The sequence below is a fragment of the Castor canadensis genome, chromosome 8 (assembly GCF_047511655.1).
Source record: "Castor canadensis chromosome 8, mCasCan1.hap1v2, whole genome shotgun sequence".
In the NCBI taxonomy this organism is placed as follows: domain Eukaryota; kingdom Metazoa; phylum Chordata; class Mammalia; order Rodentia; family Castoridae; genus Castor; species Castor canadensis.
In genome coordinates this window covers 75,051,842-75,196,020 of record NC_133393.1, presented here as the reverse complement: position 1 = coordinate 75,196,020, position 144,179 = coordinate 75,051,842, and the positions used below count along the sequence as shown (strand labels likewise).

The following is a 144,179-nucleotide window of genomic DNA, read 5'->3' as shown; positions in this document are numbered from 1 at the left end:
GGAATTTCATATAAAGGTAATAATATTTTCACAAAATAACTTAGCAAGCCCACATTGAGATGAAATGAAATTTATGTCTATATAAAATCTGTATGTGAATGCTCATTGTTGAAAACTATAAACAACTCCAATATTCTTCAGTGAATGAATGAATGAACAAACTGTGCCCACCCCCAATTCAGAGCAATACTATTCAGCAGTAAAAAGGAATGACACACAGAAGTATGGTTGAATCACTAATACATTATGTTAAGCAAAAGAAGCCAGACCCCAAAAAATTGTTATTTCAGAAAAGGTAAAACAACAAGGACAAAGAACAGGTGAATAAATGCTGGAGGTGGAAGAAAGAGGGGAATTAACTAGAGGGTAGCATGAGGGTTTTTTTTGGGTGATAGAAGTGTCCATACATCCATACTGTGGTGGTAACATAATATATGCTCATAAAACCTCAGAACTATACTAAAAATATTGAATTTCAACTGTATAAAATGATCCATTTCAAATTATGTTAATTATGTTAAGAAAAAAAGTGAATCATGAGAGATTACCAACATGACAGTTTCCCTCTGGAGAAAATTGTAGAATGTACTTCAGGCAGTAAAAAAAGGAAAAGAGCCTGAGCTGTAAGAAAGAATAATAGTTTATAGAGTGGTGTGTGTGTGTGTGTGTGTGTGTGTGTGTGTGTGTGTGTGAATTTTAAAGAACATTGATTGTATAACACAATATTTTTGAGAGCACAAAAATCACATCTTAGGTAAAAATATCTAAGAAGCACACTAGCAAAAACAGAATATTTGAGAAGAGTTAAAAGAATAATTAACTTTGTCCTCTCAGAAAACATTAAAGGAAAAAATTAAGACTGTAACAAATATATATCTTTCAATTTCTAGTAATGTTAATAAAAGAATAAAACAAAATATGTAACTTCAAAACTCGCTGAAAAATAAAATAAGAAAAAACGAGTCAATCAGCTCAAAAGAAAAAATACAAAAGAAATCTAGATAGAAAGTGTTCACTTATGAGTACACATACTCTATCATTCCTACTTTAGCCACTAAACCAAGTAAATTGTATTTTTTAAGAAAAGCTATTATATCAACAAATAACTCTAAAGAAACTGTGTTACAAAGAGAGAAAAGCTCATCCTAGATGGGTAGAAATTAATAGCCATGGCCTTTTCTGGAACATTTGTCTAGTGTGTGAAGCAGAGGATAGATTCTCCCACAAATCAAAGGATGCTTTTGAATTAAGGAATAACTGATTTAGCTTGTAGGACAGTGTGAACTGGTAGGATGACTTAGAACTGGGGTTTTTTGGTGTTGTTTCGCTGTTGTTTTTGAGACAAGGTCTTTGTACATAGACCAGGCTGGCCTGGAACACACTCTGTAGCCCATGCTAGTCTCAGCCCCCCAAGTACTGGGATTAGAGCTCATGCCATCATGCCTGGCCAGAAAATATGTACTCTTAATTCCATAGTTTTATAAATACAATATTTGACAGAATTATATAATATTGGAAATTATTAAACATGTAAGGGATCAGCAAAATGGGCACCATAACCAAGAAACAAAAACAGAAAATAGGAAATAAGGAGGGCCCCCGGGCCGCCAGTCTCCCACACCCAGACAGCTTGGGAAGACACAGACAAAGTGAGCTTCGCGGTACCACGGTACTCCCACAGACAACCCTGGGCCAGAGCAGCATAGCCCCCTGGACAGACCAACCTCCACCCGGGAAAAATAGAGAAACTGACTAATAAGCAATAAGAGCAATAAAGACATGTGGGAAAGAGGGTGGGGCGCACTGAACGCCGAAGATTGGGGGAAGGGAATCCTTGTAAATAAACAAGCCAGATGGGCAGGAGAGGCTCCGGTGGGAGCAGGGCACCCAGCAACCAGGAGCAGGAAAGCTAGTGAGAGTGGCAGAGGGAGGAAAACTCCACAGGAGAGAGGGGAAGACCCACTTCCCATGTGAACTGTAAACAAACATGGCGGCTGGCAGGAGCAGCAGCACCGCCCAGTAATCAGGAACAGGAAAGCTTGTACAAGCAGCGGTGGGAGGAAAACTGCACAGGAGAAGGGGGAGGACCCGCTTCCCACATGAACTGTAAATAAGCAGGCCTGAGAAAGTGGGTGCAGTGTCACCTTCCCCAGTGTGCTTGGAAAGGGGAAACCTTGTAGCAGAAGTGCAGAGGAAAACTCTGAGTAAACAAAGCCTGCAGGGCCAGGTGAGTGCTAAGCTCCCCCAGAGATCTGCATAAATAATGCCTCCAGCAACAGCAGGCTGACAACAGTGGGCATGCAAGCCACAGATACCATTCACAGAACTGTCTCCAGATTCTTTTTTTTTTTTCTTTTTCTCCCTACCTATGATGAGAGAACAACCGAATTACACCTGCAAGCTGAAAAACTTACTGAAACTGTATTGCATTTGAACTTCGGACACTTGGTGGGGTTTGTGTGTGTGTGTGTGTGTGTGTGTGTGTAGTTTTGTTCTACTTTATGTGTCCCCTTTGATGAGACAACTACAGAACAACATCTGAGGCAGCATCTCCAGGACTGGAGACTGAGACGGACACCCAAATTATTAAGACTGAAACTTCATTGCATTTGAACTTGGAGGTTTTTTGGTTTTTTGGGTTTTTTTTTAATTTTCTATTTTTTATTTTATTTTATTTTATTTATATATATATTTCTTTCATTTACTTATTTTTTATTTTTATTTTTATCTTTTTTTTATTTTTTATTTTCAATCCTCTCTCTGTCTCTCTAATGCCTGTTCAGCTTACTGCCAATTAGTACACTAATGCTCCCTGTTTACACCTTTGAAACTTTCTTGACTGATTCCTTCTTCTGTTTTCTCTTTCTTGTCTGTTTATTTGTTTTTCCCTTTTCTTTAACTTCTTGCTTTCCATCTCCTCTCACCCTCCCATTCTAAATATTACCATTGCTATTATTACAACCTAGAAAATACTTAATTGCACAGTATAGGGACGGTAACAACACCAAAGACAGTGACGGGAAGACAGAAAAAACAGGGAAACCAGTTTCCTCACAGCAAAAAATTAGTACAGGAACCAGAGGGGAATGAAGAAAACAGATACTCAGATCCAGACTCCAAAAAATGAAGATAAACAATGCCAAAGGACCCAATGAAGCGTACAAGAATAATTTAAAAGAAGGCATACTACAGGTACTCAATGAGAATTTTATACAGATGATACTGGATAGGGTCAACCAAAATGTACAGGAGACACTTAAGAAATTCCAAGACAACAAAAATAGAGAATTTGAAAAAGCAAAAGAAGAAATAAAGGAAACCATAGAAGCACTGTATACACACCAAAGTGAAACAGAGAACATGATGAATAAACAGATAAATGAACTCAGGACAAAAATAGACAACATTAAAGAGGAAACCACCCAGGATATGGAAAACCTCAGAAAAAAGAACGAAACAGAACTGCAAAACAAAATGGAAGGCCAATCCAGCAGAATAGAACAAACAGAAGACAGAATCTCAGAACTTGAAGATGAAATGTTATTAAAGGAAAAACCGAAGAACTATTAATTAAACAACTCAAGACCAGTGAAAAGAAAATGCAAGAACTCACCAACTCCATCAAAAGACCAAACTTGAGAATCATGGGCATCAAAGAAGGAGAAGAGGTGCAAGCAAAGGGAATGCATAATATATTGAACAAAATAATAACAGAAAATTTCCCAAATCTAGAGAAAGATATTCCCATACAAATGCAAGAGGCCTCCAGGACACCAAACAGACCAGATCAAGATAGAACTATGCCATGAAATATCATCGTTAAAACAAAAAGTTCAGAAATGAGGGAAAGAATATTGAAGGTGAAAAGAGAGAAAAAACAAGTAACATACAAAGGTAAACCCATCAAAATAACAGCAGACTTCTCAACAGAAACATTAAAAGCAAGAAGAGCGTGGGGTGAGATCTTCCAGGCACTGAATGAAAATAACTTCAACCCCAGGATACTCTACCCAGCAAAGCTATCATTCAAAATAGATGGAGCAATAAAAGTCTTTCATGATAAGCAGAAACTAAAACAATATGTGACCACAAAGCCACCACTACAAAAGATTCTGCAAGGGATTCTGCACACAGAAAGTGAAACCCAACTTAACCATGAAAAGACAGGCAGCACCAAACCACAGGAAAAGAAAAAGCAAGAGAGTAGAGAGTAACTTCAACTTAGGTACACACAATTAAACCTTCAAACAACTAAAACAACTAAATGACAGGAATCACCACATACCTATCAGTACTAACAATTAATGTTAACGGACTTAATTCACCCATCCAAAGGCATGGATTTACGAAATGGATTAAAAGGGAAGGTCCAACAATTTATGCTTACAGGAGACCCATCTCACCGACAGAAATAAGCATAGGCTTAGAATGAAAGGCTGGAAGAAGATTTACCAAGCCAATGTTCCCAAAAAACAGGCAGGAGTAGCAATACTTATCTCTGACAAAGTAGACTTCAAACCTACATTGATCAAATGAGATAAAGAAGGACATTCCACACTAATAAAAGGGGAAATAGACCAAAAGGAAATAATAATCATCAACCTGTACGCACCCAATGTCAACGCACCCAATTTCATCAAACATACCCTGAAAGACCTAAAAGCATATATAAACGCCAACACAGTGGTTGTGGGAGACTTTAACACCCCATTATCATCAATAGATAGGTCATCCAAACAAAAAATCAATAAAGAAATCCAAGATCTAAAATATACAATAGATCAAATGGACCTACTTGATGTCTACAGAACATTTCATCCAACTTCTACACATGAAACCTTCTCCAAATAGATCATATCCTAGGGCACAAAGCAAGCCTCAGCAAATATAAGGAAATAGAAACTATACCATGCATACTATCTGATCACAATGCAGTAAAAGTAGAACTCAACAAGAAAAGGAAAGACAAAAAACATGCAAATAGCTGGAAACTAAATAACTCATTACTTAATGAACAATGGATCATCGATGAAATAAAAGAGGAAATTAAAAAGTTCCTGGAAGTCAATGAAAATGAAAACACAACCTACCAGAACCTTTGGGACACAGCAAAGGCAGTCCTGAGAGGAAAGATTATAGCCATGAGTGCATATATTAAAAAGACTAAAAGATCCCAAGTCAATGACCTAATGATACATCTCAAACTCCTAGAAAAACAAGAACAAGCAAATCCCAAAAAAATTGAAGGAGAGAAATAATAAAAATAAGAGCTGAAATCAGCGAAATAGAAACCAAAATACCATACAAAGAATTAATGAAACAAAAAGTTGGTTCTTTGAAAAAATAAACAAGATCGATAGACCCCTGGCAAACCTGACTAAAATGAGGAGAGAAAAAACACAAATTAGTAGAATCAGGAATGCAAAAGGGGAGATACCAACAAACACCATGGAAGTCCAGGAAATCATCAGAGACTACTTTGAGAACCTATACTCAAATAAATTTGAAAATCTTAAAGAAATGGACAGATTTCTAGATACATATGATCATCCAAAACTGAACCAAGAGGAAATTAATCACCTGAATAGACCTATAACACAAAATGAAATTGAAGCAGCAATCAAGAGTCTCCCTAAAAAGAAAAGTCCAGGACCTGATGTATTCTCTGCTGAATTCTATCAGACCTTTAAAGAAGAACTGATACCAACCCTCCTTAAACTGTTCCATGAAATAGAAAGGGAAGGAAAACTGCCAAACACATTTTATGAAGCCACTATTACACTTATCCCAAAACCAGGCAAAGACACCTCCAAAAAGGAGAACTATAGGCCAATCTCCTTAATGAACATTGATGCAAAAATCCTCCACAAAATAATGGTAAACCGAATTCAACAACACATCAAAAAGATTATTCACCATGACCAAGTAGGCTTCATCCCAGGGATGCAGGGTTGGTTCAACATATGAAAATCAATAAACGTAATAAACCACATTAACAGAAGCAAAGACAAAACCACTTGATCATCTCAGTAGATGCAGAAAAAGCCTTTGATAAGATCCAACATTATTTATTTCATGATAAAAGCTCTAAGAAAACTAGGAATACAAGGAAAGTACCTCAACATTATAAAAGCTATATATGACAAACCTATAGCCAGCATTATACTTAATGTAGAAAAACTGAAACCATTCCCTCTAAAATCAGGAAGCAGACAAGGATGCCCACTATCTCCACTCCTATTCAACATAGTACTGGAATTCCTAGCCAGAGTAATTAGGCAAGAAGAAGTAATAAAAGGAATACAAATAGGTAAAGAAACTGTCAAAATATCCCTATTTGCAGACAACATGAATCTATACCTTAAAGACCCAAAAAACTCTACTCAGAAGCTTCTAGACATCATCAATAGCTATAGCAAGGTAGCAGGATATAAAATCAACATAGAAAAATCATTAGCATTTCTATACACCAACAATGAGCAAACTGAAAAAGAATGTATGAAAACAATTCCATTTACAATAGCCTCAAAAAAAGTCAAATACCTAGGTGTAAACCTAACAAAAGATGTGAATGACCTCTGCAAAGAAAACTATACATTTTTGAAGAGATTGAGGAAGACTATAGAAAGTTCAGAGATCTCCCACACTCATGGATTGGTAGAATCAATATAGTAAAAATTTCTATACTCTCAAACGTAATCTACATGTTTAATGCAATTCCCATCAAAATTCCAATGACATTCATTAAAGAGATTGAAAAATCTACTGTGAAATTTATATGGAAACACAAGAGGCCACGAACAGCCAAGGCAATACTCAGACAAAAGTGCAATGCTTGAGGTATCACGATACCTGACTTCAAACTATATTACAAAGCAATAACAATAAAAACAGCATGGTACTGGCACAAAAACAGACATGAAGACCAGTGGAACAGAATAGAGGACCCAAATATGAAGCCACACAACTATAAGCAACTTATCTTTGACAAAAGAGCTAAAAATATATGATGGAGAAATAGCAGCCTCTTCAACAAAAACTGCTGGCAAAATTGGTTAGCAGTCTGCAAAAAACTGAAACTAGATCCATGTATATCACCCTATACCAAGGTTAACTCAAAATGGATCAAGGATCTTAATATCAGACCCCAGACTCTAAAGATGATACAGGAAAGAGTAGGAAATACTCTGGAGTTAGTAGGTATAGGTAAGAACTTTCTCAACAAAACCCCAGCAGTACAACAACTAAGAGATAGCATAGATAAATGGGACCTCATAAAGATAAAAAGCTTCTGTTCATCAAAAGAAATGGTCTCTAAACTGAAGAGAACACCCACAGAGTGGGAGAAAATATTTGCCAGCTACACATCAGACAAAGGACTGATAACCAGAATATATAGGGAACTTAAAAAACTAAATTCTCCCCAAACTAATGAACCAATAAAGAAATGGGCAAGTGAACTAAACAGAACTTTCTCAAAAGAAGAAATTCAAGTGGCCAAAAAACACGTGAAGAAAACTCACCATCTCTAGCAATAAAGGAAATGCAAATTAAAACCACACTAAGATTCTACCTCACCCTTGTTAGAATAGCCATCATCAGCAACACCACCAACAACAGGTGTTGGCGAAGATTCGGAGAAAAAGGAACCCTCTTACACTGTTGGTGGGAATGTAAACTAGTACAACCACTCTGGAAAAATATTTGGAGGCTACTTAAAAAGCTAAACATTGATCTACCATTTGATCCAGCAATACCACTCTTGGGGGTATACCCAAAAGACTGTGACACATGTTACTCCAGAGGCACCTGCACACCCATGTTTATTGTGGCACTATTCACAATAGCCAAGTTATGGAAACAGCCAAGATGCCCCACCACTGACGAATGGATTAGAAAATGTGGTATCTATACACAATGGAATTTTATGCAGCCATGAAGAACGAAATTTTATCATTTGCTGGTAAATGGATGGAATTGGAGAACATCATTCTGAGTGAGGTTAGCCTGGCCCAAAAGACCAAAAATCATATGTTCTCCCTCATATGTGGACATTAGATCAGGGCAAACACAACAAGGGGATTGGACTTTGAGCACATGATAAAAGCAAGAGCACACAAGGGTGGGGTGAGGATAGGTAAGACACCTAAAAAATTAGTTAGCATTTGTTGCCCTTAACGCAGAGAAACTAAAGCAGATACCTTAAAAGCAACTGAGGCCAATAGGAAAATGGGACCAGGAACTAGAGAAAAGGTGAGATCAAAAAGAATTAACCTAGAAGGTAACACACACGCACAGGAAATTATTGTGAGTCAACTCCCTGTATAGCTATCCTTATCTCAACCAGCAAAAACCCTTGTTCCTTCCTATTATTGCTTATACTCTCTCTACAACAAAATTAGAAATAAGGACAAAATAGTTTCTGCTGGGTATTGATCGGGTGGGGGGGAGAGGGATGGGGCAGAGTGGGTGGTAAGGGAGGGGGTGGGGGCAGGGGGAGAAATGACCCAAGCCTTGTATGCACTTATGAATAATAAAAATAAAAAGAAAAAACAGAAAATAGAAGCAGACCCATCAGTGACCTGTAAGGTGTGTTAACAGACATAAATTTTGAAATATATTCTATGAACATATTTTTAAATAGAGAAAAAAATACATTATATCTGTGGAGCAATAGAAAAATTTCAATGTAAAAGGAAGACACCGAAAAAGAACATGAAGTTTCTGGAATTAATGTATTTGAGGTCTGTTAAACTGGACTCCTGTTTGCAGCTACATGTTTAAAATGTCAGAAAATTGTCTCTCCTTCCGTCAGAACAAGAACAATCTGTAAAAACTGAAAATCAGTGTTTTTTCTCAGGCCTATCAGAGAACAAATGCTACAGAGCAAAGTACCTTCATGCAATTTAGAAAGGCAGGGAAACACAGAACTCAAGCATCTCTACACCTAGACAGAAGCCACCAATTCTATATGAAATGACAAGAACCTTATACTGGAAATTCTAATGACATGCTGAATACCAAATGTAAACTAGAATAGACATGTCAAGCTCCAATGGGTGCAGTCATACAGGGGTTCTGATATTTTAGAGGTTTTCCTATAGGAACCCCACCAGGCTCTCACAGAGAGGAACAGGGAGAAACTAGAGCAAGTTCAGTAGTGGTGCTGGTTGGGAGAGAGGAAGTAGATGCTGTAAAATCTACCCAGACCCTCTCCTCTGTGGTATAAAATGCCATGACATAACCAGGGGACCCTGGCAAAAATCAGTTCATAGACCAAGCACCAGAAGACACCTGTTACCAATGGGAAGGAATTAGAGGATAGGAGGAAAAGAATTGTGCTCTTGGGCAAGGGAAATATGTTAATAGATATAATGGATGTAAGTGTATGCATAAATATTCAAATATAAACCTTAACTCTGTCTGCAGAGAGAGCCCAGAGCAGGTGATCCTCAGTAACAATGGGATCACATAGTGTCCATATTTAGGGTCTAAAACCTGTTTCTCCAAAATGAAGCAGGACTCCTTACAAAACATGGCTAATTCAAGTAGAGAGAAGAGAAAATAACATATAAGCCTGGATGTCTTGCTGAGCCAAAAAGTAAGGAAATGCTCAAAGAATAAAAGGGAGATGACAAGAATACAGAATCCAATTTCAAAGCACCCTCACTGGCCAAGTCTGGAAAGTGTGACTAAATCAAAATAAATGACAATTCCATTTCAGTATATCCCATTGAATAAAAAAGGAATACATACATTCTTACTGATAAAAATAAATAACTCTGTACCAGAAAGCATACAAACAGACCATTCAAGTAGATGCCCTTTTATTCCTCCATCTAAATGGAGTGTAAAACAGTCCTACCATCTCCCTTTTATCAGAGTCAATTTCTCCTGCTCAGTATGGTAATTCCACTTCTTTGCTTCTGTTCAACAGATTCAAACAATCCAAGGTTCCTTGGGAAGCCATCATTTGTAAGTAAATGGGATACTTGCCCTTTCCTGGCAAGTATGCTGTTTAGGAAGTGGTACCTCCCAAACTACTAAACTCAAGAGTTTGAAGGGTTGGGAAGTAAAAGAGGATTCTACCAGGTCACCAAGAGTGATGGTAAGTGGAGCCAGTCCTGGTTCTACTCTTTGTTTGCTAGTTCAAGGTACCACAGAATCATATTAGGAGCCTAAGACTCAATTCATGTACTACATTTTAAAAGACAATATCATGTTCTTTAAAAGTATTGCATTATGTAATTATGAATTGCATCACATCTGTGTATGAACAAGACATAAGGAAACATGCTAAAAACTATTAAACGATGTAGAATAGAGGAAAAATAGAAAAGAAGTTCAGTGATGAGGGGTTACATTGACTTAGGTACAACACATGTAAAGGCAAAAATCCCACTAAACTAGAAACAGACACCTACACATGGAAAAGAATAAATAACAGGTCACACTAAAGGAATGGCACTAACAAAAGGGGAGGGTAAAAGAATGAAATAAAGAAGGTGATCCATGTTTATTGCAGCACTATTCACAATAGCCAAGTTATAGAAACAGCCAAGATGCCCCACTACTGATGAATGAATTAAGAAAATGTTGCATGTAGACACGATGGAATTTTACTCAGCCATGAAGAAGAATGAAATCTTATCATTTGCAAGTAAATGGATGGAACTGAAGAACATCATGCTGAGTGAGGTTAGCCAGGCTCAGAAGACTAATAATTGTATATTTTCCCTCATATGTGGACTTTAGGTCAAGAGCAAATACAGCAAGGGGATTGGACTTTGGTCACATGATAAGGTGAGAGCACACAAGGGAGGTATGAAGATAGATAAGAAACCCAAAAAGCATGATAGTATTATAGGAGCCAATAGAGACTCCTATTGGCCTCTGTTGCTTTCAAGTTTCTGCACTAGTTCCTTTGCATTGAGGACATTTAATACTATCATGTTTTTTGGGTTTCTTTTTTTTTTTTTTATAAAAAAAAAAAGAAATTCAATTGGCCAAAAAACACATGAAAAAATGCTCACCATCTCTAGGAATAAAGGAAATGCAAGTTAAAACCACACTAAGATTCCACCTCACCCCTTTTAGAATAGCCATCATCAGCAACACCACCACCAACAGGTGTTGGTGAAGATGCAGGGAAAAAGGAACCCTCTTACACTGTTGGTGGGAATGTAAACTAGTACAACCACTCTGGAAAAATATTTGGAGGCTACTTAAAAAGCTACACATTGATCTACCATTTGATCCAGCAATACCACTCTTGGGGATATACCCAAAAGACTGTGACACAGGTTACTCCAGAGGCACCTGCACACCCATGTTTATTGCAGCACTGTTCATAATAGCCAAGTTATGGAAACAGCCAAGATGCCCCACTACTGACGAATGGATCAAGAAAATGTGGTATCTATACACAATGGAATTTTATGCAGCCATGAAGAAGAATGAAATGTTATCATTCGCTGGTAAATGGATGGAATTGGAGAACATCATTCTGAGTGAGGTTAGCCTGGCCCAAAAGACCAAAAATCGTGTGTTCTCCCTTATATGTGGACATTAGATCAAGGGCAAACACAACAAGGTGATTGAACTTTGATCACAAGATAAAAGTGAGAGCACACAAGGGAGGGGTGAGGATAGGTAAGACACCTAAAAAATTAGTTAGCATTTGTTGCCCTCAATGCAGAGAAACTAAAGCAGATACCTTAAAAGCAACTGAGGCCAATAGCAAAAGGGGACCAGGAACTAGAGAAAAGGTTAGATCAAGAAGAATTAACCTAGAAGGTAACACACATGTACAGGAAATCAATGTGAGTCAACTCCCTGTATAGCTATCCTTATCTCAACTAGCAAAAATCCTTGTTCCTTCCTATTATTGCTTATACTCTCTCTTCAACAAAATTAGAGATAAGGACAAAATAGTTTCTGTCAGGTATCGAGGGGATGGGGGGGAGAGGGAAGGGGTGGGGTGGGTGATAAAGGAGGCGGTGGGGGATGGGGGGAGAAATGGCCCAAGCATTGTGGGCACATATGAATAATAAAAAAAGAAAAAAGAAACCCAAAAAATATGATAGTATTAAATGTCCTCAGTGCAAAGGAACTAGTGCAGAAACTTGAAAGCAACAGAGGCCAATAGGAGAAGGGGAACAGGAACTAGAGAAAAGGTCAGTCCGAGAAGAATCAACTTAGAATGTAACACATACATACATGAAAGCAATGAGAGAGATCTCCCTGTATAGCTATCCTTATCTCAACTAGAAAAAAACCCTTTGTCTTTCTTATTATTGTTTATGTGCTCTCTTCAACAAAATTAGAGATAAGGGCAAAACAGTTTCTACCTGGAAGTGAGGGGGTAAGGGGGGCACAGGAAGGGGAGGGGGGAAAGGGAGGAGGCATGGGGGTAGGGGGAGAAATAACCCAAACATTGTATGCACATATGAATAAACAGAAAAAAAAGGTAAATATGGTTGTACTTTCTATGCAAGAATGAATATGGAAATTTTTAAAGCTGTTGAAATCAGCATAAGAAAGAGATTAAGGTAGAAAGGAGAAATATGGAGAGGATGAACCAATTGAGGATATAATAATACACACACACATGGAAGTGCCATAATGAAATTTCCTGTGTAGTTATTTTGAACTATACAGGACCTATAGTTAAATGAAAATGTCTCTTTTTCAAAAACAAAGGACAGAAAATTAATAAAGTTTCTGTCTGGATGTTGGTACCAGTGGGAAGGAGGAAGATATAAAGAAAGGGTATGGGAGAGTGAATATGATGGAAATATTTTGTACTTATGAATGAAAATGGAAAAATGAGATCTGTTGAAACTATTCTAAGAATGGGGGAAGGGAGATAAAGGAGAATGATGGAGGGGTGAATTTAACTAAGATACATTGTAAGCATTTTTGTAAATGTCACAATGTATCTTCAGTACAACAATAATATAATAATAAAAAATAGTATTGCATTCATGTGTGCCTTTAAAAGGCAATTCCAAAATTCCATAAGTCCAGTTGTTTCTGGAAAATGTAGCAGGTAATACAAGCCCTTGATCATGGGTTTATTCCCAACCTCTTCACTGAGAAATGTGTCCCTTAGTCCCTTCACTGAGAAATGTGCATCACATACCAGTGGATTAGGTATTTCATGCTCTCCAGACTTTAGTGCTGCTGAGGATTTGGAGGTAAAAAAAGGAAAAACCATACTTGGTAAAGGCAACTGTCTCTTAGAGGACAAACTGCTGATCTTTTAAGGATGAAAGGAGCAAAATAATTTATTCCAACTGGTTGATTCAACTTTATTGTGTCATACCAGAGATGTTCTCTCTGGTCCACAGGTGGAATAGTCAAAAGCTGATTGGCCTTGGCAAATGGGCATCCATTCTGTTGGGCCCCTACAGAATCCCCAACTCTTCTACCAATTGCTTGCTTGTGTGACCATCATGCCAGATCCAAGATAACTATAATGAAGTCTCGCTGAATTCAATGAACTTTACTTGGTCATTTGCTACTTGGTCATTCAGTACGTCTTCCATATTCAAAGACAATAATTTGTTTGTTAACTTTAACTTATAAAATAAACATCATAATTTTAGGAAAGAGAAATTACTTAAGTATACAGTAAGCTCAAATAACCAAAAATGCCTTATAGACAGAATTTTATGTTATTGTAAAGCAACACAATTTTGTTATTTAAAATCAGTCAATAATAGCATGTGATGAATTATTCCATAGTCAAAGGCTCATTGCAGCTAAACTGGAGGAAAGTTACATCCTCTATACTCACCTAAGTTTTAGTGAAATGCTCTCTGTTTTATTCAGTCTGATGTAATGGACTAAAATTTTAAGGATGAATGTGATATTTATGCACAATACTCAACATAACACATTCTTCATCCCAGCTAGCCCTGCTACTCATCCCACTAGGTGGCCAGTTATTTTGGCGCAGATATTACTGTTGCCTAAGTGCTCTTGTAATCTAACTAAGAAGACTAAATCAAGTTTGCTTGATATGCATATCTAAACATTTTTTTGTTCAAGAAGAAAATTATACCTGTTAAAGATGCACAGATAAATAAGCCAAAGTGTGGTCATAAGCTTTGGAAATGACACTTTTCACTCAACTTCACTAGAGGTTGACAGCTTTGTTTCTTAAACTTTTGGTAAAATATACATAACATAAAATTTACCATTTTAACCAATTTTATCTGGATAGTTTTGTTTTGAAATAAAACTTTTTATGATGCTTAAGCTACGCAAAGACATAAAATGAATAGTGTTATTAATGTTTATGGAATCATTAATTATCTTAAAATATAGAACATAACCTATGAATTGAAGCTTTCTATATTCTAGTGATCGACCTCATCTTTCTCCTCAACATATGGAACTTCTGTTTTTTTCTCACAACCTTGTTCTTCTTAATGATTTTACTACAAACCCGAAGATACTTACGGAATTTCATTGAATTGTTTGGCTGAGTTTTGTTTTATGTGTAGTATATCATATTATACGTCACCATTTTTAACTAATAATGTTAAATGTATTTGCAATATATTTTATATATTAGCAATGATGTTCCTCTTCAGTGCAGTTAAATATTCAATTTCAACAGATCTTTTCCCTATCTCCCTATCTCAATCTTCATTCTTCCCTTATAATTTTCAAGTGATTCATGATTAAAAATTTGTGCATACACACAAACACACACACAGAGTCTGGATTTTAACTGAAATTGGTTTTTACTTTCTTTTCAATAGATTTTGTATATTAAAGGCCTTCCAACCCGTCCATGTACATAATAAATTTTAGCACTTAATTAAGTCATTTTCACTATCTTCAATAAAATTTTGTAATTATCTAATAACCATTTTGCAAGTTTAGTAGATTTATCTTTTTCCTAAATATCTCAGAACTTCCATGCCATTTTAGTGGCTGATTTTTAAAAATTTTTATCTTGTACTTCTTTTTATGTAGTGATTCCATGGAATGTGTTTTTTAGGCTTATTTTATGACAATAAAAAGTTAACCTTTATATAATACTATTGTTACATACTATTGTAAATTTTTACTTAAGTTGTCAAATAATAACTCAGTGAGATTAAAACCACTACAGTCTACCTCTTTTAAAATTAGAAACTAGTACAAAGAGGTTAAAGAATTTACTCAAAACCATAAAGCGTACATAATAAGGTAGCATTTAAATCGAGGAAGTTTGGTGCCATCATTTTATACATTGTAATTATGTTGTCTTTTATGTTAAAACTAACTTTGGTGAACTCTCTATTGGTTCAAATTATCACTTGGTCTCTTGAGGATCTTCTTTGAGATAATCATGTTATATGTTAATAATTTTTCCTTTTTGACAATGCTGAGGCTTTGAACTCAGGGCTTCATGCTGTGAGAAAGCCACTCTACCTGTTGAGCCACACCTCCAGCCCTTTTTACTCATGTTATTTTGGAGATAGGGTCTCCTTTTTTGCCCAGGCAAGCCTAGAACCACAGTACTCCGGGATCTCAGCCTCCCAAGGAGCTAGGATTATAGGTATGAACCACAGGTGCTTGGCTTTTCCCTTTTTCTTTTCTATCTTTTGTTTCCATTTCTCTTATCTTATGATGTTGTCTCGAAACTCTATTGCAATGTTAAATAAAAGTTTGAAAGCTGATTTTTTTGTCTTATTCAAAACTTTTTAAAAAGTTCTTTTTTTTTTCATTTGTATTCCTAGCTTGTCACAAATTTATTTTTCAGTCACAGGTCCCTATTGACTAGTGTGTGTATGTGTGCCTATACCAAAAGTACTTATTGAGGAACTATTCTGGAGAAAATACCAGTGATCAAAAATTATGTGTGATGCATAAGTCAATTATTTTTAGTATGTTAGACAGCTATAAATACCGTACTCTGTAAATTAAGAGAAAGAGTGTGGTATTAGCTGGGGAAGGAAAGTTGGCAGACCTCATTAAGAAGTTATAAAGACTAGGCCAGACATACCTCTCACTCTAGCTATGTGGTCTGAAGAGATTGGAAAGATTATGGTTCAAGGCTAGCTTGTGCTAAAAGTTCACAAGACACCCTTCTCAACCAAAAGAAGCTGGGAGTGGTGATGCACCTATCATCTCAGCTATGTGGGAAGCATAATTATGAGGATCACAATCCAGGCTGGCCCAGACATAAATGTGAGACCCTATTTAAAAAATAATGAAAGCTAAAAGGGCTGGGGATGTCGCTTAGGTGGTAGAGCACTTGCCTGGCAAGCACAAGGCCCTGAATTCAAACCTAAATTTCTGAATTTTTGAAAATCTGCCTTTAAACAGTGTTGAACTTTCTTTATTAGTCAATTAAGTGTGATCCTTTCATGACTGGTTTTTAGTTTTGCTAGGAAGAGATTAGTGATGCCTTACTCTGAGGATAGCTCAGCCCTGCTACAATGCTGGACCCATCTGTGACAGAGGGTGCCAGAAAGTGCCTTCAAACAGAAACATTTTTAGGATTCCCCTTATTTATTCAAATCATCTCAGGGAGAGAAGTCCTTTGGTACCCATTGCCCAATGTCTGAAGATAGCAATTTCATATATTTTGTCCCATTTAGTGGTTCTTCTTTTTCTTGCAACAGGAAGGCAAGCTTTACGACAGTTTTTCCAATATACCAGAAGTGGGTAATTCTCTGCTTCACTAAGTTTTATTCTCACATTTTCTTTTCTAACTTCTTAGGTTAAATGATTACCTTATCAATTTTGAGTATTTAATTCTATATTTTATATACATTTAAGATTTCATGTTTCCTTCAAAGTACTATTTTGGTTTCATCCACATGTTATAATATGTGGTATTTTCAATCTATTTCTGAATTTGTTATGTGCAAATGTATTTAGAAATGTTATCTGTAACTTATTAATAAATATATAAATAACTGAATTATAATCAGTATATATTATCTATTTACCAGTCACTTTTAAGTTTTTGAGGCTAAATTTATGAAATATTAATCTGTCAATTTTGGTAAACATTCCCTGAATGTTTAAATTTTATTATGTCTTACCCATTTAAGTTTATTAATTCTATCTTATATCATTGTTAATTTTGTCTGTTTGTCCAGTCAGTTATTAAGTACGTATGCTGAAATATCACATGATAATAGCTAACTTGTTCAATGTTTATAATTATGTCAATATTTTCCCATATATTCTGAGGTATGCTATCTATATAGATAGCATACCTATCTATATTATAGATAGGTATTATATAATTATAAGTAAATTATATTCATGGAGACCTGAACCTGTTGACATTATATTGTGGCCTTTTCTTAATAGTGCTTTTGCTTTAGATTGTATTTAAGTGATACAGTGACTCAAGTATTCTACTAATAGTGAAAGCAGATCATTTTAACTGGCATTCTTATTCTCACCTATTTACCAGCTCAATTCTACATAAAGACTGATTAGGAGAGACTGTGTGGGTTTTTCACTTAAGGGTAGAGAATATTTTCCCACTGAAAATATTATATCCCGAAATGCCAGACTCTTCTGTATCTTCCACCTAATACTGAATCTAAGAATAATTCACACAGGAAAGCAAAGATATAGACACACAATTATGTACACATACAAGTATCATTAAACATAATTAGAAAGCTCTCCAAAAAGCAAGAAAGGATACATTTGCATTTTTGGTTGTCAGAGAATACTTTGCTTTGAGGTCAAATACTCAGTAGTTATTTATACACTTGGTCATCTTTAATATCTGCAACCTGTTGATTTCCCTGTATGAGGCTCTAAACAACACATTGTATATGTTTAATCTCAATAAGCATGTTGTACACATAAGCAGCTTACTTAATTTTTCCTTTGCTCCAAATTCCTCATTTTTAAAAGAAGATAGTAGTATCAGTTGGTTTTCTGAGTTGTTTTTTATTTAATTTATTTTTTGTCAGGATGGAGGTTTGAACTCAGGGACTACACCTTGAGCCACTGCAACAGCCCTTTGTGTGTGTGTGTGTGTGTGATGAGTTTTTCAAGATAGGGTCTCACAGAACTATTTGCCCAGGCTGACTTGCTTCAAACCATGATCCTCCTGATTAGCTAGGTGTGAGCCACCAGCGCTAGGTTATATTACCTCTTAAAACATGTTTCCAAGTGTATGTGAGCCACCAGCGCTAGGTTATATTACCACTTAAAACATGTTTCCAAGTAATGAGGATGGTGATAAGAGGGCAATTTAGTAACTGGTGGGCCATTACTAGGATTTTATTGATTCATTTGGCTACAAAAATAAATCTCCTTTCACTACTCATCTGTTTGTGCTTTATTACTATATTTACAGAAATTTCCTCCTTATAATGTTTTTATTTATCAGTAATTGTTGTCCTTTATATTTTAGTTTTCCTATTTGTTTATGCAGCTCATAACAGCATTTTAAGTTATTGAATTAAATTAATTATGGAATTAGATTGTAGTGATAATTTTTAAAGCAATATTTTCTGTATTTTAAGATTCTTTGGCATTTTAAAATCATTGTTGACACCAGGGAGATTGTCTCTCCCCGGTTTAGCCAATTTTTACATAGCAACGGGTCTAGGAGTTCATCTTTCATAGGTAAGTCAACCAAGCCTAAACTAATAGCCTCATCCACTCCCTCAGTTGTCACACACCTGCCTGGAATCACTGCAGGGCCAGGTGCCAGGCCAGGAGAACACTCCTATAGCTCAAAACAGCACAGGATAATTCAAACTACCCAATCCCATACTCCCTGTTCTGCCTTGCCTCACCTTTCCCATAAAAACCCCAATAAGGCTATCTAGCCAAGACTTCCCCTCCCTCCTGTCTTATTCCTCCTGATCAAAACCTGTTGCTTCCCTGTTGGCTCTATGGCCTGCACTAACCCCCTCTGTAGGAGAATTGAGTAAAACAGACTCCATGCTGACTTTACCACACTACATCCAACATTTACTTTCTTAAACATACACAGGGCAGGATATTTGGCACTATAAATAAGTAGAGAGAGATGCTTCAGACAAATGAATAGTGTGTAAGTAAAGGCTTTGAAAAGACAAGCAAAGGGTCACAGTTACTTACTGACAAACTAGCCTAAAAGCTATATAGGAAAATTAGAAAATAGAATATGGAGGTGGGGAGCTTCTTTTTTTTTTTTTTTTTTTTTTTTGCTTATTTTTGTTTAGGGCTACACTGGGATTTGAACTCAGAGTCTTATGCTTTCTAGGTAGGTGCTATACCAATAAAGTCATATCCCCAGCACCTAGAATATTGTTTTTAGGACCTCTAATGAGTATTAGATAATGAAAAAAATTTAGGCTTCTTAAATATCAAGTGTTCTATAATTCTATGATAGAGGGAGTGAATTCAACTATGATATGTTGTAAGGACTTTGGTAAATGTCACAGTGTACCCCCCCCCAGTAAGACAATATTTACAAAAAAGAAAAATTTTATAAAGAAAGGATCTCATTACATGGCCAGACTAGTTTTGAACTCATGGTCCTCCTGCCAATACTTCGCAAGTGATGTGATTATAGGCATGTGCCTATGTTCATAGAAAGTGATAGATTGTGGTTCCATGGGTAAAATCCATGGTCTTCTGCACAGTGAGCAAGTGATCTACCATTGCACTACACCCCCAGACTTTCATATATGTGAATTTTCTTTTTCTTTCTTTTTTTTGAGGGAGTGACTGAGATTGAACTCAGAGCTTTGGGTTAGTAAAGCAGGTGCTCTACCACTTGAGTCATGCCTCCCATTCACATTTCTCTGGTTATTTTGGAGATGGAGTCTCATGCATGAACTCCCTGAAACTATGGTCCTCCTGATCTCTGCCTCCAATATTACTAGGATTACATGTGTGAGCTACATGTATTTTAAATGTGCCCACATGAAATTATAGGAGAGTACATTCACTTTTTTTGTTTAATTCACTAAATATTGTTTTCAAGACTGATTTAATTTGTGGTGTGGACATCTAATTCCTGCCAGTGCCACCACTGTTGGCCTCTATGATACCACTCTTGCCTTCTCCCCAGTCATGTTTGAGCAGGCTTCTCCATTTGTCTCACTGAAATCCATGCCGAGGAACATCTTCTCTTGCATGCTTCCTCACAAATATGTGAGATACTGACATAGATCCCCAGCAGTGTGTGTGCTGGGGGTACACAGTGTACACATAAGTTCTTAACACACACCATTGTACATTCCAACAGCTATGCTCAAGGACTACTTTCTTCTCTAGGACCACCAATTCTGGGCATTTTCTAATTGGGCAAATTTCACTGATGCCTAGTGCAATTCAGTGCAAGTTTTTGGTTTTCATCTTTTGTACGTTTGTTTGTCTGTTATGAGGCAGGGTTTCAATATATATCCCAGACTGTGACATATTGCTTCATGAAAGTTGAGCTTCCTATAAGGGAATCCATTCCACTTTTTCCTTTCTTACATACTATGTAAATGCTCAAGTATTTTCTACAATGTGTTAGACACTGTTCTCCATAAATACAGATGTTAGATTTCTCATGGTAAACCAATGGTAATATATTAGTATAAGTAATATAAGTAATATATATATATATTTAATCGTGTGAGTCTTAATACTTAGCATACCGATGTTAAAATATCCTTGTCACTTATATTACTCTAAATTTGGGCAAAATCATCTAATGGGATGTCTATTTGTTGATTGTTAAATAAATTGCTTCTAGTGCAAAAAAAGTGTTCTATAATTCTAAATTGCTTATACAGATTGAATAACAGAATAAGAAGAGAACATAATATAGGAGATAAATGAATGTAAACAGGAGATTTTAGTGTATAGAATGCTACCCTAGTAAACAAAATAAACTAGTCTATTCTGCCATGTACTCAGCCTTGTCTCTGTGTACTCTGCAAGTTCACATCTACCTTTTGCCTTCCACCAATCCCTAGCAGCTTTCATCCTATGTTTTTCCCAGAGAAGAACTGAATAATCAGGCTTTTTTTCAAAGTACAACAGAGCAATAGTTCTCTATGAGTCCCAAAAGAGTTAGTATGAGAAGTGTACATAGCCCCATCAGCTAAATACTGCACATGGGATTGTTAGATTGTGTTCCCTGGAGAGAATGGCCCTAGTCCAGGCTGATGAGAAAACTTCCACCTCAGGGGATGTTTAGTCAGTGGAGAGGAGTAGAGTCACCCATTGAAGATGTACATGTCCAAACCTGAAGCTCTCCCTTCAGAGCAACTGGACAAGGCTCATGGTCACTCATTCATACTTATGGCAAATACTTTTATGTTTTTACCATGTGCAAGCACAATTGTATGTGGTGGGAATGGAGCAATCAAGTAAATGATGTTATCATCTTTGTGTTCTTGATATTGCAACAGAGGGACACAGACTTTTAATCAGCAAATGTTTTTAAAGACTCTCATTTCAGAGAGTCATAGATGTTACAGAGAATGCAAATCAGAAATTTGAGAATGAAGGTAATTGAAATTTGGGGGTTAGGGGAGGATGTTTAGGAAATGCCACTTTTAGGAAGGGATGTCTGAACAGAGATGAGATTTAATTGTAAGAGTCAGTCATGTGAAGATAAGGAGTGAGATTCAGTACCAACCAAGACACTGGCAAGTGTAAGGCTTGGGGTCAAAACTACATTCCCTGACCTTTACCTGAGATCTGGAGCATCAAGGAGCAGCTATGGCAGAGACAAGTGGAAAAAGTTGTAATTAAGAAGGGAAAATTTGGGGGGCGGGTACCAGTGGGAAGGAGAGGATATAAGGAAAGGGTGTAGGAGGGTGAATATGGTGGAAATGCTATGTAAACATGTATGTAAATGGAAAAATGAGACCTGCTGAAACTATTCCAGGAATGGGGGAAGGAGCATAAAGGAGAATGACGGAGGGGTGAATTCAACTATGATACATTGTAAGAACTTTTGTAAACATCACAATATACTCACAGTACAACAGTGTAAATAGATAAATAAATAAGAGAAAAAGAGAAGGGAAAGCTTAGGAGCACAGTCCAATGTAGTCATCCTCAGTATTGGTGGGAGATAGGTTCCAGGACTGTATTCCCTTTGGGTACCAAAATCTGTAGGTTCTCAAGTCCCTTATATAAAATGGCATAGTGATTGCATAGGTCCTATGTACTTCCTCCAGTATACTCTAGATCATCTCTAATTACTTCTAATACCTCATACAATGCAAATGCTCTGTGAATAATTGTTATACTTAATGTTTAGGGAATGATGACAAGAAAAAAGTTGGTACATGTTCAGTACAGATGCACTTGTTTTTAGCATTTTTGGTTCATGGTTGGTTAGTCCAAGGTTACAGAGTACGAACTATATTCTAATTTGGAAAGCAACAGGTGAATGGAGGTAACATATCCTCCCTTAACAGATTGAGGGCTTTATGAAATCTTTCTGTAAAAACACAAGAAGACCAAAGGCAGAAGAGTTAGAGCAGAGACTGTCAGAAGAGAAGCAAGGTGAAAATTCCAAAGCCAGTGTATATTTTTTTTACATAGTTTGGAAAAGATGTGCCTAATTGCCAGATGTCAGTGGCTCAGTCCTGTAATCCTAGCTACTTGGAAGGTTGAGCTAGGGAGAATCATGGTTTCAGGCCAGTCCAGGTAAACAGTTTGCAAGATCCCATCTCCAAAATAACCAGAGCAAAATGGACTGGCATTTTGGCTCAAGCTGTAGAGCAATTATTTTGCAAGCATGAAGCCCTGAGTTCAAACCTCATCCCCCATGTCACCACCCCCCCATCCTCACCCCCTTATCTGCCCCCTCCCCCGCCCCGCCAACTCTGAAAAAAAAGTTGTGTCTTATCTATAAGGCTGTTGCTTCCTTAGGGGAAAGATCTTTTATGTTCACTTTTCTATTTTTGGTGTGTTCTCCTGATTACTACTTCTATTTGTTCCCTAAAATGAGTTATGATACTTTTACAGAATTAGAGCTCATTAAATGTCTGTAGAGGGTCTTAATAAATAGGACACATTTAGGTAAAAACTGTAGAATTCACTACTAGGTCATCTTGAAAAGAGGAATGTGTTGAGGAGAGAGGAAGTGTAGAATAACACACAGTAGTCATCAAAGGCAATTTCAAAGATTATTTTGAATCTCTGTGTGATCACTGTGTCTCCAGAAATCTTTGTGAAAGTATAACCTTTGCCTGAGTTTCGATTTTAATTAAGGTTTGTCTCTTTTCCAGACTCATCAGTGAAGAAAGAGCAGTCATGCAACTGGTAAGAGCCAGCATATCCAGCACACCAGGCTCAAAATTAGTGGTGACAAAGATAATTAACAGATAATGTCAATGCAATGAAGTGTTGTCACAAGATAACAGTCTCCTGCTGCTGTATAAATGTTGAAGTGAAGCCTGTTTTTCAAAAACAAATGTCAAAGTTGATACAGGAATTGTTATCCCATAAAATATTAACCTTTACACAATGCTGTATTGCAATAACATATTTCTAACACATTATATCTTGCTCTCAGAAAATGCTAGAAAAAAGTAATCATTTTATAAGAAGGATGCTATAATAGTATCATTTAATGTTATAATAGTAAATTTTATGGTTTTCAAGTGGATCACAATCTGACTGTTTTTAGTTTTAACCATTTACAACTGCTTATTCCTGTGTAGTTTCTAGTATAGCTGGTGATCCTCTTCTTGTACAGGTGCCTTGAATAAGCTCCACTTAAAAAATATCTGAGAGTCTAAATGTTATGTTATGTCCTTTATTACCAGTAAGCATGTCTTATAAATAATAAATAATTTTAAGCTCATTCTAATCTGGTAGCTTCAATTGAACATTACAGTTTAATATGTCTATTTTAAAAAATAACTTACATTTTTTTCTTCGGAGGAATATCTTTCCAACTTCCAGGCAATTAGAAGTAATATCACTAACCAAGATGACAATTCAGTAATCACATGGATAAATATTAGAGGCTATTATCACAGCTAGAAATTTTGTGTAATTTATCTAAACTTATTTTATTAGAATAATTTTGTGTCAGTTATGAATTTATCTCTCAGATGAAAACTCTCTTTTATGTCCTGCTATGCAATATTGGAGGTAAACTTTGCAAGCATTTCTTCTCTGCCAGCTGACACAATATTAAGTTTTCTGAGTGTAGAGTGATGGAGGAAGACACAGCAAAAGAAAGAGTCTTTTCTTGGTTCCATGGTGCTCTCTCAGGAAACTCGTCCTGTACTGCAGCTGCAGCCAGTATCACTTCTTCAAGGGCAGCCTTTTCCAGAATATAACTTCCAAGCACAAAAGCCTGATGGGGAGATTCCTGGTGCAACCACCCTTGCAGAGTGTCACCAGTAAGTTCCACAGTGGGAGCCCTGAGCAAACATCTCCACCATCCTATGGACCACTGCCCCCCACCAAAAAAAGCCTGGGACTCAGCCATAAAGGTCCTCCATGTATCTGTTCTTCCTGATTCTTCACTGTTCTCTTCTTTTATTAGTAGATAATCCATTATAGTTAATCAGCCTCTATGTTCAAATTACTATATGGTTTCTGTCTCCTAACTGGTCAGTGCTTAATACAATTTCAGTTTCATCTTGGCAGTTTTTAAATAAGTCACTGGGATACAATGTGTTCTTTATATATTTTCTTATGGAAGAGAAATTCATGCAATGTAAAATTGAACATTTTGAAGTATGTAACTCAATACATTTAATGAATTCACAATGTTATTCGACCACTACCTACTTCTGTCTAGTTCCAAGACATTTGGTTATTCCAAAGGAAACCCCATACTCATTAAATGGTCTCTCCCTGTTTCCCCTCTCACTAGCTCCTGGCAACTATCAATTTGCTTTCTAACTTTATAATTTTCTAATTATTTATTTTAAAAGGAACCACACAATATGTGGCCCTCTGTGCTTTCCTTTTTCTCATGTAGCATAATGTTTTTGAGGTTTATCTACTTTATAATATGTATCAGTATTTTGTTCCTTTTTAAACTGAGTGGCATGCTATTCTATGTATACACATTTGTCTACCCATTAATCAATAGAAGGACATTAGGACTGTTTGCACATTTTAGTATTGTGAATAGTGATGCTGTGAATATTCCTGTCCAAGTATTTTGTGAGTACTTGTTTTCAATGTTTTGGGAAATATGACCAGAGGTGAAATTGCTAGATCATATGGTATTCTTGTTTAACTTTTTGAGGAAGCATAAAACTATTTTTGTATAGAAGCTGCACCATTTTATATTCCCATCAGCCATATGCAATTTTTAAGATTCCTCAACCTCTGTGTTCAAATTACTATATGGTTTCCGTCTCCTAATTGGTCAGTGCTTAATACAACTTCAGTTTCTTCTTGGCAGTTTTTAAATAAGTCACTGGGATACATGTATATTCATGCATATTCTTATGGAACAGAAATTCATGCAATGTAAAATTAAACATTTTTTAATTTTTTGCTCTCCGTTATTTAGCCATCCTAGTGGATGTGAAGCAGTATCTTGTTGTGGTTTTGGTTTGCCTTTCCTTAATGACAAGCACTGTTGAGCATCTTATGTGCTCAGCATGATAAGCACATTAGCCAATTGAATATCTTCTCCTGAGAAATGTCCAATTCAAATCCTTTACCCATTTTATGATTGGATTGCATGTCATTTTGCTGTCGAGCTATAAGTGTTCTTTATGTATTCTGTATAATAAATCTTTGCTTCATATAAAATTTACAAATATTTTCTCTCTCTTTGTAATTTCTGTTTTTACTTTCTTAATAACATCATTTGATTCTCAAAAGTTTATTTATTATGTAGTCTAATTTATCTACTGTTTCTTTTGTTGCTCATAGTTTGGTGTCCTATTGAAGAATTCATTGCCAACTACAATGTTATATGGTTTTCTTGTAAGAGTTTTATAGTTTTATCCTTGTACTTAGGAAATTGATCCACTTGGAGTCAATTTTTGTATATAGTATGAGGTAGTCGTCATCTTTTTTCTTTTACATGTGTATATTGTTAGCTTTTGATTGATGTTTGAATTGAGTGTTTCTGATGAACAGACTCGGCACTCTTGTCAAAAGTCAATTGGACAGTGGTGTATGGTTTTATTTCCAGACTCTTTAATTCTATCCCATCTATGTGTCCATACTTAGGCTGGTACCACACTTTGTGGTAAGCTTTGAAATCATTTTTTCTTCTTCTTTTTATTATGGTTTGGACTTCAGGGATACTTACAATTATGCATGAATTTGAGGACTGATATTTCCAAATTCTGCACAAAGGAAAGATGCTAGAATTTTGATAGAGATTTCATTGAACCTGTCACTTTGGGTGCTACTGCCATCTTAACAAAGTTAAGTATTCCATTCCACATGAATACAGACTGTATTTCCATTTCTTTAGGTCTTTTTATATTTCTTTCAGGAATATTCTCTAATTTTTAAAGTAGAAATTTTTCACCTCCTTGGTTGAAAATTTATTTGTAGGCCAAAAGGAGAGTGTGAAGGTGTGTTAATATAATTGAAGTACTTTATATGCATGTATGAAAATAGAATAATGAGGCTGGTTAAAAATTGTTTTAAAAAGGGAGAGGAGGGAATAAGAAAGAGGGTTAGAAGCGTGAATTTGATCAAAGTACACTATATGCATGTATGAAAATATAATATATACTAACAAAATCATAAAAATTTATTTGTAGATATTTTATTCTTTTGGATGATATTGTAAATTGAATCATTTTTCTTAATTTCCTTTTCAAATTGTTCATTGCTCTTAAAGAGCAATACAACTGAGTTTTGTTGATCTTGTACCCTGCAAATTTGCTGAGTGCATTTATTAGCTCTATTAGTTTGGGGGATTTTCTTTATACAGGATTATGTCCTTTCTGAATGTAGTTTTACCTCTTCTAATTTGGATTCCTTTGATTTCTTTTTCTTGCCTAATTGACTGACTTGAACTTCCAGAACAATGATGAATAACAGCATCAAAAGACACATGTCTATTTCTAACCTTAGGGAGAAAGTTTTCAATCTTTCCTCACTGACTATGATATTGTCATGGGGTTTTTGTAAGTAGTTTTAATCATATGAGGAAGTTCCCTTTTAATTTTAGTTTGCAGAATTTTTTTTAAATCAAGGAAGAGTGTTAAACTTTGTCACATGCTTTATCTGAATCAATAGATATCGATTGTCATGGGTTTTTTTCCTTTCCTTTCATTCCTATTGTTTATTACATTGATTTTCTCATAGTGTGCCACCTTTGCATTTCTGGGAGAAAAATATGATACATAACCCTTTTATTGTGGTACTGGATTTAGTTTGCTAGTATGTTGTTGATATTTGCATATTTATTCATAAAGAATATTGCCCTATATTTTTCTTTTACAGTTGTGTCTGGGTTTGGCTCTAGTAATAAGCTAACACTAGCCCATAGAATGTATCAGGAAATATTCCTTTCTCTTTTGTTTTTTGGAAAAGTTTTAGGAGGACTGATTTTAATTCCTTAAATGTTTGGTAGAGTTCACATGCTGCCATCAGGTCCAGAACTTTTTTTAAGGAGGTCATTGGTTACTAATCAAATCTTTTCACTTGTTATGGGTGTGTTCAAATAGCCTCTCATCAGTTTTAATTACTTATGTGTTTCTAGGAATTTGTCTATTTTGTTAAATTATCTAACTATTGATATACAATTGTCTGAAAGATTATTTTATAATCTTTTTTAATTTATGTAAAGTCAATTATAACAATGTTGATTTTAGTTGCTCACATGTTCTCTATTATTTTTTCCTTAGTAAGTCCAGATAAAGTTTGTCAAATTTGTTGATACTTTCTAAGAACCAAACTTTGATTTCATTAATTATCTACTTTTCTATCTGCGTTCATCTTCATTATAATATTCATTATTTCCTTTCTTTTATTAAACTGTAGTTTATTTTATTCTTTTTCTAATTTCTTATGGTATAAAGTTAAGTTATTGGCTTGAGATCATTATTTTTTTAATTTACTCGTTTAGGCCTATAACTTTCCAGGACTAGAGGGACACATTCAGACCACAGTATTCTGTCCTTGACCCCCAAAACATGTCCTTCTCATATGTACATTTATTCATTACATCCCAACATCTCCCAAAGTCTTAACTTATTACAACATCAACTCAAAAGTGTAAAAGTGCTATTTAGACTCATCTAAATATCTCCTAATTCCAATAGGGATGAGACTCAAAAGAGTGATCCACACTGAGGCAAAGTCTTCTCCAGCTGTAAGTCTAATAAAAAAAAACAAAAAAGTTAAGAACTTCCAGAACACACAAAGATGAGACAGAAGCAGGTTTAGACATTTCCAAGCCAAAATGGAGAAAGAGGTATATAAAGGGTAACAAGTTAATCCAAAACCCAATAGGGAAAATAATAGAGCTTAAGACCTGAGGATAATTTTCTTTGACTCCGTGTCTCACCTTCTACACCCACTGCATTGGGTTGGGGTTCCCAGAGCTACAGTTGACCCCATTCTCATAGCACTGCTTGGTGCAGCCCATGGCACAGTTCCTATGGGTCAGAGTCACATTATGGTGATTTTAGAGGTGGTGAACCCACTCCCATGGCTTCGCTAGACATTTTGCTAGTGGAAGTTCTCTGTGGTGAGCTTTGCAGAACACATCACTGTAAGCCCCAGGACCTTTGGTCCTCATGATGACAAACACAAATATGACACTAAATTTGAATTTGAATCTAATAGCTTGAGTGTAGCCACTCAGGGGAAAAAGAGCAAGCATAATTCTAAAAAGTTCAAAGTAACAGTGAAGCAACAACCACTTTTTGAAAAGGTTGTGACAGTGACTACTATGCTTTTCCACCCAAGAAAAGAAGATTTCTAAGGAAAGACCACAGATATCGATGACTTAGAAGACGGCTCTATTCCTCACACAGTGAAAATCTCACTGGTTTTAGGGTATGAAGAAATTATTTATGTTGCAGTCCTGGATAACCTTGGGCAAAGGGCAAGTTGTAAAACCTTTCTGAGCTTCTATTTCGAATTCTATAAGTAAATAATAAACATAAACACATTTCAGCACTGTAGTGATAATTAGATAATGCATGATATGTTTATACACACACACACACACACACACCACACACACACACACACCACACACACCACACACACACACACACACACACACACACACCACACACCACACACACCACACACACCACACACACACACACACACACACACCACACACATACACACACACACACCACACACACATACCACACACACACCACACACCACACACACACACACCACACACACACACACCACACACACACACACCACACACCACACACACACATACCACACACACACACACACACACACACCACACACACATACCACACACACACACACACACACACCACACACACACACACATACCACACACACACACACACACACCACACACACACACACATCACACACACACACACACACACACACCACACACACATACCACACACACACACACCACACACACATACACACACACCACACACACACACACACATACCACACACACACACACATCACACACACACACACACACACACACACACACATACACACACAAAACCCATCTGCTTTTCTGCACAGACCAAATAGGCCAATGGGGCAATGAAGCTATGGTAGGAATCGCCCTCCCGCTCCAAGATTGCCATGCAGTATTGTTCTTGGCCTTACTATTTTCTTAGTTAGAAGAAGTTCTAGAAGATTACATTTGTTCTTTTCTGCCACAGTAGTCTTCATTCCATAGATTGGGAAAAAAATATGGGTATTCTACCGTTGCTTGGTGCATCGATCCCAAGTACACATTCTAGAACTGGAAAAATGACCACAGGATTGGTGTGGGGACACATTGGACTCTTTAACACAGGCCTGAGCTAAAACTTCACTGATAATCTGACTTTCATAAGCCCCTATGCTGACTGGTGGAACACATTAACATTTTGAGTCTTCTGAAATCAAAATCTATTCAGAGCCGTTATGTAGCAATCCTTCAAAAATCTGATTATTTCCTTTTTTTCCAAATCATGGTTACCCTGGTTTAAAAAAAAGAGAGAGAGAAAAACTGAAATACTAACAAAGAAATTTTCAGCAGTATGGTGTGGTCTTTCCTTTCATTCAAGGGGTGCTTGGTCTATAAACACACTCAAGTATGATAGTTGACTGAGGAACCAGGATTCTCTGTTGAAATTAATACTTTTTAGTTGGTCTATAACTCTTCCACTTACACATATAAGTTGACAATTTAGAAAGCTCTCAATCTATTTCTTTTCTAGGGACACCAGCATCAATGAACCACATGACAGCAACCTGTGAGGCAACTACTATGATTACTGATTTTACTCTGCTCTCTGCTCTCCATTGTGGAAACCATGTTCACCCTGTCATTGGTGATTAAGTGCCAGCCCTTGGCCCTGCAACCTCAGCATCCAATGATCACCACTGCATTTATAAATCCCACTCTAAGTTTTGCACTATATAAAGGAGAATAGTTTAAAAAGTTCATGAGTACTGAGGTTGCTCTCACCAATTTATTTCTCATAGTTATGGTGAAAAGTGTGTTCCCACTCCTCCCAAAGAAGGATGAGCAGTTCTTAGATGATAAATCCATCCTAATATTCTGATCCCCCTGAGGTTTCGAATTCAGTTTATCAAGGCAGTCCTGTTATTTCAACCTTCTTTAATATCGGCCATCTTTTATTCCATGTTTGAGACAACAAAACATACTATCAGAGCTCTTTATAACTTCTCAAGATTAAATCTAGAATATTTTTATTGGATCCATATCAACAAATTTGACCTGCTTCAATTTCATGTTTCTTCTGCCATCATCTCAGACCCTTAATACCCATCTCACACATTGTTTCTAGATTTTTTTCCATATAAATTGGAAAAACAGGCAGTTCTTTTGGTGTGAGTCATATTTTGTACCTTACCCTTTAGGACTTTCCAATGAATTGCATCTGTTATCCATAGGTTTAAAAATCAAACAGCCTGTTAGAGGTGCGTTTTGAGAATATGGGGGGGGTAGTGTCTTCAGGCAAAGCAGGATAAACATCTTCAGATAGAGATGGAAAAACTCCTTCTATGGGAAAAGAAGATTTAGCAGAATTTATGAGTTCAATGTGCTGTGCTTTATTGAAAGCTTGCCATTTTCCCATTCTACTACTCTGAATCCCATTCCTAATCAGTACCCTTACTTTAACAGCAGATACCTTGTGAGGCTGGGAATTCAGTTTGCACTCTAATTTTGCCATTAACAGAATGATACTCTGGATTTGGTTTTGTTTGTTTCAGAAATCTCAATCCTACAACTTACTGTAGGGCAGAGAAGATTTTGAATCATTTATATGGAATAGGCTGAGAATTTGGAACCCTGAGTTCATACTTTTCCTTTACCATTTTCGTCATCACTGTCAGAAACAGCCTCCAATGTCAATATACTCTTTATTTTGACAGAAATATTCTAAATTATCAAATGGAAGGTCACCCAGAACTTTGTCTTTTGTAAATATTCAATTTGGAGTATCCGATGGCATTATTTTGCCTTTGTCAATAGCTACATAGTGTCACAGACAAGCAGTATTCTCTTTACCACTCAAAATAGTGTCAATGGTGCCTTTAGACTTAATGAGAATAAAGAAACAATTACAGAAAATTCAGAGCAAATTTTAAAAACCCATCCTCTCAGTATCAAAATCTTACAAATTAAGAGTTCTAATAGAGAAATACTACTAGTAAAATACACAGAAAAATAGATAGCTAGAGATAGACAGACAGACAGACAGGTAGGTAGATAGGTAGATGGCTTATAGATAGATAGATGGCATAAAGAGATTCATCTCAAGGAATTGACTTATGCAATTGTCAGTGTTAGTGAGTCAGAAATCTGTAGAGCAGACCATCAGACTAGAGCTTCTTTTTCCTCAGAGAATATTCAGTCTTTACTATAAGGACATTTAATTGATTAGATGAAGCAGTCCCACATTGTTGAGAAGAATCTCCTATACTTTAATGTCAACTGATTGCAGGTCTAAACCTCATGTTCAAAAAATACTTTCCAGAAGCACTAGATTTGAGTATAACTAAAAAAATCGGCTATAGTCTAGCTAAACTGATACGTAAAGCTGGCCATTGCAATTCCTACATTTGGAATTGATATTATCAATTTATAGATGAACCATAAACCAATTTCAGTATCTTCATAAAGTCTGCCTCTTATTTATTACCTAATGTAAGATAATTTATGGCATATAATTATCATCCTTTTTAAATCACATTTTATGTTCTAACTTACAATTAATATTTAATTTCTTTTTCTTTCTTTGGTGATAGTGGAGTTTGAACTCAGGGTTTCATACTTGCAAGGCAGGCACTCTACAATTTGATCCACACCTCCAAACCTTTTTGCTCTGGTTACTTGGGAAATTGGGTCTCACTTTTTGTCCAGCCTGACCTGGAGCACAATCCTCCCATTTTGTGCTTCCTGATGTCACTGGGATGAGGACAGGCAGGAGCGTACTTCCACACCCCTTTTTTTCCACTGAGTTGGGTTCTTGTTAATGTTTTTTTCCCAGGGCTGTGGTGGAATCGTGATCCTCTTCCCAAGTAGCTAAGATTATAGGTGTGAGCCACTGGCACCCAACTAATATTTACACTTCTGTTTCCACAAGCAGTACATTTTGTGAAGATCAATATTGGTTTCTTTATTTAAAAAAAAAAAACCTTGGGATTCTGCCATCAGCAAGTGTGTTGCTATGTCACTATGAAGACAGACATAGAAGGACATTAATTACTGTTACTTTTTAGAACTTTCTTGAGGTCATGGCCATCTTCCATGAATTATGATGTAAGAGTGAAGAAGGAAAGCATGCTTCAAAACACCCCCAGGTTGTTTTAGTCTTCAATCTACACGGGAGGAATATGTTCCACTTCTTTTAGTGATACTTTCTTCCATGGCTCAACACATCCTGATCATTTTATCTTTACATACTATGACTAAAAGTCCTCTTACTTCTATGTTACAGTCTTCCAACTATTACATACGGTGATAGTTTTACTTAGGATAAACCCTTTGTTGAATCATAGAACATAGTCTTTCATTCCAATGAGTATTTATTTAAAATATGGTTAGCTCTACCTAGGCAAAGATTTTGACATTTTGACATTGTAGTATCTCCAGTTCTTGAGAAAGTATCTGGCAAAAAATAATACACAATTAATTTTTTCTTTACTTTTTAATATGCAAGATTTCTTGAGTTATAACTCACATACCATAATATTCATCCTTTTAAAGATGTATAGTTCAGTGTCTTTTAGTACAATAACAAATTGTACAATCACTACTCTATAATTTTAGAACATTTTATCACCCCCAAAAGAAACTCCAAATCCATTAGCACTTGCTTCTTTACCCTTCTATTTTTCCTCTCTAAAGACCCTAAAAGTTACTAATTCATTTTCTACCTGTTCAGATTTGTGTATTCCAGGCATTTTATATAAATAAAATCATAAAATACATGGTCTTTTGTGAAGGATTTTTTCCATTTTGCACAATATTTACAAAGTTCATCCAATATTCTGCACATTGATACACAATCATTTTTATGAATTAATATTTCAGAATACAGATATGCCACATTTGTTTGTCCATTCATTAGTTCATGTATGTTACTACTTTTAAGCTATTAGGGATAGTGGCAATATGACTCAGTGTATTTTTTGTATGTGAATATATGTTTTCAATTCTTGTGAATAGATCTATGATTAGAACTTCTGGTAATATGGCAACTCTATGTTAAACATATGAGGAATTCTCAAACTCTTTTCCAAAGTGATTACATTTGTATTTGTTGTTTGTTTTGTTTTCCAGCACTCATAACACAGCCTAGTAAGTCTTAATAAATGCATATTAAATAAATTAATGAATGAACAAACATTATTCTTGTCTGTAACAAGATGAGCAAGAACCATTAGATCTACCAGACAAGGTACTCTGAGTGCTCTGAGTTAACTGACAATTTTCAGTGTTGTATCTATAATCACATAATTTGCTCACACACAATATTAAGGTATATGTTTAAAGGCAATAATTAGTCTACACACTCTGTATACCTGAAAACAAATCAGAAGCACGTTCTTTCTTTAAATTCTTAGGAAATTTATTGTGTACCTTCATGTGCTATTAACTTTACTAAGCGTTATGCCTGTGAATCCAAGAAAGAATTGACTCTTTAATTATCAGACTTTGATATGTGGCTATACTTTAAACACCAGCCTGGCACTTGTTTTAATTTGAAATAGTTAGCAAGCTGAAAAAAATCCTAAAATCACTTAAGTATAACATAGAATTTGTTTTCTTAAGCAACATCAATGATAATGAAATACAAACTCACAAAGAGAAACACTCTTCATTTAATATCTTTATGATGTTCCTTGCATCTAATTTAAATGAGATTGGTATATTTGTCTATATTTCTTGTGGTGTAGTATAATGAAATGCAATTCAAAGCAAAGCATTTAAGAAAGCTTTGCATGGATGTTCTTATGATCAAGATATAGAAACGGGGGCTCTATGAAAGCTTAAGAGAGTCAGGGAAATTGCCACATTACTAAATTCCTGCAAGGTAGTAAACATTGGAATATCAGCTTTAAATACATTATCTCATTAACCTGCATCCCATAAATAAAATGTTATAATTCTAGATCTATAGAAAATGATTCTGGATTTTAAAATGGTTATTGCTTAAGACTGCTATATGGGCGGAAGTGCCAGTGCTGAGATTGGAACATACCCTGCCTGGTTCTAGAGCCTGAACTCTTTAACAGTTTAATATCTTTGCTATTGGCTGAATGCTTATGTTTCCTCCAAATTCATATGATAAAATCCCAAGGCAATGATATCAGGATGAGGGAGGCATTGTATAAGAGAAGTCTAACTGACTTCATTCAGAGACCTTTTCTCATTTGAGGACACAGGTGGATGCTTATCCTATGAACCAGGAATGGACCCTCATCAGACGCTGACCCTACCAGGCAGCATCCTGAGGCAGCTACTGAAAATTACTGGTGATCCCTTGAATGTCAGTATTTCCCTTTTCTTGGTTTCAAGATCGTCTGTGTCTTTTGAAAGTTTGATTATAACGTGCTTCAGTGGGTCTCTTTGAATTCTTCTCTGGGATTCATGAGCTTCTCTTTCATTAAATTCAGAAAGATTTCATCCATTATTTCTTCAAAAATTCTCTTTTCCCTTCTCTCTCTCTTCTTCTGGGGGAAGAATGGTGTTTCACAGTTCTTGTTGACTTTCTTCACTTTTCTTCCACATTTTTTGCTTCCTGTTCCTTGAACTGAATAATTTACATTGTCCTATCTTCAAGTTTTCTTCCAACCAGATACTAACCAGACCAAACCCTTCTCAGCTTCTGAGATAGCAGAAGATCAAGTACAACTATAGCTGCAGGCGCCCCAAGTTCTCTGACTTTTTTCTTCAACTTGTTCTACTTGAACCCTTCTGCTAAATTTTTCATTTTAATTTTCAGCTCTAGAAATTCTTTTTGTTTTATTTTTAAGTTTCTCTTGTTCTTTACTGATATTTACATCTTTTTTCGCAAATCATTTGTTTGATTTTCTCCATATCTTCCTTTAGTTTAGTTTAGTTTTTTTATTTTTTTTAAGCAATCTGTAAGATAATTGTTCTAAAGTCTTTATTTAGTAGATGTTCTCTCAGGTCCTTTTCAATGACTATTTCTGCTAATTTGTTTTTCTCCCTTTGAATGACCCATACTTATTTATTTCCTGTGTGCCTTCTGATATATTTTGAAAGTTAAACATTTGAATGTGATAATGTGGTAACTCTTAAAATAAAATTTCTTTCCCTTCCTCTAGGGCTTGTTATTTTTTGTTATTCCTTTTATTGTTTTTTTTTCTAAGTTATTGTAAGCTGTTTCTGTACGAAGAATCAGCCTGTTGTGTAAATCTTAGGTCTTCTGAAGTCTTTTCTGTGCCTTTCTTTTCCTTTGATTGTGTATAGTTCCTTTCTCATTTTTTCCCTTATGTGCAACTGTTGTTGGATATCCTAGTCCCTAATGTCTAGCTCCCAAAAGAGGGAAAGGACAAAATAAAGGGAAGAAGGAAAGAAGCTGGATCTTTAAGTCACTTCAGCCAGAGGGGGAGATAGTGATGCTGAATATCTTTTAATATGCTTATTGACCATAATTTGCTTATCTTTTTATTGTTCACTTTTAAGAGTTCTTTATATTTTCTGGATGAAAGTTACTTACATAAATATTTTGCAATATTATCTCCAAATCGGTAGGTTAGCTTTTCACTTTCTTCAAGGCTTCTTTTGAAGCACACAAAAAATTTTAGTCTTTGTGAAGCTCAAGTTACCTATTTTTTTCTTTTGTCTATTAAGCTTTGGTGTCATATATAAGAAATCATTGTCTAACTCAAGCCCATGAAGATTTAATGTTATCTTTTAAAAACCTCTACAAAGTTTAAAATTTTAGCTCTTACTTTAGGTCTGTGATTCATTTTGAGTTAATTTTCACACATGGTGTGAGGAAAAGGTCCAACTTCATTCTTTTCAGTGTTGATACCAGCTCTCCCAGCACCATTTATTAAAAACACTATTCTTTCCCACAACTGAATTATGTTGGTACTCTTTTTAAAAAAAGCAATTGCCCATAAATATAAAGGTTTATCTTTGGACTAGTATTGGTCTATATATACTTGTACTAGTATTTCAATAATAAACAATTTTATAATACATTTGGAAAAGGGAAGTGTGAGTCCTCAAATTTTCTTCTTTTTCAAAATCTTTGTGGCTATTCTGGGTGCCTTACATTTCCATCTGAATTTCACTGTCATTTTGCCAATCTCTGCCCAAAAGCGTGTGGGTCCTAATGAGGCTTCAATTAAATCTACATATTGACTTTGGAGTGCTGTCTTCTTAAGGACAAGTCCATACACATAGGATAATTTTTCATTTATTTAGATTTTTAAAAATTTCTTACAACCATGTTTTATAGTTTTCAGGGTTATTTTTGCATTTCTTCTGTTAATAAAATATTTTATTCTTTTATATTATTATAAATGGAATTACTTACTTAATTACATTTTGGATTATTCATTACTCTTGTAGAGAAACTCATGAATCCTATGACTCATTTATCAGTTGTTATAGTTTTGATATAGATTCCTTGGAATCTTTTTATATTCAAGATCATGTCCTCCAAAAATAGAGATAGTTTTATGACTTATTTTCCAATCAGGATTTTTTTTATTTCATTATTTGCATTGCTACCATGGCTTGAATCTCCAGTACAATGCTGAATGCAAAAGCAGACATCTTTGTCTTTTCCTAATCTGCAAGGAAACGATTTCAGCCTTTCCTTGTTAAATATGATGCTAGCTGGGATTCTTTTTCTAGTTGCTCTTTATCAGGTTGAGAAAGTTCTCTTCTATTCCTACTTTGTTGGATATAGTCTTTTTTTTTGTATCATAAATCCATTTGTTTTTAAAGTCAAGATTTAACAGCCAAGAATTAAGCTGTTATTTAATCAAATTGTACAATCATAATTTATGTTGAAATATTGGTGTTATTCTGAAGTTCTTTCATTTTCTTTGTAGTATGTGAACTAGTGTTGAAGTCAATTTCAAAAGATGTACTCTCAATAATATTTGAATAAATGTAGCATTATTAAAATTAGTGATTTTAGTAAATGTAGTGTTACTAAAATAAGTCTATAAAAGCAGCTGTTCAGAAAAACAATTTGCTTTTTATTTTATAGCTGTATTTCAGATTCTAGCCTTTACTCTAGTGTTGTTTGAAGCCAAGAATATTACAAATGCTTCTGCAGAAAACTTAGTAATAAAATTTGAAACATTTGTGAAAATAACCTTTATTAGGAAGTTGTTACCCGTAGCAAGTCAAAAATTGCCTTCTGTGACATCATTTACTCTAGTTCTGCTCTAAAGAGTAAAACACTACCATTTTATCCTCTCTTCTGATGGGAAAGAGTACTTGACATCAAGAGAAGTGGCTCTAATCTACCAACATAGAATTATTTCAGGCTTTCTTCCAAGAAAGGGACTGAAAATAAAAAGTTATGAGAACTTCTGCACTGCTTAAATTATTATTTTATGAATATTTTAAGGCATGTATAAATTATAATTGTAATTATTTACAAACCATTTTGATCAATACATCCTCTCTACTGAACCTTCCAAATGGAATGCTCATGTTTTTCTGGTGTTTAGAAATTGGCATAACACATGGTGAACTTCTAATTTAAATTTGAAGTTTAGCTAAATCATACTTATAAGTTTTATGAAGTTTCATTCCCACTCTGTGCTCATATTGTGTTTAGTTCTGGACACAGTGGTGAAAAACTCAGAGAGATCTGAATGTTATAGAACCTAGTATGGGGAAGGTAGATGTGAACAAATGAACAGACCATCAAGATGATTTCAGAGAGAAGATAATTCTGCAGAGATATTAGAATACCATAACATGATTTAGAGTGACTGGAACTTCTTCAAAGAGTGCAAATCATGGGAGAATGTTGTGTAGGGAAAGAGTTTAAGGAGGTTAATGGTGTGTTAGAGATAATTTACTTATTACTTGTTGCCTCTTAGGAAGTATCCCATTGCTTTTAAGGCTTATGAATGAGATGCCAAGTTGAGAGAAACATTGATGTGCAGTAATAAGGCTGTGTTGTAACTAGTTTATATTCCAAATAATCCTAACCTAAAGAATGATTATGGTGGTCATTTATATTTGCACAGTGTTTGGCAGGTTTGTAAGCAGTTTCACATGCCTTTTTTGAGCTCCAGTGCAATCCTTTGATGAAAGTAAAATCTAGTATTATTCTATTAAAAAATAGTAGGTGTGAAGAGTTTAGGTTATTCATTACACATCTATCAAGTGAATGAGCTTAAATCAGGACTACAGTTGTTTAATTAGTGCTCTCAATTTTTAAATTTAAGTTGGTTATTTTGAACGGACCAGATATTCAAGTTGAAAAACTCACTTCTGGAATAAATTTTTAGGAATACTTTTTGGTGTTACAAAGTCTCTACCACCAGTCAGGATCAGCTTCATAGTGAAACTTGTTAGAAATGCAAATTCTGTGTCCCTACATAAGACACACTAAATCAGAAACTCTAGGAGTGGGCCCAGTGATTTGCATTTTAATAAGCCCTTCAGGTGATTCTGAAACACACTAAGGTTTTAGATCATCAGTCTAGAGGATAAGTAATAGTTATTACTCTCATATTTCTTTCTTTTAAAATTAAATATAAATGTTTTAAATTTTAATTGAATTTTAACTTAATTTATATATGTACCTTATGCAAGTAAAATTTACATAAATGTGTAAATATGGTCTCATCATAAGTATTTTTCTTACTGTAGTCTTTGAGAATAATGAACTCAAAATAATGGCAAGAATTTTATTTCATTTTTTATTGTCATGCTAGGGGTACATCATAGCATTTACAAAAGTTCTCACAATATATCACACTTGAATTCACCCCCTCCTCCTTTATCCCTCCTCCCCCCATTCCTGGAATAGTTTCAACAGGTACATTTTTTCCATTTATATACATGTGTACACAGTATTTGCACCATATTCACCTTCCTACAGCTTTTCTCCACATCCTTCCCACTCCCACTGGTGCCAACTCCCCAGACAGGACCTGTCCTGCCAAGCACGAATTTTAAAGCAGTAACTTCTGTTTTTGTAAGCAGATAATGCAAAGAAAAAGATAATATAATCTATTTCTTGTAGAAATATGCTTTCCAGTGCAGTTTTATGTAGCAGAATTCTTTTCCTTGGGAATCTAATTGATAATAAAGGGAGTTATCATTAATTAAGCAAATATCACAAGGAAGTTTACTGTAGCATGGCCCATAGTAGAGACTGAGTAAAACAGGATGACTGCATATCAGGAGGGAAGGTTCAATAAATTATGGTACATCATCACATTAAAAATTTTCCCATCATTAAGAATAATCACCATGCAATAAATGCTGAGGATTTACTGTGCAGCATGATGGCTATCTGAACGATATGCATTGTTTACTTGCATTCTCACCTCTACACACACAAGCACACACACACACACACACACACAGAGGAACTGTTTGTGGTGATGTATGTGTTAATTTGCAGCAATCATTTCACAAAGTATACATATATCAAATCCTTACATTGTAAACCTTAGTTGTGTCAATTTTTAGCTTTAAAAAGCTAAAAAAAAAAAAAAGGTGAGTTGAGCTGTGTCATCTGAACTAGCAGGACTTTTATTAATTGCAGTTGTACTTTTTAAGAAAATGGACAACAGAACAACACCTTTCTGCATATGTCCATCCAGAAAAGAATGTGACAAAATGTTAGCTGAGTTCTTAAACAGCATTGCTACTGGGGGCAAGGGCAGATGACTAATAGGAATGAAGACTAAATAAAAGCCACATTTTTTATCATTACATGTTATCAATTCAGCTGCCTGTATGAATGGGTCTTCAGTCTCATCCCACCCACTCTGTAAGTGTTCCATGAGGATAGATGGGAGGCAGCATATACAGTAGTAAAAGCCTAAATTCTACAAACTTGAGGTTTTAGTCCAAATTCAAACTCAACTGCCAATGGTTACATGGCGTAACAAAGACTAGCTCTTTATGTCTTGGTTTTCTCTTATGTAAGTGAGGATAACAGCACCCAGCTCGCAAGTTTATCATGAGAATTAATGTAATTAAAATGCTGACACCTATGCTTATCTCTGTACTACATGAGTTAATATATGAGTTTACTATACCAATTACATTGCAAAATATTTAGTTTTATATAGCTTGTATAACAAGTATAGTAACTATGAATATTATTAAATCATGTATGGAAATCATAACACAGACCTGAACACAAAACAGGTACTCAGAAGTTAGTGTCTGCTCTTGAGATATAAATGGCCACCTTCTATCTCATCATAGGACATGTTCCCTTGCTACAACCTGCTCTCCCTTTTCTTCCCTGTGAATAAAGAACTATTTATCAGGTTCTACTATAAACCTTGGTATTTTTGAAACAAGTAGCTAAAGTCTTTTATTGCTAATGAATCTAAGGGGAAACACATAGACTTAACAAAATATAAATGAACTCATTTGGCAAACATTTATTAAATGGCTATTATAGCTGATACAGTGCAAGACATTTGAAAAAAGAGTACTGATATAGAAAGAAAGGTTCACTTCCTTCCAGAGTTTGAACAAGTTAATTATTTAGCTTTATGATTCATGCTAGAAAGGAGAAATAAAGGATGAAAGTAAAGTGCACCATGAATTCAGAAGAGTACAAAGAAAATAGCAAGAGACCAGGTCACATAGTTCTTTACTGGCCACACTGAAGTTACATGAAATATTTAAACACCATGGGAAGACACTGGAAAATTTTAAACTGTGGCAAAACCAGAATTTCCTATTTAAACAAACACAATTAATATGAGCTCTTATGTGAAATAACACTGAAATAACAATAAAGCAATGAAAAGCTATATACTCAAAAAGACAAAAAGAGTAGGAGAGAACACAAGAGAAGACTGAAGACATCGACAGTTTTACAAAATGGAAGCTGATGGAGGAGGAGCCAACTTGCTGAGCAGAGAGAACGTAAACTTCTAGATGCAAAAAGCAAAAAACCCAGTGATTCAGCGCACAGAATCTCAGAAAAACAGAAATGGAGGCACCTACTACTGGTTCCTCTGAAGATGCAAGTAGGGCTAAAAGCTAAAAAGGACAATTTGGTAATTCTTTTTTAGAAAATTATTTTTAACTGATAACATAAAAAGTGCATATATTAGTGGCTGCATTGTAATGTTTTGACACATGTACATACCCATATGTTACATGTGATGATTACTGAGGTTAAGCAGTTTTTCATTTACCTGTTGGATATTTGTATGTCTTCTTTTGAGAAATAGCTATTTAGGTCTATTGACTTAATGGGGTTATTTGGTTGTTTTGCTTTCAAGTTTTTGGAGTTCCATTTATATTCTGAATGTCAATGCCTAATTAGATATACAGGTTGTAAATATTTTCTCTCATTCTGTAGGTTGTTTCTTCACTTTAATGATTGTTTCCTTGGCTGTACAGTTTTTAGTTGATGTATTTCCATTTGTCTATTTTTTAATTTTGTTTCTTGTGCTTTTGAGGTCTTGTCCAAATTCCTGAAGCATTTCACTTATGTTTTCTTCTAGGAGTTTCAAAATCTTGGGTCTTACATTTAAGTATTTAGCTCATTGCACATGATGAGAGATAGGAGTATATTTTCATTCTCTGGTATATGGACATCCAATTTTCCCAGCACCATTTATAGATTGTCCTTTCTCCAATATATGTTCTTCACATAAAAATCTGTTGACCGTAAATGTGAGGTTTTATTTCTTGGCTCTCCATTTTGTTCCATCAGAATGTTTCTGTCTTCATGCCAATGCCAAGCTATTTTGATAACTTCAGTTTTGTAGTACATTTTGAAGTTGGGTAATATGGTGCTTCCTACTTCATTCCTTTTGTTCAAGATTGCTTTGGCTACTCACAGTTATTTATAGAGTCATATGAATCCACGAATAAATAAAAATAACAATTTTCAAATTGTTATTTTTCTAGTTCTGTGAAGAATGTCTTTAGTACTTCAGTAGGGATTCTATTGAAAATATAGATTGATTTGGGTAGGATAGACATTTTGGCAACACTGATTCTTCCAATTCATGAATATGGTACATCTTTCCACTTTTTTGTGTGTCCTTTCCAATTTCTTTCAGCATTATAAATTTCACTGTACCCCTTGAGCCACTCCACCAGCCCTTTTTTGTGATGGGTTTATTTGAGATAGAGTCTCACAAACTATTTGCCTGGGCTGGCTTTGAACCAAGATCCTTCTGATCTCTGCCTCCTGAGTAGCTAGGATTACAGGTGTGAGCCACCAGCACTGGGCTACAATTGGCTCTTAAATGTGAAAAAAAAATAAGTGACTTTACTACTAATAAAAGAAAAACATCAAAAATAAAAAAAAAAAAATAAATTTCACTGTATATTTGTCATCTCTTTAATTAAATTAATTCCTAGGTATTTTGGCTATTATAAATGGAACTGCCTTGTTAATTTCTATTTTTATCCTTCATATTAAAAGATGAATGAATTATATACAATGCTTACAATACTAGAGCAATCTGAATATTTTTATATAATTTTCTTGCCACTGAATTTTTTTCCATTCTGTTTTCTTTTTGCTCATTAATATCTCTTTTTTTTTTTTTCAGTGTAAAAGTACTTTCCCTTAATACTTCTTCTAGAGCAGGACTGGTTAAGGTATAGTCTCTCAGCTTTTGTTAGGGAATTTCTGTATCTCTCCTTCATTTCTGTAGGATAACTTTTTGGGGGTATGGTATTCTCAGTTGACAGGTTTTAGGGATTTTTTCCCCTTGAGTACTATGAAAATTTCATGCCACTATCTCTTGGCCTGTAAGGTTTCTGCTGAAGAGTCTGCTGTCAAGCAAATTGGGACAGCTCTGTGTTGTTTCTTTACTCTCCTAGCTTTGGAAATCTTTTTATCTTTCAAAGCTTGGTTATAGCATTTCTTGAGGAAGACTTGGTTGAGTTAAATTTGGCTGGTGACATTTGGCCTTCTTATTCCTGGATATTTATTATATTTGTTTATTATATTTCTCTAGATTGGGGGGATTTCTGTTATTATTTCTTTATATAAGCTTTCTACCCCTAAGGCATTCTCAAGTTTTTCTTAAATGTAAAGAGCCTGAATGTTTGCTCTGTTAATTCTACCCCAGAGTTCCACAACCTTTCTTCATTTATCTTTATGCTTTTTATTCCTCCAACTGCATTTTCAAATAGCCTGTCTTCAAGCTCACTAATTCTTTCTTCTGTATGATCAGCCCTAATATTGATGCCTTCTATCACATTTTAATTCACTGAGTATATTGTTTGGTTCAAGACTTTCTGGGTTTTTTTTTTTTAATTGCTTCTATATCCCTCGTATTTTCTCTATTGGTGTATTGAAACATTTGGGTTTTCTTCACGCTCATTGAGTTTTCTTAAAACAGCTATCTTAAACTCTGTATTTGAGAGTTCTTCAATCCTGATTACTCCTTGCTTGGTTTCTAGTACCTTCCTAGGTGAGGGCATGGTTTTCTAAAAGATTATGATGCTTGTTGTCATGAAACATTATCAATGCATTAAAAGATTAAGTATTTATTTCAGTCTTCTAATCTGGCTTTGCTCATACATGTCTTTCCAGAAATTCTCAGTCAGCTACTTTTTTTTTCTAGGCTTGTAGCCCTATCCACTATTTTAGCATCAGATGTTGCCCATGTTCAAGTTTGCTGAGAGTCTGCACCTCATGTTATTGTTTCAGTACTAAAGGGAAATCCAAAACCAGATTTTTCCCAAGTACACTGGTATTATTCAAACTGAATCAAAAGAGTAGTTTGTCTCCACAAGCCTCTCCCTAGGGCCAGGGTAGGCCCAGATGCTTAATCCACAGTTAGGCTGGTGGTCAGGCACTATGGGATTATGCTTTGTTCTGGGCAGTTACTTGCTGGACCAGCCCCAGGATCCTATGTCATGACTGAGACCAACAATGCCACCAAGCAGTCACACTCTGGGCCCACAGTCCACCAATAACAGCACAACACTAGGGTAGAACCAAGGCCCACACTGCTATAAGCTGCTGTCATAGGCAAGTTATGTCTATAGCATAGACTGTCATGCTTACATCTTTTCACAATGTCAGATTTTTCAAGCTACATCAATTTCATCAGCTTTACTTCATTGAGAATTACAAATTTCACTTGGTGTTATATCATGGCAATTGCAAATTTTCCACTTCAATCTTTTTTTTTTTTTTAACAGTATTCCGATTTGAATTTAGGGCCTCATGCTTGCAAGGCAAGAGCCACTCTGCTGGTCTTTTTTGTTGGTTATTTTTGAGATAGCGTCTTGGGAACTCTTTTGCCCAGGCTGCTGATGGTGCCTGGCTACCACTTCAATCATAATCACTAGTGTCTTTAACATTCAAATCACACATCACATTTCAAATGCTTATATTAGATTATAGGAAGTCAGAAAAAGGGTAAAGAGCCCATAAGCATTTTTAGAGTTAATATAGAGATCAAGTTAAAAATCTAGTGGTAGGAATGTCAAGGTGAAGGGTTTGACAACATTGAAGTGGGCAGTATCCACAGTAGGGAGGACTGCACTGAGCTGAGTCCAGGGGCAGTGGGGAATTTGTCACCAGGCAGTCTACTTAGCTGAAGCTGTAAGAAGTACACCAGAGTGGTCTGTGGTAGAGTGAAAGGTTGGTGGGCTATTCTCCTTGTATGCATCTGTTTGTCTCTTGCTTAGTCCAATAAGCACAGGTGTGTTTGGATATGCACAAAGCATGCCTACTTACATCAGTGTCCAATGGTCATATATCTGCACAAACAAGTTCTTTTTCCATACAAAATAGTTGTTTCTCTACTGTGTTTTGCCCTGAGTAACTCCATTTTGGATATGCTGTATATGACTGCCTATTTCTGAGGTAGACTCATAAGCCTATGACCACTACAACCACAGGTGATACTAAAAATGAAGCTCAATAGCCCTGGAGCTATTCCAGAGAATTTGGGGTCTCTTGCACCACGCTATGCTGACTGAGGTTGTGGTAGCATTGGTAAAAGCAGTCAGACCTTGGCTACATAGACTGACACTAAGTTGAGTTGTGCCTGAGTCTCACAGCAGCAAGGACCTGCCTAGTCTCAGGGGTAAACTGACACCCTTGCCATGGCTGGCAGTGAGTCTAGCCTATTGGGGCACAGGTCTCTGCCTGGTACTAAAGCAGTTTAGAACACTCTGTACAACTGCTTCCTTGGCATAGCTATGCTGTCTGGGGTGGAGTGGGGGGAAGGCCAGTGGTGGAGATGGTCCCTATGCAACCAAGGCTGATGCTAGATGGGGTTTCCCTTGAGTGTCATATCTTTGAGGCCTCTCCAGTCTTGGAAGGATGGCAAGCATGTGCCCAGGCCCACTCCAAGGCTAGAAATAATACAGGCTAAAACTCAAGTCTCTCCCACTGGGACATGCTGGGGCCAGTCTAGAGGCTTTGTTGGTGAGCTCTGGCCTGCATTAAGGGGACTTCCATTTCTAGTAGGTGCTGAGTCTCACCACAGCACACCTGGAACTGGGCTCCAAAACAAAGCCCTGTGCTAGCTTTTGTGCCCTGCTCCCTGGCAAGTGAAGCCTTGCTTCCTGCTCTGCTGCCTGAGGTTGGAGGATGGCTGGTGGAGGCAAACAGCCACCTGGCTTTACATAGTTCTTAGGTCTCAGTTCATGAATACTGTCTGTTAGCAGGATTCATGGGGGTTTGCTTAGCACTGTATTTCACTGTTGACAGGCTGGGTACTATGTTTAAAGCCTAAGACCTGGACTTAATTCTCTCCTCCTCCCTGAAGTAGGAGGTATCTGTTTTATATTTAGCTACTTGGAGCTGGGGGGATGGGTGATGCAACTTTTTTCTATTTATCTTACCCAATATATCTTTGTCTTTTCATTTTGATACATCAAAAGCGGGAACTCTAGGCTGTCTCCTGATTTTCTTAGCTCTTTTGAAGGTAGTTTGGTGTGAAATAACTGTTCAACTTGGTATGTTTGTCAAGAGATGATCGCCAGAGGATCTTAGCGGGACATCTCACTCTACCTCCCCATATAATTCTATTTTTTTTCTGTCTCTCTCTTTTGAGGTGTTGGGTTAACATTAGGGCCTGTACAGTATATATTAGACAAGCACTCTACCACTGATCTTATCTCTCGCTCCTATCTAGTATAATTCTTAAGGTGTCTTGAAGCTCAAGTCTCTACTCATGCATGTTTTATGCTTTGTGATTATTCCCCTGGAAGTATTAAGCTACAAAGGCTCCAAGAGCCGAGTGTACTGGTACATACCTGTAATCCTAGCTACTAGGGAGATGGACACTAGAAGAATGGCAATTCAAGACCAGCCAGGGCAAAAAGTTAGTGAAACCCCATCTCAACCAACAAGCTGAGCATAGTGGTGTACACCTCTCTACACAGGAGACACACGTAAGAAGAAGGCTGGCTGAGGCCAGCAATGGACAAAAGTGCAAGGTCCTATATGGAAAATCACTAAAGCAAAAAAAGGCTAGGTGCATGGCTCAAGTTCAAACCCTAGTATCACCCAAAAAAAGAGAAAAGAGAGGCTCAGACCCTAAACACCATATACAAAAGAGAGTACATGAAGATTCAGAAGAGAAAAAAGGGGTGTTAAGTTAAAGCAAGCAGACTTTGGTTATCACCCCACATTCCTACTGAGAGGTTAGATAGTCTCTTTACTCCATTGAGTAAAGCTATGAATACTGATATTTAGGTGCTTCAAATTAAAATACAGCTCAGCTCAGTTATTTACCTTGCTGATGCACTTGGGGCTTCAAATCCATGATCCAATGCTCTTAAATGGAGAATCAAAGATCAACAGCACCTGATAAAATCCACCAGTACAAAGGACAACAAACAACCAAAAAGGTATTTAGAGGAAAAAGACATGACAGAAATGGAGGAGGGGTTAGGATACATAATTTAAAATACATAATAAAAGGACCTGGGGTATAATTTAGTGGTAGATCACTTGCCTAGCATGGGTTAGAACCAGGTTTTATTCCCAGCACTGCAAGGGAAAAAAACGTAAAGAAAGCATAATTAATATGGTAGGGAAATAAGAAGAGACAAAGTCAAGAAAATCTCCCAAAAATTAGAGTACAAGAAGTAGGAGTGATAGAGATAGAAAACAGAAGAGAGATGAAAATTAGAGTTTCAGTCCTGGTGGTCAAAAATCCAACATAAAGGGTTGCAGGAAAGGAGTACACAGAAAAATCCAATTTGGAACATTTTTTAAAGGAATAAACTGATTAAATTTTTCAAAATAGAAAGACTCAAATATGAGTCTCAGATTGAAATGCCCACTGTGTATCTATCAGAATGAATGAAGTCAACACATGAGAAAGAGAAAATACCACATCTGGCAGAAAGATGAATTGGGATGTCTGTAAAGGACATGGAGTTGGCCTTCCCAATAGGAACTTCCACCTATGTAAACTACAAGTCTGGCCATCAGTAGCAGCAGCAGCAACTGCAGACAAGTGGCAATGCCATCCTGAGCTAAGGAGTATGGACCAGGCTCATGTGTGTATAGGAAGTTAGACTATTGTGGCTCCCAGCTGCCTGTAGAACAGAGAAAAGGAAAGTAGTAAAATAAGTTATCATTTGATATTTCTCTCTCATCATCATTCAGACTGAGTTTAGCTGCTCTGAGACTTCTTTTAATGTCTTCATTTACCTTCTTAGTTGCTTTCTTGGGGTCAAATAATAATTTGAAAGTACAGTCTTGGCAATAATTCCCATGTATCCCTTACCTTATCTCTTTCCCTCCTTGAGGATTTGAACAGGGCATGAGAAGGGGAAGAAGGAATTGGAAGAGGATTGAACAAGTGGGAAATCACAGAATTGAATATTCAGATTTACCACTCAAGGGGCATGCTTAGTGCTCGTAGGCGCTTCACCTCCAAACCAAACCTCCTTCACTTAATGCAGAGATCATTCAGAAGAAAGTTGTGATGGAGACCATTACAATGCCCACCATAGTTCTTGTCTCAACAAATGGTGGATAGTAAATATCAGTCTAACTTGTTCTCCTGCCTTTTATTATTCTAGCAATTCCTTCAGAGTATGGGTGGGGGAGTAAACATAAATCTGTATGCTTGGTTTTCTTTTTAGGCTCCTGGGAGCTGAAATTGTTGGCATTTTTTTTTAAGACTGAAAATTGAAATTCTTGTCATTTATCCTTCAGCACTGAAAAAAACAAACAAAAACACAAAAGACCTTGAATGCAGTACCAACTTTCCCCAAAACTCATACCAGAACTACAAATAAGTGACAAGTAAAAGTGTTTTGATTCACTTGTTAATGAGCTAAGAGATAGTCTGAAGAACAAAGAGAAAAATCAAAATCTTATGGTATTCATTTTAGATGAAAGGAAAATACTTTCAAACAAATAAACTCAGAGAAAATGAATAGCCAAGTGAAATTAACCCTGCTTGTGGAAACACAGCAGTGAGAGCAGCAATGGGTCAGAAATAGCATAAACATAAACCAGAAACGTTACTTTCCGAATTGATTCACTTAGTACATAACACTGAAATCAGACATGAGGGTCATTAGAGAGACCTCTACATTACTCCACTTAAGCAATTAGAGCCTGGAGGTAGTATAAACTAAACACCTCATTTGGTTCTCCCACAGCAGGTTGTTCATGCAGTAAATATGAAGGGAGAGCATTGCCTGGTTTTGTATGAGTCCGACTAGACGATAGAGAAACAGAGGGCAAGGATAATTGGAAAGGTTCTTACTAAAGTCTAATACTTAACTCTGAGCCTACAGAAGACATTTGATGTTTTGAAATTGACAGTGAAATTATTCCTTTGGACAATCTGATCTAAAAGCCATCCAATCAATGTGCATAAGAACAAAAATCAAATGATGCCTGCGGATTTTGGTTTGTCTTAATTTGTGGTAAAAATAGTTCCGGTTAAACCAATTGTCCTATGAATCAGGTCAAAATGATTAATTAATGAATACTTAATCTAATTGGGTGCTGTGCCCCATTTTTATAGTAAGCTTTACCACAGTGTCCACCCAAAGGAAATAAGTACCACAGAGACTGACTAGCGATTTAAGATGAAAGGACTTATTTATTGACAAGCCTGGGATATTCCACTTCAAAAATAAAGAACCTCTCACCTAGCGATAGTTAAATCATTCCTCAGGGTTATCATATGGGATCAAATTCTCCATGAAGATGATTTTAAAACTATGTCTATGTATTTATTGTAACTTGTGGCACGTGTCTACTAATTTTATTTCGTAGTTTTATCTCTATTAGTGATTTCCAGCCATTTAAATTAGAGAATTACAGGCACGGAAGAGTTGAGGATGTCCCAGGTCAAGCTCTCCATTCTGCATGTGGAGAAAAAAACCTAAAAACAGTCTCTTTCAGATTAAGCAGGGGTGCATGACAGGTGGAAATCAACACCCCCCACAACCAACCACGTCTTGTCATTTTCAGTACTGAAGTAATTAGGGAAAGAGATAAAGGCCATCAAATTGTGCACTCTCTCTCAATTGTCAATTACGGTTTAATGAACAAAATCCAAACAGAGTATTAGTGCAAATGATACATTTCGTTTTGTGATCTAAGAGAGTTAACTATTAAAGGCAATAAACTCAAATATGACCATTCATAGTATTTATGCATGAAAAACTGAACTGGGTAAACAGGCAATGTGCCTTATGGTGAATTTCACTAGCAGTAATAAAATCCTCTCAGGTACAGTATTCTCTGTCCCTAAATCAACACTGTCGAAATAATTTAAAATTATTTTACAGAGACATCTTTCCTCTTTTTTGGAGTGTCTGGTTTCGATTATTCTTTTGTTTAGTTTTTACTTTTTTAATTAAATGCTTTCAGATTTTCTGGAATGGCTATTCTAGAAAAGCAGAAGTGGCTAGAACCCAGAGAGTAGAAAAGTTGGAGAGAAAAGGAAAGAAAAGATCTGAAACAGGTCCTGGAAAGTGTAGGGGGAAAAGAGGGCATTTCTGCGCCGCTGCAACTGGAAGAAACCCCCAGCCTCAGCGTCCTGGCTTGCCAGTGCCCTCCAGGGCGCGGTGGAGGGAGGTGCGCGCTCAGTCACCTGTTACCCCGGCCCGCGCCGGGCTGCGATTGGCCGCGCCGCCGCCCGGCCCCCTTCACAAACACGCGCGCGCGGGGAAGAGAGTGGGGCGTTGTCGTGAGTTGAGGGCTTTGGCTTTTTGCCGTCTCCCCCTCCCCTCCGCAATCCATGCCGGGTCCCTCGCTCCAGCTCGCCTGGGCTCGCTCGCGCGCTCGGCGGGAGAGTTGGCACACACCTCGCCGCGGCCGCAGCCTTGGTTTCCAGCTCTGCATCCTGCTCTGGCTCGGGCCCGCCGGGGCCTCTCTGCCTTCTCCTGAGCCCTCCGCTCCCGCCATGGGGCCAACTCCCGGCCCCTAAGAGTTGCGGGCTCTTGACTGCGCGCTCTCTGGTCAAAGAACCCGCCGGCTGGCGATGGCTTAGGGCGCTCGAGGGGCGAGCCTAGAGGTGACGGAAAGGGGCAAGGACGGCTAACTGGGAAAAAGAAGAAAAGCAAGCGATGAGTTTCCACAAGGAGGACGGAGTGAGCAGCCTGTGCCAAAAGGCGCTGCATATCGTCACCGAGCTGTGCTTCGCGGGCCAGGTGGAGTGGGAGAAGTGCTCGGGCATCTTCCCCAGGGACAGGGGCAGCCAGGGCGGAGGCAGCACAGGTAACCGGGTTGTGGAGGTCCACTCCTAGCGTCTCTCCACTCCTAGCGTCTCTCTGGGCCCGCGCGCCCAGCTCCCGGCTCCCGGGACATCCTTGGGGCTCAGCCTTCCCACCTCTAGCCTTCTTTCCCCTCCGCTGCAGGGGTCTTGGAGCGCGGGGAGATGGGGTTGGGTTTCTTCCTCTACCTGCCGGGCTTCGCCCCTTCTCTGATCGGCTTCTTGCCTCCCGGCGCCCTTCTCTCTGTCCCTGGCTCCCGCGCCCTCTCCGTGCTTCCCACGCCTCTCGTCTCCAGCCGCGAGTGCAAGAGGCGAGCTCGGGGAGCGACGCCTGGAACGCTCCCCGCGGGATGTTCGCGGGGGCGGCTCGCCTGCTAGACCCAGGCTATGCTAGCTTGTCCTGCGGGACGCAGGTCACCAACTTGACCTGGGCCTTGGTGGTACAGTTTGTGTTTGGATGCAAAGAACCCCCGGCCTTTAGGAGGAGAAAGGAGCCCCATAAAGGTAACTTTGGGCTGCAAACTGTCGAGTGCCTGAGAGTAGCCAAAGCCCTTTAATACTGCATTATAGGTTTTCCAGTGCTTCATGACAGTAACGGCAAAAGAACAGAGATTGTTGATACCATTTTTGAGACGACATCTAAGGCTCAGGCCACATACTGAGGAAGTGGAAGATTGGTTAGAAATCCTTTCCACGCACAGTCGGCCACCCTCCCCAGCACACAGGCATCCTCCGTACTCAGTCAAGAAACTTGGAAGAAAATGGGGTGAAATGGAGGAGAACAGCCACAGTCAAAAATCTAGAGATGGAAACAAATCTCAGGTGACAGATTTCTCCCAAGCTTTAGGAATACGGGGAGAATAAGCACCACCTTTTTAGCCATACTGGGGGAAAGGTTTTACGCGCGCGAAATGGTGGGTTTATCCAGCCTGCTATGCTGCGCACAAGGTCGAGAGGGACGCGGGAAAATGACCCTAGGGTCACATGTTGCGTTGGGAACCAGAAACTGGTTTGGAGATTTTCAGCATTCAGCTGGAAGGTTATTGTTACTTTCCTAGGGTCTTGCTTTCACTTTGCTTTCCGCGGTCCTTTGGCTCGGAGTCAAGGGTTAAGGGTCGCCAGGGCAACAAGTAAGAGCTGGACCGCTAAGCTCAGGAAGCAGCAGCAGAGAACCCAGTGTGTTGGGAAGGCGGAAAGAAGGGCACGCTAGTGAATCCCCCACCCACCCACCCACCCAATCCGGGATCCAAGACAGAGGAGGGAGTGGGATGATATTTGGTCTAGCTTTTACATACAATTGTTTACGTGGAATATCTGCGAGGTTTTCGAATTCTCTGGTAATAGCAAAAGATGCCAAGAGGGGCTTCTGTTAGCACTTGGCAGAACCTGGGGTGCTGTTGCTTGGACCCTGGAGCAGAATAAGACATAGTTGTTGCTTCCACATGCTGGAAACGTAGACATTTTGTGAATGTATAAACACAACTGAGAGTCTTTTCCGTTTTCTCAGTAGGTGTTAAATTCCTAAGACTAAAACTCCACTGGAAGGGACAGTGAGAACATCGTGTGTTTGTCATATGTATAGTTGCAGACCTCTATGAGGATACTGAACAGGCTTTTCTGAAATGTTTTTAAGTTACACCCACACTTGAGCTATGACATAGAGAAGGTGGTATGGTGGAGGAAATGAGAGTATTTAAGTTTAAGGACCTGTGTTTTGATCACTTAACAGTTGACACTGTGGATAAAACTACTGATGCTTCCCCTCTCCTGCCCCTTTGTGATCCCACACCAAGTTTCCTTGGTTTCCTGGGTCTCAATGGTAGAAAATGTGTGAGGGCTGGAAGCCAAATAATGGTTCTAGCTTCGAAATCTTTCTAAAATCTGTGACTATAGAAGCTTAAGGTAAAACACAGTACATGAACTGTGCAAAAGGTTCTGAGGTTTTCCTAAGAACTATAAGAAGCACTTGTAGTCCTAATTCCTTCTGGACTTTCACTTATGAAAAAAAGTGGAGAAAAATTAGTCTAAAGCAACTGCGTGAATATTTCCCTCCCCTTAGTGTAAAATATTTACTATAGAAGTGAGGTATTCAATTTATGTGAATATATATTAAATGACCACCACTATAAAGGAGATATGAAGATGAAAATGATTGCTCTACATTTTTCCATTTGCAAATTATACAACAGATAGAAGTGAAGTATTTTAATCTGAAAGCAATTTTCTAATATTAATAGATATCTATAAAGTACATTCAAATATTATTTACTAAATGTTGATTAAATTAATTAGCCACTCAGCTTCATATTGTTCTGTAAAGTATATTTTCATGTGTCCTTGATAGGTTCCTGAATAAATTCACATCCAGTAGTTGATCCTTATGCTCATTGTTCAGTGTGACATGTGTTGTTGGTAGGAGAACATCCATGACTTTTAGTGGTACAGTGATTATTCATTATAAAACAATCAGCATTGCCCCAGTGGTATTAGTTTTTCTTACTGCAGTGACTATTTCCAGTTTCAGAACTTCATATGGTTTTAATTTCTTGACACAGAAATACAAGGAGAGAGATTCCAGCACTCCTAAGTAAAGTTGTTCCACATTAAGAGAGTTAAGAATCACATCTATTAGTAAGGTTTGTAAATGCCAATAAAGAACAGGAATCACCATCTCTTTTACCATAACAGTAGCAGCAGAAGCAGCAGTAGTGTTACCACCATTGTGAATCCTCAATCAAGTTGACCAAGGTCATATTTTAGTAAAGTTTGTGAAGACCTAGACTACAGCTGCCAACATCACTATACTTTTGGAATAGTTCATGAGCGCCATTGTGCACATCAACATTACCAGGATACTAAAAAGTCCATCATGTGCAATTTTCAAAAAATTTTGGTTTAGATATTTTTTTGAAGCCACTGATTCTCCCCCCTGCCCCAAATTTAGTGTCACCCACTAAATTCATTTTACTGTACAATATGGTATAACACCAGAATGCTTAGAGAAAATACAAAGCATATATTGGTGTCAAATATTATTTTTCAGGTATACTGTAACTGCATATACATAATCATTTACTGGATTTAAGTTCATTTCTGGCCAATCTTTAATAGCTGCTTGAATAGTTATCAGATTCAAGGAACCCATGTTCTTTAAAAGACAGATCTCATAAAATCACAGCTAATGAAACCCACTTAGATCATTTACACTCACATCTCAGCTGTATAGACCTAACTTTAGTGAAAATATTTTAGTAAGCATTTAATTCATCAGTGTTTTAATTTTGCATTTTTATTCAATTTTGATTTGGTATTAAAGATTATAAAATAAAAAGATAAATTCTTCTAAATTCATACATGTATTCTTTAATTTCTTAGAGTTGGGAAAATGGATAAGCATACAGCAATGAATTTCAACTTTACTATAAGAAAACAGATAGAAAAGCACATATTTTAACTTATGTAGTGACTTTTCTCTGAATTCAAGACATTTTGAGTTTATTGCTAAGAGCTTTAGTAGGGATACTTGATAGATTTTCTCTACAGACACAGAGCAGATATTTACCCAAATAACTGAGTTATCATTTTTGCATCATCATAACTAAGTTTTACATGTTTGTCTCAAGAATTAGACTTTACAAACATAGCAATGGAAATTTTCCCTTGAGACATGTAGGTCTGAAAAAGAATAATGGAACCACAATGAATTAAAAACTGTAGACACACCTGGAAAAGGATGATGAGAGGATCTTTTTCCTCCCATCACATCAATACTTCACTGAAAAATGGCCAACTTGTATCAATGCTGGCTATATCCTCACATGATCTTCCAGTCAGTGCTCACTGTTCTTGGCTTTGTTTATTTTGAAGACAAACTAATAAGTATCTTCAAAGATTAAGCAGGTCTCAACATGCATCTATTTTTCTTAATGCCAAGATGTCAATAATTTGACAATATTGGAGGGACTTTTTGAGGGCTTTTCTGCCCTTAACCTTTTTATTATCCTTGAGACAAACTAAGAGCTATATTTCCTCTGTATATGCACAGGAGGCCTCTGAATCTGACTGCTGTGACAGTGACTTTACACATAAAATACTCATTGTCCATTTTTCTCATCACATTTTCTTTAAAATTTAATCATCATTGTGATTTTGCTATTACAAAAAATCATTTTTAGGATTCATTTGCATCCATTTCAAGATTTTTAAAACAAAGTTTTGGTAGAAGACAAATATCACCATAAATGTTTAATGGAATTTATAAGGGCAATTAAAATTATCTATGGTTTGAAAGTATAATTAGATTCTTCATCTTCTACATTTATTCTAATGATGTTAGTACAATGTAAGCTCTTTAAGGACAGGGATTTGCTTGTTATTTTATCCTCACTGCCTAGAGAAATCTGTGATACATATTAGAGGCTTAATAAATATTTGTTGAATGAATGAACAAAATTAACTAATTTGTAAAATAATGGGTTCAACTTAATAATCTCCAAATGCCTTGTGAAACTAAATTGTATATATGTTTATCTTTGTGTTTCCAGTGTCTAACTCAATATCCTATACAGATAAATATACAAAATATTTAGCTTTTCATAGAACTAACTATTTTATAGAACACTGAAAGCATTTAAAGACTAGAATTTAATGAGAAACATACTCATGCAAAAGCAACTGAAAACAATATGGATGTCACTGATTTTCTCAGAGTGTGTTCAGATACAGCTGTGAGTACATAGCTAAATTTGTGTTTCACAGTAAATGCCGAATTTACTGAAGTTCTAGGAAAGTGGAAATATCTGTGTAATACTAATGCTACTTGACTTACAATGGGGTTATATCCTTGAAAGTAAGTCTAAAATGCACTTAATACATCCAACCTACAGAACATCACAGTTTACACTAGCATATTTTAAATGTGCTCAAATCACCAATTTTAGCTTATAATTGGTCATCACAAGAAAATATTGTACATATATTGCTAATTCAAGAAAGGATCAACATTCAAACTTCAAAATATAGTTTCTACCATATACTTTACACCATTGTAAAGTAAAAAAGACATGTCAGGCCATCTGAGATTGGGAGACTCATGGTTCAAGGTCAGCCAGGGCAAAAGTTCATAAGACCTTAACAGAAAAAGCTAGGTATGTGTGGATCATGCCTGACCCAGCTATGGTGGGAAGTGTAAATCCTGGTCCCTGCCCACCTGGCAAAAAGAGAAACCCTATCTCCAAAGTAACTAGAGAAATAAGGACTAGAGGTGTGGCTCAAGTGGTAGAGGACCTGCTTTGCAAGAATGAAGTCCTGAGTTCAAACTCTAGTACTGCCAAAATGCATTTTGTAATCAACTAAATATGGTATTAATATAAAAGGTTGATTTTTTTTATCATTTACTGGAATTCCAGGAAAAGGCAAAGGGAAATTAATTTAAATGGAATATAAGAGGCATTGTTACAAAGGTAAGAGTGTTGATTGGTTATATTATTAACTGGATTTAGAGATGAGGAAGAGACTGCTGGATGCTACCCTGTATTCACCCTTTCCCCCATACACTTAATGGCAATAGGATCCCTTATTTTTAGTTGGATTTGTGGTGTGATCATGTGACTAAGGTCTGACCAATGTTATGTTGGAATGTTAAAAACAGTGACATACCAAACATTAAGGTTATAACCTGAAAAATGAAAGGACATGCCTCATCCTCTCCTTTTTCTCAGTATTCTCCATCCAGCTGCCTGGTATGTGGATATGGTAGCTTTCCATATTGGGATTTTTGAAAAGAAGCAAAAATCTTTGAATAGCAGAGCAAAAGCATGGAACTTGACTACAGACACCTTGAAGTTGATATGTCTGCCCTGGCCTGATTATGTTAGGACAGGTTTTCTTTACATGAGAGAAAAACTCATGTGAAGAAATTCATGTCACTATTAACTTGTTCCCTTGTTAGAGAAATCAGACCTATTACCTGTTATAATAAAAATATCATGTGAATAGTATCAATAAATTAACTTCAAAAACAATCCCAGACTTTCATTTTAGGGGCAATTGCCTTAGCTTCTTTGAATAAAAGCTGATGATTTGAGTTTTCATTAATCATGAGAAGTCACGTTTTTATACGTTATAAAAATTAAAGACCAGGCATGGTGGCACACATCTATAAATCCCAGATACTCAGGAGGTGGAGATTGGGAGAACTGCAGTTAGAGGCTGGCTAGGACAAAAATCAAGACCCCGTCTCAGCGGTCCCAGCTACATAGAAGGCATAGATTGGAGGATCATGGTCTAAGGCCAGCCATGAGACCCTTTCTGAAAAATAACTAAAATAAAAGAAGGGGAAGGGGCTGGGAACATGGCTCAAGAGGCAGTGCTTACTTAGCAAGCATGAGGTTCTGAGTTCAAATCCCATATTGAAAAAAATTTTAAGATGACTGGAACTTTTAAATTAGAAAATAAAATAATGCTGAAAGACAACATCTAAGAAGAATATTAACTAAGACAGGGGTCATGGAATCAACAGTATTATAATTGGTCCTTGATTTCTGCATAACCATTACCAGATACATGGGCACTAGATAATTGTAACAATGTTGAAAAGCCTCAATGAATAAGACAATGCAAGTGTTATGGTCTGGTCATGTAGACTTTGTAAAGATCAACTTTATTAAAAGATTCTGAGGAATTAGCATTTGTGGGATTTCCATGTTTCCTAGTACGAGTGATCTTTTCAGTTTTTCAGAAATCTGTTGTTTTATTTTGCTGTATGATAAGAGTAAAGTCTTTATAGCTAAACTGAGTTAGAGATGTACAATCACACAAAAACAAACAAATAGATAAATAATGGTAGAGAAATGTTTATGCAAATGTATTTAATCCAACCAGATTGAGCAGTTTTAAACCTGATTATCGTAGAGTCTAATCTAATTTCTGTAAATTTCATTAACTCCCAATCTTACCAAGATATAATAGGATAAATGTCATGTAATAGATTCTTTTTAATTATCTGGATATGTTGAAAATCTGAGCTAGAAAGAACCTAACCCATGAAGTTTGCTCACTGTTATAAGTAACATAAAAATCCATGTGGCAAAGGCAAGCCACTTATATTCAACACCATGACATCCCAATTGTCAAATTCTTTCCTCTAGTGATTGCCTCTTCTCTAGCTTATTATAGGAGATTTTAGGCTGGAGCCTCAAACTCCTGTGTTTCATAGATCAGGTCAACCATGTGCTCTAACTTTCCAAATAAAACAGACAAGTAATGGTGAAAGACAGAGAAAGGAAGATTATTTACACAACACAGGCAGGGTAGCCATAGGAAGAGGAAAGGCAGTATTTCAACCCATCTTCCTCTAACAGACATTTGCTTTCAATTTAAATAGAAGGAAAAATTGGGGGCAGGGGAAGAGGTATACATAATTAAACAGTCCCAGTCACAAGTGTGTTCCAGTGGGCATAGGTACAGCAGGTGGTTTGGCAGCTCAATTTTCTCAGGATTGGTCTGAAGAAGCCTTATTATAATTAGAGTCATTGAGCCTGGCAGGTGGCCCTTCCTGCATTCCAAGAGAGAGAATGCAGGAAAGAAAATGCTTCAGAGCAAAGGGTACAGATACAAAATGGAGGCTAGGATACCTAGCTTTTACCTTGCCTTCAGTTAATTTGTGGGGCCCAAGTAAAGAGTCAGTGCTTTTCAGCAAAAACAGTTTAAGTACCTTAACTCTTTACCTTTATGACCATGCTCAAACATGTGTCATATGGTGAACAATGCTATCATAGATTTACAAATTCAAATATTCCCTTCCCCCCATAAAAAAGCTCCTATATGTTCATCTTTCTCATTTATAAACTCCAATTCATTAATCTTTCTACTTATCTGTGAGTCCCTTGTCTATAAGAAGGCATCACACTTACGATGCTTCATTTCATCATTGCAGACATTTCTACCTTTTGGGTTTACCACATTCTCCTGGAAAAACAAAAAAACCCTCATTCATATATAACTCCAATTATTTCTCTATTTCTTACTCCAAAGCAACTGAGTATTTAGTAGAAAGTTTTAACACCAGACAGACTAGTATCACTTTAGTAGTCTCTGATTTCAAAAGAATTCTATATATTCTAGTGAATATATAGAAAATAATTTCTATGTTTTCCTATCCAGTTTCTCCTGTTCTTTATAGTCCCTGTTTCAAAATATTCTCACTCTCATAAATATCCCAGATTATTCCCAAATATTACAAAATTATTGGCAGTTGACTCTAATTAATTCTTCCTTCAGAGAGAAAATACGAGGTATAAACAAGAATTCACTTCCTGCTCAAAAGCCTGTAACTTACTGGCATCCAGAAGGAAGAAGTGATCTAATTCTTTCACCTTTTCCCCAGATTCTATTCATTGTCGCCTTTGTAGAACTTCACTGTTAACTACCCTGCCTAACTTTCTGTCTCTTCTTGTCAACTAGTTCCTTCTCATCAGTTTTAAGCTTGCTGAAATATCATACATCCTAATTTAAAAAAAAAATCACCTTTATAATTCTATGTTCTACTTTAGTTACTGCCTTTTTCTCTGCTCCTTTCCTAAGTACAGTTTCTTTTTAGGCAGGTGCTCTACCACTTAAGTCACTCTGCCAGGCCCTAAGTACAATTTCTTGAAGGAATTTTCTATGCTCACAGAATTCACTTCCTCACTTCCACTCATTTCTTGGACCATATTAGACTGCTCCACTGGTCTCCTAAAATTCATTAAAGACCTACTTGTTACAGTAATTTTTTTCAATGACTTTATTTTAACTTTTTATACTGCTGACCTCTTCTTTAAATATTCTTCCAACAACTACTATGAAGACCAATTGAAATGATTTTTTTAAAAATGTCTCTTTCTATTCTTCCCAATCTTCTATGGAAACTTTTTGTTCTTTAAAGTTCTCTTTCTTTAAATATTGGTGTACTCAATTTTACTGAGGGACTTTTGTCTTCTCTTCTATGAATTCACATCCCCTTATTTAGGGAAGCCTTTCAATTTTATCTGAGTTGCAATCATGCATGGCCAACAGCCTGCTCACAATTTCTACTTACATGATCACAAGTGCATCTGCCCAAACTGCAATTTTGGTCATCCTTTCTTCACCATCCTGATTGTCTCCCAATGAGCCACATTCCTACCCTTTTTAAATCTTCATACCCTTTCACTAGTTATCTAGCCTCCTTCACTACAGCTTTGATTTCCAAACATTCTACTGCACCTTCTCTTTTTCTCATTTCAGCAACCCTCCTTCAGAAAGAACCACTCCTTTCTCTCATCTGGATTAACTGTTTTTTCCTCTTGCATTCTGTCTCCCCTTCTATCTTCTCTTCAGCCAGAATATTATTTCTGAAATTCTTATCCCATCTTTTCAACATCTTGACTTAAAATGTTTCTGGGGCCACATTGTTTTAAGACCAAACTCATAATATAGCATTCTTCATATTATGGTTAGGTGTTAAATCACAATCATGAAATTGTCATTTAAAAAGTTTTGGTGACTGCAAATTTTTCTATATTCTCACTTGTTTGATAATCACATTATTTTTATTTTGTTGAATGAAACTTGTTGGAAAAAATTACATAATAAAGATGTAAGCATTAAGCATTTGATTCCACTTTTAATACTTGTACAGATAACAATGTCAAATACTTTACCTAACCTTCCATATTCAAACATTCCTATAAAATAGAGATAACCCTATTTTACTGAGGATTTTAAAACCTAAACAACTGGCCAAAAGCCACACAGTGGTGGTCTTCACGTTCAAATTCAGGTCTGAGTGGTTCCACTGTGCATGCTCTGCAATACTGTCGTCCTAATAGAAGACTTCCTGAACATTCCTTCCAAGTCATCTCACTTTTAGTTATGTAGCCTCTTGAAATTCACAGACATCGGAATACCTTCAGACAAATACCAAAATATGTATTTGGCACCTCCATAAACATCTCTGAGCATGTGATATGTACTAGGCACTAAACATAAAAAGATGAATAAATTTGGCTCCTACCTTGAAGGCTCAAGGAGTGATTATTTTGGTCAGATGGGAATACTACCAATTTGAGAAACAAAACAAGTATGAATTTCACAATCCCTATTCACAATTACAAAGCCCTCAAATCTCTGAAAGCTGACAATGATTTTTTAAATTGTAGTAATCTGGCACTAATAACTCACTGGAATTGATATTGATTAATTAATTAATTAAAATTATACATTATTATGAATTTCAGTGATCCCACTTATTGTGATGTGTTTACATATCCCATTACAGATACAGTGTCATGCTTGGTTACAAGATAATATCCCAGAAAATGTATAACATTTTACATGTCTGATATGCAAAAGAAAATAATGTTTTGAAGTATGTTATGTCCCAAGAGTTGGGTTAAAAGGATTATAGACCAATCCATGACTATAATATTAGTGTTGCAGTGGTGAGTATACTTTAAAAGTTCCTAGGAATAAAAGTGGCAGTGAGGGCTTTAGGGAAGTGGTACTATTGGGTATAATTGTTGAAAGATGAATGTAAATTCTTAAGTGGCCAAGTAGGAGGAGAATCTGTATTGAAATGACATGAAATAGCCTCCAAAATTTTCTTTTAAAAATCATAAAAATCATGGTCAAGGTAAGGATTGTAGGTAAGAGAGTAGCAGAACAATAAAGCTGAATCAATAACCAGGGGCCAAATCACAAAGATACCTTGGGATGTCATGTGAAGTTTGGATTTGGCCAAATGACTCATGGGAGACCTGAAAGGCTGTGAGGCTGAGAAAGATACCAGGACAGAACCTGGTATTTCCTGCTACTGTGGCTTTATTTTTTTCACAATCTTTCACTTTCAAATGTGTCCTGGTTTGGTAGAAATGGTGTATGGTCTCCCACATCATAGAACCAGATACCAATTTTAGAAAGAAAAGTTTTAGCAGTAGGGAAAATAGAAGTCATCTCAAAGATTTCCACTGGGCTCTTCCTAAAATGAAAATTTATGAATGCCAAAACCATCTCTTAGGAACAGTGGTGTCAAAGGATTTTTCTCTTGAGCTTGACCCCATGAGTAAAAAGAAAGGCATTTTTTACTCAGTTACCAACTGAAAACTACTTCCACCTCCCCCTCTATCCCACACTGTCTTACGGTTCTTTACATCTTGGCTGTGTCTCCAACCTCATAGGCAATAACTTGAAGTTGAGTTAATATATTCAGAAATATATAATGTAAGTGCAGCTAAAAATACATGAAGACTTGAAGTTTAGTCACTATAACAGAATACCATAAACTAGGCAATTTATAAAGAACAGAAATGTGCTTCTTACAGATCTGAAAGCTAAGAAGTCCAACATCCAGCTGCAAATATCTTTCAAGGATCTTTCATTGTATAATCTCATGGCAAAGCAAGAAACTTGTGGGACAGCAAGAGACTGGGGGGTTGCTGAACTGACTTGTATAACCAAACTCTCTCTTCCTATCATTAACAGACTATTGTGATAGCAACATTAATACATTCATGGAAGAAGAGCCCTCATGACTGAATTACCTCTTATTTGGCTCCACTTTCCAACACTGTTGCACTGGGGATGAAATTTCCAAAACGTGAACTTTAGGGAGCATACTCAAAGCATAGCAGAAGCTCTTATTGTAATTCATTTTAAAATTGAGAGTCAGGAAGCACATTAATTTTATACGTTTTTCTCTTTCCCTCAAGTTACATGATAATGAATTAAAAATGGTAAAAAAGCGAATTCTAAAATACTGAAGTATGGTCATACCCTCCTTACCAATGGCATTAAGTGGGAAATGTTTAATGGCTGCTTGAAAATGAAGAATACTTATGTCTATCACAGCATATCAAAATTAATTTTTATTCTTACAATTAAGTAGCAACAGAAACTTGGAAATGCTTCAACTTCTGAACAGACTTCCACTAGCTGCAAATTTTATTTTTCAATCAGGAAAATATAAATTAAAACAAGGTACTATTTTTCCCATCAGATCAGTGAAAATTCAAATGCAAAAATATTTCTCTGAAATTATAGAAACTGATAAACTCATATGATATTTTTGTTATAGCAACCTTGGGATTCATTTTGGAAAAATCTAGTGTACAACCTATGACCCAGAGATTCTATTTTGAGATATTTGTCTTAGAAAAACATTCACAAATGCATGCATAAGGACAAAGGTACAGGATGCTCATTGTAGCTGTGTTGTAGTATGAAACACTGGGCATAATCTAGAGATACGTGATGATGAATTATTATGGAAAGTTTTGTACTAATGTGAAGCTAGACCTCACATATTAAATAAAAATAAAGCAAACTGAAGTAAGCCATTTATGTAAAATATTAATGAAACCACAGGAGTGGATTAGTTATCAAAGAGGGAGTTGTTATGCAAATGAGTTCAGCCTCCTCCTTGGTCTCTTGCTTTCTCACAACTTTCTTGCCCTGCTATAGGATATGTAATTGTATGTATTTATGGTTTCATAAGAAATATTTTTATTAGTGTTGAGGCTGGACAGACACGCCCGATTGGTATCAATGATTAATTCTAAGGAGGGAGGGGACCCACTGGATTTAGAGTGGCAGTTAAAGAAAATTAGAATTATTCTTTATTGGTGCACTAGAGCTGCCATAGCAAAACACCCCAAACTGACAGCTTAAACAATAGAAATTATTTCTTCATAGTCTGGGTGGCTAGAAGTCTAAGGTTTTGGGCAAAGTTGAATTATTCTGAGACCATTCTCCTTAGTTTGTGGATGACCATCATTCTGGTGTCTTTTGGTTGTGTCTGTGTCCTAACCTCTACTTCTTATAAAAGACACTAGCATCATTGGATTAGGATAAACACATATGAAATCATTTTATTGTAATTACTAATTCAAAGGTCCTATCACCAAATAGTCATATTCTAAGTTGCTGACTATTAGTACTTCAGGATATAAATTTAGAGGTGGGTGGGGAGAAAGACATAATTCAGCTATTAATATATTCCTAACATTTTTATTTAAAACAAACGAAAGTAATTGGATTTATATTTGATATTGAGGCTAAATAAATATAAATAAAAATAAAAGGCTATTCAAATCTAGAAAAACTGTCCTTCATAGGCAATCTACTTGGTTTTTAAAATTTTTAGAATACTGCAGCACCAGATTACTAAATGGTGATGACTAAGTGGTCATCTTAGGAGGGCTGAGAATGAAATGAAGTAAGGGAACATTATTTTTTAATTTTTTAGAACAGTTTTAGATATAAAGAAAAGCTGTTAAGCTAGCTCATAGCTCCTACATACTCCATACTCAGTATCTCCTAATATCTACTTTTTATGTTAGAATTGTACATTTATTTCAACTCCTGTACTCATATTAAAACATTAGCTAAAATCTGTACTTTACTCAGATATCCTTCATTTTTATCTGAAGGCTTTTCCATTCCAGGATCCCAACCAGGAAATCACATTGCATTTAGTGGTCCTGTCTCTTTAAGTGTTTCTTGGCTGATATAATTTCTTGAACTTTCCTTTCTGTTTTTTTTTTTTTTTATATCTTTGATAACTTTAAGGAATAAAATTAAGATTTTACAGAAGGATTTTGAAGAAAGCCCTTCTCTTGGAATTTGTCTGACATTTTTATCATGATTAGACTCAGATTATGAGTTTGGGGCATGAAGACCACAGAGTAAATGCCATTTTTCATCACATTTTATCATCGCCATGGTTCACCACTGTTGATATAACCTCGATCACCTGGGCAAGCTTAGTTAGGTCTTCCCATCACACAGTTACCCCTTTATATGCAGCACTCCTTGGGAGAAAATCAGCATGCACTGTGTGCAGCCCACCCTTAAGAAGTGGGAGAAATGTGCCACCTCCTTGAGGGTAAATAGCCACATAAATTGCTTGGAATTCTTCTGCAAAGGAGATTTGTTGCTTCTCCCCAATTTATTTGTTTATTCATTCTTGTTAACTTTTTAACCACCTCTTTTAATCATGTATTAATAAGCATATGTTAATAAGTGTATTACTATTTTAACAACAATATTTTAAAGACACTTGCATTAGTCCATTCAGAGTGCTATAACAAAATATCATAAACTAGGTAGCTTATAAACAACAGAAACTTTTTTCTTACAGTCTAGAGACTGGGAAGTTCACATCTGGTGAAGGCCTCTTGCTGCTTCAACTGATGATAGAAAATGCAAGAGCAAGCATATGTATACTGATGAGGCAAAATATTAGGGGCCCCTAGTTTTATAATGATCTACTATTAAAGAACTATTCTACACCCCAAAGAGTAAGAACTCAGAATTATCATGGAGTAGTTCATAAGGGCTCTACCACCTCACCCAGGCCTTCCACAAGACTTTTATCCCAGCACTGCTGCACTGAGGAATTAATTTTGGAGGACACACACAAACTATAATAAGGTCCCCTCCCTGATTCATTGGTGGAAACTTCTTGTTGTGTTCTTATAGGATAGACAGGCATAACAGCTCTTTCTGGACCTATTTTATAAGGGCCCTAATCCCATTCATAAAGAGTCTGCCCTGGTGACCTTATCACCTCCCCAAAGACTCTTATCTCCTAATACTATCACCTTGAAGCCTATGAATGTTAGGGGATATAAATATTCACATCATAGCTCAATTCATTAACTAACTTAGGACTTAAAAATTAGGAAAATATAGAGTTATTGTAATGGACTTAGAAGGTTTGAAAATGTAATGATGTACCCACTCATGACTAATACTGTGTAGTTCTCATACTAAAGAAAGCAGACTGCCTAAATATTTAAGATTATTCATTGCTTGAACAATGAGAGAATTATCTTTATATCAAAGATGAAGCAAACAGAAGCATTTCTGTTGTGACCAAAATTAAGCTTCATGGCTTCATTACAGCTTGCAGGCTGTCAACCTTTGCAAAATCCTAAGTCCCTGTGGTTTACTTGGGAATGACATGCATACGTCATGCTTTTCTTGCTGACCTTTGGAAAATTTTACTGGAATGAAACTTTTCAAACATCTATCATCTCACCATTTCTGCCTCTTTATGTACAATATTGATTAATATTTCTTTACCTTGTAATTTTTTCCAGATATTTCAGTCAGCCTGTTAGCAGTCGTTGTCAGCTTCTGTGGACTGGCCTTGCTGGTTGTCTCACTTTTCGTCTTCTGGAAATTGTGTTGGCCATGCTGGAAAAGCAAACCTGTGACTCCCAATGTCAGTACCCTTCCACAGAGCATCTCAAGTGCTCCCACTGAAGTTTTTGAGGCTGAAGAGAAAAAAGAGATAAAAGAAAATGGAAAGCCAGCAGTAAAAGCTATTGAGCCTGCAATAAAAATCAGCCACACTTCCCCTGATATCCCAGCAGAAGTCCAAACTGCTTTAAAAGAACATTTAATTAAACATGCACGTGTGCAAAGACAAACTACTGAGCCAACATCGTCATCGCGGTAAGGAAAGATCAAATATGTATCTCTCTTCTCTCTCTTTATTTCTATGTATGTTAATGTGTGTGTGTATGTGTGTGTGTTTATTTGTTGATTTCAGAAGAGTAAAAAACAGGTGGGATAGGAGAAAAGAGAAGCAGGAAAAGTGAGAAAAACGTAGAGCTCATATAATTCAATGAAGAGGGAGGGGTAAGACAGAATGGGGAAACTGAGGACAAAGAAGCAGATAGGCAGCAGTGCATGAAAGGGAATTGCTGGAATTTAGTTCTCAGTAAAATCTTGGAACAGATTATTTAACTTTTTGCTTTGAAACATCTTTAGTTGATGCTACTTACAATCTATTCAATTTAGTTTAATCATCCAGAAAGCAATGGAAAAATAAAAAACAGCCATTGTGAAATGTATGTCTTTGAGGCACACAAAAAAATCAGAATTGTTCAGCAGTTCAGTCACAACTAATGGAGACCAATGTTTATTTAACATAAAGAAGAAACTGCTGGGAGATTTCATTTTTTAGCTGAGTTCATGTGAACCAAACTCTCATACTAGAAATCAGTTCTTAAAACAAAGGGCTATATGATTCTCTCTGGTTCACAGAAGCAGTAACTAGTTTTATTCTAGGGCAGGGTAAAATCAACAGCATTTGGAGGTAACAACTGTTTCCTGCTAACTGAATCACCTCCTAATGTTGTCTCCTACTTCTCTAAACCTAGGGGGCATCCATGCTTTCAGACCTGACATACTTTTGTGGGTTTCAAAAATTATTGAATTGAAAACTGGGTCATATTTGCTTACTAGGACTGAAAGACACTTTAACATATCTTTTGTGAGAATAAAACAGGGTTGTATTTAAAAATAAATCCACTTCTTTCTGACATATATCACAGAGGGTAAGTAAGAATAATAATTGCCAATGAGATCAGGAACTTTAGAAAGATAGATGGGAGTATCTTTCTCATGTTACACTTCTCTATGCCACTTAAAGGTAGCATCCCTCATAGTTAGTTTTTATTTTGATAGGTTTTTCTGAACAGTGGCATTCAGGGTCATTTGAATTATTTTCAGTAAATGTTCTTTTTTAATTATGAATATCTTACTATAATAAGTTTTTTTTAATATATTCTAGAAATGAAAAACATGCCTTTGGAAGGAGCTTGCTGTTTTCTAAAACTGACTACATTGTGTGTGTGTGTGTGTGTGTGTGTGTGTGTGTGTGTGTGTGTGTGTGTGAGTGTTTTAAACTGCTTTAAGATGATCTAATGTTTCTTTGATGATGTCTATTACTATCCCTGGAAACTGTGACTAAATATGATATTTAATAGCCACAAAATCTTGACACTCAAAAAACTCAGGATAGAAACTGTGGAATTAAAACTGCAAAACATTTTTAAAATATAGTAAGTTCCCCTTATTTGCTGGGGAAATGTCCAGGGACCCCCACTGGATCCCTAAAAGTACCAAGCTCTATAAAGTGATGTTTTTCCTATGATACATACCTGTAATAAAGTTTAATTGATAAATAAGTACAGTAAGAGATTAACAGCAATGAATAACAATAAAACAGAATGTGGTCTCTCTTAAAATATCTTACTATACAATACTCATCTTTTATCTTGCTGTGATGATGTGAGATGATACAATGCCTACAGGATGCAATAAAGTGAAGTAAGTACAATAGGAGTTGTGAGGTAGTAGAAGGATACTATGTAAGAGTTACTTGAACACAAACACCAAGATACTGTGACAGTGGGTCTGATAATCACGAAGGCTACTAAGTAACTAAGAGGCAGGTAGCATACACAGCATGAATACACTGTACAAAAGGATGATCTACATCCTGGATGAAATGGAGCAGAATGGTGCAAGATTTCCTCATGCTTGTCAGAATGATGCACAATTTAAAAGCTATGAATTGATTACTTCTGTAATTTTGCATGCAATATATACAGACCTCAGCTTATCAGTAAAAACTGAGACGGCAGGCAACTAAAACCAGTGAAAGTAAAACAAAGGATAAGAGGGTACTATACTAACAACAGCTATGAATATATATCAGCTTAGCCTTCAGAATTATTCATTATTTTATGTTTATAAGTATACCTCACATAGGGAAACTCAATTAATGAAGAAAATCAAGGTAATCTGTGTTTTGTAAAAACCTCAGAAGAACAAAAATTCTATCTCCAAAATATTATCTGTTGAATGTAAGATTATCTAATTATCCCTAGCTAGGGAAGAATTCTATCTGAAAACAAATGTGTGAAGCTTGGCTTTGGGCAGAGAAATGGCTTCTAGCAATGAAGAGACATCATTTTAGTTCTGAATTTCTCAGTCATTGTGTAGGAAAAAAAACAGTAATTATATGGAAAACCTTTTTCTCTCAGTCTTAAAAAACATAAGGTTATATTGTACATACATACCTGATATTTTCTAAGAAGAAAGTACCATGCAAATTCACAATTTTGCTAGAACTTAGATATTCTCTCTGCCTCTTTGAGATGAGAGAAAAGAAAAGAAGAAAAGAAGAAAAGAAATTATTTCTGAGCACTTGTAACTTAGTCACTGTGCCAAGGCACCCTTCCTGTTAATCCTTCACCAACCTACTTAGAGAAAGTATTATTAATTATCTCCATTAGTTGTAAGTTAACCAAAGCCCAGAGAGATTACAACATTTGCCCAAAGTTATGCAGCTGGTAAGAGTAAGAATTCAAATTTATCCATATTGATGGGCCTCAGTTCAAGTTGCAAAGCAAATGAGATATAGTTTTTCTGCAACTAAAGACTTGGTTCTGAAGTCTGCTGAGGATAAGTAGGTTGGAGTTTGGAGAACAGGGTCATCTTCCTGTTCATTCTATTCAATTAGAAATCTGGAATTGTGTATGGTTATTGTGAACAACTAGATTCATTATTCTAAATCTTCTTGGCGTTAGGGTGCATTCCTTGTAGAAAACTTGATTATTCCTATTTCTCAAAACCCCTCATCTACATTAATTACTTCATCATACTAGAAATTACCTTTATATGGAGAGGAAGAGGAAATTTCAGAGTTCATTATGCAGTCCAGTTGGACACAGAGATGGAGAGTACATTATTATAAATTAAATTATTCAGCTTGAATGCCAACTTTTCCCTGAGATAGAGCAAAATCAATCCTACATGCATGCACAAGCACACATCCACAAAATAAATTTAATTTTAATACTTGGTGTCCTCACCTTATTAGTTCCAGCTCTGCTGTGATGATGGTACTCCCTTTTATTTGGTTCAAACAAAAGATGACAACATCACATCTTTCAAGTGCAGTTTGCCTTTATACTAAAATAACTTTCTGATGGATCCAGAAGTTTCCCAATTTCTTATCTCCATTTTCAGATACCTGAACACTTGGCTATATCAGCCTGACAGGCAACCAAATCACCCAGCTAGCATTCATGGATTTCTTCATGACTAACATTCTTGTAATGCCCATCTTGATTGACTACTCTTCATTCACCCAATATCCTTATTTAACATATATTTACTTCTGGGTATTGTCAGTGTATTCTGCACACTCTTTCCACTCTGAAAACTCTAAGGAGCTGGAAGGAAATGTACAATAGTGTAATGAAAAGCTATGATATGTGATTTCAACTTCAATATAAGGAATTATGAGTGTCTACTGTGTGGTCAAAAATGTTGAGGTCAGAAATTATTTCCAGCTGAGGCTGAAGAAAACTAGGAATCCACATATTGTGCACGGCAATTGGAAGAAGATGTACATCCCCAGTGGAAATATTTTATTTGGAAAGTCATAGAACAGAAAGTATTACTGCGAAAACAGCAAGTAAGCTACCTTGTTCAGAAAACAGAGTTGAGTAGGGGAATAATGGAAGATAAATTCTTCTGGACTTAAAATATAGAAAGGACTTGAAATCCTTTCCAGCTGAGTTGTTCACAAGCTGTCCTATCAAAAATATTTGCAGCAGAAGAGTCACTTGAATAAGAATTATATTTTAGGATAATTAACATAGCAACAGTTTATATGACAGACTGTAGAAGAAGACATGTATTTTGAAACTAATATACTAGTCCAGGCATAGTGAAAATCAGGAAATAGCAAACAGCAACAAAAACGACAGATACCTAAGAAAATTTATAAAGGAAGAATCTAAGGTGCTTTACAAAAAAATTTAATGATACCTTAGTCACCCAGTATCAAGTTCAAGCCTTTTAAAAGTCTAACATTGAAGGCTTGTTATAATCTGACTATACCAAAGTTCCATTATAGTGTATTTGTTTATATGCCCCCACACATATAGCTCTGTGCTCTTTTCTTAGGCAAAACATCTGCTGTATTCACTTCTATGTTGCTTTTTGATGCCTAGACAAAGCACCATAGAAACTCAGGGCATACATATTTAGTTAAAAATTCAATGAACGAATCCAGTCTCCTTATGTTACCTATCCAAACAGATCTTTCATGGTTGCCAACTAGAAGAGTATTGCGCTTTTTTATCAGTCTCCTGAAAGCTTTATCTCTGTTTTCCTCTGTGATTGTGCTCACATTATTTTCCTTGTCTAAATGAACTCTTTTTTTATCTACTCTTAAGATCTTCACAGAAACTGCACCTGATATTCTTTCTCTCCTCAATTAATAAGCTATTATCCTTATTATCTAGATCTGTAGTTACAATCTCACAACTAACTACAGTGTCTTACTATTGAGCTCCTGCTGTTTGCTGAACTAAACCCTAAACTCACAGTGAACAAGGTGTATAACCTACTTTCCTGCCCTCCTGATTTCCACTACTGTGTAGGTGTGTAACAAGCATCAAGTGAGTGCTTTTGTTTGATTGATTATGGCTTCACTTCATTTTGTACTATTAAAGACACCAGGTAGTGAGATAACACCATGCTCATATTACAAGAAGGTCAATGATGGTAAATCACAGGATAAATATGAGAATCAATTTTCTGTGCATTCATTAGTGGTATAAAGATGACATGAAATAGTCAGTGGTGAAATAATTTGATGAGAATGAGGAATTATATGGATTTGTCACTGAGAGGATTGAAAGTACCTACTGAAAATAGTTGGGAAATATAACGGGAGATCCAATTAACACGAACAAAAGCAGGAAAATATGCATAGGAAAAACTACTGACTCATATGTTCTGATGGACTTACAATATTTACAATTAGTTATGGTTGATTAGAAAAGTAATTCTTGAAATGATCACACACAATGCCAGAAATATTCAGTGTACCTCATTATAAGGAAAATGAAGAATCATGTAAAAACATAAATAGGATTATATAATTTTATTTACTGCAAAATACTCTTTAAAAATTAAATTTCTCTCAAAGCAGAGCAAAAATTGAAATTGTTTATTCCAGGTCATTGTAAGGAATGAAAAACAAGATGTTACACAAAGGGAGAGTAGCTAGCTAGGACAAGAAGCTGCAATGTTTGCGCAGAACAATGGAATGACCAAAGGTCTATCCCCTTAAAACAAAAGTTCATAAAACATGCTTTATGATAACTTCAGGTGGTTAAATAATTTCTTTTATAAAAGATGCATATTTGGTGTATGCACTTGATCATTGCTCCACTTCATTTTGCTAGATTGTAACTACAACTTCAAATAATAAGGATAATATCTTATAATTGGGGAGAAAAATTAGACTCAGGTACAGTTTCTGTAAAGACCTTAAATAAAATTATACAAATGTAAAATTATATAATGAAGAGTAATATTATATAAAAGTAAAATTATAAAAAGAGTAATTTTATATAAATTATAAAAGTAAAATTATTTACTAAAAGTAAATAAAATTATATAAAAATAAAATTATGCAAATTTTATTTACTCTGAATAGTTTTTTTCAAAATTAAATTTTTCTCAAAGGATAGCAAAAATTGAAAGTATTCATTCCAAGCCACTGTAAGGAGTGGAAACAAGATGCTATATGAAGCTAGTTGAAATACAGCAAAATGAAGTGGAGCAGTGGTAAAGTGTTTACAACAAATATTACTGAAATAGGATAACTCTTTAAACCAAAGTCAGGCACAAAACCCTACAAAATATATTCACATTTGAAGGGTTTATTTTCTGACACTAATAAATACTATTTTCTTCTTCTCCTTCATTTTCTTCTTCTTTTTGTGGTACTGGAGTTTGAACTCAGGGCCTTGCACTTGCTAGGCAGGCACACTACCACTTGAGTCAAGCCCTAGCCCTGTGTCTTCTTTATAATCAAATAATTCCTGAGGCACTTGATGCTATTAGGCACAGGAATCTTAGGATAAATTATTTTTATACATTCTAACAGGCATTTTCCTAGTCCCAGTACTTTTTATGATGAAATAAAAAGATGAATAATACCTAGTCTTTGCCATTATAAAGTGTAATAAAAGGGTTGGACATGGCAGACAGTGTGAAAACAGGTAATTTCAATACATCAGTTGCAATATGCTTGAGGATAGGTATAGACACAGAAGTGTCATGGAGGACAGTTAGTAAACTCAGCTGAAGAACTATTTCTGTTTTTCTTCAAAACCTAGCACAGCTTACCAGGAGGTAGGACTTATGATATTCAAAAACAGGGAAGGTCTGAAATGGCACACTAAGTACAGAAATTTAGAGCTAAAATACATGATTATGGTCAAAAGAACTTCTAGGCATCTAGTAATACTATAAGTTCTTAGATTTATTATTTTGACCAATTATTATTGAGAATTATTTTATATTTAAGACTTCACTATATTTCTTGGCTTGTTCTATAAAATAGTATGTTCACAGAACTTTATTTTTAGTTCAGAAACTATCAAATATTTTTGACCTAGTTACTTCATATGCATTCCTTCAGGTATATGCTAGATTAGAAATCAGTTGCTTGTCTGGCATTTTCTTTTTTAACATGGAGAGATGTCAAGGAAGGTATTTTTAGAATAATTAAACTCTTATTTTATTTACTGCTATTAAAGAATAAGTTGCCATAAATTATTTGTATAGAATAAAGGTAAATTTACTTAAATGGATTTTTAATCATTACACTACATAATTGAGAATGAAACCAGTTGTTTCTCTAGATTGTTATTGGATTGTTATCTAGTCATATGGACAAATTTTTCAAGGAAAATATTTAATCAATTTATTTATTCAACAATATTTATTGAACACTTACCGTGTACCTTTTTTGACCTCTGATACACATTAGGGAAAAAATTGTCCAAAAAACCTGCCTATGTTCTTTTAAATTCTATGATGCATTATTAGAAGGCAAGTTGTTTGTGTGTGTGTGTATTAGAAAGTACTAAGTTTTATAGAAAATGATAGCACAAAATAAAGGGATTGGGGGGTCCGAATGGGGGCCAGGGTAAGAACTTTACACCTAGAGGTCAGGATGTATCTTGCTGAGAAGGTAACATCTGAGCAAAGATGAAGCGTTAGAGGGGTGGGCCCTTCTTATCTGGAAGAGCTCTCCTTAAGGCGGGGGTAGCCCCTGCGATGGCCCTGAAGCTAGAAGCTGTGTTTAATGGTATGACTGGAGTGTGAAGAGAATCCCAGGGAGAAATTAGGGGCAGCGGGTCCAAACCACTGTAGGCTTTTTCTCTGAGGATTATTGGGAGACACTGGAGGCTTTTAAAGCAGAGGAGTGGCATAGCTTGTGTTTTCAAATGATTACTTACTCTTCTTTCAAGGATGAATATGAAGGGAGATGCAAGGACAGAGGGAAGAAACAGAAGGAGGCTGTATTCAAGTCAAAGGCGATGTGGTGCAGAACTGGGCAATGGTAGTTAGCGGTGCCCAGAACAGACTACATGCAGGATATATTTTGAAAACAAGCAACAGAATATCCTTATAGATTACCTGGGACATGTGAATAAAAAGGGAGGGACCAAAGATGACTTCACGTTTTCGGCCTGAACATCTGAAATGATTGATTTGAGATAAATGAGAAGGAATACATGAGTATATGAAGCAAAACAGAAGACCTCGATCTATTGATTTTAAGGATTCTGTGAGAAATCTGAAAGAAGTTGAGTGGGTAACTGGATAGTAACCATGACATGCTATAGAAAATTTGTGATACATATGGTGTCCAAATACAAGAGATGATATCATCAAGGTGAATATTGATGGGAAACAGAAAACCAGAGATTAATCTTTCAGGTACCCCAATATTGGCCAGTAGAAACAGCAGAGTAGACTAGGAAAAGCATGATGGTACAGTTTGGAAGCCAATCTGGATGAGGGTTGTGAATTGTGGTAGAGACATTGTTGACTTTTTTTCAATAGCGGTTGTGATGGAATAGGGCATGTGAAACGCTTAAGTGGATTTAAATAGAATCAGAGTACCTGAATTGGAATGAATATACTCTCCTCAGCTATTAAAGGAATTTTGACTTGAATGTGGTATAAAGACAGAGCAGTAGAGGGAAAGAAAATAGGGTGATGAGAAGTTTCTAAAAAGGCAGTTTTACAGGTAATCCTTCTAATTCTCTGAAACCTTCAACCCATTGATTCTAGTACCATGTTGTAGGCCCTAAATTTCCTTTTTACACTCCACTTTCAATTTTTAAGGCAAAATTACAACCCTAAGTGAATTCAACTCTCTGCCATCTCTATACCTGTACAAGTGAAACTGAATTTGGGGGAGGGTTGGGAGGGGAGATGACAACATAAAACAACTCTCACTTACCCACTTTAAATTTATGAACACATTCCTCAAGTAAGTACTTAATTCTGTACACCAATCCATCTCCCTCTCAATCTTCTAGGTTCCCAAGATTACTTTATACCTGCTCATCTTTCTTCAAACTTCTATCATCTTCATCCTTAGACTCATTTCAATAAATGACTTCACTTCACATTTCACTAAGAAAATTGGAGAAAAGGGCAGACACCTTCCACAGACTTCTACCAAATCATCAATTCTCTTTTCAGCACCCATATGCATGCATTTATCTTCCTGATTGATACTAGATTAGCTATCATTCTTTTGATCTAAAGCCAGAGACACCACTTGTATACGTGGTCTCATTTTCCTTCATGTCACCTTTAAAACACTCCTCTCTGGTTCTTGCATTATTAATTCTACTTGACCAGTACTCTGTGAAAGGATTGTTTTATAGATGAGGAAAATAAAGCTCACACAATTAAGTAACTTGGGCAAAGTTACCCTCCCTGTGTAGGGCAGCTGAGGCCAAATTGCAGCCTTATTCCATATAGTACTTTTTGCATGGATGGGGCCCTCCTAGGTTTGAAGGATAAGAATGGGATAGGTAACAGTGAAGTGGCTTGCACTTTTTGATTGGTTGGGTATTTGTGTGTAATGATATAGCCACTAGTCACTGTCATTCTGGGAAAGACAGAGAGAGTGAGAGAGCAGCAAGTTGAAAAAAGATCTGTGTTGTCATGGCAATAGGTTAACATTGTAATAATTAAAGCTTTTCTTAACTGACTAGCTAAACTGCGACTTAGAATATGCACTATTTACCCTATAATTAGGATACTAGCTTACAAGAACAAAAATGTTACTATATTTTTTTTCCTATTAGAAGAAGATTTATAGCTTTGATTCCTATTACAAAAGGCTTTACAGCTGCACAATTTATATTCAGAAGAATAAAGAAAATAATTGTGATTTTTGAGTGGAGAATAAATTAAAGTTTTATTATATCACAAAGCATGACTGAAATTATGGAATAACCCTATAAGGAATTAACTGCTTAGGAATTAACCTTTAGGAGTTTTTCTCAGAAAAATCAAAATCATGGTGCATAAATGAAAATGATTTTATCAGGAACATTAGATTATTTATTCAATGAACTATCCCAGGTATCTTAGGAACATTGATTATACATACTGGATTATACTAGATTCCTTTAATGCTTCACAACAATAAATATACAACCTATATTCATTGTTTATCTTGTTACTTTCATAAATTCTATCAGATCTTTCCCTAAATCTAATTTAGTCTCTCCATCCTTTATATCTGGTTAGGTTCAAGGTCAAAATTCATTTCATTGCATAACTAGTGAGTTAAAATTGGATAGGTCTAAGGAAACAGATACTAGTTTGAAAATATATGTCATTTATTATAAACTATACTGTAACAATAAAATTGATAATGTTTTACATGATGTCTAATTATAATTTTACTTACAAATTAAACATCCATGCTGTGTTTCAATTGTTGATAATGAGTCAAAGAAGTGAAAAATATCTCTAAAAAAAATCTCAAAAAAGTAGGCTTCAGATCTTACTGATTACATAAGTATGTTATTTATAATGTTAAAGTGAAAAAAGTTACATAAAAGCCCATATAAATAAATTTCAGTGTTTTCTATGGTTAGTTAACAGGATGATTAATTTTTCAAGTAATTTAATTAAATGGGAAAACCATGAATATGACAGTATAGTGTAGTAGTCAAGAGTGTGGCCATAGACCCAGACTCCCTGTCAAATTTTAACTTAGCACCTGCCTAGCTATGCTACTTTGGATAAGTTACTTCTTTGTGCCTCATTGTTCTTTGTAAAAGAGGGAACACAGTACTTCATAAGGTTAACTAAGGATCTAATCAATAAAGAACTTAAACCTGTACCTATCACATCATAAGTACTCATTATGTTAACTTTTTTTAAAAAAATCTGAGGAGCAAGGGCATTTTAAAATTTTTATTGAAAACGTAATAGCATTTCTTTCTTTTATTGCTATTTTTACTAGTCTGTTTTAACCCAAATTATCATTAGCTATTTTCTCTCAATCTAATTCTTGAATTCTCTAGCCCTAATCTAACACTGGAATATTATTTTCTCTGTAAGCCTTCTCTTTTCATCCCTATAATTCTATGACAGCCCAACAAAACTTTCCTCTCATTGTGGTGGTTAAGTTTAAGCAGAATGTTAAGAAGAGATCTTTCAGAACTGTTGTATTGTACTTTCATATTTTCACCTGTAACACTGTTCCTCCACTTTACAAGTTTCAATCATTACCTTAATTTATCTTTATCTTAAATATATATATATGTTGAGCCATAGTTCCTTTTCATTTTTTTTGGAGGGGGGGATATATGTGAATAATACAGAAACAGGCAAAGAGTTGCCAGTACTTTCAGAACTTATTTTGGTCCATCTGTCTTATCTGTGCAAAAGTGAACTCTATAAAGAGTTTGAATTGAAGTACAGCTATAAGCATTTTTATGAAATTGAGTAATTCTTTGATATTTTAGTCATTACAGACAGTAAGCCGATATAAAGGTATAAACTTGGCAAAATCTCGGATTATAATTCTGATTTTAATAAATCTCACTTTATTAATACACATAATAATAACCATGGATACTGAGACCCATAAAATCAAAGAACTATAGAATGACAAGGAATCACAGAAATTTCAGTTAGAAAATACCTAATAGTCTAGCATCTCACTTGAGGCAAAAGTCCTTTTCTTCAACATCTTCCAGTTTGGGGAAATTCATTATCTCACCATGTTAGATAACTTGAGGTATTTCCAAACATTTCCTTATATTAAGCTGAAGTCTGTCTACCTCTGCCTTCCATAAACTCTTACTGTCATACATGAAGAAAACAGCCACCATTAAACCCATCTTTGCACTTTGCCCCTGGTTTTCTCCTTTCTTGGTTTAGCATTCTCCCTTCTGGATGTTCACAAAAGTTTTATTTCTCTTTAAGAAATCAATGCACATATACACATCAAAGAATCAAACATTAACTAAGAATGTCCTCAGCATTTGTGCTATGAAAGGTGTAGATTTGACACAATAAACAACAGATATGAGTAGAGAATTTTGAAGTGAGTACCCTGACCATGCACTAAAAGGATATTCACAGCTGAAGGGTCTTACAGAAAGCAAAGTGTACCATGATGAGGGTCTAGATTGAGTACCAATGGAAATGGAGTGAAATAGATAAGCATATGAGATGTTTCAAGAGGACGTAGAGAACTGCATAAATCTCATGGATGAAAGAAGGTGATTTGGAGCATACTGCTTATTTCTAAGTGAGAGTGACTCATGAAAATGTTAGTGCTATTGTCAGGGATTGTAAGAGAGAGAACCAGTGTGACAGCAAAAGGGAGAAAATGATGAGTTTGCTTGAGTTTGGGGTAGAATTAGGACATCTATTTAGAAATCTTCATTGTAGAACTACAGATATAGGAGAAGAAGTTTATGTAGCTGGGATATAGCTGGGGAACCATCAGATTCAAGATGAGATTTATGATGAGAGACAAAAACAAATGATCAGGGACTGAGCCTGCAAGAAATATAGGCTGGCATAGCTTATTATAGAAATGATTCATAAAGAAAGTGTAAGAGAAGCAGACCAATGCAAGTCACACATAAAAGACATCAGTAAGTTTACATATTTAATATTCTGGAAATGCTGAATGGTAACAGTGACTATAAAAAATTCAATTTCAATTTCAATTTTTAAAACCCTGTTATTTTGGAACCAAATTCCAAAATTCTATATTTTAGGCTGCCACACTATATATTCTTTGTAAAAGCAAATATTCATATAGTTATCTTAAGTCCTAGAAATAATTAACACATAAGAATAAGTGGACTTATGTTTATATTTTAAAACCATAATCACTAAAACATGAATTCAAATGTCCACATGAAAAGTAACAGACCACCTGAATAACTTTAATATTTACATCCAGGTATACCAAGATGATTGATAACATTTGTAACTTTTGCGGGATATTGAAATTTGTTGGTAATCATGTTTCTTTATAATGCTCTTTAATTATATGTTTACGATTGAGTATGAAATTACAAAAGTTCAAAATAATGTACATCTCTGAATTTCATTTATTTCTACAATTTAGGAGATTTTTTCTTTGAATAGTGTTTCTACTTTTTTCAAAAGTAGTTCTTTGTACGTGTGTGTGTGTGTGTGTGTGTGTGTGTGTATCTACCCATGTAGATGTAGACATTGCTGTCTTTTCATTGTCTTAGGAGTTGGGAGAGTTTATCTTTGTAGATTTGCCATCAAAATGATCTACCTAAATGATTTTGTGTTTATGTGTGCATGTGTGTGTACAGCCACAATTCCTTCAGGAGACACCTACCAAGACAAATGCAGGTTTCCAGTGTTGACTTTAACATGGGCACTGAACCTGTTTTGCAACGAGGAGAAACAACAACCAGCATTGGGAGAATAAAGCCAGAGCTCTACAAACAAAAATCAGTTGATTCCGAGGGCAACATGAAAGAAGATGTCAAAACCTGTGGGAAACTTAACTTTACTCTCCAGTATGATTATGAAAATGAACTCCTAGTTGTTAAAATTATCAAAGCCTTAGATCTTCCAGCTAAAGACTTCACGGGAACTTCTGATCCTTATGTGAAGATGTATCTTCTTCCAGACAGGAAAAAGAAATTTCAAACCCGTGTGCACAGAAAGACTTTAAATCCTCAGTTTGATGAAACCTTCCAGTTTCCAGTAGCATATGACCAACTAAGCAACCGAAAACTACATTTCAGCGTATATGACTTTGACAGATTTTCTAGGCATGACATGATTGGGGAAGTGATTCTTGATAATTTGTTTGAAGTCTCTGATCTCTCCAGGGAAGCAACAGTATGGAAAGATATTCATTGTGCTACCACAGTAAGTAATAATGCCACCATTATACTGTTTTTATTTGACCTGTGGTGGTGTATAAAACCAATATCACCTAGATTATTATTAGAATAAATTCTGCAGCGTTATAGAATTTAGATCCAAAGAATGTGCAAAAGTAAGATTTGATTATATAATAATAATTGAGGTAGTTAACACAGTGTAGATAACATTAGTGGTTGTGTAAATGGATAAATAAGCTTTTATAAATTTCTAGAAATAATAGGTCCTTTCTCTTATAAAATTTTTATGTGTAACTTCTTCCTAGCACCCAGTTTCCTCATGGTTAATATTGAATTTCATTATTAAGGTGACTTTGTTCCACAGATCAAACCAAAAGTGTACTTTGATGCTATTTGGTTTGATGTAAAATAGCCCATGTGTATTCATGGGATATACGTGATTACAGTAAGTTAAATGTTGAATAAGCAATAGGTGATTATTTATATTAGAACTCTTCCATTAAAAATGTGCTTTCTTAATTAAGGTAATATCAATTATAGTATTGAAAATTTGGAAAACAAAATTTATAAAAATACAGAGAATAAAATTTAAATAATCAACAATGCCTTTGATTAGATCAACATTTTTGCATATTGCTTTCCATTTTTTTTTCTATGCATGCATTAAAATAATTCAGATCATATTAATTTAAACTTTTTTCACATTGACTTTCATGCTCTATTTGTTTCAGTGCATGACACTTAAATTTATGATCCATTTACTGACCATTTTCTTATTGTTATATGTTTAAGTTAGGTATAGCTGGTGAAGTGGCTGAAGTGGTAGCAAGTGTAAGGACCTGAGTTCAAACCCCAGTACCTCCAAAAACAACAAAAAAAAGTTTAGGATTTAACATACCCCTAGTACAATAGTAATGAGAGAGAGAGAGAGAGAGAGAGAATGGAAAAAAAGGGGGGAAAGGTAAAATTTTGTTGTATTAAAAATCATGGGTTTTTCCAAATCTATTTTATTTTATTTAAGGCTATTTGCATGACAGATTTATAGAAGTGGAATTAGAGAACTGGTCTTCTAGGTTAGATAGCTAAATTGTTTTGATTTATTAGTTTAAAATGGAGTCATTTAACTTTTACTATCAGGTTGTCTTTATATATTTACCATCTTTTAAAAAAATTACTAAAATTTATAAGAAACAAAAAACTATTTTAAAAAATAATTTTTAAAAATCAAAATAGCTCCTTTTGTATTTTCTCATCTATATTTCTAGTTGCAGTCAGTATTTGGGATGATTATGCTGTTATTATAAATTATATAGAAAAAATATTTAAAGATTTAAGCTGCCAATTTAATGCCACATTGCATTATCACAAGATTTCCAGAGTTGGGTTTTTATTTCCTGGTTTCCATTGTGATATTTATTAGGGAATAAAAAGGAATAAAAATATGTTTCAAAAGCATATTGAGATACTTTTGGTTTAACATTGGTTTTCCGATTTTTTACTTATATTCCTATAAGGAAAATATGGTGAGAAGTGATTTTCACCATTTTTTAAAATATGGCACCTTCTAGAATTCTACAGATGCAAATAGTAATTAATTGTTAGGTTATTTCTGTTGACTTCAGTCTTATATTATTACTTCTTTTACTTGTTTGGTGTGTTCCAAGGATTAGGGCAGCAACAATACATTTCATTAATAATGTTGTTTTGAAAAACGCTTCATTCATACATTCATGTTCAAGAGTAAGTAATCTACAAATGAAGTCTAAAATTAGTATAATTTTCAGGAGATTGGTAATGGGAGGTTTTATAATCATAAGCTTTTATATTCCAAACTGGTCTTTAGGAAAAGTAGGAATTATTTGTGGAAACGTCAGTTTTTGACTGCTAATAACACATTCATATTTGGTAAATATTAACAAATTCTTTCTTTTTATTTTCAATTCTCCCATGTGTCTGGTGTATTAACTCCCTGTTATGCAGTAAAAATTCTCACAAACTTAATGTCTTAAAACAGCATAAACATAACAGCTTGGTTAAAAGCATGACATTGATTCCTTTCCAGAGGCCATTGAAGAGATCTGTTCATTTCTTTCCCTTTCCCTGCTTCTAGAGGCCACAGGCATTCTTTGATTTAAATTGAGCCTGCCTGGGTACTGTAAAGAAAAACCTCCCTGTCTCAAAGCCTGTAATCTTGATAATTACAAATGTAACTTTAAGTATAAGTACTCTCATAATTCTTATAATCTCATAATTATAAGAATTCTTATAATTGATGATTCCTATTTGAAAGTCAATTGTTAAATTTTTACTGGCATATATGAATTATAAAGGAGGGTTCATTGTGATATTTCCATACATGAATATATTGTACATTGAAATAATACACCCCCTCTATTACTACTTTTTTTATTCCCCACCACCTTTTTTAAAACAACTTTTATCAGTTTTTGTTATTCAGTTTTCATACATGCACGTGAAGTACTTTCATAATATTCACCCTCCTTGACCCTCTCCTTTCACCTTCACCCCCCTCACTGGCTCCATCTCCAAATAGCACCCCCTGTTTTACACTCATGTCTTTCTCCTTTTTAGGTTTAGATTCCACATACCATATAGAACATGTGATATTTTCAGAGTGCTTTTATATACTATAAATCTCAATCAACTTAATTTAGTTCGAAATTCATTGTGAGAGTATGTTTGATCACTATGAAGAGCAGCATTTGATCTATCTTTAATTTTTAATGTTTTTTTTTTAGTATCATTAAGTTGTACTTCACTAACATACCAATGGAAATGTCATGGCTCTTTTTACTTCTTCATGCCAACTATATCTTATACTTATTGAAAATAGAACTGTACAAAACTTAGAATTGCTGCTTTTAGTAGTTTTAAAAATTGCTTTAAGTGTTTCTCTCCAACAAATTTTCATCATGGAATCTCTGTCACATTATTATCCATATATTCAAATTCCTATGCAAGGCCTTATCCAAAACAATCTTCCTAGGACAGTTCAATCCATGAAATTTAATTTTTTTCCCTATAGGATTAGATTCAAATAAGATCAGTTTTACTATATGAATATTCACTGAGAAATGGGTATGTACAAATTTATATTTAGTTAAAAAATGTAGTACAATACCATGTTTAGTCAAAGACATAAGTCCAACAGAAGAGACAAGTAAACAAAAACTAAATCTTTCAAATACAGATCACAAGCCTGTGAGCCCAGGTAGGCAGAAGACATAGGTAGGAGGATCCTGATCCAGCTAGCCTGGGCAAAAATGCAAGACCCTATTGAAAATAACTAAAGCAAAAAGGGCTGGGGACATGGCTGAAGTGGTAGAGCACCTGCCTAGCAAAGACAAGGGCCTGAGTTCAAATTTTGGTACTGCCATAAAGAAAAAAAAGTAAAAAGAAGAAAGCATTTATCTACACACACACACACACTTTTTGGGGGGTGTATTATATTTAAGATCATCTTTGGATGATGATAGAATTCGGAAAAAAAAAAGAGTGGATTGTTCCTTGAAGAGAATTAGCCTGAAAAAAAGGAAATAGCAAAACCGCTGAATGTTCTCAGAGAGGGAAAATGTACAGCGCAAATGTGAGATGAAGAAAACTATGGAAATCTGAACCAGAATGATGCAGTGTACCTAAACTTCAATCAGGACCTTTAATGACATGGGAGTTATGTTTACTTGGCTTTTATCAGGTAAGTGAAATGCTGATACTGTCATCTCATATGGCAACTCACTCTGTACAGTGGATAGGAGTGAGGGATTGTGAAATGAAGGGGTGAGGCAGGAATCCAATACAGCAGTCCACACAAGATGAAATGAAGCCTGACTGAGGCTGATGACCACAGGGGTAGAAAGAAGCTAATATTTGCTCATGGAAGCCCTGTCTGATGTTCTTACCTAAACATTCTGCAAGTATTTGGCTATGTCTACCACTTGCCTCTGAGCTTCTGGATGTCAGAAAGCATCTTGTAAATTTCTTGTGCCTCCCACAGCACATACAAGTATATAGTGACTAATCAGTAAATTCTTGTTGAATAAATGACCTGGCAAATTTTCAAATAAAGTCAAATGTAAGAATGTATGTAAGTACAAAGTTACCACTACTAGAGAAACAAATAGTACAATGATGTGCCCTACTAACTACAAATCTGTAATTATATTGTTAGATATATTTTGTTAGTATTAGCTACTCTCTATAGACAAAGTATTTTAAAATTTTTCAATGTATGGTGCAAATCATTTCTGTTTAAGAAGGACTGACATCATGAATTAGCTTTTTTTCTCTCTCTTTTAAAGTCAGCACTGAATGACAAAGGAAGCAATAGAGGTGTGAGTCTGTTATGTGTAAAACTTAGTTTTCACTTCAGGTAATATCCTACAACATGTGGTGCATATAGCAAGCTAACTACCTCTTGTACTCACCCAGAAAAAAATGCCAATCTAGGAAAGAAATACACTGAGAGCAGTGTGTACCCTATGCCACTATTTCTGTGACAGGACAGAGAATGACGTTTTTGTATTCAGTTATATATGCACAAAATGCCTATGTGAAGACACAAGAATGTAAGAATAGTAGTTATCTATTGGCAAAAGTTGTAGAAACTGGATGAATGATCATAGAAAAGGAATAACTTGCAACTTATTGTTTTGTTTTGTTTTATTTATATGTGCATACAATGTTTGGGTCATTTCTCCCCCCTTCCCCCCACCCCCTCCCTTACACCCCTGACTCCTCCCTCTCCCCCCACACCCCCTCGCTACCAGGGAGAAACTATTTTGCCCTTATCTCTAATTTTGTTGAAGAGAGAGTATAAGCAATAATAGGAAGGACCAAGGGTTTTGCTAATTGAGATAAGGATAGCTATACAGGGAGCTGACTTGCATTGCTTTCCTGTGCAAGTGTGTTATCTTCTAAATTAATTATGCAACTTATTGTTTTATCTATTTTTATTTTTAAATCATGTGTTTATTACGTTATTTAAATATTTAATGAATTCTTTTGACAATTCAATTACTGTAAAAGTTAATGTATTTTGATTTTTTGAAAGTAGTTTTCCCATGCATACTCAAGAAGCCATTGAAAATATAGGAGGAGGCTGAGGAAAATATTTCCCTTTTTTGATCAGAACCAAGTTTATTTTGCATATTTACTTATTTATTCATCAACTCAATAAATATTCTTGGCACCAATTATGTTCTAGGTGCTTAAAAATTCTCAAGTGCATGTACATACCACATTGACCTGTTTAGAGGATAAAAAGTTCAAATCTATTGTTTTCTGACTAAGCATCTGTCAAGTATCATCTGAAAAAGTACACCTAGCATGACAGAAATAAAGAAACTCTCCTGTTCATTTAACCAACCATTCAGAGTACTAAATGTTCCTTTTAAGCTTTGGGTTGGAGAAATGTATTTTATTGCTCATTATTAAATTTTCCTTAAGTGTTTAATTTTTCTTAATTCAATTATTTCTACTTTTTTTTTTTTTGGCAGTACTGAGGTTTGACTCAGGGCCTCATGCTTGCTAGGCAGGTACTCTACTATTTGAGCCACTCTGTCAGTCCTTGTTATTTCTAGTGATACAGTCTTAATTCTCCCCCCCATGTATTAGATTTATCACAGGATTAGGATAATAATTGGTTTTTTTTGTTTTCAATGAATTTCCTTCTAAAGTTTTTTAACTGAAGAATGATGTATTAGTTTATAACATTTTAAAGAGTGGCAAAATTCCAGTTTCCTTATAAGACAAAGGTGTGGTGGAAGGCATGAAAGTGGGTGATGGACCTTTTTGTTCAGGGGCTGTCTGTCTTACTGCATCTCCCAACAGTAGCAGGCAGCATTGTAGCTATAGCCCTGCAGGTTGGGAGCATGAAGCCACATCAGCTCCTCTCTGAGCAATCCTAGTTTTTTAATTTCATTTCTTCAGTAAGCCCAGGAGTGCTTACAGATTACACATCTGCTTATGGGCCCCCATTAATTGATTACTGACTAACTCAAATGATACAAATAAATTTTATGATCATATCTATAAAGTCATCTGGCCACTCTGTAAGAACAGATAGGAACAATCTATGTTGAATATAAATTCTATTAAATTTAAATTAAGCCTAAAATAATAGAGTCTGTCATAGACTATCAAAGACTATGAGAGTTGTCAAAACGTGATTTTTCTTGACCTTCTTGACCAAACACCTGCCCAACTCAGGCGGGTATTACAAAGAATTCTGACTCAGAAATATTTAATAGCCAGTAAATCACTATAATTTATTATATTCTTTTTTAAGTTAGATCACATCTATATACCTTTAGAGAACAAGGTCTCATTGTCTAATCAGTGCATTCTGAGCACTTTTGAATTTGATAGGAAAAAAAATTACAAGTAACCTGGTTATAAAACAGCCCATAATGGTTATATTAGATTTTACTAGCAGTATAAGTAGTAGCTTCCTAGAATACCAATTAGAGTGCTATTTCACAAAACAAAATACCCAAAGTTAAGGCAAGTCTGAAACTTAATTTTGTGCCACCAGTTTTCAACTCAATTCAACACTGAAGCCATACTTTTTAGATAAACAGAATTGTTGAGTAAGTTATACTGCCTCCAAATATAGCTACAGAGAGAAGGACAGTCCTAAGGATGCTGGGGAAGCTACCTGGAAATTATAATCTTCACAAGCAGACAGAACAATGTAAGAATTTAAATTGGAAATTATGTAAGTGAAGTGAATTTAGGAAAAAATAACCATCTTGCTTTTTAAATATGCCCACATATTATGACTAAAATATGGTTGGCAACTATTTCTTAAATGGCTACATGGTTACTCATTTCTGAATGATACCCCTTCAATAAACAGTCAGCTAGTTCAGAGTCAGATTATGTTCAGGGCCAAATTTTTATTCTGGGTGAGAGTTTTATTCTGCATGACTTCTGAGACCATTGATGGGTTTTGTTCAGAAGGTAAGTCATGGCCTCACTTGGAATCAGTAAGATCTCTGGTTGCTATGTGAAGAATAAACTTTGAGAGGCAGGATCAGGACCACGTAAATCAATTTAGAATAGATTCTAAACAATGAAGCCAAATTCATTCAGCCAAGGTATCTACACATACCAATACTTTGAGGGATTTGTTTAAACAGTTTTTTTTAAAACACTATAAGGAGAGTTGTATACACAGTTTATATGCCCCTATCCATAAATGTTGATTAAAATTTGAAAATGAGTATCCAGTTCCTTTCACCAAGAAGCCTACACTATCTCTTGGTCTGATAAAAGAAACATTGTTACCAAATTTGTATCCTGTTTTCATGTTCCACATTGGTCTTCTCCCAGTATGTCCTTTTTGCTTCATCACCCTTATTACACTAGTAGTTTTGAGACTTGATTGGTTAAATCAAGGAAGGATTGCTTTGAGACCTCACCAACTCTGTCTGTAAGGAGCACTTCATGGCTCCTGGTTAAAGTCATGGTTGTGTTGGGTAAGATAACAGCTAAACAATCTTGGCATGAAGTTATTTCTCACTTGGGTTGGGAACTGAATATCCTATGAAGCAGAAACAAGCATTCTTCATCCCTGGCAATAGTATCTCTGGGTATTGCCATTGATCTTGGATTGCCTGGTGGGATACATAATTGCCCTGCCTTGAACACTGCCATATTCTCTGCCTTGTTTCTGCTCTGACTTGTCAAGGACCTCACCTAGATTTGGCCAAGCAAATGCCCAGAACTATGTGTTTCCCATATCATCATATGACAAACTTCAAATATACACAATATTTTTTAATGAAGATTCTGTGCTCAATATAAAATCTATTTCTTCCTTCATGCAGAAAGACAGGAGGTCCTGCTAAGGGGCACTGGTGAGCATTTTCTCTGCCTTCAAGTAGAGATGGTAGGAGAAAAAAAATACTGGAAATATGATGTAAAAACCTAATTAGGTTTTGTGGTAAAGGCTTTATTTCCCACTCCTTCTCCACCAACTGATCATAGTGAAATCTGGGTTCATCAAGATTACTAGGGGAAGAATGAAAGGCAGGGAGGAAGTGCCTAGCAAAAATTGTGGTTCTTTGAAAGAAAAGGGGGAAATTGGGCTAGATGCTGGAGAAGGGTTATAATGTTAATTACCCTTCCTAATTGTATTCTATCAAACAGCTTCCTCTACCTTCTCATTTTGCCATCTAGTGTCACTAGACTGCTTGTGCTGGCTAATTAAGGAGGATGGCCAGATGTGCAAAGAAAAAAAGCAATTTGTAGACCTTAGGAATATATTTGATTGTAAAGTTTCTGTTCTCTATAGAATCATGACAAACATAATCCCAGACCACACTAGACTAGAGAGATCTATAGAACAACAAGGTTCAATAAACTAGTAGATAAGCGTCCTCTAACTGTAGCTCCAAAAACTATGCATGTATTTTTTAAATGGTTCAAAACCAGCTATAACTATTAGTTGATTATATTCTCAAGGCCATCCTGCATGGAAAAGCCCTTGACAGGTATAGGGGGTTTCACTGACCAAGTCCACAGCACCTCTAAGGAGTATCCTGCTGGTCTTTGGTTAGTGAGTAGTGCCCTGCTTCACCTGAAGTCATGATCTGTCCTGATGGTTTTGTGATTTATTCATTCATTTATTCACTCAGCAAGCTCCTTATTGAGCAACAACAGCCTTATGTCTATCATTAACCTCAGAAAAATGAGTGAGGAAAGCGGCATTTTTTTTTCTATCATCTATTATGGTCAGGCTGCAACCTGGGCCCTTGACCCTGTATTATCTTTGCATTTTATTCCTTTTAAATCTAACTGCAACCCTTCTAGGAAATTTTTATTGACCATGAAAATGGAGCTCATCTTGATTGCAGTGAAAATTACAGGCTATCTGTAACTTTTACAGGTCATCTATAAGTATTCCTGATGTGGGGCCACTTAAATAAGGCCACTGTGTTGCCATTCAGTTTATGGTATGGCATTACCACAGGCATTGCTTCCTGTGTGACGTGGTGGTCATCATCAGGCACTCCGGGCTTCCCCACACAGCTTCTGTAGATTCTGCTCACTGTTCCCTTTCTCTTGGCCTTTCCTCAGTCTTTAAGGTTCAGCTTGTTACCCACAGCTGAAGTCTGGGTCCCCATGAAAAGAATTGAGTACTTTGCATCTCCATTCCTATAATTAAAACTCCCAAATTCTTCATAAAAGCACTCACAATGAGTCCCAAAAAAGATATCCTTTAAACTTATGTACACCTGTGTTTTTATTCTACTTTGTCCCTTAATTCATTGTATGATGTTTTGAGAGTGTAAGTAACCAAAATCATCTCTAAAATTTATTAGGAGAAAGTTTATCTTGGTCACCAGTGTTCCCCAGATGCCTAGACAAGCACTTGGTGTTAAGGGTGCTATCAATAAACATGAGCATGCTAACGGATGAATGAGAGTTTAAAGAATGCCAAGGCATTTGATAAAGCTGGAATCAGAGTTTTGGTGTTGCAGAAGCATAATAAGAAATTCAAAAGCTAAAGGTAGAAAAAAATACTTTAGAAACCAAGTGGTTAGGTACCACATGTGTTAAAGTCAAGGAGTTTGGACTTTATATGGTAAGACCTGTGTCCATATCAGATAATCCCTTTTAGATTTTTAGCAGAGGCAAGGACAATATAAATGACATTGCGTGCTCATTCATCTTTATGGCCTTCACTCACTAATCCCCAACTAGATCATCACTGATACTCTCTGCCTTAAGAATTACATCCTTCTTCACCCAGCACATTTTCTGGAGGGTGAAGAGGTAGATTTTTTTGTGACTAGTTTGTCTTCACCTTGAAATTGAGCTGTTAGCAGCAATTGACCTTCAAAGTCTTTTCTGTGAACCTCCACCAGCACTATAGCAAAAAAAACCTGAAAGGGCCTGTCCAGTCATTCTTGAACATGCCTGTACTACTTGTGCTACTTAGTCCTCAATTTCTACCAATGCTTTCGGTTAAAAATGTTAGAGCTGGACAATTAAAATTAAGTCATCTCTTTGACCACCCTCATCTTGCACCAAGGATTCTGAGGTCAAGTGAGAGTAAGTGGACTGCTCAAGGTTAAAATGCATGATTTTCTTAGTTGAATGAGAGGTGTGTCAGGGAGAAATAAAATTTTTACAGCACTCTGATTCTAGAAGATTACTCCATATTTCACTATAGCTTCATTTTTTTGTCAGCAGATTGAAGGACTAGTAACAGGATGAAGAAGCTCATTTAATCTAGTAACACATCTCACTTAAGCAGTGTGAAGAAAACCATCTGTTTTCTTACCCTCGAGGAAATGTGGAAAGCAGCCTGCATTTAGGGTGCTAAGTGGTGTGATGACTGCTGTCACCATAGCAACCAACTGTTTGTTTGAAGGTTTTGTTTTTTTCAGTGTCTTCATGATTCTTACTTCCTAATATATCCCTGAATGTAAACCTTTCCTCAGCCAACACCTCCCACACCTGTTTTACTCCATTGGCCTCTCTCTTCTGTCTTTTTTCAATCCTAATCCAATCTGCTCAAGATAAATAAATGTTTTCAAATATTATTTTCATTGCCATCATTACTTTTTGAATGTCTGTTTACACCAGGCATTACTTGCTTGACACCTACCTGTCAAAGTAAATGTGATTATTTCTACTTAAAATAAACCAAAGTTCAAGGAAGCCAAGAATTTTTCCTTGTGCTTGGAAATAGTACGTGGACAGTTTATTATTTTAACTCTGGTATTTCTGACCCAGGAACCTGTGCCTTTTCCATTCTGCCAAGCTCCCCCTCTTCCACCAAAACTTTTGGATCTCTGTCACCCACAGAAGTTGTCAAACAACAACATCTACCCTGAGCCCATCTCACATGTCACAGTACTCTGTATTTCTCAACACATTCTGCCCATTCTTATTTCTGAGTATTTAACAAAGTACACATGTGCCACATTGTTTTCCTTACTCTTAGTGAAATCCTATCACTTTGAATTGTTAGGCCCCAGGGCAATGATTATTCCTCTTTAGAAAAGCTTGCTTTGATTATTACCAGCTAGTTACCAACCCTTTAATTGCCTCCCCTCCATCTCTTACACTCAATTGCTACAACTTGACTTTACTGTTAGTTCAATTAGTCCTAAAATAGGATTGCCATACAAATATTTACATATTGATTTCTATTTACAGTGACCTTTGTTTTTATTTTGGAGAATGAGTACAGAGGAAAAATGTATCTCTTAGTATGTCCGTGAAGTTCACATCAGAAAATGATCTTTAGCTACTCAGCTCCATGTTGTTGGAGCCAAGATGAAAAAGTCAAGTTTACAACCCTCAGCCCAGCCTCAGTGTAAGCCTTCCTTCATAAGCCCCTTTCCAACCAAGTATGGATTCAGAAGATCATCACTGAAAATGTTCAACCAACTAAATCAGAGCCTATGAGAATGAAAGTAACAATCTTTTTACCTGAAAGAAAGTTTATGGAACACTACATCCTAGACTTTATAGCAGGCTTCAAATGCTTATTTGCCCAAAGATACAAGAGTTTTCTAAAGGCCAATATGTGAAATTCATGATTATACAATATTGTAGAAAATAATATTACACATAAATAAAATTGTCAAAAACTCAAAGCCTTCCTGATATTAAACTGAAATTACAACTTTACACATTTTAAGCATCTTGGTTGAAAATAATTTAGGAAAGTAGTGCTCACTATCTTCTTAAACAGAGTATTACCTATAGGATGTATTTGCTTGCCTTCATAACTCAGGTCATCATTTTTAGTATGAATTTCTGCTAGCGTTTATAATAAAATATTAAGAGTTGAAGTTGCTGAGACTTTATTAGGATTGACTCCCCTTAATACAATGTGATTCTAGATTGTTATTCTTTTTAGAATATTTGCTTCTTTGCTGTCATTCATTGCCACTTTTCATTTGCTCATCTCAAATTTCGTATGTGAATTTTGACCTGCTATAGATTGATACATCAAGTAAACATTCCTGTTACAATTTTGCTTAAAATAATAATAAATAGGTATTTAATAAGGAATTGTGTAGTCTTTATAAAAGAACTTTAGTGTATAATTTCCTTATATTTATGCTGTATGTTTAGAGACATTTCAGCTTATTTCCTGGATTTTTTCCTGGGTATCAGAGAATTCATATTGTTGAGGTGAGTGTGGCCTTGTAAGCCACAGTAGCCTGGGGAGGCTGTGAAGAGGCAGCAATTAAAACTCTACCTACTCAGTGTAGTTGGACTATCAGACTGGGAACGACTCAGTGGTGAGTACTGAGAATTAGTGTGCATCATAGCTCAGAGCACTATAGCCGTACTGTGCCTCACGTCTGTTCTAGGCCATTTTTTAAGGTCATACAGCCATTTAAATTCATTTTCTCATGATCACTGATCACTTCCCAATTTAAAAAATTTAAGAATATTGGTCTTAAAGTGCTCTGCCCTTTCTAGTATTTGAAAGTTTGTTTGTTCATACTCATGATTCCCGAAAGAAAAATTTAGTCTCAGAACAAACTAAATTTATTATGTCTAAATTTATTAAATTTAAATTTAATAATGTATGTATTATTATGCATGCATGCCATATTATAGTTTTTACCACCCTGTTCATTCCAGTGTCCATAAAACTCCTCATCCCATGGAGTTTGAATATTAAGTGTAGCTGTTACTACTCCATCAAGCATGAGGCCAACTAGACTGTAATACACAGCTGCTGGAGGATGCACTTGGATTCTGCTTTTTACTTTCTGCTTATTTGGATTGGTTGCTCTGGTCATCTCATCATTGTAACTTCTTTATTTATGATGTATAAAAGTAAAAGCGTATCAGTCATTTGTGGTATATTTTTTATTTGCTAATACCTTTAAATAACTCCATTTGTGTCCTTTATGTCCTCTGTTTTCATGTGGTATACTCCCTGTTGGATTCTAATCATTTCATGCTTGAGGTCATGACTTTTATTTTTTTCTGGGCTTCTCCATTGCCACCTCTACCATGTTTCTTGGTGGAACTTACATCTACCTTCATGGATGAGCTGGCAATAAAATATTCCTATGCTTGATAGTAACTGAAAGGAGAAAACCCAATGAGAGAACAGGAGTCAGCCATCAAACAGAAACTTTCAGCCTATCGACTGAGCCTAAGTAAACAAGCAGGGAATCATTAAATAGAAAGGAACTGGGATTTATTTCCTTAGCCCTCTATAGCCTACTCTCTTTCTTCTCAACTGAGATCTTCAAGGACAGATTCGTGCAATGTTTTTGATATCTAAAGTAGCTACCACTGCACTTAGCAAATAATGCTCAGTAGTTTTTAGGCATCAAAAAGAATGAACCTGCTCTGTAGAGGAGGTGGTATTCTTCCTATTTTTCTTTGGCCCTCTTCTGTGAGACTTTGCTTAATCTGTTTGGTCTAAAGCAATCCCACAGCTCAGAGAAGACCCAGTTGCATATATGTACCTTTGCTTTACTTTAATGTTCTTAAAATAATAGCTGCTTCCACTTGTTTTTTCCATTAGTCCAGTACCTGCTGAACTGGGTACCTGCTCTTTACAGCAGTGAACAAAACATCATCCATTCTCATAGGCTTACTCTACATTCAGTGCCTTTTGCCCTATTTGCGTTATCTCATTTAATGCTTACAACCCCTCTGGCAGTTGTTCAGCTGGCAACAAAATATGCCTCAACTGGAAAATGACATTTAAGGATTCAAGGCCTAATTAAATTTCCTAGGATCTCACAGCTAGTTAGTAGAAACCTGGGATCAAACTCAAGTTTAACTTTCACTGAAGTTTATGCTCTTAATTACTAGATTATACCACTTCCAGAGCATGAATAAAGTGCAAATGAGGTAAATCAGAATCTGAACTGTTACAGTTAAGAACCCAGTTCTGTGGACCTGGGAATATTACCAACAACATAGAACATATCCAACCCCCCCAAATTAAACCTTACTCATTGTCTCACCAGGAATGATTTGATTGAATCTTCTAAACAACTCAGAGAGATATCCTAAATTGTTCACAGTCCACATTCATTTTCATTTGTCCACCATCTGTGCAGAAAAGACAGCATATAAATCACATCAGAGTGCTGTGGACAGTTCTGTTTTATAAATGAAATAATTCATGTCAGTTTTTATTCCAGATTAACTAGGAGTCCTGGTTTGATCCCCAGCCCTAGAAATATACATATCTAGGAATATCTAGGAATATCTATATTCCTAGATATATATATATAGATATATAGATATATATACATATATATACACAGAGAGAGAGAGAGAGAACCAGCCATGTATCATGCCTTTCTATAGAACATAGAAAATAAGATAGCTGAAACCATGCTATCCTGTACATCGTGGATGAGAGTCAGGGAAACAAGAAAATGAATTTAAAAGATGATTCCCAGCAGTGATGAGTGTATGAAAAAAGGTGAAGGACTGGGGAGTGGAGTGGTCATGGAATAGGAATGAATGACAGGGAAGCCTCACTGAAGAAAGGATGTTTGAACAGACTCCTGCTCAGTCACATAAATATGAGAGAAGAAAATACCAGTCAAAGGGATGAGAAAAGGCAAAAGCTCAAAAGCAGGAACAAACTTCATTCATTTGAATAACAGAAAAATGGGCTTTTGTGTCTGCAACAGAGCTGGGAAGGGTGGGTATGGGCAAAAGAGGAAGTTAAGAAGGGAGGGTTCAGATGCCATGAATCTTTCATATATGATCTTGTAGTATACTGCCCAATAACATGCCCTGAACATTAAGAGTGCAGGGGATGCTGTTAACAACATCCAGATACAGGTATGAACCAGGAACTTCCCATGCACACCGGGCACGTAAGTTTATTCCACTGACATGCCAGGGTAAGGAGTTTGAATTTCATTCCAGTATAGATCTGAGCCCTTAGATGGTTTTCATCAGGAGAGTAATATAACTTTGCTTTGCATTTTCATATGTGAAGCTTATAATTTCTGGACTGCAAGATCAATTTTAGAGGTTAGTTATATAATCCTGACAAGAAGTGGTAGCAGCTTGAATGGTCATAGTAGAGCTAAAAAGAAAGTCACTGACTGATAATATATTTGGACATAGTACAGACAAGACCTCTCATGGGTCTTTTAGATGCAGAGGATAGGGAGGTAGAAGAATAAACCTAGTGACTGCTGGGTTTCTGACTCCAGCCTCGGGGTGAATTGTGATTCCATTTGTCAATTGTGGAAAAACTAACAAAGAATCATTTTGGGGAAATGATGGGGAACAGCAGTCTGTTTTTATTAAATTTGGGATTCTTGTTACAAACACAAACAGCTGTGATGCACTGTTTTTACTCCATTCTGAACAGCTTTCTTGCAAAGTTTTATGTATCTTCAATAAAACTATTTAAAATGATGTTCCAACATTTTGTTTAAGTGATTTTATACTTACCAGCTCCCATTTTATTTTGTCTTCACTATTTGGTGTTTGAAATTGTTAAACTTATCAATTTGCTTTCTAGGAAAGTATAGATCTGGGTGAAATCATGTTTTCCTTATGTTACTTGCCAACTGCTGGGCGTATGACCTTGACAGTCATCAAGTGCAGAAATCTGAAGGCAATGGATATTACTGGCTCATCAGGTATGTATACATTTGGCCCACAGCCAAGGGCGTATTCACAAATAAAATATGCCATATATCTAAAGTTATAGATGGCTATAGTAGTGAGGTACAATAAAAGTAGAAGAGATTATAAATTAAAATGTTCTTTTGTATATATTATCATTATGAAATCTTTAAAAGTTATTATCAAAGATATTGACTTTGAACTTGGGTTCTCATTTTCTTTTTCTATTAACCTAGTTTCATAGAAATGAAATGTTTCAAAAATGCATAATTAACTGTCTGCTCCCCCACTTTCAGCTAGTGAATTGTAGGGAAAGATTTTTAGACTTTAAGCTGCCCTATAAAGGCACATTTTAGATTGAATTTATTTCCTTCACCTGACTGCAGAGAAACAACCATGTTCCAAAACCACCACTGGCATTTGCATTCTTGTCATCTTTACAACTAAAATTCTGGGCATGTGTAGGAACTGCAAGAAGCAATATAATAAATTAATACTTCTTGAAGTTCTTAAAGAAATTCTTGCAGAAAATTTCTCTTACACTAACCCTGATATAAAGAAGAAGCCACAGAATTCTCTGTTGTCCCTGAAGTTCTAGGGGATTATTTATGACTTAAGGTGTTAACTTTGGTACAGATCTGTGGAGAAAAATGATAAGGGAAGAACAGGGAGGTCAGTTAGTATTCATTGAATTAAACAGAAATAAGAAATAATAGTGGAGATATATAGTAAAGGATGACATTAGGGAGGAAGACCTATAACTTTGTGGTTCTTTAGAACAACTACAACAAAAGAAATGCTAAATTCTGGTGTGGAAAGAGCTCCAGGATATACAAGGCACAAGAATATGTGTGTATAGTATGCTCACTTCTATGAAAGACTGGAGAGTTTTAGAACATAAATTTATATTGACAATATTTACATAAAGAAATAATGAAATGATAAAAACCAATGGGTAAAAAGTGATGGGGACAGATTGGAGGGAGACTTCTTAGTGTAAATCTTTCTGGACCAGGCATGGTAGCTTAAGTCTATAATCCTAGCTACTCAGGATGTGGACATAGGGAGGATCTTTGCTTGAGGCCAGCCTAAGCAAACCATTTGTAAGACCCCTATCTCAACTGATGACTGGGCGCAGTGGCGAGAAACTGTCGTCCCAGTTATGCCTGGAAGCACAAATAGGAAGATTACAGTCCAGGCCAGCCCAGGCATAAAGGAGAGCCTGTCTCAAAAATAACCAAAGCAAAATGAGCTGGTAGAGTGGCTAAAATGGTAAAGCCCTTCCCTAGCAATCACGAAGCCCTATACCACCAAAAGAAAAAAAAAAAAAACTTTCTCTAACATCTGATTTTTTGAACTATGTCATAAATCACTTATTCAATTTTAAAGTTTTGCAAAACATTGTATGCAGATAAAGCTAGAAGAGCAAGTAAATTCCACTTTTATTTTGGTGAAAAAATCTTGGGTCAGTATGTGTTGAAGAATTTAAGAAAAACAGTGTACTCTGCAAATTATTGTTTATTCTACTCTTTTTACCATGTATCAAAAGAGATCAAATTTTGAGACAAGCAAACAGCACTAACATTGTAATTAAGTGCAAGACTACTTTTTATGTAGATGAGCTTTTCATGGGAGAGCCTGTGCTTTGAGAGCCTCCTCATTAATCCTCACAACAGGCTGATGAATCAACTAAGGACCCAGTAAACTGTCCTCAGCAAACACAGAGCAATGCAGTCAGAGGCAAGATGGGGTAGCAGATAACAAAGTCTGCCTTGTTCTCATTGTTAATAGGTCTGAGGGTTCATACACAAAACCATATCACAGAAGTGGGTTTCTAGAACGTACTTCCTATTACTACATTTTTTAAAATAAATGGGAATCAGTATTAACATTGCTCTGTTACCTTGTTCTTTGTATACACTATTACCAAACACAAAATACCTTTTGTTCCTTGACAAAATTCTTTTGAAATATACAGATACATTTTTCTATAGCTTGAAAAGCACACACTTAGGGCTGGCAGAGTGGGTCAAGTAGAGCTTCTGCCTAGCAAGCATGAGGCCCTAAGTTCAAGCCCTAGTACTGCAAAAAAAAAAAAAAAAAGCACACACCTGCTCAATAAATTTATGTTGTCATCACTTTGGCTAATTCTAAAGAAATAAAATTTATGTCTATAGAAATAGAGAAAAAGAGATAAAGAGATAACAGTGCTATAAAGCTGGAGAGTGGCCAGGAAAAAGAAAGGAAAGTAAAAGAAGACAGAGCAGGTATGGATAATTTTAAACTATCTGGCCCATACCAAGGCCAAATTATTTTTAGCAATCAATCTTTCTAATGAAATTCCTTATCAAGCATCAACACTGTGATACTTCTAATTTTAGTACCCTATATAACAGTTGGAGAAAAGTCTAAGTATAATTTACTTTTTCTTTGCATTTCTACTCGATTATAAATGCTCGTCTACATACAATGTTACTAAGTCTTTGACAAACCTTAGTTTTCTTATTCTGAATCATTGTTAAGGAAAGTAACCTGAAAACAATTATTTTTATTTGTTAGGATTACATGCTCCATAAATCACTTCCAACAAAATAAATCCTCAAGTAGCTGTGGCTGAAAGACACATTTCAATTCTGGACTAGCTCTTATTAAGCTAGTAGGATTTCTCTCCTAAATTAAAACCAGTGAGACCAAATTAATTCTTTTTTAATTCATTCAAAATAAATTGCTTACTTTTAAAACAAGTCTTAGAGACTTGTCCTCAAATAAGTCATTTCAATGTAAAACTATTTTACTAAAGGAGTTACATCACTTTTCTTATTTAGAAAAAAATGAATTATGGTTTTCTTAAGCTTAGTATGAATACTCATATTAATAAAATTGCCTTCCTTCTCCTAGATCCTTATGTCAAAGTGTCTCTGATGTGTGAGGGTCGAAGATTAAAAAAGAGGAAAACAACTACAAAGAAAAATACTCTAAACCCTGTGTATAATGAGGCCATTATTTTTGACATCCCTCCAGAAAATGTGGACCAGGTCAGCCTCTCCATTGCTGTCATGGATTACGATAGGTATGTGCATCTCTCTACTCTCTGAAGAACAGTCACGTCTAGTCATTTGCCAGGCAAACTTAGCTTTGCAGGTCCTTTGAAGGTCATTAAAATGGCAGGGGAAAAAATGATTAATTTGAAACACATTGTTTTGTTATGTTATAGTTTTGGGTCTCACCGCTCCCCCCATTCCAGTCATTCTTAAAATTCTCCTGAAACTGGAGGAAAAATGTGTCTAAAAGTAATATGAAGTACATTATAGATTAAAAAAGAAACCTATTGTGAAGTCCTTATACAGTAATAACAGAGACTACAATCAACTGTTTGGCCAGTGGGGCTATAATATCCTATATATGAATACCGTGGTGCTTATTTGGCTGTGTGGGAGGGCCAGTTATGTCACCTCTTTGGGACTCCACTTCTCACATTGGTGGAAGTTTAGCATGATATGGAACTGTAAGCAATAATTAAGAATGGGAGGTGAACAGTGGCCATAGGAGATGGCTTTGATGCTTTCAGTCAATCTTAAAACATTACTTTGTTGATACCTCTTCCAGTTCACGCACTGTGCTTGCTCCTTTCATAAAATAAGTTGTAGAGTCCTTTTGCTGTTCTTTGTGCACAGCTCTGACCTTTCCTTTCCCACTCTTCCCTTTGAAATGTTCCCCACTTTGTGCGTCTTGTCCAACCCAAGCTTCGCAGACCTGCTCATGTCAGTACCCTGCAACTTTTGGTGCTGTCCAACCCCTTCCTCTGCCCTTTGGTCCCACTGAAAGTTCATATCTTTTATTTCTTACCATATATTTCTTTTTATTGTTTGCTTTTTGTACTTGCAAATGTTTTGGAAAAGGAATACTTCATCTTTAACCTGATAAAAAAGTTATCAGCACCAAAATAGTTCCCCAATACATTTACTTTGTTCTTATGAGGACACAAGTGGAATAGAATATACATACATAAAGCACAAAAAGAATTCCATTTTATAGTATCAGGAACATGGTAGTAACTAGGACGCTATAACCTAGAGAAATTAATGTGCCATCTTCTGGCTCAAAGTTAGAAAAAGAAAAGACTGAAAATAAAATGATTGCAAGATTGGTTTGAATCTCTACCAAAGGAAAAAAAGCCTGTAATGATTTAGAGAGAGAGAGGGAGATCTTGAATTAGCTCTCATTTCATACTCTAAAAATTTTATTTTCATCAATGGCCTTATTTTGCTTTATCTGTTCCACATACTGACTTCTCATGCAATGAGTTCAGGTAGATTTAGTTGAGCATTGGTCACCTGAGCAATGTCAGGTGGATCTTAATAGTATACAATGTAGGAAGATAAGAATTATTCTAAAATGTTCTTTTTTGGGAAACTTCATATTGACAGAAATGATACTAAAAATGCTGATCTAAATTAGTGATGGGAAGAAAGTAATGAAATGCCCTACAGTCATCTCAAGAGTCTCTTTAGAGGTATCAAACTAAAGGCTAGCCCAGGAAAAAAGGTAGCAGGACCCCATCTTAACCAGTATGTGGGTTCATGCTTCTAGCCCTAGCTACATAGGAGCCCTTCCTTCATAGGTAGAAAGATTACAGTAGGCAAATACGTGAGACACTATCTGAAAATTACCTAAAAACAAAAAGGGCTGGGGGCACGGCTTAAGTGGTGGAGTGCTTACCTAGCAATCAGGTAGCCCTGAGCTCAAACCTAAGTACAGCCAAAAAAATAAATACAAATCTATAGAAATTCCTTCAAATTCTGTTCTGTCTTGAGAAGCAGCTTATCACAATGTGTTATTGAGTCAACTTCCCTTATTCAACTCCCGCCTCTGCTTCTTACAAAATGTGTGAAGTTAGGCCGGTTCCTGACCTTTTGGGCACTTAGTTTATTTATCTATAAAACAAGATGATAATGGTTAAATTCATGGCCATGAGGTAGGATTAAGTGGGTCCGTTCATTTTGGTTTCTTAGACTACCACCTGGCACATAAGAAACTCTCAGAACATTAGCTATTACTATTTTTTATTTGTCATTATGAAAGCAGAACACGCATAGAAAATAGGTAGGTTACCCACTCTGCTCTCTGTAACACAATAGCAAGTCAGACACCGTGGGACTGCCTAACCCTCCCCTGTTTAACTGTAGTACCCCAGTGGTAAAGTACACTGGCATATCATTTAGACTCAACTAAACGTAGTCTTTTACACAAGAAAGCGAGTACAATGCTCTTGGTGTGAAATTTAAGCATCATTATAAAACATTAAGCCTCCTGGGAAGAATAGGGTATGATTCACATCATTTAAATTTAATAGGACTGCTGCCAAGAAAGAAGCACATATAGGGAAGAGTGTACTGGCATTTTTATTATTGTGAAATGGGCTGAAAGTGCAGAGCACTTAAAGGGTTTGTGTGTGTTTCTTATACAAGCTCATTTTTGGATGTTAATATTGTTTAGTTGATTGTTATTTGCTTAAGTTTTTTCATTTGATCAGAAGTGCTATACAACTATCCCTCCCCCATTCATGGGTGATATGTTCCAATATGTTCCATACATGACTGAACCCAAGGATAGCTCTGAGCCCTATATACACCATGTTTTTTCTTACACGTGCATACCAATGATAAAGTTTAATGTATAAATTCGTCATAGTAAAAAATTAACAATAACTAAAACAGAACAACCACAAGTATATAGAATATTAAAAGTTATTTTAAGCTTATGAATTGTTTATTTCTGGAATTTTCCATTTGATATTTTCATAAGTAACTAAAACCACAGAAAGTGACACAATTGATAAGGGAATTACTATAATCTCCAAAATCACAGAATCTAGTGTTTTAAGGATGTGTTTGCAATTCTACTAAGATATGTGAAATTACACTTACCTTGAATGTTGCAAATGAAAATATAATATTCTACAAACTGTAGGGTGGGACACAATGAGGTCATAGGCGTGTGTAGAACAGGACTAGATGCTGAGGGTCTTGGGCGAGACCACTGGAATGAGATGCTGGCCTATCACCGAAAGCCAATAACACACTGGCATCCCTTGCTAGAGGTAAGCCTGTGACTTCTGAAGTTTATCTTTGTCATTATTTATCTGCAAATTTTTGTCTGATATTTTATGTATCACCTTTTTCAATATATTGCTCTTGATTTTGTCCCAATGTCTCTAGCATCTTGTATTCTGTATTCATATTCCTGTGTGTCTTGTGGGATTTTAAAAACCACTAATTTCTGGACTTTGTGTTCAATAAACCCATAAACACTGCAGGTCTATCATCTTTGCATGGTCTGAAAACTTGCATCAGTGAGCTGTAGAGCGATCTAGTGAATTTATTACTAACTAGGAACTGAATTTTGGTGCTGCTCTTTTGTGAAAAGAGCCACTTTACCTTGTATTCAAGAATCCTTAGTGTACATTCACCTGATAACTCTTCTATGCAGGGAGCAAGGATTACCCCCACCCCACCCCAAACTCAGATTTTTAAATACCAAGGCATCAGTTTACCTGAGTTCAAGGCCTGGCATTGCTGTGTGACTACTTATTTTGAAAACTTGGGCAAGTTACTGTAATCTAAGTTTCTGCTATGACTCTGTAGTAGATGTAAACTCAGAGTGAAACTAAATAAATCTTAATGTGTCAGAATATGGCACAGCATTAACTCTTATTGTAACTGCTATTAACAATTAGCTTAAACAGAGGAAGTATGAATGCCAGTTTTCTGTCGGGCCTTTTAGTAATGGAGTTAGATTTCGATCTACTTGGCACCCTGTATGTGGCTTGGTTGAATGATTTTCTTTCCCAGTTACAATTGATGGAACCTCTTGACTCAAATTTACCTTGTGACTGCAAGTGACCTGATTAAGAGGTAATTCAAGTTTACAAAAGAGTATGGGGTAGATGACAAGTTTTATGTATATCAATAAAAAGAACAGTTGAAGTAACCATACAGTAAATAAATCATAGATATATTGACCATCTTCCTCTGGAAAGATTCTGCTTCTTGCTTTGCAGTAGGGTTGAAAAATGGGGGAGGCTGTGCCCTGTAATTAACTGAATGCATCAATGGGACCAGATTATAATCTCAGTTTAGTCACAAAAATGTGACCTTAGCTGTGTTACTCAAGACACTGTAAAGAAAATTGAATGAACACTGCATGCTCAGAGAGATGAACCGTCATCACAGATACCAATTGAAATATGAATGTTCCAAGTTTTTGCCTGACTTCAAACTTTAATGTAAATCAGAAAAGACAAAGATGTACACATAGAGCATTCACATGCAGTTTCACAAGTAGAGACAGGTGTATCTCTGAGTAGCTCAACAAGTTTTGAAAAGTATGTATCATTTCAGCAGTAGCCATTATCTAAAGTATACTCCACTGTTTATTGTATAATTACTACCCTTTCCCATATTTTTTTTTAAGTTTGGAAAGTAAACATTAATTCTAAGAATCTAGAAAGAAGAGTGAAGTTTTTCGGGGAATGTACCCATACTGAATACAGATATGGGCTCCAGTTTTGTTACTCTAGCTGCCTAATCTTAGGCAGGCCATGTGTCCCTACAGGATTCATGGGGATGATGAAGTGAGACAAGAAGTCATGTGAGCAAGAATTATAACTAAGAGTTAGGGGTGTAGCTCAAGTTGTAGATCACTTGCCTAGCAAATGCAAGGTTCTGAATTAAAATCCCAGTACCACCAAAAAAGAAAAAGAATTTTGACTAAGGTGGAGAAAGGCACTGTATAACCTGAGGCATATCAATTATTGACAAATGTTTAATAAGCAGCTATAAATTTATCTGATGAATGGTGGCTATGGAGTAGGCATGTGTTCATGTATAAGAACACATAAGCCAAACTCTTTTCAGTCATGACAGGATGCACAGGACGATATGCTACCACATAGGCATCAGAAAACAATCCCAGATATTTTTCTAATAACAGAATATGAAAGAGCAAGTGGGACTAAAAGATTATATAGATGTCCTTTCTTCAAATAACTCCTTTTTCCTCACCCCTACTCCTGTATTCATTAGTCAAACAGAATCTATGGACTACGGACCCAAGAACTGACTGAATTTAGAGCTGGGTAGGACAGAGTTAAAGCATCATTAAGAAAAACTAGTTAGTCCACCAAAAAGTTTATTATGTTATAGTTAAACTTTTTAAATCTACATAGAAATCTAAGGATCATGAGAAATTATTCTTCCTCACTCAAGGCTCCCACGGCCAAGCTCAGTCAGTCTTCTCACCTCCTGCCTCAGCACAAATGGAACACAATCTCTTGTGTGGAACCTCTTACTGCTCTTACCTAGCAATTGCTCCCACTCTAGCACACCATTATTTTATAAAAAGAACTAAAAAATATGTCATAAAGTGTGAAATTATTTGCATTCATAAATAGTTGCTGTGCAGTGCAACTCTGTGTACCATCTTAGCATACATCTCTACGAAATGTTTGTGTCCCCTCATTCTACCTGAAAAGGTAAGTTCTAAAGTATAAGGGAATTGTGTAAATCTTCTCTTCTGAGATTTGCATATTGTAAGTGAATATGTGCTATTAAAAATCCAGTGAATTACTTTTCTCCACTAGATAATGTATTATGAAATTATTGTCTTTCAGTTACCTGGCCGGGCAACCAGTTTTGATAGTCAAGGATCCTGTTCTTCTCCTAAACCACCTTCCACACCATAATGCCTCCAAAAGAAGACCCTGATAAGAAGGACCTAGGACCATGTACCCATTGGATCAGAAAAAAATAGTGGAAGGTTTTATTTCCTCATTTAAAATATATCCATGGTAATGAACAAACTTGATGTGCAATTATTTCATTTCCATTTTCATCTGGTTTTTTTTGTCTGTTTAACTTTGAACATTCTTAATACATCTTACTTGAATATAAATAGTCCTTAGTTACATAAGACATTTTATCCTTAATGTCATATGCCTATTAGCACAGAGTGTTTTAATATGTTGTAATTCTTTGCATAAGCAAAGAAATAGTTTTTTAAAAAAAAATAAGAATCCATATGCATCTAAAATTAAATATAGTTTATGTTGCTATGGTATAAAGTAGCACATCACATATGTATGGATTTGATCTTGTTACAGCTGTGTTCACTTCCACTTGTGCACATGGTTTTATATAAACTTTAATGAACATTTTTAAACTTAACTCACGCAGCATCAAGTGTTGCACATGCAAATTAATGTTACCTATCTAATAATGGTTTTTCTTTCATTCTCAGAAAATTTTTTCTTGGTGAGGTTTGGCTCTGCCATACTCAAAACTTTGTCTCTCAAGCTTATTCTTTAAAACATACAAAGAAAGCTGTAAATTTGAAGAATCATTTTGAATATAAATTTAAGAAGTGATATTTAGTAGCTGCAAAATGAAGATTGAGCCATTTGTGCTACCATTTTATACTCTCACCATCACATAATTCAAATATCTGTTGCATTGTTTAACTGACATTTTAAAAATCCTATTGGTCTTACTCTCAAGTGTTGCATCATTGGTGAATAGAATTAGGAGTTCACTTTTTTCCTAAGTGTTTGTAATGTTCTCAAGTACTGTGACAGGTACTATTTTGTGATCTGAAGCTATCATGTAGATCCTAAATTTCCAATAGATCACCCTTGACACCAAAGGTACAACTGTCTGTGGTCATTATCATTTAGATTATACAAAGTAATGACGACTCCTACCCAATCAGAAGCTCAGCAGTGGAATTGGGTATTTTCTTAAAGAAAGCATGACTTATTTTTCAACAAACTAGAGAAACATATCACAAGTAATACAACTTCCACATTTAATAAAAATAAGCAAATTAATTCCAATGGTCCAGACCTTCAGTCCTTTCATGAAAGGCATTTTCCTTCATAAGGATCAAGGATCAGGCCACCAGATGTAAAAACTATGCAAATGTTTTTACAAGACAGAACTTTCTTTTAAATCATGTCAACTTTTTATTGTCTCATTTCAAGCCCTTATTGGAAGGTATTCTGTATTAAATTACTGCAACCTTATTTTTGAGATATGCATACTTCAAGATTATTCCAAAATAAGAGGTTTTTAAAAAGCAAGAAAATTTATACTTGGAATATAAAAATATTAAGAGGAGAAAATTTTATCAATAATTATGAAAATTTTATTTCATAAAATCTCTTATTTCTGAGTACTAAAACTAAAATTTAAAAACCCTGGAATTGTGTTTGCTGACATCTCTCAAAATGAAGGAATCATTGTTAATTAAGATGTAAATATTTTTCATGTTAACATTTTACAGGCAAACAGTTCTACCTAAAATTTTTCAAGAACACTTGTACCATTGTAATGAAAAAAAACTATTCCTAGCTAATATTTTCTCATTGAAAAATAATAGGAGAAACCTGCTTGAAAATATTTGGCTACTTTTCAAGACTAAAAGAACACTTGCTATAGTCAGAATGACTAAGATAATGATTTTGGATCTCTTTGTTTCACTGGGAAATAAAATTTGTCAAATAGGAAGATAAAACTGAACACCTAATATATTATAATTGTTTTATTGTAGATATAGCCTAATGCAAACAGACAAATACATTCCCTAAGTGAGTATAATATGTATTTTCACCCCAAACTATATTTTATGGAATTATTCCATCCTTAGAAACATACTTTTCTTATTTCCTAAGGAGCAAAAGCCAATGCTTGTGATGAATAAACGTGAACTATCAGGGAGCCAGGAGAGTTTATATAAGGATCGTAGATTAAAATAAGTTTTTTAAATTAGTTTTTAAAAGTCAGAAACTTTTTCTCTAGGGATTAGAGTAAACTCATAATCACAGAGTATTTGTTAATCCTGCAAAAGAGATTAGGGGAGGAAATTCACAATGCTTCATCTTTCATGTAATATGTGAGGAAGTTACCCTCAGATTGATAAGGCAAAATCACGAGGAAGGAGAATTCATATTGTAGTTGTAGTCCTACCACGTCCTTATCCTACACATCCAGACACATAACTTGTCTTCTTTCTGCTTGTGACTGAAGTCGAAATGTTTTTAGTTTCAGTATTTAAAACAGGACTTGATGTACGAAATATCCGCCACTAATTTGGGTGGGATGCTACATTTTACTGACAGTGTTGACACATTATAAAGTTGTAATTTAGGTATATAGTGAATACCTAGTTTCAGGGATTTATTCAGGGACTTACCAAAATATAAGTCTAGGAAAAAGATCAAGTATTGATTCATTAGCATAACAGCACTGATATCACTAATGTTCTTTTGAATTTTTCAGTTTTATTGTTGCTGTTTTTACCTGACATGCCACCAATCAGAGGAATGAGCAAATTGAATGTGAAAAGAACATAATGGTTATAGAGTGCACAATCTTTTCACAAAACTTAATCTTAGCCAAAAGTTCAAGAAGTGATCACTGGCTTCTTGATAATATTTTTCTTGACAATTTTAATTTTCCTTGTCAGGCTAGCCTCTGTTTCTGGTACCTTATTTTACATTTTTAGTTCAATAACAAATACCATTAGGACTAGTGCCAGGGGAGTACAAATGGAAATGGAGAGCCAAGCACTCGTGTTTTCATGCATTTTTGTGGAGTACATGCATATTCTAGTCACTGCAGGGAGATCACAAATGATCAATACTGACTCAGGTTTTATATTAAAGCAAATGCATTTGAACCTCTTTGGTTGTGATATTTAATTGACATTTACAACTGTGTTTATTTTCCTATAATGCTTATTATTTTAAAATTTTGCAGAATCAATAAATAGCTATCAATCTCTTGAAGTCTTCATTTAATGGTTGGTGATTTCAGAAATGAAAAAGCCAAACTTCCATTCTTGTGTTACCTTTACTATCCATAAAACAAAATATGACTTACTTCAGAATGAGTTACCCCATGAGCCAACGACTATTACAAATAAAGGAACACAAGCTCTTAGCAATGTACACGTGGCTCACACATGTACATTTTCTTTAACTCTTCAAAAAAACTACTTCAGATTATGTAAAAACACATATTTTCATGGAATGGAATTGATCTGATTTTTTTTGCCACATTAGTTGAGATTATAGCCAGGTAATATAATTATCTGAAAATTAGAAAACTCAGGCTAGTAAGGATTTAAGGAAGTCCTTCAACCTCAACTAAATTTAAATAAAATGGGAGATCACTTTCCATCACAACCTGTGGCAACTTCACTTGTTGTGGGGTACTCTAATTGATCTTAACTTTTATAATATTTAAGCTGAAACTATATCTCTCTATGTCAAGGAGAAATGATTCAAAAAAATGAAACCAAAATAATAGATAGTAAGCATCTACATAATTAAGTGATGGTTAAGCAAAACTGTTACATATGAAAATAAAGATACAGACACAAGAAATAAAATCCTTTGTATGTTAACTCTTATGGACAGTACATCCTCTAACATTGCTCAAGAAACTACTCCATGACATGCCATTTAATAGTTACTCAGTGATGCGCTCAGGATATGATTCATCTGAACCTGTGGTAAGGACCTATCATTTAGAAGAAAATAATGAGTCTAATATTTCACATGAGACACAGACTAATTAAACAGAATGTGGTTTACAATATGTTATTCAGTGACACCCTTTTAGCTAAGAATTTTCTTTCATTAAAAGACTTCTATATTCAATATTCTGTTAATTAACCTGAGTGGTAATTTGATAAAAGATGTATTGGTAATTGCTTGTTATCTGCCATGTATATAGTCAACCAAAAAGATGTGTATTTGAACAGTGGCATTTAATGTTACACTCAAGTGTATTCTCATCAAAGTAAAAAAATACTTTCCTTTTCACCATGTTCACCATGAAAATAAGAAACCAAGATTTGACTTGGGAGCATAACAACATTGTGCCACAGAAACATCAGAGAATGAATCACTAAATTAGGAGCTTAGGCGGGACTTAATGATTTATTGAGTGCAAACATTTTGAATACTAGAAACAGTGATTGAAAAAGAAGTAGAAGTCACTTAAGAGAAAGGATATGTGTCTTCATGCCTGAGATGATTTAAACATACTCCTGCCAGAAGGCATTGGTTATATTAATTCTGTCTTTAAGTATACTTAGACACTGGAAATGACTTTCTATTGATAGATATATTTACAAAGAAATATTTTAATCTTGAGCCTACTATAATTTCTTCTATAAACTCACCTGGGTATACGAAACCACTATAAAAAGTAAAACTATGCCTAGAAAAATAGCCTTTTTTTTTTTCGGTGCTGTGTTTGAACCCCAGGTCTTGTGCATACTGGACAAGTGTTCTACAACTTGAGCAACATCCCTAATCCCTTTGGGTTTGTTTGTTTGCTGTTTTTGAGACAAGGTCTCACCACTTCCTTTGCCTGGGCCAGCCTCAAACTTGTGATCCTTCTGCCTCTGCCTCCCAAGTAGCTGGGATTATAGGAATGTACCACCATGCCAGGCTAGCCATTTTTTCTCAAATTTTATTAAGTTGATCTGCTGTGCACAGGACCCCTGTATTTACTATATAGGAGAGTGAACTTAAGTTATTTAATTTCATGTTTATTTTCCTCAAAAATATATATTGTAGTTATGAATCAAAAACTGTTAAGAAAAATAAATCTCAATGTTAAAAGGTTAATGCATTGGATATTCAGTTTTGTTACTTCTTCAGATTGGTTTTTGTTTTCCCCATCTGGGTATCAATTTAGGGAATAATATTTGACTATGATTTTGCTATAGAATAAAATTTGAAGGCCCCCAAATAATTATTATCCTTAATATTATGTACAAACTGGCCAACTAATCATCCTTTATAAAAAATTACAGAGTTTACTCTATTTCTATGTAGATTATCTCGGTTCTATTTTAAGTTGTTTTTTCTTCTAAAACATCCTTTAGGTTATTCATTTAAAGATAGTAGTAGTCTCCATTGTGAAGAACTTCATAAATTCTATTATTGAATAATTAAGAAACAGGAAGAACAACTAATATACAAAATATTTGCATTTGTAGTTTGTTTCATAAACAAAAAGTCCAACACCCAAGTTGATGTCATTAACATTAACTTGTTATTGACTCTTCCAACTGAAAAGTGATTGAATTCATCTGCAAATTATAGAAAAATTACAGAACACAATCAAGTGAAATCTTTTCTGAATGAAGAATAAAAAAAGTCAAGCTAGCAGAGAAATGTCTCACATTATAAGCGTGATGATTCTACTATTCCTCTCACAAATAGATATTTGTCAGGAACAACTAAAATCCTTCATTTCACATATGACATCCAGTGATTTGGATACATCACATTTGATCTTTTTTTGTACCCTTCAGTTGTTGTTCATAAGGTGACTTTTGAGCTGAAGTTTGTGATTTAATACTTAGCCATTGTTCAAATCAGTATCTTTGACTTCCGTATTATAGAACAGAAATTTTAAAATTTTTGAAATTTGTGTTTCTGGCTTTTGTACTTGGTAACTGGCCATTTGGCCATTTGTGCAACTTGACAGCATATAAGTATATTATTTAGAACATATGTTTTTGCAACCACCTTTAAATGATGTTACACATTGCAGTATTTTTACAGTGTCTTCTTTGGAATGTGTGAACATATTTGTCAGGTTCAGATGAATTATGTAACAATGAAACCTCAAAGCTGTAATGAAGTATAGTTTATGATTACTTTTGTAAAAGAAAATGGAAAAGCACTTGAAATATAATTTTACTGTTTCTTATGTATTTTGAAAAAGAAATAAAGTGATTAAAAATTATTTTTGTCTGTCTTTGAAGAAACTACCTTTTCCAGACTTAATTTGAGACTGCTATGTTAAGTTTTTCTTTAATAGACATTCTTTTGGTCACTCATTGGTAGTGCTATTGTTCATTTATCAATAATTCAATAACTCAAGGACTAAATATAATTTTCATACCTCCTTTGATACACACCATTGTAATGGCAGAAAGATGTGACATCTTTCCACCCCATCATAAGAATAGTGGCTGATACTCTTATAACAAATGACAGGTTAATAAGAGAAAAAACATAACAAATTTATTTAACCAGTTTTAATTTAATCACTAGTAGAGCACTTGTGTGGCATGTATGAGGCCTTTCTTTAACCCCTAGCACCTAACACACAAAAAAAGCTTTACATGACATGGGAGCCTGTAGACATGAAGACCATAAGTAAAACCTAGGAAAACTATTTTTGTGCTTACATTTAATGAAAAATGGACAGCTACATACAAATGGGATTGGACAAGAAGAAGATGGCCTAATGGTACTAGAGTGAAAGGAACAACCTAGCAAAGGCTGTCCAGATTTGATGTGACATTTCTTCCTCCTAGGTATAAGGCAGAGCCCCTTCTGGAATGAGGATCTTTGATATACTGTCAGACAAGGAAGGTCAGAAACTCTCTGGCCACCTCTTACAAAGAAAGCCAGGGGAAGGTTAGAGTAACTTTTCAGGTTTTGTGGCTTGCTATTAAGGAGAGGACTTTTAGTTTCTATAGCTGCCTTTGGAGGGGAAAGTGAAGAAGGACAAAGAGGCACACAAGAAGCCCAGAAACAAACTATGCTTCAGAGGCTCCCAGCATACTTCAAAGTACTCAGCCTGCTGAACTGCCATACTTTGGGTATCATATTCTGAGTCTCAACACCATTTCCATCAAAAATTATAAATTTAAATTCCAACACTATCTCTACTCAGAAGTAATGAATCAAGTGTTAAAACATGTAATTATCATTTATACATATTTAGCTAAATTTATTTTATTTGCAAAAGACTACAAGTCCTTAGAAATACCTTAGCTGTTGATCCACTACTTGGGGTATACCTGTTACTTTGCTTGTTTGGGCTTTGTCTCAGATTTAAAAAAAAATGTTTAACAGTACTGAGGATTGAACTTAGGGACTGCACACTTACTAGGCAGGTACTTTACCACTTGAGCCATGCCCCAAACCTTTTTTGTGCTGGTTATTTTGGAGATAGGGATACACCCAGGCCAATCTGGAACATGATGCTATTTGTGCTTCACTGTGTAGCTGGAATGACAGGTGTGCATCTGAGCCCAGTCATTGGTCAAGATGAAGTAAGAACGTTTTGCCCAGGCCAACCTCAAACCACAATCCTCCCAATCTCTGCTTTCTGAGTAGTTAGCATTATAGACTTGAGCCACTGCACACAGCCCCAAAATATTTTCCTAAGGAATGTAGGTGTAGCAACTAGCTTAATGCAGTCAGCAGAACACTGACTCAAAATCTTGATTGTTGACAAACCAAATGGTTTATACTTAGTGACTATTATAAAATACAGCTCATAAGAGGAAGCAAGTAAATAAGTCTACATCCATGTCTCTGTCTCAAATGCAGGATAGTCAATGATCTTACGTGTCTGGTCTTGCTTAAGTCCTTACATCCAAAAAAGTGTGAGGAGCCTGAATGAAATCTTAGTTACTTCTTTAAAAAGCAGTCAAAATGCTACTTTTTAAGATTTTCTTAAAAAATCTTAAAAAGCATTTCCAAATTTCTCCCCAGGAAGCATTTATAGTTATATTCATGCTTGCTTAAAATTTATATTTCTACGAGCAACATATGAGTTAGAGCCTTAGTCAACATTGACAACTTATTTCTAATTTTGTTGTAGAGAGAGTATAAGCAATAATAGGATGGAACAAGGGTTTTTGCTGGTTGAGATAAGGATAGCTATACAGGGCATTGATTCACATTGATTTCCTGTGCGTGTGTGTTACCTTCTAGGTTAATTCTGGAGATAAATTCTTCATATGACCATATCTCAAAGTGCTTTCCATCCTGCAAAACAGAAGACAAAATGCTCCATTATTATCCGTATAGGCAATGTATGTTATATGAGTGAATAATATCTACTAGAATATATATGTGAGTAAATATGAATTAAATGCAAACAAAAGTTTTTATTTCTTGAAAAGCTCAAGTCATTTTCTCTTTTTATTATCACATTATTGTTGTACTGGGTACATTGTAAAGTTTACAAAAGTTCTTACAATATATCTTAGTTGAATTCACCCTTTCACCATTCTCCTTTATGCCCTGACCCCGATTCCTGGAACAGTTTCAACAGGTCTCATTTTTCTATTTTCACACATGAGAACATAGTATTTCCACCTACCAACAGTTTCCAAGATGATTTGGGGCAACAACCATCAGTGCTTCTGAAAGAATTAAAAATATCCTTCTTATGGATAACCCATTACTTATGCTTTTGTTTAAAATCACTTTTTGTGCTACACTGGACTACCTTTAGTTCTATTCACTCATTAAAGGGCACAGGACATGAAGAAACTAAATCCATTGAAGTGCACAAAGACCTAAACCCAAATATCTGAGCAGAAACCACAAATAGGACATTTAACAGCTTCCATTTTCACACTATGACTATAGATTTTGGGAAAATCTTTTCCAAAATAAAACATCCAAAGTTCCAAGTGTGAGTAAAAATTATGTGAACAGAAATCTGCTTGCATTATGAATGTGAAATTTCACAATAGATTGTGAGCACTTTCACGAGAAAGTGTTTTTAATATAAATTTCAGGATATACATGTGATGAAAATTCTTGCCATAAATGGGAAGGTAGACCTGAGTCATTGATAGTAACTCAAACCAGAAAACAAATGAGCTGACAGGAATTCTTGAGAAGACAAGACACAAGTTTCACAGTCACAGTAGGCTCAGGCACACTGTAGTCTAGGTAAATTGTGCCACCAGGAACACAAAGCCAGCCCCTTAAATTAATAAACAGCAAGACATTGAAGACCTCAGCCAGAAGCTACAGTCAATAATTGAAGGTCAGATTTCTTAAAATGTATAGAACATGTACTATGTGCCAAGCACTCTGCTCCTTACATACCTTATCCCAAATCCATACAAAGTCTCTTTGATATAATACTGTACCATTTTAAATATGGAGGAAATTGAATCTGAAGTTAAATAAGTGGATACATGGGTAGTTAACGACAGAGAGTAACTTTGCACGCAAACTGTTTTCAAACTTGGGGCTTTTATCTTCTACAAGCCATCAACTATAAAAACTAATATTTAAACAATTTAAAATATCTTCACATACATTTTTCTTAATTCTTACTATAATTCATAGCCCCCATTTAACCGAGATGATAGTTATGATGACGAGAGGTTAAATGAAGGCCAAAGTCACATAGAAGGAGAAAGGGTTGGGCTTCAAATCCAGATGTTTTGCCCTCAAACTACACATTTTATGACCTTATGCTTTTTCAGTGAAATGCACCCAATATACTATGAAACAAAAGGAATTTGTGTCTCCTTAGATAAATCATCAAGATGAAAGGTATTAAAATCTCATCAACACTACTTATTTATAAGTGAAGATCAGTTATATCTGCTTGACCAGCTAGTTAGTTAATGTATATGCCATTTTTATGATATATAAAATTCTATGCAAATAGTAGGCGCTAGTTCTTGCACCAACATCTCTCTCATCATTAATCACTGGAGCCTGTGGATAGGATAAATATTTTTTTAAAGTTGTAAGATACATATCTGCACAGATGAAGTGGCTGAATGGAGTAGATGCCAAATAACCCTGATACAACAACCAAAAAAATAGAGCACAGGATAAACAACATGGACCATGGTTTGAAGTTCTGGACATTCTTGTTAGCCTATTTCATTTGCAAAATTATTCTCTTGTTGCCACTACCTTAATTAAGGCTCTGCAGCCTCTTTTATGCATCTTATAAAGTTGGATGGTTTTTAAAGCCTCAGATTGTCATAGAAGCACTCTTAATTACATAGATCCATCTCTACAAAATCCATATCTGGACATCCCATATTCTTACTGCAGGAAACTTACACTTGCTTAAAATAAAAATATGGCACTAGAACAACTGGAAACCTATAAGAAAATAGACAATTTGACCCTTTCTGTTATTACATGCAAAAAGTAATTTTATATGCATAACACAAATGGAAAAACAAATCTTAAACATATAATTCTTCCAGAAGACCAAGCAGGATATCTTTGTGACTTTGGAGCAGTCACAACACACCAAGACTTTCTCGTTTCTTAAAAACGACCCAAGATAATTATAAAACAGCTACAAACATAAAGATTTAAATTTTCTCAAAACTGATCTCAAAGCACCTCAAAGTTTCAAAGCAACTTCAATTAAAACTTTAAATTTTCATTTTTGTTTAAATGGAACTTGACAAGCTGATACTTAAATGTGTATACAAAAGTAAAAATGTAGCCAAATATTACAGTGCAAAGTTGTAATCCCACCTACTTGGCAGGCAGAGGCAGGAAAATCTCAAGCTCAATGCCAGCCCAGGCAACGGTAGTGAGATCCTACCTCAAAAACAAAATACAAAACAAAAGGACTGGATGATTTGGCTCAAGTGGTACAGCACTTACCTAGCATGTGTGAAACCTTGGAGTCAATCTCCAGTACTGCAAAGGGAGGGAGTAAGGGAGGGAGGGAGAAAGCGGAAGAAGATGAAATGAGATTTATTCTAACAAAATAATGTCTTAATGTGAATCTATAGTAATCAAGGCAGTGGTAGCAGTATGAAAATAGACAAATTATCAAAAAATAGAATAAAAAAATCACATATATATGGAAATCAGAACTCCATATGTACCAGAGGAGAAAAGATGTAGGGAATGGAACAACTTAAGTATGAGAAGTATGAGTCCCATTTTTAGTCCACTTACTAAATTCAATTTCAATGGAATTCAATGTCAAAGGAAACTTTTCCAAATTCTATTATAAAGTAGGAGCAATTTTTTAAAAAATGAACAGCTTCTTAAGGTACAAAGTGTGCTCTACGTTTACAAAGACCAACAAATTTTATTATATGAAAATCATTTATCAAAACTCACCTTTAAAAAGTGAAAAAGCAAATCACAAATTGAGGGCAAGTTATTTCCAACACATATAACTTACAAAGGGTTAGTAGCAAGTTATAAAATGTAGATCTTAGAAATCAATAGGAAAAGCTTAAAGGGCAAAGACATGAAAGGTCTTTTATGAGAAAAGAAACAAATGGAAAATAACATACCAAGAGCCAGAGGCAGGAGGCTCACATATGTAATTCTAGTTACTCACAAGACAGAGATGAGGAAGAGCACGGTTCAAAGCCAGCCCAGGCAAGTATTTTATGAGCCCATATCTCCAAAATATGCATCACAAAAAAAGGGCTGGTGGAGCGGCTCAAAATGTTGGCCCTAAGTTCAAACTCCAGTACCACAAAAAACAACAACAAAATAATGTATAAAGACATGCTCCATCTCGTTAGCAAATAAGGAAATGGAAATAAAACTGCACCAAGGTAATAATGTATGGTATTAATTGACAAACTTCCAGCCTCATAATAGGTCTCTAAAGAGGTGATAACCAATCAAATTTTTAATACATTTCTGAGAGAAAGGTGAAATTAAGAAAACAATATGGAAGATCTATTAAATTAAATATGTGCCAAGGAAGCATACAGCAAATTCCACCCCTAAGTACATACCCAGAGAAATTTTAAATGATGTGGATTAGGAGATAAGTACACGAACTTTTACAGAAAAACAAGGTGGAGGGGAGATGAATCAAGAAACTGTAGTACATGTGGCTGAGCATGATGGCGCACATCTTAATCACAGCTACTCAGAGGCTAAATATGAGGATTGCAATTCAAGGCCAGAACAGGGAAAAAAGTTAGCAAAACCTAATCTCAATAAATAAATCAGGTCTGGTGGTAACCCCAGCTGTGTGGGAGGTGGAGGCAGGAGGATTGTGGTTGGAGACTAACCTCAGAGAAAAGTTCTAGACCCTATCTAAAACCAAACTAAAACTGAAAAGGCTAAGGGTGTGGCTAAAGTGTTAGACTGCTTGCCTAGATCACAAGACCCTGTGCACAAAACCTGAGTATTGCCAAAAAAAAGTGTGATATATTCATAAAATACTACACAATACTGAAATAACTGAATTGTTGCTACCAACAACGTGAATAAATCTTAGCAACTTAAAATCTTAACAAGTCAGAAAATGTTAGCTGAAAGCTCTAAGTCCCTAAAGAATATATATGGTTACACTTTTACATAATTTTTAATTTGGTAAGTAATGTTTTATAATTACAAAAATGAATATACAAGCTAATTTAAAAAAGCAGAATAAAAACTATAACTGAAAAAGAATAGGGGTGTGTGTGGGGGTGTAAGAAATAGAATTGAGAATTCAGAAATAAACCCTCACATTCATGGTAAATTGATTTTTGACAAAGGTGCCAAAAACATTTAGTAAGAAAACAAATACCCCTGGGACAATTAGATATCTACATCCAAGTGGATTAAGTTGGAACTCTACCTCATACCATATACAAAACTTATCCCAAAATAGATCAAAACCTAAACATAAGAGATAAAGTGATAAAAAGAAGAAAATATAGGAGTAACCCTTAAATGATCTTGTATCCAGCAACAACTTCACAGAAATATTATATAACTTGGACTTCATCAAAATTAAAAACTTTTGTGTCAAAGAACATCATCAAGAAATTGAATGATATTCTGTTGCATGGAAGAAATTATATGCAAGTTATATACCTTATTAGGACTTCTATCTCTCATATGTATATGTAAATCTCTGACATATGTAAAGGTATTAAATTTAATAATTAACAAAATCCAAGAAAAAAATCTAATTTAAAAATGGGAAAAGGATCTGAAAGAGACATTTCTCCAGAAAAGATATAAACATGATCAGTAACCATATGAAAAGAAGTTGAGCATCATTAGTCATCAAAAAAAATCATCAAAACCATAATGAGGCATTATTTCACACTCACTAAATTGTCTACAATTTATAATACAGATAGTAACAAGTGTTGGCATCTGTGTAGGGACATTCATTCCCTCTTAAACTGTTGATAGGAATGTAAAATGCAACAGCCACTTTGGAATACTATCTAGTAATTTCTCAAAATCATAACATGACAAGCAAATTTCACATATATTCTGAACATAGATCTTAAAAAAATAAAAATATACATCCACAAATACTTTTACATGAATGTTGATAGATGCATTAGTAACAAGAGTGGGAAAAGAGGAAATGATCAAAATGCCCAACAATTGATGAATGGATAAATAAAATGTTGTGTATTCCATATAGAGGAATTTTACATAACAATAAAAGAAGAACGGGAAAATGAAGTATGTGTACTTGCTACAATGTGATGAATTCTGAAAACATTATGATAAGTGAAAGAAACAGTTACAAAAACCCTATTTCATAGGACTTCATTTATATGAAATTTCCAGAATAGGAAAATCTCTAGAGACAAGATTGTTGGTTTCCTGGACTGCAGTGGATTAGAAAAAGGGGATAGCTGCAAAAAAAAATGGGGTGACAGGTTTTTCTTCTTTTTTGGTGGTACTGTGGTTTGAACTTGGGGCTTCATGCTTGTTAAGTAGGAATTCTACCTTTTGAGTGACACTTCTACTTCTGTTTGATATTTTTAAGATAGGGTCTCACTTTTCGCCCAGGAAGACCTGGTCTGCAATCCTTCTATTTTAACCTTTCTACCATAGCTGGAATGACAGACAAGCAGCAGCATACCCACTAATTGGTTGAGTTGGAGTCTCACAGACTTTTTGCCCAGGGTGGCCTGGACCCATGATCCTTCCTATCTCAGCCTCCCAAGTAGCTAGGATTATAGAAGTGAGTTAATGGCACCCAACTAACAGGGTTACTTTTGTGAATAAATTTAAACCATGTCAGTTTATTAAAAATCCTTAAAATATGTACTTGAAGTGAATGGATACATGTGAATTACATCACAATAAAGCTGTTAGGGAAAAAAGAGCAAGAAATGTTAAAAATAAAATTTTAAATAATTTTATTTGAAAGTGTGAAGTAGATGAATCAAATGAAGATGTCTTGATAAATTCTTTTACCAACCCATGTCTCTGATATCCATAGATGGATAGACAATAGATAGGTATAGATAGATTATAGATAGATAGATAGATAGATGATAGAAAAATGGAAATATGAATTTATTTGCAGCTTTTACCAAACCTGGGGAGAAAGAAAATCTCAGTCTGTCTCCACCATGCCCATGGGGGTGTTGCAAATTATAGAAAAAAATGAAACAAAAGCCACAAAATATGCATGTGTAAATTCAGCTCTAGGTCTCAGTTCTGGAACTGGGAAATAGTATGGCTCTTGGCATCAAGATCCAGAAACTTGGGAAGAGCCATTCATACTCCCAGAATGGTAGGTCCTCAAGGGAACTTAACACCTAGGGTTGCTACATCATGAACTAATAACTGAAATAGTTATTTTATGGTCTGTAGTAATAATAATGTAGGTGATTAGTGTAAAGATGATTGTCTGGGTTAATATAGTTCCCCACAAATTTGAGGTACATTTTATTTATTTAATATGTTGTGACTGTGTAATTTAATTTAATTTTAATTATGTAATTATAATCAGCACAATTTTTGGCATGAATTTGGCATTGAGATCAAAATACATGACATTAAATACGTTTGAAATCAATGCATTGATTCAAACACATTTAATGTAATATATTTTCTGAAATTTTCCAGTATCATTGTTGTAGCCTTGAGGGGGTACACTTGTGGGAAAAGGGAAGAGGAATGAAGGAGATGATGATGAGGGAATATGGTTGATGGGCTTCCTATACATACACGAAATATAACAATTAAACCTCTTGGGATTGTTTTAAGTGTTGGAAGGTGAGGAACAAAGACAAATGATACCAAGGAACCCAACGATGCACACAAGAACAACCTCAAAGAAGAAATCCTGCAAGTAATCACTGAGCATTTCATGGAGATGTTACCAGACATGGTTAACGAAAACATACAAGAGGCACTCAAAAAATTTCAAGACACCAAAAATAAAGAAGACAAGAACACAAAGAAACAAATGAATGAACTCATAAGAGCCCTAAATAAACACCAAAATGAAACAGAGAACACTATAAATAGAGATAAATGAATTAAAGATGAAAATAGACAATATTAAAGAAGTGACCTATGATGTGAAAAACCTCAGAAAAAAGAATGAAACAGAATTGTAAAAACAAAATGGAAGGCCAATCCAGCAGAATAGAACAAACAGAAGACAGAATCTCAGAACTCAAAGATGAAATGGTAATTAAAGGAAAAACCGAAGAACTATTAATTAAACAACTCAAGACCTGTGAAAAGAAAATGCAAGAACTCACTGACTCCATCAAAAGACCAAACTTGAGAATCATGGGCATCGAAGAAGGAGAAGAGGTGCAAGGGAAGGGAATGTGTAATATATTCAACAAAATAATAATGGAAAATTTCCCAAATCTACAGAAAGATATTCCCATACAGATGCAAGAGGCCTCCAGGACACCAAACAGACCAGATCAAAATAGAACTACTCCACGACATATCATCATTAAAACAACAAGTTCAGAAACTAAGGAAAGAATATTGAAGGCTGTAAGAGAGAAAAAACAAGTAACATACAAAGGTAAACCCATCAAAATCACAGCAGACTTCTCAACAGAAACATTAAAAGCAAGAAGAGCGTGGGGTGAGATCTTCCGGGCACTGAATGAAAATAACTTCAACCCTGGGATACTCTACCCAGCAAAACTATCATTCAAAATAGATGGAGCAATATAAGTCTTCCATGATAAGCAGAAACTAAAACAATATGTGACCACAAAGCCACCATTACAAAAGATTCTGCAAGGGATCCTGCACAAAGAAAGTGACACCCAACTTAACCATGAAAAGGCAGGCAGCACCAAACCACAGGATAAGAAAAAGCAAGACAGTAGAGAGTAACATCAAGTTAGGTACACACAATCAAACCTTCAAACAACTAAGACAACTAAATGGCAGGAATCACCACATATCTATCAGTACTAACGCTTAATGTTAATGGACTTAATTCACCCATCAAAAGACACCATTTGACAAAATGGATTAAAAAAGAAGATCCAACAATTTCTTGCTTACAGGAGACCCATCTCACCGACAGAAATAAGCATATGCTTAGGATGAAAGGCTGGAAGAAGATTTACCAAGCCAATGGCCCCCGAAAACAGGCAGGAGTAGCAATACTTATCTCTGACAAAGTAGACTTCAAACCTACATTGATCAAACGAGATAAAGAAGGACATTCCATACTAATAAAAGGGGAAATAGACAAAAAGGAAATAATAATCATCAATCTGTACGCACCCAATGTCAACACAACCAATTTCATCAAACATACCCTGAAAGACCTAAAAGCATATATAAACGCCAACACAGTGGTTGTGGGAGACTTTAACACCCCATTATCATCAATAGATAGGTCATCCAAACAAAAACTCAATAAAGAAATCCAAGATCTAAAATATGCAATAGATCAAGTGGACCTAGTAGATGTCTACAGAACATTTCATCCAACCTCTACACAACATACATTCTTCTCAGCAGCCCATGGAACCTTCTCCAAAATAGATCATATCCTAGGGCACAAAGCAAGCCTCAGCAAATATAAGAAAATAGAAATAATACTGTGCATACTATCTGACCACAATGCAGTAAAAGTAGAACTCAACAACAAAAGTAAAGACAAAAAACATGCAAACAGCTGGAAACTAAATAACTCATTACTTAATGAAGAATGGATCATCGATGCAATAAAAGAGGAAATTAAAAAGTTCCTGGAAGTCAATGAAAATGAAAACACAACCTACCGGAACCTATGGGACACAGCTAAGGCAGTCTTGAGAGGAAAGTTTATAGCCATGAGTTCATATATTAAAAAGATTGAAAGATCCCAAATCAATGACCTAATGATACATCTCAAACTCCTAGAAAAACAAGAACAAGCAAATCCCAAAACAAATAGGAGAGAAATAATAAAAACAAGAACTGAAATCAATGAAATAGAAACCAAAAAAAACCATACAAAGAATTAATGAAACAAAAACTTGGTTCTTTGAAGAAATAAACAAGATTGATAGACCCCTGGCAAACCTGACTAAAATGAGGAGAGAAAAAACCCAAATTAGTAGAATTAGGAAAGCAAAAGGGGAGATAACAACAAATACCATGGAAGTCCAGGAAATCATCAGAGACTACTTTGAGAACCTATATTCAAATAAATTTGAAAATCTAAAAGAAATGGACAGATTTCTAGATACATATGATCATCCAAAACTGAACCAAGAGGAAATTAATCACCTGAATAGACCTATAACACAAAATGAAATTGAAGCAGCAATCAAGAGTCTCCCCAAAAAGAAAAGTCCAGGACCTGATGGATTCTCTGCTGAATTCTATTAGACCTTTAAAAGAAGGACTGATACCAACCCTCCTTAAACTGTTCCACGAAATAGAAAGGGAAGGAAAACTGCCAAACACATTTTATGAAGCCAGTATTACACTTATCCCAAAACCAGGCAAAGACACCTCCAAAAAGGAGAACTATAGGCCAATCTCCTTAATGAACATTGATGCAAAAATCCTCAACAAAATAATGGCAAACCAAATTTAGCAACACATCAAAAAGATTATTCACCACAACCAAGTAGGCTTCATCCCAGGGATGCAGGGGTGGTTCAACATATGAAAATCAATAAACGTAATAAACCACATTAACAGAAGCAAAGACAAAAACCACTTGATCATCTCAATAGATGCAGAAAAAGCCTTTGATAAGATCCAACATCATTTCATGATAAAAGCTCTAAGAAAACTAGGAATAGAAGGAAAGTTCCTCAACATTATAAAAGCTATATATGACAAACCTACAGCCAGCATTATACTTAACGGAGAAAAACTAAAACCATTCCCTCTAAAATCAGGAACCAGACAAGGATGCCCACTATCTCCACTCCTATTCAACATAGTACTGGAATTCCTACCAGAGCAATTAGGCAAGAAGAAGGATCAGGTGGCTAATAGATGTGAAAGAACTTAAAAGTTTAAAAGCACTATACAAACGTAATTTATTAATGCATATGACCTCGGCTAAAGCAAGGCTGGGGTCAGCACACTAGTTTACAAAATACATAAGTGTGGTTGTATACCATGACCTGATTGCTTGAATCTTTACTAGTTTAATTTGACTGCTTTGTGGAGTTTGAGATCTTAATTTTTTAAGTCCTTCTGTGGCTTGTTAGACTAGTCTAGGCACAATGTGTATTTGTATCTTTGTCTCATTTTCACTGCTGTGTCTGACATATCTTCTAGTAAGCACTCTTAATAGTCAAATCAGCTTTCCCTCTTCGTTTTATTACTTCTTAGTCTTCTATCAAGATAAGAATATAAGAACTGATGGGAATTGCAGTAGTGTGTTAACACTTATTGGTGATCTTTGATTTGGTGAAATATTAACTGTTCTATAAGGTAGTAAATGTAAGTAAATTCTTTGCATTTCATATCATTTGGGTCCTTTTATGTGCATAAGCTATATCTTTAAATTTTGGTTACCATTTGAACATTATGGAAACAATTTGGATTATATCAGTTTCTAATCTGTTTTGAGCTAATTTCACTCTTTTCTGTTAGCCATGTTTTTGGTTTGGGGCAGGGGTTGGGCCTAGTATGTTATAGAGGGCAAGCCCTAGAAAACTTCCTAGGTCACTTTTACTCAAATGATGTAGGCAAAAATTCATCTAGTTAATGGCATATGGTGAAAGAAACCAACTTTGTTTTCCCTTTAGCCTTGAGAACACTAGAGGGTGGTATGGATAAAAACTGCCTGCTATAGATAATTCTTTTTAAGCATAAGCCCTCAAAAAATACATTTCCCTCACCCCAACACACACATTTTTAGGAAGAGATAAAAGTGATAAGCACCACTTCCACTTGACTTCAGAAAGAAAACCATTACTTGCCATCACTAAACTAACTTAAAACTTTTAGGAGGAAACACAAATGGGAGTCTTTGGGATTGGAAAGGTTTTCCTGTAATCAAGAAGCTGGAGGGCTGGTGGAGTGGCTCAAGTGATAGAGTGACTGCCTAGCAGGTGTGTGGGGAGAGGTTGTGTTTTATACATTGTAGACCTGGGTGCTTACCTAAGTGCTGAAAATGCACTCAGGTGAAGAAATGGTCAAAACATCAGTGAGACCTACCTGAAACCAAAAGTTATGGCTAGTGAGCACCACTCTGAGGAATGAGTGATGGATATATGAAGTATCAGTGTGGTAGAGTACACTTAAATCTAGTTAGGTCCCCTTGATGCTAATCCTGTCACAGTGTTTTCATTGGGCAGATGACTTACCCTTTTCGTGCCTCGATTTCTTTATCTCTAAATTGAGAAATCTAGATGATTTTTTCCTAGTACCTTTCAGTTCTAAGAAAATTTTAAATAGCATAATGAAAAAGGCAAAATGAACGTGAAATTTTAACTGTAACATTTTCAGTCATAGCAGTATACTATTGTATGTTTAAAATACTGGTAACAATTTTAAGGGAGCAATCTAAGGTATTAATGTTTATTAATATACCCTGACCTTCTAAGCACCATACTGACATATAAATTGTTTTCAAGAGCTTATGTTAAGGCATTGAAATGGATACATATGTATACATTGTCTCAGTTATGTGGAAGGATATATGTCAGTTATAACTAGATTAACACTAATACAGATCAGTATGTTTTTATGGAAAGACAGGGAAGTACTTAAAGAAGACCTATGCCATACAAATCTATTAGTGGTAGCGAAGTATAAAGGCAGGGATTTATTTGAGAAAAGAGAAGTGTTAAGAAACAGAAGTAGAGTTAAACTTAAAGGTAATACTGTGAAAACCTAATGGGCAAAGTAGCCATAATGTAGGAATACAGTGCAAGAGAAAGGTCCTAAAGAGGAAAAAAAAACAAAAACAAAACACTAAGGGGAGAGAAGTTGCAATAAGCGGAGACCATGTCAAGAAAGCAAGCCTAAGCTCCAAGCCCAACCATTACTGCCTGGACATCCTCAGACAAGCCTTTCACCATTCAGTAACTCAGGTTCCTCATCTAAAGTGGAAATGAATTGTCCTACCTACCTCACAGGGTTGTTGTGAGGATCCAGTGAATAGATGATGGTAAAACACTGTTAGACTCTTAAGCACTGTAATGTAACAGGAGTGGGAAAGGAGATCCTGTAGTGCTTGAGTGCTGGTGTTGCCAAGTTGGGGGTGGGGTGGGGTACTGACTACTGTAAGAGACACCTAAGGAGGAGGAGGAAGAGGAATGGCATTGCTGGTAAAGGTTGTGATGTATTGGTGGATAAACATGATGTGAATGAGGTGCTATGTATGCCAGCCTCCCACTACCTTTGTTTTCCTGTTAAGTAATTTAATCTTGGTGTGGACAAATAAAGTTTTTACTATGTGTAAAAAAAAAAAAAGAAGAAGAAGGAATAAAAGGAATACAAATAGGTAAAAAAACTGCCAAAATATCCCTATTTGCAGACAACATGATCCTATACCTTAAAGACCCAAAAAACTCTACTCAGAAGCTTCTAGACATCATCAATAGATATAGCAAGGTAGCAGGATATAAAATCAACATAGAAAAATCATTAGCATTTCTATACACTAACAATGAGCAAACTGAAAAAGAATGTATGAAAACAATTCCATTTACAATAGCCTCAAACAAAATAAATACCTAGGTGTAAACCTAACAAAAGATGTGAAAGACCTCTACAAGGAAAACTATACACTTCTGAAGAAAGAGATTGAGGAAGACTATAGAAAGTGGAGAGATCTCCCATGCTCATGGATTGGTAGAATCAACATAGTAAAAATGTCAATACTCCCCAAAGTAATCTACATGTTTAATGCAATTCCCATCAAAATTCCTATAACATTCATTAAAGAGATTGAAAAATCTACTGTGAAATTTATATGGAAACACAAGAGGGCACAAACAGCCAAGGCAATACTCAGTCAAAAGAACAATGCAGAGGTATCACAATACCTGACTTCAAACTATATTACAAAGCAATAACAATAAAAACAGCATGGTACTGGCACAAAAACAGACATGAAGACCAGTGGAACAGAATAGAGGACCCAGATATGAAGCCACACAACTATAAGCAACTTATCTTTGACAAAGGAGCTAAAAATATATGATGGAGAAATAGCAGCCTCTTCAACAAAAACTGCTGGGAAAACTGGTTAGCAGATTGCAAAAAACTGAAACTAGATCTATGTATATCACCCTATACCAAGGTTAACTCAAAATGGATCAAGGATCTTAATATCAGACCACAAACTGTTAAGTTGATACAAGAAAGAGTAGGAAATACTCTGGAGTTAGTAGGTATAGGTAAGAACTTTCTCAATGAAACCCCAGCAGCACAGCAACTAAGAGATAGTATAGATAAATGGGACCTCATAAAACTAAAAAGCTTCTGTTCATCAAAAGAAATGGTCTCTAAACTGAAGAGAACACCCACAGAGTGGGAGAAAATATTTGCCAACTATACATCAGACAAAGGACTGATAACCAGAATATACAGGGAACTTAAAAAACTAAATTCTCCCAAAACTAATGAACCAATAAAGAAATGGGCATGTGAACTAAACAGAACTTTCTCAAAAGAAGAAATTCAAATGGCCAGAAAACACATGAAAAAATGCTCACCATCTCTAGCAATAAAGGAAATGCAAATTAAAACCACGCTAAGTTTCCACCTCACCCCTGTTAGAATAGCCATCATCAGCAACACCACCAACAACAGGTGTTGGCGAGGATGCGGGGAAAAAGGAACCCTCTTACACTGTTGGTGGGAATGTAGACTAGTACAACCACTCTGGAAAAAAATTTGGAGGCTACTTAAAAAGCTGGACATCAATCTACCATTTGATCCAGCAATACCACTCTTGGGGATATACCCAAAAGACTGTTACTCCAGAGGCACCTGCACACCCATGTTTATTGCGGCACTATTCACAATAGCCAAGTTATGGAAACAGCCAAGATGCCCCAGCACTGACGAATGGATTAAGAAAATGTGGTATCTATACACAATGGAATTTTATGCAACCATGAAGAAGAACAAAATGTTATCATTCGCTGGTAAATGGATGGAATTGGAGAACATCATTCTGAGTGAGGTTAGCCTGGCCCAAAAGACCAAAAATCGTATGTTCTCCCTCACATGGGGACATTAGATCAAGGGCAAACACAACAAGGGGATTGGACTATGAGCACATGATAAAAGCGAGAGCACACAAGGGAGGGGTGAGGATAGGTAAGACACCTAAAAAACTAGCTAGCATTTGTTGCCCTTAAGGCAGAGAAACTAAAGCAGATACCTTAAAGCAACTGAGGCCAATAGGAAAAGGGGAACAGGTACTAGAGAAAAGGTTAGATCAAAAAGAATTAACCTAGAAGGTAACACCCACGCACAGGAAATCAATGTGAGTCAATGCCCTGTATAGCTATCCTTATCTCAACCAGCAAAAACCCTTGTTCCTTCCTATTATTGCTTATACTCTCTCTACAACAAAATTAGAAATAAGGGCAAAATAGTTTCTGCTGGGTATTGAGGGGGGGGATGGGGAGGAGTAGGTGGTAAGGGAGGGGGTGGGGGCAGGGCGGAGAAATGAACCAAGCCTTGTATGCACATATGAATAATAAAAGAAAAATGAAAAAAAAAAAAAGACAAAACAAAATGGAAGGCCACTCCAGCAGACTAGAATAAACAGAAGACAGACTCTCAGAACTTGAAGATAAAATGGAAATTAAAGGAAAAATTGAAAGGCTATTAGTTAAACAACTCAAGACCTATGAAAGGAATATGCAAGAATTCACTGGCTCCATCAAAAGACCAAACCTGAGAATCATTGGTATTGAAGAAGGAGAAGAGGTCCAAACAAAAGGGATTCATAATATATTCAACAAAATAATAATAAAATTTCCCAAATCTAGAGAAAGCTATGCCCATCCAGGTACAGGAAGCCTCCAGGACACCAAGCAGACTTGATCAAAATAGAACTACCCCACTACATATTGTCATTAAAACAACAAGCACAGAGAATGGAAAAAGAATATTGAAGGCTGCAAGAGAGAAAAAAACAAACAACATACAAAGGTAAACCCATCAAAATCACAGCAGATTTCTCAATGGAAACCTTAAAAGCAAGAAGGACATGGAGTGAGGTAGTCCAGGCACCAAATGAAAGTAACTTCAACCCTAGGATACTCTACCCAGCAAAACTATCAATCAAAATAGATGGCGCAATAAAAGTTTTCCACGATAAGCAGAAACTAAAACAATATACGACCACCAAGCCACCACTACAAAAGATTATTCAAGGATTTCTGCACACAGAAAATGAAAACAAAAAAAACCATGGGAGGACAGGCAGCACCAAACCACAGACAAAAAGACAAGAAATCAGAGAGAAACACTGACTCAGCTGCACACAATTTAACCCTTAAACAACAAAAACAACTAAATGACAGGAATCACCAAATACCTATCAATATTAACACTGAATGTTAACAGACTTAACTCCCACATCAAAAGACACCATTTGGCAAACTGGGTTAAAAACGAAGATGCAATAATCTGTTGTTTACAGAAGACCCAGCTCATTGACAGAAAAGCACTGGCTTAGGGTGAAAGCCTGGAAGATTTACCAGGCCAATGGCCCCCAAATCAGTCAGGAGTAGCAATACTTATCTCGGACAAAATAGACTTCAAACTTGCATTGATCAAATGACATAAAGAAAGACACACCATATTAATAAAAGCTGAAATACACCAAAAGGAAATAACAATTACCAACCTATATGCACCCAAAATCAATGCAACCAATTTCATCAAACATACTCTGAAGGACCTAAAAACATATATATAGACTCCAACACAGTGGTAGTGGGAGACTTTAATAACCCCCTATCACCAATAGATAGCTCATCCAAACAAAAAATCAATAAAGAATTTCTAGAACTAAATCATACCGTAAATCAAATGGACCTAGCTAATGTCTACAGAATATTTCATCCAACTTCTGTACAATATACATTCTTCTCAGCAGCCCATGGAACCTTCTCCAAAATTGATCATATCTTCGGGCACAAAGCAAGCCTCAGCAAATATAAGAAAATAGAAATAATCCCATGCATTCTGTCTGACCACAGTGCATTAAAACTAGAACTCAACAACAAAAGCAACAGTAGAAAACATGCAAACAGTTGGAAGCTGAACAACACATTACTCAATGATAAGTGGGTCATTGATGAAATAAAAGAGGAAATTAAAAGGTTCCTGGAAGTTAATGAAAATGAAAATACGACCTACCAGAACCTATGGGACACAACAAAGGCAATCCTGAGAGGAAAGTTTATAGCCATGAATACAAATATTAAAAGGGCAGAAAGATCTTAAATCAATGACCTAATGCTACATCTCAAACTCCTAGAAAAACAAGAGCAAGCAATACCAAAACAAGCAGAAGGAGAGAAATAATAAAAATAATGGCAGAAATTAATGAAATAGAGACCAAAAAAAACATACAAAGAATCAACTAAACAAAAAGTTGGTTCATTGAAAAAATAAATAAGATTGACAGCCCCCTGGCAAACCTGACTAAAATGAGGAGAGAAAAAACCCAAATCTATAAAATCAGAAATGCAAAAGGGGAGAAAACAAAAAACACAAAGAAATCCAGGGAGTCATCAGAGACTACTTTGAGAAATTATATCCAATAAATTTGAAAATCTTGAAGAAATGGACAAATTTCTACATACTTAGGATCATCCAAAATTGAACCAAGATGATATTAATCTATAACACAAAATGAAATTGAAGCAGCAATAAAGAGTCTCCCAAAAAATAAAAGTCCAGGACCTGATGGATTCTCAGCTGAATTCTATCAGACCCTTAAAGAAGACCTAATACCAACTCTCCTTAAACTTTTCCATGAAATAGAAAGGGAAGGAACACTGCCTAACTCATTCTATGAAGCCAGCATTACACTCATCCGAAACCCAAAGATACCTCCAAAAAGGAGAACTATAGGCCAATCTCCTTAAGGAACATTAATGCAAAAATCCTCAATAAAGTAATGGCAAATCAAATCCAACAACATATCAGAAAGATCATTCACTATGACCAAGTCAGCTTCATCCCAGGAATCCAGGGGTAGTTCAACATATGCAAATCTATAAATGTAATACACCACATTAATAAAAGCAGACAAAAACTACTTGATCATCTCAATAGATGCAGAAAAAGCCTTTGATAAGATCCAATACCATTTCATGATAAAGCTCTAAGAAAACTAGGAATAGAAGGAAAGAACCTCAACATTGTAAAAGCTATATATGACAAACCTAAAGCCAACATCATACTTAATGGAGAAAAACTGAATCCATTCCCTCTAAAATCAGGAATGAGACAAGTGTGCCCATTCTTCCTACTCCTATTCAACATACTGCTGGAGTTCCTAGCCAAGCAATTAGGCAACAAGAAGAAATGAAAGGAATGCAAATAGGTAGAGAGACAGTCAAACTATCCTTATTTGGAGGCTACATGATCCTATACCTTAAAAACCCAAAAAACTCTACCAGAAAACTCCTAGACACCATAAACAGCTACAGCAATGTGGCAGAATACAAAATCAAATTACAAAAACCATTAGCTTTTCTATACACTAATAATGAACAAACTGAGAAAGAATATATGGAAACAATTCCATTTACAATAGCTTCAAAAAAAATCAAATACCTCGGAGTAAACTTAACAAAGGATATGAATGACCTCTACAAGGAGAACTACAAACCTCTGATGAAAGAGATTGAAGAAGACTACAGAAGGTGGAAAGATCTTCCATGCTCATGGATTGGTAGAACCAACATAGTAAAAATGGCCATTCTATGAAAAGCAATCTACATGTTCAATGCAATTCCTATCAAAATCCCAATGATATTCATTGCAGAGATTGAAAAATCTACCCTAAAGTTCATTTGGAAACACAAGAGACCATCAATAGCCAAGGCAATACTCAGCAAAAAGAGCAATGTTGGAGATATCACAGTACCCAAGTTTAAACTATATTACAAAGCAATAACAATAAAAACAGCATGGTACTGGCACAAAAACAGACATGAAGACCAGTGGAACAGAATAGAGGACCCAGATATGAAGCCACACATCTACACCCACTTTATTTTTGACAAAGGGGCCAAAAACATACTATGAAGAAAAGATAGCCTCTTCAATAAATGTTGCTGGGAAAAGTGGTTATCTGCCTGCAGAAAACTGAAACTAGATCCATGCCTGTCACCCTGCACTAGTATCAACTCAAAGTGGATCAATGACCTTAATATCAGACCTGAAACTCTGAAGTTAGTACAGGAAAGAGCAGGGAATACTCTGGAAGTAATAGGTGTAGGCAAGGACTTCCTCAATAGAACCCCAGCAGATCAGCAATTAAGAGAAAGGATGGATAAGTGGTACTACAATTTAAAAGCTTCTGCACAGCAAAAGAAATGGTCTGTAAAGTGAAGAGACCACCCAGAGAGTGGGAGAAAATATTTGCTAGCTATATATCAGACAAAGGACTGGTAACCAGATTATACAGGGAGTTCAAAAAACTAAAGTCTCCCGAAATCAATGAACTAATAAAGAAGTGGGCAACTGAACTAAACAGAACTTTTTCAAAAGAAGAAATTCAAACGGCCAAAAAACACATGAAAAAAATGCTCACCATCTCTGGCCATAAAGGAAATGCAAATCAAAACCTCATTAAGATTCCACCTCACCCATGTTAGAATAGCCATCATCAAAAACACCACCAATAACAGGTGTTGGCGAGGATGTGGGAAAAAGGAACCCTTGTACACTGCTGGTGGTAATGCAAACTAGTGCAACCACTCTGGAAAACAATATGGAAGCTTCTTAAAAAACTAAACATAGATCTGCCATATGATCTAGCAACCTCACTCCTAGGGATATTCCCAAAGAAATGTGACTCAGGTTACTTCAGAGGCACCTACACATCCATGTTTATTTCAGCACTACTCACAATAGCCAAGTTAGGGAAAATCAAGATGCCCCATTACTAACGAATGGATTAAGAAAATGTGGTATTTAGACACAATAGAATTTTACTCAGCCATGAAGAAGAATGAAATCTTATTATTCACAAGTAAGTGGATGGAACTGGAGAACATCATCCTGAGCAAGGCTAACCAGGCTCAGAAGACCAAAAACTGTATGTTCTCCCTCATATGCGGACTTTAGATCTAGGGCAAAGGCAGTAATGTTGTTAGATTTGGATCACATGCTAAGGGGAGAACACATACAGGAGTAATGGGGATAGGTAGGAAACCCAAAACTTGAAAGTGTTTGATGTGCCCACTACAGAGGAGCTAATACAGCAACTTTAAAGCCACAGACATCATTATGGGAAGGTGACTGGGAATTAGTGAAGAGGTCAGGTAGAGATGAATCAATTCAGGTTGCAATACACTGGTGCATGAAAGCAATGCTAGGAATCTCTCTGTGTAGATATCCTTATCTCAACTAGCAAAAACTCTGTGTCTTTCTTATTATTGCTTATGTCTTCTCTTTAACAAAACTCTGTGTCTTTCTTATTATTGCTTATGTCTTCTCTTTAACAAAATTGCTTCGTGGAAGCAAGAAGGGGTAGGGGAGAAAGGAGGGGGCAGGGGGCAGGGCAGAGAAATGACCCAAACAATGTATGCACATATGAATAAATGAATAAAGAAAAAAAAGAAATATGCAAAAACATGTTTCTCTGTTTACCAAATTTTCAGTTATTTTCCCCTAACACATTATTTATTATCTTAAAATGAATAAATATCTTAATAATTAAAAAAAAAGTAAAGTTTGACTGATACTATTTTCTCCTGATTTTCATGAATTTTAAACCATGTGGATTACTCTAACCTTAAGTTGTAATCACAAAATAGTCTCAGCACATTGGCACCAGATGAAAATTCCTTGATAAATACTAAAATACTTGGTTTTCACATACTTCAGTTATGAGTTGACTGCATAGAAATTGGTGTGAAAATGCTGTACATTGTTTCATTTTGCAAAGTCATCACAGATATCTAGACCTGAACTACATCCAACCACAGCTAAGTTTTAGGAGTTTGTGCACATCACCATCATCCACAAGCAAGTGCTGTGAGCAGGCATGTAGGGAGCCCATAGCACAACAGAGATAGTGGGATTGAAGTACCAGAATCAGTTCCATTATTTTAATTTGTTTTCTAGCTGAAAATATTGCACTGCTCATCTTGTCACAAAATAGAGAGAAGCATGATTTATCTTTAGCATTGTTGGTGTACTTTTGAAACGTTTACCACATTTTAAGTCACATGTTTCAGTCCTTCAGATTGTGGAAACAATGCAGGGACTATGAAACCTCAAACTGCATTGATCAGAAAGTAAAACAATATTCACTGAGTTTTACAGAAAACAAAATTATGACAAAAGAACTCTATACAACACTAAATTTGTATGCAATGGCATGTATAATAAAAAAATAGTTTAGATGTATAACTGTTCAGAAAGGGTATATACAGACACACTGTACAAAATAGTTGCAGTATTAATTTAACAAAATGATAATATAATAAAAAATCAAAGACTTATAAATAGAGAAGTCATAGTAGAAAGGAATTATCTCTAACAATTAAAGTACTGGAATAATTTATTTTAATAAATATTAATTCATTATAGAACTTAATATAGTACACAGCATCATAAAAGAGAAAGCACTGGAAAAAAAGATGAAACGATAACATAGGCTTAAACCTCATCTTTCACCAAAAAATACTAGAAATGAGTGAAGGAATGAAAGGAAAAAAATAAGTTCTAATACATCAATGTGGTTAATAGACAACAATATTCAAGGAAAATAAGTTATATTATATTTACCTGAAAATAGATATTGCTAGGATTAAAGCAAAGCAAATACCATCTAAGTTAACAAAGAGAAAAACAAAATAGCTATACAATGGTACATAAAGTTGAAAAGGAAAACAAGAAACCATTAAAAACAACAAATTATGTAATAAGAGAATATAAAATCAAACACTAGTTAAGACATTCCAAGTAGAAAAACCTCACATATTTCTGTCATATTCTGTCAGATAAAATAAGCAGCATAAATGTTCAACAGCTGCACTTTGGTGAAATAAGTTATGACATTGTATTTTTTAAAAATCACACTTCATTGTATATATACTACATTTCCTCTATCCATTTGTTCATCAACAGATACTTGGATTGTTTCCACAAGAACATGGAGTGTTCAACTCTTTTTGGTGTTTATCAGAAATTACTGAGTTACGTGGTAATCCTATTTTTAATGTCTTTATGGACCTCTATACTTTTTTCTATAAAGGTTGCACCAATCAACACTCCCACTCACAGTTTGCTGGGGTCCCCTGTTCTCTATCAATAAAGAAATAATTATTATAATTTGCAAAATATAGCTAACAGATTTAAAGACATTCATTCATGTTTTCCATAAATATAATTGAGAAACTTTATAGGTGAATATAATAGACCTAGATTCTGCCATTCTGTAGCTTACTTTGAGAGTAGGAAAGAGATGTTAGTCAATCATTCTAATGTAACTTTTAGACGAGATCGGGCGTGTTCAGGGCGGTATGGCTGTAGACCTAATGTAACTTTTAAATATATTGTATAACAGGAAGACATAACCTAGTTCTAGTAGACAACTAGAAATTTCACTGAAAGGACATCTTAGCTCAGATATGATTAAAGAGAAAATGTAAGACAATTAATTTTAGGATGCAATGGCATTTGGTTTAAAAATGATATCTCTTCAAAATGTTCATGTGTTGAAGCCTTGGTCTTCAGCTGGTGGTATATTGAGAGGTAACTGAACCATGAGAGTGCTAAGTTCCATCTACTGATGCGTTCAGATTTGAATGGGCTACTAGGAGTTGGGGCCTGGTTGGAGGAAGTAGGTTACTAGAAGTGTACTTTGAAGCATATATCTTGTTCCTGGCCCCTTTCTGTCTTCCTCTATGCTTCCTGGTTGACAGAGGTGAACAGTTATCCTATACCAACGGTGCTGTTTCTGCCTTGGCACAGGCCTAAAAGCAATGAAGCCAATCAACCATAGACTAAAATCTCTGAAATGATGAACCAAAATAAATCCTTTTTCCCTTAAGTTGTTTTCTCAGGTATTTTGTCCCTGCAATGAAATGGGATTAGCACAAATAAGGACCCTGATTACCTTAAAAGAAATAAAAGATGCTTATTATGCCTATTATGGATGGAACAAAAAGCTGGCAATGAAGAGCAACACAAGATGAGGCTGGAGAGGTAGACAGGCAGGAACCAGCCCATGAAGTAGCAAGACTATTATGCACTTGAACTTTCTAATAGGGAAATGAGATGTCTATAGACAGGAAAACTTCAGGCTTATAATTTTAAATACTGAGTGACTAAATGGAAATATGTAAATGTAACAGAGAAAGCACTGAAGGAGGACCATCTCTGATAGAGGAGAAAGGTTCAAAAATATTTTTCTACATACTGAGTTTGAGTGACTGAGATATCCAAATGGCTGTATTAAGAAGATGACTATTAAAGCCCACATCATTTTCTAAGAGTAAGGGAGAGTAAAAGGGTTAGGTCAATGAAGACAGACAAGAAAATTCTAAAATAATTATGGAAAGTTATGTGAGTTAAGGTTTGTGCCAAAAAACTAAAGTAGAAAAACAAAACAGTTATGTCACTAGCCTATATAAGCCAATGAGAAATGTAGGATCATGTGGTCTTTCAATAAGAAACATGGGGTTTTAAGGTAAAAGATTTTGGTGACAAAAAGTACAACATGTGCTCATGAAAGTGAAAATCTCAGATGACTGGGAAAAGACTATTTGGGTCAGGTGGTCCAGGTACAAAAAACCTGCAGTTTCCCATCATCTGACCTAGCGATGAGCAGATAGATATGAGCAGGTGAGCAACTTCTGCTAGGTGAGAGATGTTGCAGGAAGAGGTTTGGTTATGACAAATATGTGGAAGCAACTGATGCTGTGTGACTGCAGATCATAGATCAGGAACACCAAATGTACAGTGAAAGGATTTAGGGTAGCAGAAAAGGAATGAGAGGGATGGGGTGTAGCTTAGTGGTAGATCTCTTACCTAGCATGTATAAGACCCAGAGTTTGATACTCAGCACTGCAAAAATCACTAGGTATATAAAAATGACTATAATGAAATGTGAATTTCCAAAAGAAACAAGAGATTTGGGCAGTGGAGAGGAGCTCCTGATCATGGTGAGAATGTAAACTTGGGAGTAGTTGGATGGAGAGAGGTTCTAAGAACTTCTAAGAAGGCCAACCCATAGATTTCATGTCTCTGAAGGGTGGTGGGCACTCAGCTCCCCAGGAGTTCTAATGTCCGGAAAGTATGCCTGGTGCTTTGTGAAGAAGTAGGGACAAGCTTCTTGATCTCTTTGGATGACAGCTATGGAAAGCATCCAGGGTGCTGGTCTTTTATTAAAATGCAGTATCCAACATGTTCAATTGTACTTCAATTCCTGAAAAAGTTAACAGTTTTCTGAAAAAAAAAAAAGGAGAAATATTAATAGCTGTTATTCAGTGTTTGGAGCATGAGTCACTTCATCCCCAAGGGCCACCCCCATGACCTGTGGGCTGACCTAGAAAGCAAGCTCACAAATATGAAGTATGTATTTTCATTTTCTGCTGCTTGATGGCACTTAGCTTTGGGAAAAGTGGTATGTATTGCCACCATAAATGGAGACTTCAGCTGAGATATACAGTCTTCAATTAATCAATTGTCTTCTTTTAAGTTGTTTTTGATAAAAGTCAATTTATGCAACCCATTTTGGCTAAATGAATCATTGGTGTACTCTTTTAAGTTGTGCCTATATCATGAAAGCAATGACTAAAGCACTTCAAAATCACTTTACATAATGGGATTTGTTCACCTCAGATAAGTAAAGCTTTGTGAGTTCAGCTGTTAGATAACTGCTAAGTTGTTGTGGAGAGGGCAGAGCAAGGCTGTACTCTGAGCTTTTCAATAGGCCCCAGCCCAGTGCTTATTACTTGACTGAATTGCTTCCCTGCCTTTGCCTTATTTGTACCTTAGCAAATAGGTTTGAACAATTGAGGAACACAAAAGAACATAACTTAAGCTCTTCCTTTTTAAACAAAACCTGAAGTCTTGAGGCATGGCTCAAGTGGTACAGCACTTGCCTAGCAAGCACAAGGCCCTGAGTTCAAACCCCAGTACTGCCAAATAAATAGATATAACAAAACTGGAGAAGACTCACACTTCCCTGTGTCTTCCCTGTTACTCAGTCTCTAGGATTCAAAATTCATCTCGAATAGCATTAATTTCTTTAACTAATTGGGAGAAAACTAAGAACAAGAGCAGCTTCAAAAACTCTGGTCTAAAAAAGACACCACTATCCAAAACTTCAAATAACATGGACCTTTCCTTTGCTTCTGGAGTTTGTTAAGTCCTTTTCTTCTGTTAGGAGAGGTAATGGCATTCATAAAACTGGTAGTACTTACTAAGAACCATTTAGCAATAACTATGTTCTTGGTAAAACTTATGGCCCTAGTTTACTAAAAGAAAAAGAAACATAGTCATGGAATTTTCAATAGCCTCCCCTGAATCACAAACTTTATAAATAGTGGAGCCAAATTTTTATTTAGAAACCTTAACTCTAAAGACATATCTTGAAAATTGCACTCTGCTGTCTTTAGGAGACTGAAAGAGAGGTGAATTGAAGTGGTAGTCAGCTCCCTTTCCTCTCAAAGTGTAAGATATTATTCTGATGTCTCTCAATCTATTTCTGCATTTTAACACAATGATTCTAAGCCCTATCAGACTCAATGCTCCCATTTATAACAAAACTTTTTCAATATTCTATAATATTTTTGTAATATTCTTCAGATGCTGAAATAAAATCCAAAGTGTACAGTAAAGGATCAACTCAACAGACAAGGTTAACCAAACCCTGCATATTCCAAATCAAAGTTTGACTCTCAACCAGGAAAATAATATCTAAGTCCTTAGACTATCAGGCCTATACTAGTGGTTTTGTTTACCAAGGACTTTGAGCCAGGGCAGATTGCTTATGCTAACAGATGATGAATAGAGGGGAAGGGGGGATGTTAATTAGATATCTGAAGGGGCTAATGGGGTCTGGAGACTGAATAACTAAGGTCAATGTCTTAGTCTACTTGTATGGCTATAATAAAATACCTCAGAATAGGTAATTTATAAATAATGGAAATTTATTTCTCACAGCTCTGGAGGCTGGTAAGTCCAACATCAAGGTTCCAGCAGGTGCAATATCTGGCTTGCTTTCTGCTTCCACAACAGCACCTTTGTTGCAATGGACAGAAGGTCCAGTTAGATCACTGAGACCTTTTCCAAAAGGACATTAATTCCCATTCAAGAAAATAGAGTCCTTATTACTTAATTACTTTCCCTAAGGTTCCATCTCTTAATATTACCAAACTAAGGATTAAGATTCAACATGAATTTGGGAGGGGCATAAACACTCAAACCATATCAGTCATGGACACTCCAAGACTACATAGTCAATCTGTAGCTAAACTGTTGGACACTGTGGCTCAGATAAACTTCCTTTGTTGGCATTACTTCACACATGTTACCATATATGGTTACTGGGAGAACTGAGCACTGTGCATGTAACACCAATGGGGCGAACAACTAGAAATTGGTGTTTGCTCTGTTCAGACTCTGCCCTATGCATTCTTTGCCTTTGCTGATTTTACCTTGTGTCCTACCACTATAACAAACTATAACTGAGAGTATCATAGCTCTTCTGAGTTCTGTGTGTCCTTCTCTGGCTAAATATTAAACCTGAGGGTAGACTTAGGGGCCTCTACTACATAAACATGCTATAATCTCTTCAGACACATTATTTTTAAAATTCCATATAAAACCATTACTACAATATGAAAGTACACATAAATGGAATGATATTCATAATAAAATAATTTTCTTTAAATATGGAATTATTTGGGTATAGTCACTGTATAGCAAAGTAGTCAGAGGCTTGAAAATAGGCCTAAGTCAACTGGCAGCATTTACCATTGGAGGCATGATTTTCCATGCTGGATGACAATTCTCAATAAATTCTCAAACAACAAACTCAATTTTCCCTCCATAGCACTATTTCTACAACTTAACATATTTTAACAGTATGCAAAAATATTCTGTGACTTTTTTGTAATGTTCTAATGTTTTATGTAAACCTACTCATAATTATGAATAGTTTTTCATCTACATGGATGTTCTATGGGTCATTTAAGAGTCATGCTTTATTTGTCTAGATTTATACATTCTAGAAGAAATGGGTAAATTCCTAGAAACACATAATCCACCAAGACTGAGTCAAAGCAATAGAAAATCTAAAGAGAATAATAATTAGTAAGTAGATTAAATCAGCCATAAAAATGTCTCCCACCAAAGAAAAATTTGGGACCTTATAGCTTTATTGCTGAATTATCCCAGACACTTAAAGAATATTATTATCAATCCTTCTCAAATTCTTCCAAGAAAATGAAGAGGATGGTACTCTTTCAATTTCATTTTTCAAGGACAGAATTACCCCAATGCCAAAGAAGGACACTGCAAGAGAAGAAAAACCCAGGCCAATACCCTGGTGACTATAGTTGCAAACCTCCTCAACAAAATAATAGCATACCAATTAATCAGCAAATTAAAAGCACCATTCACCATGATCAAGTGGAATTTATGCCCTAGAATGAAAGAGATGCATACATCAATAAATCTGACATAACACATAAACAGAAAGAAGAACATAACCATATGATCATCCCAACAGATGTATGGTAAGCATTTTATGAAATCCAACATCTTTTCATGATAAAAACTCAAATTAAATATAGAAGGAATGTACATCAATAGCATAAAGACCATATTGACAAGTGCACAGCTAACATTATACTGAGAAGTTGAAAGCTTTTCTTCAAAGATTAAGAACAATAGGAAGACAAGGATACCTTACTCTTACTCATTCTATTCTGCATAATATAGAAAATCTAGTTAGAGCTATTAGGCAAGAGAAAGAATAAAAGACTTCCCAAGGAAGAAGGTAAATTGTCCCCCTTATCTGTAGTTTTGCTTTCTGTGGTTTCAGTTATCCACAATCAAACATGCATTAAAAATATTAAGTGGAAAATTCTAGAAACAAGTAAGCTTTTAATTGCATACCATTCTGAGTGTGCAAGGAAATCTCATATTATCCCAATCCTGTTCCATCTAGCCTATGAGTAATCCCTCAGTTCATCATATGCACAGTGCATATATGCTACCACCCACTAGGTACTTACTAAGCTACCTCTGTTATCAGCTGTCATGATACTGCAGGGCTTTGTGCTCAAGTAACCCTGGTGTAGTAGCCTCACACAACTTCACCATACATACATCTTCCACCTGACTTTATCACATTACACAGGCGTCATGTTATTTACATCATCACAAGACGTGTAAAAACAGTACAATATGATGTTTTGAGAGAAAGATCACAATCACCTATTTTTTATTATAGTATATTATTATAATTGTTCTATTTGATTATTTGTTATTGCCACTAACCTCTCATTGTGCCTAATTTATAAGTTAAACTTTACCATAGGTATATATGTGTACAGAAAAAAATTATATATAATAAATGTATTATATATATGTAAGGCTCTGTGCAACCCATGGTTTTAGACATCCATTGGAATATGTCCCCCACAGACAAGTTGGTTATTATTTGCAAACAATATAACTATATATAGAAAATTCTAAATAATTAAAAGGTCTATTATTATCAAAAGACAAAAGTTAAGTGTTGGAGAAGATGTGGAGAAAAGGGAATCTTGTGCACAGCAGGTGGGAATGTAAGTTAGTATAGCAATTATGGAAAAGAACATAGAGATTCCTCAAAAATTAAAAACAGAGCTATCATATTATCTAGCAGTTTCATTACTGGGTATTTCCCCAAAGGAAATAAAATCAGTCTTTAAAAGAGATACTTAAATCCCATGTTCTTTGTTACATTATTAACAATAAGTATCTATCCACAGATGAATGGATAAAGAAAACATGGCACATATACACAATGGAATACTATTCAGCCTTTGAGAAGAAGGAAATCCTATCTTTTGCAATAGCACAAATGAACCTAGAGAGCATTATATTAAATGAAATAAGCCAGGCACATAAAGACAAATACTGCATGTTATCACTTCAGTATGAAATCTAAAATGGTTGAACTCATAGAAGCAGAGAACAAAATGGTGTCTACCACAGACAGGAGAGTTGAAGGATGGGAGAGATATTGATCAAAGAATACTGCAGAGGCAGAAAGGTATAATACTTTTCCTCACCTATAAGGGTTATTGCCAACACTGCTATAACAAAAGACAGAATAATCAGAGAGAAGCATTTAAGTTTTACATGATTTGGGAGCCTTCAGATATGGGGACTCAAATATCCAGGGACACTATTTTGTGCTTAGACTCAATGAAGAATAAACAGCCAAGTATAAATGGAACTGGGGAAAAAATGTGACTCCATATAGAAGACTAAGAAGGGACATTCCAGCAAAGCCTGTCTGCGTGGGTTCTTCTTGGCCTCTCCATGTGGCATTTCTTTCTCCTGGGTGCAGGGCAGGATCACCTCTGGAATGAGGGTCCCGAAAACTACTATCAGATGACATAGGTTAGAGAATTTCTTTATGGATAACTACAGAGAAAAAATTGGGAAGTGGGATTTTGAGTAACATCTCTAGGAAAAAGAATTCTAATTTCTATGACCTGCCATGGGGGAGAGGGGGAAAAGAAGTACGAGCAGGAGAAGGTCAGAGGAAGACTTAATTCCTGAAATCCTTTCAAAGTCCTTCAGTTTAAAGTGTTCAGCAAATCAAAGTATCATACTTTGGGGTATCATTTTCTGAGCTCCAATAACACAAAATTTCAGATAAATAGGAGAAATGAGGTCAAGAGTTCAATTGTACATCATAGTAACTAGTTAGTTAATGACAATTAATTGTATACTTGAAAATTACTGAGAGAGTAAAATTTTGTTCTCACCACAAAGTAAGTATGTAACATGATGCATATGTTAATAGTTTGATTTAGCTATTCCACAATGCATGCATATCAAAATATCACATTATGCCACATAACTATGCACAATTTTATTTGCCTATATAAAAGTTAAAAATTAAAATTCATCAAGATGCTAGAAAATTCTTTCCTGTGCAGGTGGCTCTGACTATTACAGAACATAGAACATCCCTGGTCCTTTTTCATGAAATAAGGTAGGATTGCAATACCCCAAAACACCTCTTTGGACATTATGTGATTCCTGCTCATAACCAACAATCTAATGACATTAGTGACCCCTCGGTATCCAGGGAGGTTGGGTTCAGGACCTCCCAAGGATATCAAAATCCACAAATGCTTAAGTCCCTTATATAAAATGATACAGTATTTTCAGGTAACCTGTGCATTTCCTCCCGCATAGTTTACATCACTAGATTATTCACAGTACTTAATACGATGTAAATGCTATGGAAATAGTCACTGTATTATCTAGGGCATATTGACAAGAAAATGATCTGTACATGTTCAATAACAAAAATTTTCAATCCACTGTCAGTTGAATCTGCAAATTCAGCTTCTGTGAACACAGAGGACCAGCTGCATTTCTTTTTTTATGTGAGTGGTTTAAGTCTGTATGAGATTTCTAAAGTCAGTCCTATTAGCCACACTGGTCTCTTAAATGCCTCTTTAATGAGCTAAGAATGGAGCTTATAGCACTTTATGTGCCTACATGCATATAGCTTGTGGAATAATAAGCATGGATAAATTTTTCGATATTACCTTTTTTTTTCTTCTCCTTGCTGTTGACCTTTTTCTGTCCCTTTCTTTTCTGCTTTCTACAATCAAAGTAGCTGGATTTTACATTTTCTTTTTCTCAGGACAGAAATACAGCAGAACCAAAACAGTTTCCTTTTGATCCTGGCCTATGCTTATTGTGGTATGGAAATAACTTTCTCAAATTGAAGCACACCTTCACTTCACTACTATGAAGACTCTTAGGGGACTAGAACAAATTTCTGCAGACTGGGTTATAGGAACTAAGCTCAGGATGAGTAGGTCTGACATGAATGAATCAGGTGGACCAGAAAATGGGGTTTTAAGGCAAAGGATCTCATTAAGGGAGCAGTTTATTCAAGTGTGTTGCAATGGTGGGTGAAGAAGCAGTGCCTTATAGGAGCTTTGCTGGTTACTATTCTCAGTGGTGAACTTACTGCAAATGAGAGGGATTCTCTTAGACCACAGCCCTCTCTAAACTGAGTATCACGCAGTAGGAAGTATTATCTGCCTATGCTATAATGCTGTAATCTGCTTGCAGCCTAATGTACTTCAGCTACTTTTGACTCACTTGCATCCTGTGATTATATCCCAGAACAAAAGAATGGGTGGGATTGGAGATATGATAGAATTGGATTTAGGGGAAGTCACTGCTGCTGTTTATGAGTGGAGATACAGCTCAGATTGTCACTGACCTGCAGAATGGTCTATCATATTTCCAGTATGCTAGCAAATCAGGAATAAATCAAATCACCTCCAGCTCACTTAGACACAAACCAAGATGTGTCCTTCATTTACGCTTATAGAAGAGAACATTGTTGGGCTAGTGAGGATAAGGAGGATTTTGCTTTTTGGTTAGTCAGTGTGTAGATACAAGGGATATAGGAAGAAGTGGTTTTTGGATTGTTGGTTGGTTTATTTTTTTAATTTTGATTTTGTATTGTTGTTTTACTTTGACACTGGAAACATACAAGTATCAACAGCAGTTGATTCAGC

The 144,179-nt window shown here is 35.6% G+C and overlaps 1 protein-coding gene across 2 annotated transcripts; it reads left to right on the top strand.

The window, feature by feature from the left end:
* The first annotated feature begins 50,936 nt into the window (after positions 1-50,936).
* Positions 50,937-105,155, top strand: Syt10 (synaptotagmin 10). 2 transcript variants are annotated; one of them, XM_020154825.2, is made up of 7 exons: positions 50,937-51,485; positions 66,600-66,957; positions 80,019-80,586; positions 96,079-96,199; positions 99,084-99,255; positions 102,156-102,285; positions 104,857-105,155. In XM_020154825.2, exons 1-7 carry the CDS (start codon positions 51,335-51,337, stop codon positions 104,926-104,928), a joined length of 1,572 nt encoding a protein of 523 aa, XP_020010414.1. In that variant the 5' UTR covers positions 50,937-51,334; the 3' UTR covers positions 104,929-105,155. The 2 variants fall into 2 exon arrangements, with proteins under 2 accessions (XP_020010414.1, XP_073939215.1); XM_074083114.1 differs by lacking the exon at positions 102,156-102,285.
* The last annotated feature ends 39,024 nt before the right edge of the window (positions 105,156-144,179 follow it).

Excerpts from the sequence above, each read along its gene's own strand:
- Syt10 (XM_020154825.2), top strand. The coding sequence starts at position 51,335 with ATGAGTTTCCACAAGGAGGACGGAGTGAGCAGCCTGTGCCAAAAGGCG. Across the intron at positions 51,486-66,599 it reads CCAGGGCGGAGGCAGCACAG|ATATTTCAGTCAGCCTGTTA; the intron begins GTAACCGGGTTG and ends AATTTTTTCCAG. Across the intron at positions 102,286-104,856 it reads ACTGGCATCCCTTGCTAGAG|TTACCTGGCCGGGCAACCAG; the intron begins GTAAGCCTGTGA and ends ATTGTCTTTCAG.